Source organism: Plectropomus leopardus, chromosome 8 (assembly GCF_026936395.1).
Source record: "Plectropomus leopardus strain MGB_pleo_1.0 chromosome 8, ASM2693639v1, whole genome shotgun sequence".
Classification (NCBI taxonomy): domain Eukaryota; kingdom Metazoa; phylum Chordata; class Actinopteri; order Perciformes; family Serranidae; genus Plectropomus; species Plectropomus leopardus.
In genome coordinates this window covers 3,971,617-4,115,795 of record NC_142183.1, presented here as the reverse complement: position 1 = coordinate 4,115,795, position 144,179 = coordinate 3,971,617, and the positions used below count along the sequence as shown (strand labels likewise).

Below are 144,179 nucleotides of genomic sequence, written 5' to 3'. Positions count from 1 at the left end.
GTGATAATCAGTCACACAAATGAAACTCTACATCTAAATGTCGCCGCTGAGTGTCTGTCTGTGTCATCCTGTGTGGCAATAGAGAGCACTTCACACATCACCTGCTTCAGGTGAAAGGCCATCATGTTTATGAACTGTTCAGTGTTATACGTGATAATGGCCAATGGCAAGCCTTCCCAAAAAAATAAATTAAAAAAAAGTATTTTCAGAGGGGAACTTTGGGCATCAAAGGACAAAGAGGCAGGTGCTTAAACGTCCTCAGCCTCCCCATCTGCACGCGGTTGCCTCCTACATGTAAGAAAAGACACACAACAAACCTCCATCATGTCTCTAGGTGGGTTTCCAAAAATGTATGCAATATTGACTGTGTTTCCATTCAGTAATGTTCTGCGACTTCTCCTCTGGTGATATCATTTCAAGAAGCATGGTGACGGATGTTTAGAACATTACCAGCTTTATTTCTATTGCAGCCATTGCACTAGCTGTCATTATTTACAATCAAAGGCCACATAGGCATGTTGTGTGAGTGAAAATAAAAAGGCAAGCCCCTTATACGCAAATGAGAGATTTCTGGGAGCTGATAGTCCACGATTTCATAGAGGAATTGTGGATTCAAAACTTCAGCTTCAAAGCACATATTCATAGCATCATGTGAGCTAGAAAAGTAAAAAAAAAAAGTGTTTGCATTGCAGTTTTGTGCTTTTTCAAATCGACTGAAATACCACTTCACGCAAGCGTATAAACTTTTTCACGATATTGACATTTTTCCATTACGCATATTTTATATTCACGATTTCAATTTGTGCAATTTTCTACTTTTAACTTAAATGTAATGCATGCTGGAAAGAATTTTTAAAAAAAGCAGTTTAAAAAAACTTAATTTGTTCAGTTAATGATCTGTGATAATAATTTGATAATTAAGTCTGAAGGTGATAAACAGTTTAATCTTCAAACTAACAAAACTAAGAAACAGATCCGACAGTTAATCATCTTTGTATATTATATACAGTTTAAAGTTCATAAAACATGTATTTGCTGTAACTTTTAATTGTTGTGTAAGAGTATAATTTGGTGTTTTTAACGAGAGTTTCTGCAGGTGTCATCACCTCTCTGCTGTTTGCTGCTGTGATGAGAAATGACGTGACGACACATTTAGATTTCTAAGTGAGTTGACGTCTCAGACAAATCTTTCATTTGAAACACCATCTGCACCTCCTCCTCCTCCTCCTCCTCCTCCTCCTGCTGCTCCTGTTCACTGAGCCGCTCCAACATGGAGGCCGACACAAAGTGACATGGCGCTCCTCTCCTGCCTCTAACTGGCGAGAGCAAACATGTCAGCTTTATTTGTCGTCTGCCTCTTTAAATAAACCAGCCGTCGTGCCGTCTGCAGCTCCGTCACCTTTTCCCTGTTAACTAGTTCTCTGCGGCGCGTCCCACTCTCACATCTCTTAAATAAAACAAAATGGGTGACAGCTTCCCGTCCCGAAGCGACCCGGCCACGAACATCTGGACACAAACAAGAGCATCGCAAACACGCAGCCGCTCGTACATAAAACAGGAAGCCAACTCACCGGCGTAAATAAGCGTCCTGAACTGTGTGAGAGCGCGGCGTGACACGGCAGCAGAGTCTTCTCCCATTAAGGCCCTAAAGAGCAGGACATCAAACCGGGTGGAGGCGGCGGCGCGGCGGGAGCCAGGATCATCACATTTTAATAGAACATGTGGCATCTCCTCCCCTCCACTCCGGGCCAAATGGCAATCCTGAATTCTGCCCAGCTGTCGAGCTACAAATGGGCTGCAATTACCTCACGCCTCCGCCCGCTTCAGCCGTCAGACGCCATCAATGTGAGAGGTCATCAGACGCCATCACTGTCAGAGATCAGGATGCCTATTCTGTGAGAGGTCAAAAGACGCAGTCACCATCAGAGGTCAGGACGCCATCACCATGAGAGGTTCCTTGGACGGAGTCACTTGGAGACGTCCACAAACACTGTCATTGTGAGAGGTGATGGGACGCCATCAGGTGAGAGGTCATTAGATACTGTCACTTAGAAAGGTCATCGGACAGTGTGACTTTCAGACGTCCTCCAACACCGCCATTGTGTGAGCTGGTGGGGCGCCATCACAGTGAAGCTCATCAGATAGCGTCACTCAGCAGAGTTTTGGAGCAAGGTGTGTTTCCTCACCATTTCGCCTTGCTATAGTTGCATTTTCTTCTGCGCTGTGTCTACAATTTTTGTAGCTTCCTTCTGGATGCGTCCCGTTTGTGATCTTGCTCCTGGTTACAACTGTGAGAGGTCATCAGACGCCATCACAGAAAGAACTCATCAGGCGCCGTCACCTTGAAAGGTTTTCGGTGCTGTGTCTATGATTTTTGTGGTTTCCTCTTAATTGCGTGCTGCATCTGATCTGGCACCTGGTTTCAACTGTGAAAGGTCATCGGACGCTGTCACCATGAGAGGTTATTGGACACCATCACAGTAAGAGGTCATCAGTCGGCGCCACTGAGGGAGGTTTTGGAACAAACTGTGTTTTCTCGCTGCTTCGCCTCTCTATAGTTGAGTTTTTTTGTGATCACAACTTTTGCAGCTTCCTTGTGGTTGCATCCTGGTTTCGATCTAGCTCCTGGTTGCAACTGTGAGAAGTTATCAGACGCCATCGCTGAGAGAGGTCATCGGGCGCTGTCACCTTGACAGCTTTTGGAACAAGCTTTATCTGCATAGCGTTTCGCTAATATTTGCATTTTTTATGGCGCTGTGTCTGCGATTTTTGTACTTTCCTCTTCGATTAACGCTGCCTCCGATCCGGCACCTGGTTGTTTCTCTAAGAGGTTACAGTATGCCGCCACTGTGAGAGGTCACTGAACGCCATCATCATGGGAGGTTTTGGAGTTAGCTGTGTTCACTTGCCATTTCGCCTTGGATGTTAGTGGGTTTTCTTCTGCTGTGTTTGTGATTTCCATAGCTTCCTTTTAGATGCGCACTGCGTCCAATCTGGCACCTAAAACAACACAAACATAGCTGCAAAATCACAAATGTTGAAACTGATGGCATGTTGATTAGTTTTCCTGCAACATTCGCTGAGAATGAAACCTGGCCTCTGTCGGAGGTTCGTTTCACCTGATATAATATTTATATTTTCTGGATGCAGCTGTCTGATAAATGTAGTGGAAGAAAGAAATTAAACTTAAGTGAAGCAGCAGAAACATGAGAAGCCTGAGTATCTTTTCAGGTTCCCTGAAGAGTTTGGAAAAATTCAGATAAATGTTAAAATCAAGTTTCAAGTTTATTTGTCACATGCACAATCAGAGAATTACAATGCACAGTGAAGTACTTACATACAATAAACAAAAACAAATCTAGAAAACAAGCAACATTTTAGCTATTAGCAGCTCCTAAAATGATCTTACGAAAATATTATAAAGTAAAATGTTGTCATAAAGTTTGTGATGTGTTTCTGTGATGATGCACGGACAGGCTGACACGTCGAGGGGGGTCATGTGTTAATTAAAGGGCCCATCTGCAGACTGATGAGCACTTCTCACCCTGAGACTCAGGGGAGGACGGAGAGTCGGAGGGGACAAACGAGTGAGAAGTGACACCTAAAGAGTGTTAAAGATCAGTGGGTCACCTTTTAGAGAGGAGGAGGTCCCTTATATAATTATTATTATTGTTGTTGTTGTTGTTGTTGTTGTCGTTGCACCTGGAGGGTTTCATGCACTTAGTTGTGTGTGTGCATGTGTGTGAACGAGTTGGCTAATTTCTCAAACTACTGGACCAATCAGCCTGATATTTTGTGGACATTGACTGTATGCTCAAGAACTTGTTTTGATTAAGATGATTCACAATTGTTAAAAAATCTGTTTTTTTGACCTGTTTATACCATCACTGACTGCCGACACCTCACTTCTCTTAACTAGCCAGTAGGGTTGGCAAGTTTTCCAGAAATGGGCTTGTCTAAAAACAGCAAGCCTTACTGTCTGTTGCAGAATATTGCATTCATTATGATAAAAACTGACGCTAACAGAAAAGTTTGGTGTCACTGTGAACTTGAGTATCTGCAGATTAATTCCATACCATCCCTGTTTTTGTAACAGGGATGATGGGAGGGACAATTCCACTGGGCCACCTTATATTTTGTCTGTCACATCAGTTCATTCTCATTCTGGGCTCGTCCTCTCTGTCAGCACTTTTTGCCGTAAGATCATGACACTAAAAGCCACCTTCTGCGTCCACTTGGAGCGTGGCCGAGGTCATCAGGCATGTCCACATAATACGTTTGTGAGTGGTGTCACTTGATAACGCAACTGGATGGAAACAGTCGTGTGCACATGAATCACAGAAGGACAACAGGTTGAAACGCTGCCTGTGACGATGTAATGCGAGGAGCACGAGTGCACCTGTGGGTTGGCCTGAGGAGAAGAGGACTTCCATGCAAGAGTGTGGTGTTCGCTATACGTGGATGTGAGTTTTTATGGGGTCTTTTTGCACACCTTACCATGTGCCTGTTTTTCCAAACCATCCGTGATTTTGTTGCCTAATCCCAACCATAGTGACGGTCTGCGTTGGTTGCCATGTGCTCATGTTGTGTAAACATAAGGACGTGCTGCATCATCCCATCATGTGCATTTGTTGACATCCTGGTAACAGCATCCTGGAGCATAAACAGCTGATGTAGAAGTATACCTAAGACGTCAAAAATAGATGTGGAAAGTCACTTACAGAGTGGCACCATGTGATGAACTGGGATGAAAACATGTTGGCCACAAAGCCTCGTAGCATTTCAGAAGCAAAGTGATATACCTCTACCCAATTTTGTAGACTTGCAGATGTAGATTTGGTCATTTTTTCTTGATATTTGTGCTCATACCTTTTTTTGTCTTTATAAATTTGTCTTTATAAATTGTGTTTATTTGCTTTTTTGTTGTGCTGCAGCCTGCAGACAAAGTTGATACTGTTAAAAGTCGAGTTGTGAATGACATGGGTCAAAGATTTGTGGATGTTTTCAGCAGAATAGGTTAAATCAGTGGAAGGACCAAATCATAAGTGACCTTTGTGTTTTTTTTTCCGTCAATTCCCTGCTGCTTTGCTCTGGTACACGATAATGGCTCCGAGTGACGCCTCTCTGCTCTGGTGCACGATAATGGCTCAGAGTAACGCCTCTCTGAGAACAAGCACAGAGCCCGTTGAAGCAGTTTTTCCTGACGGGAAGCCAAAGGCTCCATTTTTCAGCGAGAAGTGAACGTTTCCTGGAGCTGCCAGAACCTGCGAGCGCTGTAATGGATGTCTGTTGAAGATGTTTCTGATTGGTCGCTCCGCTGGCCGGCGGACAGCCGTCTTTGTCCCGCGCTGAAATACAGCTTTGGGCCGACCTGGACCCATTTGGTGCCGCTTGATTGTGCAATCACATCTAATTAGGTGAAATGGAGTTTGGTTACGAGCCAAGTTGAACTCCAACGGCAGGTTTTAGAGGTTTGTGTTAAAGCGATCATATATTTCTGCTGGCGCTGTAAATCACAGAGTGAATGGAGCGTGCTAATCCATAACGCTGCAGCTGGAGGCCAATAATTTACTGACTTCATCACAGGAAGCAGCAGGAGGCCTGCAGTTCAACCACAGAAGGTGTGGGAAAGAGTCGGCCCTATGTACGCTGTTTTCTCCGGACACTAACAGAAACACGGAGCTGAGAAATTCCTGCAGGTTTATGGAGCTGAAACGTTTCCTGCTGCAGTTTATTTCCCAGAAGGAATCAGATTATGAAGTTTAAACATTTTAAAGGTTAAATTACTGACAGGAAACAACACGAGGAACAAGTTTCTGACTTCACAACTACATTACCCGAAAGCTTCTGTGAAATCCCACCCATCAGACAGACATCAGGCTGACGTCTATAAACATTTAATAAATGATAATACAATAAAACACAGATGTAAGAGGAGATAAAATATGACTTAATTGGAGAAGTCATGACAAATACTAAATATTCATTCATTCTTGAAACCCAGAGCAACATTTCTTCTCTTGCGCTGCTTTGAGACACATTTTACAAGTATTTATACCTTTGAACTCCCAAATTGGTGCAATTTCTTTTAAATAAATGAATAAATAAATTAGTAAATATTAGAAAAAAAAATTAAAAAGTCATTTTAAATATTTAGACAGGTAATTTCCCTGAACTCTTGATTCATTTTTGTGTCATTTCTTTTTCCCTTCCTCCCATGTTTTTGAAAAAAGTCAAGTCATCGCTCAGATTTCAAAGGGTTTATATAATTCTGTTAACTTGTAATTAAATGTGATGCATAAATATAATGACCCTTCTCAGCGTTGAGGTTTTTTTTTTTTTAATTTATTTAAATCTTTTTTTGTTGTTTTTTTGGGGGCATTTGACGGGACATTTATAGCATGATGGCTGGACCTGAACCTGCAGCCACTTCAGCAAGGACATGGCCTTTGTACATGTGCTATCTGCTCCAACAGGTGAGTAACAGGGTACAAAGGAGTTGACCTGCAGTAAACTTTGGGTTTTGGGGGGTCTGTGGTCTGCTTGGCCCGGTTGATTTCTTTCAGGCCTGGGATCATTCAGTCAGAGTCCAAATGTGGATTATGTGATCCAAAAACTTTTTTTTTCTGATTGTTGACTGTTTGTTGAGTCCAGTGTAAAAAAATAAAAAATCTCATTCTAAAGTTTGAACTCAGTCCTTCAAAGTGAGAACAATCCCAGACACCTGACTTCTACTTAAGATTTTATTTTATTTTATTTTTATTTTATTTTGTTTCATTCATTTAAATATTTTTATTTATTTTATTTTTTTTGTTTAGGTTCAAAAACTAAAAGCTGATGGAGCTTAAACAGAGAGAATATGCATCAGTCACATCATAAAAAACAATTTATTTGTTTTAAAAGATATTAAGTCATTTTGTGTTGCACTTTTTTTGTCATGCTTCACTGTGTGTGTGTGTGTGTGTGTGTGTGTGTGTGTGTGTGTGTGTGTGTGTGCGTGCGGGTGCATGTGTGTGTGTAAGTGTGCGTGTGCCTGCTCTCTGTTTCAGGTGCAGCTCACCAGTGATCAGTGACTGATTGACGGCTGACTGAGAGCAGCTGTGTGACGCTGTGGGCTGAGCTTATATCAGCGGCTCGGTGCTCTGCTCACACTTTCTTTGACTCCCTGCAGCACGACACAACTTTTTCTGTTTTTACCCTTTTTTCATTTTGTCCTTTTTGTAAATAAATGCTCTTCTTTTGCATCCAACCTGGTATTTTGTCCCCCCTTTTATGTTGCAGCTTTTTGAGCTAGTTGTAACATAATCATCCAATCCCTATAATAAAAGTTATAATATCCTTTGCTTCATCTAAATCTTCTGGTCCTCCTCTGCAGCTCCATCTTCATGTCTGGATTCAGAAATAGAAAACTGAATATATTTGTGATGAAACATATCCGATTACCCATAATGCCTCTCTTTAAACAGCTGCTGCATGACATGTTTCCTGCCGCAGACAGCTGACAAAACCCGAACTCTTCATAATGAACTCTGCGTGTTACAGAATGTAACGCTCCGCTGCTCTGACAGCTTCCTGTTGCAGCGGCTCTTCTTCTTCTTGTTGGACTAATTTAGACGTCCATCACGGCGGATGGGAGCGCGTTCACCTCAGATTACTTTTAATATTATCTGCTTCACTCCGGGGACCGACGCGCTGTAATCGCTGCCTCCAAATAATTTGTTTTCCACCACGGCTCCCCTGTTCCCATCCTCCCGTCCATCCATGAATTAATATTCACAACACAATGCAGCAGGTTAGAGCACCAACACGTTTCTATATGGACCTTTTTTAATCTAATAAAAGAGCTTTCTGGGAGTTATTATCTGATTTTTAATATAAAGAAGCTGTTTATGATCAGAGTTTTCATGCAATGTTTTAGAGCATCAGTGATGTTTGGGACCCGGTCTGACTCAGTCGGCGGTCCACTTCATCCCAAAGGTGTTTAAGTTTTTCCACAGAAAACTGAGAAAAACATTTCTTTATGCACCCGAACGCATCGGCTCAACGCTGTGTGATTATTTAAAACCATTAAGAAAGAATGAAAACATTAATGGATGCATAAAATAACGGTGAAGTGTTAAAAGGAGCTCTCCGGTGAAGTTTTTAACAGCCAACCTGCTCCTGTTTTTAAGTTTATTTCATGTTTTATGCTTTTGTCCAGCAGAGTTATGATTGACACTTCACAGCAGGTTTGTGTTTGATCTTCTCAAAACTCTCAACTCTCTAACTAGAGAAGTTCAGGCAGCAGAGTACAGATCTCTGCAGGGCTGCCCGGGCTGATTGTGGCAACACTAAAGCCTGGTATACACGGTGTGATTTTTGGGATGTCTCAGACGAAAGATCGTCGCGACAGAAATGTGGTGATGTGGTCGTGGCTGTAAAACAGAAAATCCTATGTCAAACAGTGTCATGGCTGTGCAAATGAAGACAGCCTGGGATACATTTCTTACAGTGTCAGCAATTTGGGATGACTGACTATTAATCGACCATTAAAAATGCGGCATAAAATACATATTGATCAGCGCAACACTGCTAAATGCTAGCAGATGCGATCACTACTTTGAGCTCTCGATGCAAAATTGGCACGCCAAGTTGGCCTCTTTTTCCCATCAACGACTGCTTCTACATTCTCAAGTCAATACAAGTTAATTTTATTTATAAATCCCTTTATCACCAATCACAATTTGCCTGCCTTAATGGATGCAGGTCTTAGCCTATTCAGTATGACTCAGTAGGTGATGTCATCACACAGTCTGCATTCATCAAACTTGATGTCGTACAGAGTGTAGCTGCACTGATTGCAAAAGATTGCAAAAATCTCACAGTCTGCAGGAGGCTTAACCCAGTCAGGACGCTGCACAGTTAAGTCGAGCTACGGTTACAGCCCGATTAGGCTTTTTAATTGGACTATTGTCCTTGTCCCAGTGAACAAGCACTGAGGAAGAATTCATCTATTGAAAAGTTATGTCCATTGGAGACACAATTATAGCAAAGACATAAACAATTTAACTATGTATCCTTATTACTTATGTTACTTACAGTAAGCGCCCCACAAATGATGTTATGTTAATGTCAAGTTACATAATTAAAGTTACTGTAGTTTGGTTTAGGAAAAAACAAACATGCTGAAGACACACCATAAAATGACTCAAAGTTCACACAGTTCCAAACACCAGTCTGATCCCAGTCTTCCAAAATACGTGGAATATGGATGAATTACTTGTTCATGATTACAAAATTTGGTGAATTGGTTTTCTTAGGAAAATGTTTAAACAATGCATGAGAGCAGCCTGTAGAGATACCAAAATATGGCCAAAAATGTTGTCAGTTTTAGGAAAACTTAGGACCCCTTCGTGTCAATTATCCCTTTGAAACCTCAGAAAATTGTCTTGGTTTGTTTCATAAACATAGGAAGAAGGCAAGAAGCTAAAAAATTACCTGAAAATTGAAAAAGAAAGAAAAAAAAGAAAAGAACAAACAAGGTTTTGAAAAGGAGCTAAAGTTTCCTAATAATGCTGTAACATAACTTTAAATATGTGATGAATTTCTGAGATTGTTTTACTCTAGCTTTTTTATTTTGTTTTTAAACATTTTTCCCTAGCAGTGAAAAAAAGTCATAAATCTTGAAATTGTGGAACATTTCTTCCAAGTTGCTTATTGCTATTTTTACCCATGTTTCTGAATGAATTCAAACCAGTTTTCTCAGGGTTCAAAGGTTTAAATACTTGGGAAAGGTGTCCCAATACAGCACACGAAAAGGGATGTCACTCCTGGTTTCAAAGGATTAAGAGGAGCGAAGAATCAGCAATCAGTGACGGAATAAAACGTTCAGCAAAAACAGTTTATCAATAATCACCGAATCACTGCAACCATGAGACGTCATTGAGTATGCAGTCATAAATGTGCACACAAAATATTAGACTGATTGGTCCAGTAGTTTGTCAGATTGGCTGCAGACAGACAGATACACACACACACACACACACACACACACACACACACACAAGTAAAAGGATGATCTCCTCAGGATTATATACCTAGTGGACAAACACTAAAAGTGAAGTTTTTGGTGTTTCAGCTCTAATAGAAGCATTCCAGGTAGTTTGGTGAATATTTCATTCGTATTTTCACTCCTTCAGCTGTTTTACTTGCTCCTGTAGGTGCCTGAAAAATGTAAAGATTAGAGAAACGTCAGAAAAATACATTTTTAATGTTTCTTCTTTCAACCCCTTGTGACACCCTGACCCTCAGGTGAGGTACTTTAAATATCAAGCGTCCACATACTTTTGTCCACGTGGTGTGTTTCTCCCTACCTTTCGGGGTCTGATTTACAGTCTGACGGTAGTTCACCTGCAGCTCTTCTTCTTTGTTTCTGCAGAAACTGACTCGTCGCTGAGGGAGAAAACAGCATGAAATATTCAATCGTAAATCCAAAAATCTCCTCCATGCTTCGTCGAGAGAGGAGGAGGAGGAGGAGGAGGAGAGAGAGGAGGAGAGGAGGAGAGGAGCAGGAGGTCCAGCGGGACGCTCTGGTAGATCTGTCTTTTTCAGCGTTAAATGTGGACTGAAAGAGTTGACGCTGGCTGTGAAGTGGGTGAAATTAAAGATCTTTAGAGGTGGTGGTCGGTGGGTTTTTTTTGGAAATAAAGCAGGCTAGCTGTTTCCATCTGTTTACAGTCTTTATGCTAAGCTAGGCTAACCACACCCTGACTGCAGCTCTGTGCTTCACATACACACATAAGACTGAAAGCCTTAACTTTGGAGGTCTTCAAGGGGTTACCCTTGGACCCAAGACCTGACCTGGAACCAGTACAGTTTCACATTTTAAACACATATTTTTTAATTTCTTTTGGGGTTTTTTTGCTTTGCCTTTATAATGTTAAGTCAAGTAGTGGTCGGGTCCCATTCTACTACTGTGGGTCTCAGGTCTGTTTATCATTATGTGTGATACCCAGGTGGGTCCATGACGATCACCGATCAGCCGTGATCATGAGACGAACCCGTCATTTTGGACCCTGTTGATCTCTTTGCACACCGGGTGTTTCACATGCAATTAATTCACACATCAATATATTTTTTGAATTGTTGTTTTTGTCATGAGCTCTTATTTAATATTTCCATTGTGTAAGTCTTTGTTTTAGCAGGTGCAGCTGTGTGCTCTGTGCAGACATCTATTTCCAGTCCTGTCAGTCCTGGAAGACTCCAATTTAATGATACGCAACTTGCAGCCAAATCTGGGCCCCGATGATTCACACTTTGAATTGTTTTTGTATTTTTAGTGGATGTAAGAGCTTGTGTATGAAAAAAAGTGCCATTGGAGGATCCCTTGCATCCTCTGACAGAGGTCCTAGCTAAGCCCCTAATGTCCTAAAATCTAAGAAACGTCCTAAAACCCTAAAGAAAAACTAAAATCCTAGAAATGTCCTAAAATCTGGGAGACGTTCTAAGGTCCTTGAAATGTCCTAAAAACCTAGAAACCCCCTAAAATTCTAGGAAGGTCCTAAAATTCGAGAGATGTCCTAAAATCCTGGAAACATCTGAAAAAATGAGAAATGTCCTAAACATCTTAAAATGTCCCAAAATCCCTGAAACACCCTAAAGTCATAGACATGTCCTTAAATCCAAGGAAGGGTCCTAAAATCCTGCAAACCTCCTCATGTAGAAATATGCTATAATTAACGAAAAGGTCTTAAAATCCTAGAATATGTCTTCAAATCCTAGAAATGTTCTAAACTCATAGAAACACCCTAAAATCTGAGAAATGTCCTAAAATCCTAGAAATGTTCTTAAATCCTTGAAATGTTCTATAAATCCAAGAAACGTCCTAAAATCAGAGAAACTTCCTAAAGTCTAAGACATGTCCTAAAATCCAAATCTGAGTGTCCGTGCCCTAATCTGTTGATAATCCTGCTAGGACAGGGGGTCTTGTGTTGACTCGTCTTCTTCTGTCTCCCGTCAGTCTTCCATCATTTATCACACAGCTGACGCTGATGACATCTGCTTTGTGCGCAGCGTGGTAGGTCAGCTCAATCAAACAGAAGATATCACATCACATTAGATACATGAAACAACACAACAAACACAATTAACCACAAGACACACAGTCAGAGTCTCCTTCTTTTCCAGTTTGATTTCGACAGAAGTTTCGACGCTGTTGAGTCCAAAGTGAAAACTCTGATTCACATTCAGCTGAAATGCTGCAGAACAGCCCCGAGGCGTCGGCTCTCTCTCTCTGCACACATTCGGCCTGTCGAGGCTCGCTCAGCTCTCAGCAACAAACACAAACAAAAGCACTTTTCTCTCGTCGTCGTCCGGCTGCAGTAAAACACTCTGAGCGATTCACCACAACACTCTGACTCTCTTTGTACATACGGAGCTCTGCAGCCGCTCGGCCCGCCGATGTTCAATATTTCAGACGATGCGACGGGGATTCGAGCTAATTACCTCGCCAACGATCCCTGCGCCGGCCTGACCTGCGCCGGCAGGAGACGCTGCATTAACATGTGATGATGCAAATGAAATGTGTCCCTCTGTCTGTCTCCATCTCTCTGCTGTTCGCCTTTATCAAAAAATGATGACCCCCGGCTAATTATTAGCGAGCGGGGCCCTCGTCAGGGGAAGAGCCATTGTTCTGTCAGAGGTTTTTACATTAAAGATGGATGTCGGAGGGGAGCGTGTAGGTGGAGGAGGAGGAGGCGCGTTCTCGTCCACATGTATCAGGAGGAGGAAACAGACCGGTTGACTCTGTTTCTGACCTCTTAAATCTCCACCTCAGGTGTTTCTGTGCACCATTCTTTTTATCCTGCGGCGCCCGAATGCCGCGTCGTCCTTGTGGCTGCAGGGTACAATAGTGTTTGGGCCTCGGTGGGGACTTGACCCCCGCTCGCCGCCCGCCCGGCTCTGTTACCACATCATCAGGTAGTTAACATAAACCCCTGGAAACAGAATAAAACGGTGCAGATGTTGGACTGAATGAACATTTAGAGGAAACAAAAGCGGGCGGCGAACTCTGCAGCGTCCCACATCGCCCGAGCAGCGGCTCATTTAGAGGAGCAGCCAAACAAAGAGAAGGAGCTGTAAACAATGAGGAGCGTCTCCATGGCAACCAGGGCCCCATCTGTTCTGCGCTAATGACCTCTCCTACTCATACACTGTTTTAATTAAACTGCACACACACACACACACACACACACACACACACACACACACACGGACTGCCATCCAGAGGTTTAAAACACCTGAATCCATCTTCTCCACTTTAGAGCTCTGGTGCCCAACCTGAGGCCTAAGGCACCTCTGAGGGGTCACGAGATAAATCTTAGGGGTCATGAGATTATTAACCCCTTGAAAGCTGGATCATCATCAGTTTGCTTGTGCTGTGTTGAGATGCCTTTGAAACAAAGCAAACTGGTTTTAATTTTTTTTTTTTTTGAAAACTTGAGGAAAAAGGCAGTGAGCATCTTGACAAAAAATGTTCCACCAATTGCAAGCCATTCAGAAAAAATGACAAGAAAATTACCTGAAAATTAGTTTTAAAAAAGGGAAAAGTACAGAAAAATTATATATATATATATATATATATATATATATATATATATATATGTTATGTTACAAAAGAAAATGTATAAATACATTTTTCTTTATTTGTCATTTATTTTTGTTTTTTAAATACTAATTCTCTGGACATTTTTGGGCCACGTCTTGTTAACTTTCTCATTGCTTTCTACCCATATTTTTGCTCCAATTTGCTCAGTATTTAAAGGGTCAACAAGCAACTTCACTTGCACATGTGCACAAGGAAATCATGGAGATGTGCTACAGTATATGTGTGAAATTGGATCCTGGAGATTCTTCTCACATTTCCAGGAAAAATACAGGATGAAATACAAACACTGTGTCCTACAAAGTTTAAATGTTGCAAATTTCTCTCGCCAGATACTTTTTAGTGAAACTTACACGCTACCTGGATTATGTGCACAGTGAAAGTAAAGTAGGTACTAAGTTTTTTTACTTCACAAAGGACAGAGAGAGAGAGAGAGAGAAAATGAAGGTCAAGAGGACGCTGTGAGGTCGAAGGTTTTCTGATGGGATTCAGTCCTGAGCAGCTTCAGACCCCCAAAAGGCCCAAAACACCAACACAATAATTCAGCCGGAGACCTCAGGGTCGGATTTACTCACCCCCACCCACTCCTTATTATTTACACGCTCGTTAATAAGAAATGAAAAACTGCAGCGTGAAATCCAAAACACACAGGAAGACTTTATTTAGTGATGGCAGCGTGACGGCAGGAGGGAGGTGAACTCTGTAACACCACGGTTATCACTGTGTGACAAGGAGCAGTGCGGTGCGTTCAAATGCTGCAGAAAGGACCAAATTTGATGTCTTCACAAGCTCAAACAGGAACCAAGTGAGGTGCGTTCAGATGTTCCAATAAGATCCAAATGTGATGTGTTAAGATCCTCCAACAGGAACTGAACATGGTGGGATGTTCATGCTTCAACAAAAAGTGCAAGAATCATGCAAGTATATCATATTCATTAAATGTGCTGAGCTGCACCAAGTGCTACCTTTACAGACAATAAGAGATCAAGTTGACGGTGCATCGTGAACTGGTTTCAGTCTGATGATTTTTAGGCTTTGTACTTTCATGATGTCAACAGGGAGTTTATTTTCACCATTGTGGAGCTAGACAGGAAACAGTCAAGACTTTTGCTGCCTTCATGCCCCTCGGAACGATCATACTTCCCAGGTGTGCAGTCGTAATTATAACATGCACGCATCCAAGTGCTCTGATCAGAAAAAAACAATAAAAATGGAAGTAAAAAGGTTGTGTTTTGTGGCGGATGTTTTACATGAAGCAAGTAGCACAGACCTCCTCTGTGCTTCAGCAGAAAAACAAAGCACATAGAATATGCATCAGGTATTTAGTTGATGTTTTAATTAGTTTATAAGCTTAAATAACATCATAATTAGCTAATATTTGCATAGTTAGCTAGTTTTATTTTCCCATTGTCTCAGTGAATAAGGGCTTAAAGTGTTGCAGAGGTAATTGCAGCGAAAATTTGTCAGTGACTGTTTCCATGCTTTCTGCCATTTCTGTTGCTCTTAAAAGTTATGCAAATGTCAGAACTCGGCAGCTCTGAAGGCAGCATTTGTTGAGCAGTAGGCCTCCTTTGTAGTGAGGGAGTAGCAGCCGATAATCTCGGCACAAGATGACAAGCGCATGGACCAGAACCTGTGCCGCCATCTCTGTGAGGAGCAGATGTATCCTCCTGATGTTGTGGAGCATGAATCTGCAGGAGCTCATTGTCACAAAGATGTTAGTGGCGAAGGACAACTGGTCATGTGGGGCCACATCCAGGGCTTTTGGGGTTTTTTTTAAGGGGAACTATTATGCTTTTCCTTATTTTCTGTCATATATAAAATATATAAAACAAAAACTTTTACATTTACAATAGTCGGGTTTTTTTTATTTTTGAGACAAGCTGACATCAGTTTGTGACAGATTTCTTTATTTGGTCATCTGCTCTGAGCACACTACTGAAAGTGTTTACATTACATAATCTACACTGCAACATGTAGCAACATGCTAACTTTCTAACAGAAACCCCAAAGTAGATGTTTGAAAATGAAAGTAGGCGGGTTTCCATTCACCCTCAAACTGCACATGTTGAAACTGCGAATATACAATATGTCTAATAGAAACGTGTCAATAAAAATAAAAAAAACACATTTATTGCAAAAAATGTTAAACTCGCATGAGGTGGTATTTCAGGCAATTCTATATGTCACAAAACTACAATGGAAACACTTTTTTGTTTTCTCTAGGTCACACGATGCTATGGCTATGTGCTTGTCAGTAGGAACTGGCTCCCTCATGATGCAGCAGGAGCTACAAGAGCTGTTATTGCATCAAATAACTCTTAAAAAATTGAGCTTATCATCCGGAAGTTTTGAATCCACAATTCCTCTGTGAAATCGTGGACTATCAGCTCCCAGAAAACCTCATTTGTGGCCGCTCCCACGTATAAGGGGCTCGCCTTTACATTATTGCTCCATACATGCCTACATGGCCTTTGATTGGAAATAATGACGGCTTGTGTGGTGGCTGCAATAGAAATAAAGCTGCTAATGTTTTGAACATCTGTCACCATGGTTACTGGAATGTTATCGTCAGTGGAGAAGTCGCAGAGCATCACTCAGTGGAAATTAAGTCATCTCGCTATTGTGTTTTATTGACATTTTGATCACTTAAGTTTTGAGCAAATCTGTGATGGAAACCTGCCTACTCACAATAACAAGTCCCCTTTATTTTTTCTGTAGGTTTGAATGTTTGAAAGTCAGCATTTTGCTCTTCTGTTAAAACTTTGAGACGCTGGATTTGTTACCATTAATCCATTACTTTAAACTTGTGGTGGCAGGTGGTGCTCAGGTGTTGCTCAGGTGGAACTGTGTCCTTTGCAGGCAGTCTGATGAGACTCTGGGAATTATTGTCTTTGTTACAATAAATATAGTGCGTTTATTTCCTTCCTACACACAAATATATAGATTTAAATATAAAAATAACTTCTTTTTTCAAATTAGTTTTCTGCACATCCGATTTAACCCCCGTCACTTTCCTCATGTTGAGTGTTGCATTGTGGGACATCAGTATCACCACGTTTCCAGACTCAGAATCAGCATTCAGCACAAGTGGGACACAACTCTGAATTCACTGGCTCGATGCCACGTTAACTCCTGATGAGCTAACTCCTGATTGGCTGCCTGGTTCAGACTTGTGATTGGCGGAGGAGCTGATTAACAGACCCTGTGGACAGCAGAGACGCTGTGGTGCATTGTGGGAGCAAACAACAACAATAAAATGTTTTCTGTGTATCGGTGACACCAACGCCGTCTCCTTGACCCAGAGCCGGCGGACATCTCTTCCCTCCCCCCACCTCCCACCTCGGGATGTGTGGGTCTTCGGGGCCTCTCAGACCTTGACTGACTGATTAATGGACTGGACGGCAGTCAGCTGGTGAGATTACAGAAACGCCGCCTCCTCGTCTGGGGACGCCGCTGCAAAGAGAAACATCCAGCAGCCTCGGTGCCAACCCGCCCCCCCCTCTACCTCCACCATCCCGACGCCCCCCCACCTACCCTGGAATCTCAGACGTTGGGGAAATTAACGTTGGGATGGAGGAGGGGGGAGGGAGGGGTGAAGGCAAACCGCTTGCCAAGCCATCTGAGATCTTCCTCCTCCTCTTTCTCCTTTTTCGATTTTGTTTGTGCCCGCTGCCGATTCCCCGGCCGGAGTTTTTCGGCTCGGCGTCAAATCCCCGCCGTCCTCACGGATTCTCCAGATCTCATTACAGTCAATGAGGCTGCAAAGACTTTCAGATCAAAGTGAAAGACTTCAGCCTCTGAAGGAAGCATGAGGAGGGTTTTTTTTTATTTTTTAATTTTAGGAAAAGGGAGGAGGGGTTCAGCGGCGGCGCTGCCAAGCTGAGTGAGAACCGTCCAGGAACGTCAGGAACAACCTCACAAACAGTGCTGGAATGTAACTGTGTACATTTACTCCAATACTTTACTGAAATACACATTTCAGGTGCTGTCTTTTTATGGCACTTTATACTTCTATTCCACCATACTTTTTTGCTTTATTTTATCTGACAGCTTAAGATTTTAGTACATAAAACATATGAACATCCTATAAAACACAGTGTTTGTTTTTTTTTAAATTAAACTGCTGAACTGTTTGTGTAAGTTCAGTTGAAATGATAAATTGTTTGACAGAAAATAAATTGGCAACTCTTTTGATGAGTATTTTTTTCTTGAAAAAATTTTAGACAAAGAGACAGAGCTGCATTAATCACAAGAGACAACAAAAGGAGGTAAAATGAGCACAAATGTTCGAAGGGTCTGCGCTCGACCTTCAGTACATCAACGTATCCAATCGTATGACATCCAGCCATTTAGCGTCCCATGAAAGGTGTTAAGTACTTAACTTAAAGTTAAGTAGGATTTGAGAAAGAAACATGGTGACAAAGCACCTTAGAATGACTCAAAATTCACTAGTTTCAGAGCAGTCCTGAACACAGTCTCCTGAGGGGAAAGTCCTGTGTTTGTTTGACCCATCCACCTCCACAATCTGCCTCCTCAGGCCTGAAACACACTGCCTGCATGTGCAGCATGTGAGCATCGTGGAAGCTTTTGTTTTTTTTGGTGCCCATGTTAACAAGCTAGAGTAACCACACTGGCTGTGTGAACAGCGCTGGTCATCTGCAGCACATCAAGAGAAACGATGGCTCGCCAATTTTTTCCGCGTGCCGTGCAGCGTTCTCAGCAGTGATATTGTGATATTTATTTTGACACTTTTTGACCACCGTATATTACAGTTTCAATTTCTGCATTTGTCACAGAGATGCAGAAATGCAACAATATCTTTTACTCAAAATTTCCTGCTTCTGTTTCAAAATAAAAGTCTTCTGACGGTGTTGCTGTTGCTGGCACAGAGGCATGAAAACTGAATGAGAGGCTGCATATTGAAAAACAACATTTAATATTGCTGCAAAAACAGGGTTGTTTTTTGGAATATGATGTAAAACTTTTTTTACATCATAGAGTTTGGTTCAGATTAAAAGTCTGGACTGTTGATCAGACCAAACAATCACTGTAAAAGTCTTACTGTGACAAACATTTGTCACTGTTTTTAGAAACCAAACAGTAAAATATTGGAGAAAACAATCAGCAGATTAATCCTAAATAATCACTGGTTAATGGTTCAAAATGAGCTCCACCTCAACTTACTACAACAGTAAAACTCTGCTTTTACATTAATGCATGAGTCAGAATCATCATGATCATATATCATAGCAGTCAAAGTTTCTACTTTTGAGACTTTTTTTACATTTTTTTGCTGAAATGACATTTTTATTGGAGGACTTTTACTTGTAATGGAATATTTTTACTTCAGTAACGGGTGTGCGTACCTCGTCCTCCACTGCTAATAAATAATCAGCAGTCAACAAACCTGTGAGTTCGGTCCTCTCTGCATAAACATCAGCCTCACATGCATACATTCACAGCTTTGTGTCGGACATAAATCCTCGGGGCCTACTGTTTTAACATATTCATTACCTTCAGGCCGCCACTGATTTCCAAGTCGGAGGTGCTAAGCAGCAATAATGCTCAGCGCCGGATGTCCGGGGCAGGACTCCCCGGGCCTGAGCGTGAATAAATTGACCGGGTCGCAGCAAAGACGGCGCTCCGTGTCGTAATGAGAGCGAGACGATGTCGGGAGGAGATCCCTGAACCCTGGCTGTGATCCACTGTATTTATGTTTCTCACAGACAGCTTTTATTTACAGCAGCGCGCGTCGAGGTGTTTGTCGGCGTCATGTTGGTGGATCTGAGGTTTACTGCTTCTCCTCTGCATGAAGCCCTTCATATTTCAATCTTCTGCTCTGTCTTAATGTCGCAGCACTGACAGTCACATGACACTAAATCACCCCATCCCTGCAGAATGATGGGATTTCCAAAACACTGACGTGCCATGCAAGTGATGCATGCTTTGCAGAGTTTTCTTGATCTATAACAATGTTTTTACAAAAGAAATCTTCACTTCCCACAATATAAAAATACTCTCTAAAATCTAAAATCATTAAAAGTCACATTGCTGAATTCATCAATCATGGAGGTTTCAACTGAAAATGAATGTGAGAGGAAACATGTAGAGGATGTAGTTTTAATCAGCTGATGCCATGATTGACAGCTGTGTATGCTTCAATTGGTTGGATGGGTGTAAAGGCAGGTATCAACAGAGCGGAGATCAATAGATTTCTGCTCCAAATAACGTCACCAGAGTAAGATGGCAGCGGCCGTATCCTGGATAGTTTGGCTTTATTTTTGTAAAGTTGTATTAACTCGAGATGTGTCGTCTGTCTTATCATGGTACTGAACAATTAGTGAGAATAGACTGCAGATGCACGCTTGCAAAGACCTCATTCAACAAAGACCTCATTCTGAAAATATAAAAATCCCAAAAACTAAATAAGATCTGACCTCAAACAATAAAAAAATAGGTCCAGACAGAGAGAGAGATACATGTGGCTTTAAAGTGCAGTCGGGACCTGATTCACCTTCTGACCTGCAGATCGACACCCATCAGCAGATTAAAACACAAAGAGCTGCTGATGTCAGAGCTGCAGCTTCATGCAGACGAACACATCAACAGTCGCTCAGCCGGGGGACGCTGGGAGCTTTACACTTAAAAGTGAGATCCACCACGAGCGCGCTCTGTTAGTTGAATCTGTGCCAGGCTGAGCTGCTGCTGCTGCTGGGTGGAGGAGGGTGGGAGTTGGTGGGTGGGGGGGTCGGCTGGTTGGTGTTATGACCCGGAGAACCTGCGGGGCCGTGTTTGACCTTGGGCTGTACAAGTGGTTAACACTCGGCGTGTGAAACAGGAACCCTCCCAGTGTCTGTGCCTCTGGATGCTAAAGCGCTAACACCACCTTCCTCTAACCCCCCCACCACCACTCCACCCACTCTCTTACACTCCCCTTCCTCCCTCCTCCTCCTCACATATCAGGTCTTTTGTTTTGCTTTTGTTTTGGTTGGTGGCGGGCCCTCCACGCTGCTCGCCTTCCTCTGAGGCTCCACAGAAGAAGAAAAAGAGGGGAGAGGTGGTGGTGAAGGGGGTGAGAAGGGGGGAGGGTGGAAAACTTCTCCTACAACCACACGCCAACCAAACTCCCCCCTCTTTCCGATCCAAGCCCTTCAGATCCCTCAGCTCTCCCTCTCCATCCCTGCATCTCTCCATCCAAACCCCCACTGCACTCAGCATCTGCTCAGAGGATGAATAAATGAAGCGCTCCCTCTCCACCACCTCCCCCTGACTGACAGAGGCCTATCTTAATTGTGGCTGAAAGCTGGCTTTTCTCCCTGCTAATTAGCAGATTGCGGCGTTAAATGATTCAAAAAGTCAGGGCTTATACGGGCGCTGCCGATCATCACTTATTCACGCGGCGAGTGGCGCTTTGTGCGAACATCGGCGCCCGAGGTAAATTAATTTACTCCAATTAGCAGCCGCTGTCAGCGCGCATCACCGTCTCCCTTCTTCAGGACACGTCTTTAAAAAGTAATGCTCTTATTTTGTCCTCTGGTTTTGTTACATCTGATGTTCGCTGGAGGGAAACGGGGCAAACATAATGAGACCACAGGAAGTCACACACAAACACGGTGAAACACACACACACACACACACACACACACACACACACACACACAGAGTGAAGGATGTGGGCCAGGCCGGGCTGCCAGTTAAGGTGGGTGGAAGAATCTCTTCCTGTGGTTGAGTCTCTGCAGGCGTCTCCTGCAGGAACACAGATGTAGGACGAACACTGCAGCGATCATCAGCTGAAGGAATCTGACCTCAGTTCACATGTTCTTAGAAATTTAAGCCCAGTTTGCACGGACACGGATATTTTTGATATTTTTTACCTTCACTGTTAAGAAAAGTCCACAAAACAGGAAAGTGCTGTAAAACCATGACATCCTAAAGCTGTAAATAGAAAAACAATAACAGTGTTCAGTTTACAGTAAGTTCATTGCACTTGCTGTGAAATTCATTTGCTTTTACTTGTGTTTTGTTTTCAAATGTTTGAAATAAAGATTAATTCATTCATTTATTCATTCATTCAAGTAATATTTTGGATTGGATTGGACCAAACAAAACCAATAATTTTAAAGTAAGAATATGTTGAAATAATTACTTATTTAATGACTTTTTATAACATTTATTGGCAGAACAGCTGTAATACCTGCCAAAGTAATAACTCGCCCATGAACATAATACATATTACACATAACATGATACAAATATGTAGCTTTTAATGTAATAATCCCATGTGATGTTATGTGACTTGTGTCATCAGAGATCATGTGTCTCTGATGATAACAGTCCAGTAACCATGGTGATAGATGTTCAAAATATTAGCAGGTTTATTTCTGTTGCAGCCACCGCACTAGCCCACATTATTTCCAAGTAAAGGCCACAAAGACGTGTTATGGAGCCATAATGGAAAGGCGGGCATCTTATACATGGGAGCAGCCACATATGAGGGAGCTGATAGTCCACGATCTACAGAGGAATTGTGGATTCAAAACTTCCGGATGATCTACTCAACTTTTGAAGAGTTATGCGATGCAATAACAGCTCTTGTAGCTCCTGCTGCATCATGAGGGAGTCAGATCCTACTGACGAACACATAGCCATAGCATCATGTTACCTAGAAAAGACTAAGTGTTTCCATTGAAGTTTTATGAAATATGGCTTTTCTGAATCACCTGAAATACCACCTAATGAGCGTAGAAACTTTACTTTTTCTGATGTGTTTCACTTAGGTGCATTTTACATTTGCAATTTTTAATTTCATCACAGTGCATCTCTGCAGGCTGTAGTGTGTTTATATTCGTCTGCCCATGCTCTGATTTTTAAATAACTGAGTTCAAACCTATAAAATATCATGTTAATTCTGATTGTTGGACCCCAATCAGCACATTTTTGCTGGCCACAACCTGTTTTAAAAACTATTTCACCACATCTAGTTGGTTTTGTGATGCAGCTCAGTCACAGCTGAGAACCGTCACAGCTTAAATGTACTTCTTCTTCTTCTTCTTCTTCTGCTCGGCTGTATTCCATATGCTTCATCATTAAAAACTGCGGCTGCTGTAAGGATTCATGTATAAATGTTGAATCGCAGCACCGCGCAGTGGGACTCCAGAGACGACAGATGTTAGTGCAGAGACAATTAATTAACAAGCGTCAGAAACCCGGTGAGAGTTTGGACGTCATGGTCACGGAGATCTTGTTGTGATCTGGTTCTGATCGAATGGATCCGCCTGCAGGATTTTGAAGTCCGGGCTGTGTGGACCGTCTGCTTCTCCACAACACGGACCAGATAATGTCTGCTGGCTTATTTACCCGGGACGAATCCAGTGATTTGGCAGCAGAACGTAAACACAGGCGCCAAGTCGTTTTTTGTTTTTATTTTTTCTTTATCCTCATCTTTTCTCTTTTTTGAGAATACTATCGGTGTTTCTGAGGTTGCTGATGGACAGTCAGGGAGGACGACTGCTTACTGCATCAGCCAGTGGTTAAAAGTTAAATACCTTGTGTCGGCCTCTCTGTGAGGTTCCTCTGCTTGTGCTGTTTCTGTTCCCTCAGTCAGGGGACACACCTGGGCCAGGTGAGCTGCATGCACACAAAACAGAGCAGCACTCCTCCTCACAACACCTTTGTTTTTTGTGTTTTGGTTTACTTTCTCTTTGTTTTTGCTGCATAAAACCCTGAGAGCACATTGTCACCTGTCCACTCTTCACATTACATTTCTGCTGCGTGTTTGTGTGACTTATTTGACTTATTTTGATTACTTTTAGTTCATGTGTGTCTCATTGTTGTGTCCAGATGTCTTTTTTGGCCTGCAAAATGCAGGAACTTTTTTTTTAATCTAAAGAAAACAATTCAGAGGATTTTTTTTCTTATTATGATAATTATATATTTAATATTACTCTGCAAAAGAATTACAGTTGTAAAGCTTTTTTTCCCAGGTCACCATGTTTTTTTTTCCTTTGTTGTGGTTTTTTTTCTGATGTTAAGGTTATTTTCTTGTAATTTCTTACTTTATTTTTCTGTCCTAAAAGTCAAATTAAATCCACTTTGATTCAACAATGTAAAACAACAAAACTTACAGTGAGGCTGAATACTGTATATGGAAGTGGTGAATAGAGTGATTTTTACACAGAAGTGTGAATCTGAGTGAATCAAATAATAGTTCAAAATTTATTTTTATTTTTATTCTTTTTTTGCAGTTTGTAAACGAATAAAACTAATCCTAAATTCAACAATTATCTATATAATCAGTTTTCTTATCAATGTAATCTTTAGCTTCAGCTCACCCATAGCTGCGCACAGAGTATAAAGTTCTGTGATTGGATGTTTCTTGCCAAAATGCATCTTGGGAGTCGTAGTTGACTGTTCTCCTTCATAATACTATGACTTTTTTTAAATCAAAAGAAACAGATATTTTCTGACACAGCTGTTCATCTTTTGGTCCGTTGATTCAACAGTTTCATGTCTGTCAGTCAAACACTGAACATCAGGAAAAATAACTTTAGCTACAAGAACCAGGAGCGCCTGAAATAACTCATAACTTTTTAACTCTGTTGAGGGCACAAAATAATTCTGCCAGAACCGTCAGATTATCGTCCCACCACTTTCCTGCAGATGTGACCGTTCCTGCAGCTCAGAGGTTGAATTCATGTCAAGGTAACGACAGTGATGTCATGTGATGGCAAGGCAGATAGACGGCATCCTGTGTGACATCATAAGTGGTCACAGCTGGAGGAAGTTTCAGGTCCTGACAGCTGAGGATCCATTTATCAGAGACCACCACAGTCCATGTGGACCACATGAAGAAAACAGCTCCACTGCTGCTCAGTGACACTTATTATTTTATCATCGTGTAATCCTGCGTGACTCTCTCTCTCTCACACACACACACACACACACACACACACACACACAGAGTGGACCAGTAGTCGATCTGCAGGTTCTAACATCAATTTATTGTCAATGCTGATGTTTCTACAAATCAGAACCACATTTCCCATCAGCCCCCTCACTCCCTGAAGACGAAGAAACATGTCAGTAGTGAATTTTACTTTGGGTTTGAACTGGTTCTGATTTGGATCTTGTCATATAAAAATATAAACTGGAAATTTTTTGAGAAACTTATGTTAGTTCAGATCACCTAACGTTCAAAATTTTATTCTTTTCCCAAAAAACTTTGCAAATAGTTTCACGTCACTTAAAGCTGCTCAAACCAATCGTAAAATATCACTACAGAAAAACATGCTTACAGTATCCTCTATTTACATATCTTTATAGTATCCTGTTGTTTCAGGAAGTTTTCAAGAGATAACCGCGTTCAAATGATGTATAAAGAGAACTGGATACAACACTGGAGGAGGGGAGCCCCGTTCATCCTATGAATCAAAAAGGAGCTGGAGCTGGACCGTTCATGAGGAGCATTATTGAAGCACCAACCTTATTCTTAGCAACACACTGTTGGAGCGCAGAGAGTACTCTGGGCACAAATGGAGCAGGCGAACCTCAGCCGTTTTAAAAATGAAACTTTACCTCTCATTCTGCTGAGTCTCAAAGTTTGCTTTCACTCAGAGCTCCACCTGCACTGTCTTCAAAAACCTCAGAATTTAGAGAGGGGACACAGAATGATACAAAGTAGATATCTAAAAGAAAAGAAATTAAAGTTTGTTGTCATCGTCAGCTAACCAATGAAAGCTGGTGGCAAATTGAATTTATACAAAGTTTGTACACAAATACAATTTATCTTTTTAGATTATTTGACAAGGATACTGTCGACCTAAGACACCTTTTATCTTGTATTTCTAGAGTTTTGTGTTTTTGCGGACATGTAGTGTTAAAAAAATTGTTAATATATCGTATTTCTCAAAGGGAGTTTGGAGTAATATTTTGGACCTGGAGCAGGATGGGAAATAATCTTCAAAGGAATCTAGTTGTAGTCTGTAAACAGTGATCCTACAAGACCCCAAGTCTTTGCAGAATCTTGTGTTCACACTGTGTGTCCCAGTGGCCTAAAATCAGATTTTTCCCCTCTTCTAGTGAATGGGATGCATCAGTAGAAACTTTGACTGGAGTCACCTCCTTAGCACTTCAGTAAGCTGATTTCATCATCTACAAACATAACTCAATTTTATAGATCATTAGTCTAAATTATTATTTCATCGCAGACGGATAAAATCAACCTGTTTGCTCCCAGGATTAGTTTGTGTAATCTCTGACAGGTGAAAACAGTAAAACTTGAACTTCTCTGCTCCGTTTTCATCTGCAGCTTTCCTAAATACGATCATCAGGGGAGATGCTGAAACGAGTCTTAATTTGATGTTCGACAGTTCTGCACTTAATAAAACCAGATCTGTTTCCACTCAGCTGCAGGAAGTGACATCAGGGTTTCATCGTCCCCGAGAAGCTTTTAAAAAACAAAAACTGTCACTTTGTTTTAGAGAACCGATGCAGACGGAGGTCGACGCGTGTCATGGCTTGATTTAGTGATTTCAGTGGTCAGGGATTCAAACCGACGCCTGACCGTGTGATGTTCAGGGTCTCAGTGTTTCTGCTGTAATAAGGCAGAGGATCAGAGTCATCTGCTGCCCACATGCTCCGCACGCTGTCACCTTCACTGTAAAGCAGTCAGTCTGAATTATTCTGCACCTCCACAACACGCAGCATGTTAACAGGCCGACCATAAACCACCAACACTAATGTTCAGCAGCTGTGTGTGTTTCTGCGTGTTACTGCGGTCCAAATGCTGTGTGATTTAACAGCTGAAAGGCTGCAGAGAAGAAGCTGCTCTTTAAATAAAAAAACACTTTACAGAAGAAGCAGCAGCAGCTCAGGCAGAAAGAAATCTGATCTCTGAACAGTGTAAACGCACTCAACAAGCATTGAAGACAGACAGAAACCAGATTGTTTGAACCACCTCTGGAGGAGGTTTGAGACTCATTCAAGTCAGATGTTGAAAAGACGTAAATGCACACTCATGTGAAATTTTTTCTCCTTCCATAGAGTAATCCAGGAGCCAGCAACCTTTACTATTGGCCTTATTATGGAGGTGATGCAGCCTAGTTTAACACTTTGAAACCTACATCGACTATCAGTTTACTTGTGCAGCATTTACATGCTTTTCAAGTGCTTTTAAATCTACGAAATGTGAGCAAATTTCGTTTGATTCCTTTCAAAAACATAGGGAGGGAATTAAAGGGAATGAGCAATTTAGTAAAAACCATTGGGCAAAATGCAAGAAATTTGTAAAAGGAGAAAACAAAGAGAGGGAGAGAAAATCATTGGAAAAATATCAAAAAACTATAGTGGAAAATGCTCATAAAACTACACTTCTAATTACTGTAATAATATATTTAAAGTTACAGAGAGAATATTTATTTTATTTTATTATTTTATTTTACACTTTTCCCAGGTTATTTTCTTGTTTGTTTTCTTTTCTTTTTACTTTTTATTTTTGCTATTTTTCAAAAACAGATACAGAGCTGTAGTAGACAAATAAAAAAGTGTTTTAATTTGAGTTGGACTTTAAAAAACAGCTGTAATCTTTAGTCTCACCTTTCTCCGGCGGTGGTGTTCCCTTCACAGATGTTGTCAGTACGGTGGCCTGTTGTGTTCATTGTCACCCAGCAGCAGCAGCAGCCGTAGCAGCTGGTCTCTCGGAGCTCCATGGGCCCGGAGAGGATGTGAGGAACGTGGAAAGCAGAGAGAGGATCTCTGCGGACCAACAGGAAGCTCCTGGGAGAGTTTTAATGGAGGAGATATTAACCTGAGGAGGAGAATCATCTGGACCAGTCTGTTCGTGGGAGGCAGCAATGAACCTGTTACAGTTTCATTTAGTTTTTATGTCTTTTTTAAAATTTGCACTGAAATGCTATTAGACCATAAATAATGAATTATCCTCCAAACCTGTCTCATCAGTGGGAATAACTGTATGAAAACGTTCATTTTAGCCAGAGGTGGAAGAATTCAGATCGTTCACTTCACTAAAAGAAGTACAAATACAAAAAAAAGTTTACAATACTACAGTGTAAAAACACTCTGTCACAAATAACTGTCCTGCATTCAAAATCTTGAGTAAAAAGTACAAAAGTACAAAAACTTTGCCACTAGTAAAGAATGAGCTCATCCCCTGCAGAGAGAGTTGCTGCCGTAAGTGTCAGGTGAGATTGACAGGTGGTTTGGCGCGGCGTCCGTACTGGTGCAGGTACTGTGCCAGACTTCCGTGGTCAAGAAAGAGCTGAGCCGGATGGCAAAGCTCTCGATTTACCGGTTCATGTATGATCCAGCACTCACCTTTGGTCACGAGCTTAGTGACTGAAAGAATGACATCATGGACACAAGCAACCAAAATGAGTTTTGCATGAAACATTTTGGTTCTTGCATAAAACGCTAAACCTTTGTTGCAGTTCGGCCTTTTGTTCACACACCAACAGGCGTTTTAGAAGCCAAGAAAATGTAAACTTTTTAAATTGGGTTCCAGAGTGTAATCTTTTGAAAACACAACCTCCTCTAAACTGGCAATGTGTGGATCCTGTGAGAACGGTGAAGTCAGGGCCGCGCTTTGGCAGTGTTCTTCTGTGGTGTGTCATTACAAAGTTACACCACCAACTACTGGCCTGGCATGCATACTACAGTGTTTTTGGTCATTTTGCAGATCCATGTACATGAGGATCGTTCTCATAATGTTGATTTTTTTTTTTTTTTAAATGCAAAAGACAGACTTTTTCATTTTTAGTAGGGCCATCCTCTTCTAAACATGGCCTTAGGCATCCAATCAAGGTGCCTCCTGAACTCCACCCGTTTGAGGTGTTGCGGGCATGTCCAACTGGTAGGAAGCTCCAGGACAGACCCAGAACATGCTGGAGGGAGTTGATATCTCGTCTAGCCTGGGAATGCCTCGGGGTCCCCCAGCACGGGCTGGAAAGCGTTGCTGGGGAGAAGGATGTCTGGCATGACTTGCTCAGCCTGCTGCCACTGCAATATGGATAGATGTATGGATGGATAAAAAAAATTCCCTTGCAGCTTTGAAAACATATTCCTTATCTTGATTACAACAATGTCAAGCGAATCTAAATTGTGATAGGCTCTTCAACACAGCGTCACACAAAGTTCTTCAAGTAGAAAAATTTAAACTCATGCAATTATGTGAATATCACATTCTCGCATCATTCATGTTGCATAAGTCCCAATGCATGGTTTGCATAGCACTCACTGTAACTGGAGCCTCACTCTGACTATTTTTGCAAAATTTTGGGTGCCTCCAACTTATATCCAGAGCAACAGAAAGCTTGTTTAGGCTCCCTGAATGTTATTGTCACTCGTAGTATATCTGGACTATTTTTTCTCCAGATTTTGTGTTTGCTCAGTCTGTGTTAGGTGTCATTTGAGTCACCTCGCGCAAATTTGCATCTATTTGCATTTTTGGATCGACTTTGTAGGTAATTGTATCAGCTCTAAACACGTGGTTCTTAATACTCATCATCACTGAGAAATTCTTTGAGCTGTGTAGCACTGTGCGGCTGCCATTGATTGAAACAGCAAATTCATACATACATGATGGCTTTGTGTAGGCTCTGGTTCTTCCTTAACCCTCGAGGACCTCTACTTCGAACCCAGGTGACACGTGGACCACCTGATGATCACCCGATGATCATCTGAACCCCTGTGAGGTCCAGACTGCAGAAAACAAGCTCACACAGATTACAAACATCTGATCTGAGTCACACGGGAGGAAAAAACAAATCTATCAGAATTTGGAAGGTGACAGAAAGCAAACAGGCGGTTTGTTTGGCAGCAGAGCACCGACTCTCCGTCTGAATATTCATCAGCACCACCTGCCCTCCTGCACGCCGTTTAACAGCAGCTTCAAAGTGTGTGTATGTGTGTGTGTGTGTGTGTTGGCTCGTTGTTTAGAGGATTTTTATCTTTTCCTCGTCGCCCCTCTGAGCGACCCCCGACCGTCCAAATGTCTTTGAAGCGGCGCGCTGAAGACCTTCTCCGTGATCGGCGAGTCGTCCTTCGCCCGCCGCCTTTCATCGCTTTTCTTAAACGAGGTCCTCTTCCATCCGGAGAGCCATCTATCAGGATGAAACAAATGAGTCATTACGGCAGCTTACAGTGCGTCCCGGCAAGGCTAATTCTGCCCTCCTCCTGAAACGTGTGGGAGTTTTTAATATTGTGGAGAGAAGAAGAACGTGTCATCCTGGGACCAGTTTGGCTTTTCATCAATCTGCCATTTCCTTTTTCTTTTTTTTTTTTTTGGGAGGGTGTTGTTATTTTTCTCCCGCTCGCCCACACTGAGTGAGAGGAGCAGCGATACAAAGACTCAGAACAAAGCTTTTTTTATTGTAGTTCAGTTTAAAAATCAGCTCTTGTTTTGGGGAAATCTCACAGGAAACTTGGACTTCACAGAGGTGGATGTTTTTCCAATAAAAGCTGTGGGAATATTATGAAATCTCTTTGTTATGCACGTTGAAGTTCTGCTCCTCTTTAATTCCTCTCTCCTTTAGACAAATTGGATATCAAAGTTGTGCTTTGTTTTTGAAGAGAGAAACAGTTTAAAACAATACCTCCTCATAGGCTGTCCAAAACAGCATGAAAAATCTAATGAAAGAGTCCAAATACTAATGCTAAAGCTCACACAGCAGCTAAAAAAAAAACAAAACACAGGTTTACTTACAGTTTAGTTAAGCAGCTAAAATATTAGGAAAACAACTGGAGTTTCAGAACACACTAAAATACAGCGTCTGAGATTTACACACAGTTTGTTTTCAGGTGCCTCTATAGTCTCATGGGCAGGACTAATAATGATGAAGAATAAATAAAGAATATTTTGTCAAAAAACTCTGAGAACCTTTCATCGGCCATGTATTAAAATACATTAAATAAAGGTCCAGTATGTAGGATTTAGGGGAATCTATTATCAAAAATAGAACATATATAATATTTTGTCTCTTATACATGACTGTTGAATTGTTATTATCATTGTTGTTTTTCACTTTCATCATCGGACAAAGAGTGGCTGTGGAGGGAAGGCCTGAGTGGGTAGAGTAAAATAAGCATAACTGTATTACCTGTAATGACCTGTCATCTGTTTATTTCTTTAAAAATAAAAAAAGAAAGAAAAAGATGGAATGTAATAAGATAACTAAGGTTTCTTTGGTATTTAATCACCTGAAAATAAAAATCATTGTCTTTTTGTTACCTCAGAATAACCTGTTTATGAATATATAGTGAGCAGGTCCTTGTCCACGACGTTGTTTTGCAGTCGCTCAAAATGCACAAATCAAACACTGACTCTATATAGGGACAACCTACGTTTTTTGCCTTTTTGTGCCGATCACCAATTCTCCTGCAAGCATGACACGCACGAAGAGTTTCATGGTGTCTTCACATCAAATGTGATGCAAGCATTTGGCGTGACAAGATTGAATACAAATGTCAACGCAAAGATGCAAATAGATCCAAATTCATGCTGGGTGAATGTCACACGGTGGATGAATCTTCATACCGTGATTACAGTTTAACTCTCTGCAACGCTAACATCCAACTGTTAACCAGAAGCTTCAAAAACATCAACACTTCAGCCCGAGATGAGCCTGCTCCTTCAGAGTAAAAGTACCATGGGTTCTGGTTTGATTTATTTAATTATAGCAGCACTTGAACTTTACTTGAAGTTTAACTTTATACTTTATCTAACATTATAACAGTATTTCTTTTGCTGTATTTTTGGGCCAAACCCGAACATAATTTGTAAATCGTTGTCTACATCTGTATCTTTAAAATTTTAACAGTGTCACAAAAACAGCCCTGCGTTCAGCTTTAACTGTATTTTTCAGATGATTATTTAGCTTTAAAGGAGAAGAATCTTTTCAACAATCAAAGGAACACCTTCAGTTTATCACAAACACTCAACACATCTGGAAATAGATGGTAATCCACAGGAAGGGGATAAAAAAACACCTTTAATTTGTAAAGTAACCAAAATGTAGCACAAATACAATATTTACCTCTGAGATGTAGTGAAATAGAAGTATAAAGTTACATATACTCAAGAAAAGTACAAGTACAGCAGATTTACTTTGTGACATTTCATCACCAGTACCTTCAGACTGAGAACGTTCAGTGCTTCTTTGCTCTGTAAACTGTAAATCAGGATGCCAGATTGGTTTCAATCACCTCAAATGTTTCAAATCTGTAATTTCTTTTCTTGTTGAAACATGACGATGCGTCAGAATTTTACTGAAAACACGTTGACACAACTGGAGAACATCAGTGACACGGAGAGGAGGAGACGCTTCACTTCCACCTTCCCTCTGTTTCCTCTCACAGAGAAAGAGAAGGATTATGGAGTCTTATAAAGAATGACTTCCATCTGGACAAAGAGAGGAGTGTGTGTGTGTGTGTTTGGGGATTTCTCTCCCTGTAAAACATCTGGAGAAACAATCTGCTGTAAATAAGCAGCAGCGACTCGCTGCCACCCGATAAATAAAAAAGAGACGAAGCTGCAGCCTCTTTCTGCTGAATCTACAAGATGCACACACACACACACACACACACACACACACACACAGTCGTTCTGATATTTGTACATCGTTTTGCTTGTTCTGCTGCTGAGATATGGATTCATACACACACATATTAGTGTTGGATCTACGTGTGTTTCTGCACAACAGCAGTTTTTCACATATTTGAACATGTTTATTTTATTTCACTCTGAGTTTGTTTTTGTGGTTCATCTGTTTGCACAAACATGTCTGCACGTTTCTCTGCGTGAAAATGATGTAAACAAATGTGGTCATTGAATTTCTTAATTTTTTTAACATTGGATTGTGTCGTGAATGTGCTAACTGGCTAACTATGGCGTCACAGCGGTCTTGTAGTTTTCCTTTTTGAGAGACGATTACAGACGCCTGCCGTCTGTTGGTACGGAGAGTTATTTCCTTTCACGCAGGCGCAGAATGAACGTGTTTGTTGGCTGCCACTTGCAGTTTGATCATGTGCAGCCTTTTGGACGAGACCGGAGCAATGTGAGGCTGATAGTCTGATGTCCCCGATAGTTCTCTGATGATTATTTGGTGTGTCAGGGCCTCAACAGTTCAGTTCAGCAGATTCAGTTTGGATCAGGTGAGCTATAGTATAGTTTAGCAGCTGAAAAAGCAAAAGCAGAATGTATAGCATTAGACAAACAGGTGGCACCATTATATAATCAGAAAATATAAAATAACATTAACTAATTTTAACTATATAAACAGAACACAGGACATAACTTACAGGACTATGGTCCAGAGCTCTCACCGTGACAATGCTATCAATCAATGCTGATTTTTCTTTCTCATTTTAACAAGAATCTTTTTTTTTGTTTGTTTAACCCTTTAAAACCTGAGAATATTGGCTTGATTTATTTCAAAAACATTAAAAGAAGGCAATGAGCAATGAAAGAAAGAGGTGGTAAAAATGTATACATATATTAAAAAGTGCAGGACATGAAAATTTGTTTAAAAAATAAAATTTAAAAAAGGCAAAAATTACAGTTTAAAAAAAAAGAAAATTACCTGGGAAAGTGCTTAACATGAAACAAATTACAACTCTGTAAACTTATTTCAACTAAGCAAATCGCAATAATTTTCATATTTTTTTTCTCTAGACATTTTCCCTTGTTATTTTTTTATTTTTGCTGTTTTGTTGTTAAACTTTTTTTTTGTCAATTTCCTTTGGGTTTAGAGGTTTAAATACTTGTGAAAGGCATTAAAAAGCAGCACAAGAAAAGTGACGTCGCTCCATGTTTCACAGGGTTAAAAAGGGTTTTTCTTGTTTCCACACAACAAATTGTTCTGTTTTAGTTACATTATAAAAGGAGCGCTCCTCATTCTAATAACATACCATTGTAAATGATGTTAACGCGAAAGTTTCATATTTTAAATCGAGGAAATGAATGTAACTGTTTAACTTCAGTTCGACTTGAAGACACAGTGCTCATGCATATCAGCGGCTGGACCACACACACACACACATACACACACACACACACACACACACACACACAGACACAAACATGAGCGTGTGTGTGTGTGTTTATGTCTACACTCTCTTCATGCACTCTAACAGCCTTTAACAAGCACATTTGTGTTTCTGATACAGATATTCTTCAGTGTATGTTTTAAAACAGACCTGATAACACACACACACACACACACACACACACACACACACACATCCATGCATCCCCCCGGGCCTCTCTTGGCGTGCTCTCCCATAATTCCTCTTGTCCACACCACAAAGCGTCCTCCCTTAGCAGCCTGCAGTCCATCAGAGAGAAGAGCGCTGAGCCGCCGCCGCCATTACGGCGAATTGTGGCGGCCTCACGGGAGCGTGGAGCCGCCGCTCTGCCTCTGAACCCAAAAACACGGAGCTGTTTGTGTTGTTGTTGTTGCTGTTGTTGTGTTTGCTTTTCCTGCGTTCAGATTCTACACAAACAGCGTGTTGGCTGCTTAGGTTGGCAGAGACGCAGGTTGTTAATTATGTTTTCCATGCCAAGCATACAATCACACGGTAATTGGAGTTGGAGCAGAGGATTGTGGGAGTGTAGTGAATGATAATGACTGTGTGGTCATCTGCATCATCATCACCATCATCATCATCAGTATCATCAGCAGCAGCACGATGAGCTGCTGTTCAGACTCAAACACCGAGAGCAGGAAGGTGGAGAGGAAACAGCGCCGAGCCTGGAAACACTTTAAACGCACTGAACATACGACACATGAACTTACACACTGAGCACACCAAGAAACGACACGCTGAGCAGAGAAACACACTAAACACACAACACACCACAACACACTAAACTCACAACACATATCAACACATTAAACACACAAACACACTAAACACACAACACACACCAACACACTAAACTCACAACACATATCAACACATTAAACACACAACACACACCAACACACTAAACACACAAACACATTAAACACACAACACATACCAACACATTAAACACACAACACATATCAACACACTAAACTCACAACACATATCAACACATTAAACACACAACACATACCAACACACTAAACTCACAACACATATCAACACATTAAACACACAACACATACCAACACACTAAACACACAACACATATCAACACATTAAACACACAAACACACTAAACACACAACACACACCAACACACTAAACACACAACACACACCAACACACTAAACACACAACACATACCAACACACTAAACACACAACACACACCAACACATTAAACATGCAAACACACTAAACACACAACACATATCAACACATTAAACACACAACACATACCAACACACTAAACACACAACACACACCAACACATTAAACACACAACACATATCAACACATTAAACACAGAAACCCACTAAACACACAACACACACCAACACACTAAACTCACAACACATATCAACACATTAAACACACAACACACACCAACACACTAAACACACAACACATATCAACACATTAAACACACAAACACACTAAACACACAACACACACCAACACACTAAACACACAACACATACCAACACACTAAACACACAACACATACCAACACATTAAACATGCAAACACACTAAACACACAACACATATCAACACATTAAACACACAAACACACAAACACACTAAACACACAAACACACTAAACACACAAACACATTAAACACACAACACATACCAACACATTAAACACACAAACACACTAAACACACAACAAATACCAACACATTAAACACACAACACACACCAACACACTAAACATACAACAAATACCAACACACTAAACACACAACACATAAAAAAACACACTAAACACACAAACACACATAACAAACATACAACACCATCTGTGACATTACCACTCTGTACAATACACCATATTTACTCCTACAATAATTACTCCATATTCACTTGACTCAGAACATACATTTTTTTGTCGCTCCATACTTACTCTGCATTACTCCATGTGGTACTACTTGTCTGTATGTACTTTAGTTCATTCTCACTTTGTATATTAGTCTGAATTTTACTCTCTTACTATGCACTTTCCTCCATATTTACGCTGTACTACATTAATCTATATTTATGCACTAAGTTATACACTATATTTACTCAGACAGTCACTCCTTAATGCTGTACCTTACTCATTATATTTACTCTGTGATTTTCTGAAAGTTGCTCATTGACAGTGGATGTTTATTACTTCATATTTATGCCTTTCATTACTGCTTGACTCTATACTTTTCTCCATGTTTACCCTGTACATAACTCGTTATTCTGCACTATACTATACTCCATATTCACACTTTACTCCATGTTACCAGGACACTTTACTCTATGTTTACGCTTTACTTTACTCCATATTTACTTTGCACTTTACTCCATGTTCACGAGATACTTTACTCTATGTTCATGATCACAGTTTTTTCTTCTCTTGCTCTAAAGTTGTAGAAATTTCCAAGCATTTGCAACTGACAGGAGCCCGAAGTTGAGCCCTGAGGAACACCGAGCTCCCAGTTTTTCTCTCCATCTCTTTCTTTTTCATTCGAAATTTTCTCTATTCTATTTGTGACTAAATTTTACAGTTTTTTTTTAGCACTGTCTTTCATGTTAGGCTATTCTTTTAGTTTTTCCCCAACAGGTTCTCCAACCTTTTCTGTTTTGTTGTTGTGATATGTTGCTCTGATTTATGGATTGATGACGGACCAGATTTTCCAAAACTTATTTCCTGTACTAGATTATGTAAACTTTCCACAGTAGCTTCTTTAGTATTTCTACATTTTGGCATCTCATATTTAGTTGTAGGGAACTCAGATACACCGTCTTCCCTGTGGGTCATGAATGCAGCAGCAGGACTTCCATCCCATCATCACCTCAGCGTTCAAGCTGCGTCGGGAGTCTTCAGGCTCCGGCGGCGGTTGTGGTGAGCTGCTGCAGGAGGGCGAGGGCGGTGGCAGATGGCGGGCGGCCCCGGTGGGAACCAAACGGCCACTTCGACTGCCACCCCTGCAGAGAGGTGAGGGGTTTCCTGCACTGAGCAACAGGGGCGAGAATGATGTTGAGGGTGAACCGGGCCTCGCCTCGACATCCATCAGGGCTCCGTGTTAATGAGGGGAGAGGGGAGGGGGGAAGAAGGGATGGGAGGATGTGGAGGTGAAAGAAGAGAGGAGCAGGTGAAGGAGGGAGGGAGGAGAGGCTCAAGGGGGAGATGAGGAGGAGGAGAGGTGAGAGATATTACTGATGGTGATAAATAAGAAAACAACAGGAGGCAGACGGAGAGAGAGAGAAGGAATGATGCAGCAAGAGGGAGTGAAAAGGGAGGAATATAAAAAGGTGAACAGACAAAAGTTAGAGAGAGAGAGGTTGAATTATGAAAGAAAAAGATGAAAATATGAACAAATAGACAAGAAAGAGTTCAGACATTTCCCTGAACTTGTTATATTTTATACATTTTGTTTAACTCAATGGGATTCGTGCAACGATGACGGAAACTAATTCCTTCTTAAGTGGCAAGTTTGTTCTTGTACTTAACATTTTCTCTGAGGTACAAACCTTTTACCAGTTCAGAATTTTACCTTAATTATGAATTACTCTGGAGTATAAATAGGTTACAGAAATCAACTCAAATAATATTGAAAATTGAAACAAGACTTATAAAATTTATTTTATATTATTTATTATTATGGTATATATATTATTATATATTTTATATTTATGATTAGTGGTATATTTCAAATATTAAGTATATTAGATTTCTGTGAAACAATTTTATCAGAAAAGAAACTAGAAACCAAAGATGTCTACAGTACAGAAAATATGTGAAGTATCTTAAAATGAAATTACTTACATAAAGTACCTCACCACTGCATTTAAGTACTTAACTTGAGAATGTTTTCAGCCTGTTTTCATTCTGAAGTTGTCACTTGTCGCCACTTTTGCAGTGATTTTGGATAAGATCCCAATGCTAAAAGCCATTTTTTGCATCTGCATGCGTGTTATTATATACAAACGGACAACAGGACAGCACCTGCTGCAGTAGTATGATACATGGACGGTTGGCATCGGTTAAGAATGTGGCCGGAGAGAATCTGTCACGTCCACATGATACGCCGCTGTTTGGTGTCAGGTTGAAATGCTGCCAGTAATGACGTAATATATACATGCGGGCATGAGGGGCAGTGGATAGATCTGATGTTCATGTAGAAGTCTGGCTGTCGTTTCCCATCTGAATGTGATGTTCTTTACTTTCTACACCGTATCACGTGCCTCCTTCCCCTAAGCCAAACCATCTGGTCGGCATGCGCTTTTGTCCACATCCCGGCGTTGGGTCATGTGTTTTTGTTGCTGAAACATAACCACATGCAGCGTAATCCCACCATGTGCTTGTGTTGACATCACAGTAGTGGCATCCCGTAACATCGACAGCAGATGCAGAAGTAAACCCGAAGTTTAATATGTAGACGTGGAAGTCCACTGCAAAGTGGCGACATGTGACGACTTGGGATGAGAACGTGTTGGAGATGCTGTGCTCCATTTCTGTGACTCTACGTCAACTTGACAACTCATTTTTGACAGAGCTGATGCAGGCATATCACAGTGACACAACTTTGACAACAACATTTTGTTTTGTTTTTTTTCCACTGTTGTACGACAGTTATGACAATCAAATCAGACAAACTCACCTTCTCAAATTAAAACACTGAATCTAATTTGGAAGATTTGTAGTGAACATCACAAAAAAGTCAACCAAGGCTCAGGATAAAACTATGACAGTGTTTTTGCCTGAGGCTCTGTCGTCCTGATGATAGTGGTGTCCGATCAGAAAGTCAGAGCCATTTTTGAAAGAGACAGAAAAGGTTGGAGAACCTGTTGGGGAAAAACTAAAAGAATAGTCTAACATGAAAGACAGTGCTAGAAAAACCTGTAAAATTTAGTCACAAAGAGAATAGAGAGAATGTGAATGAAAAAGAAAGAGATGGAGAGAAAAACTGGGAGCTTGGTGTTCCTCAGGGCTCAACTTTGGGCTCCTGTCAGTTGCAAACGCTTGGAAACTTCTACAACTTTAGAGGAAGAGAAGAAAAAGCTGTGATTAGAAATTATCCTCCTCCATCCCTCCAGGAGCTTCACTCCATCATCACCTCTCCCATCATGCCTCACCTGACAGGACATTACAGATGCATTATGGGATCTGAGGGAGGAGGGCGAGGGGACGCAGAGCATCATGAATATTTGATAAAACATGAGACGACCAAACGGAGGTCGTCAGGAGACGAGGAGGGTCATCAATATTACATCACAGCGCCACATGGATCCTGCATGGAGGAAACTCGCTCTCTTTACTGATTTATTTCTTTTCTTTTCTTTGTCTCAGGGACATTTAGGGAAGTTTGACCAAAAAAAGTTTGACAGAGTGAAAAGAGTTTATCCTCAGCCGACCTCACGTAGCTGCCTCTTTTGTCTGGTTTCGATCAGGAAACAACAGAAAAACAGAATTTGTTTGCTCCTGGAAATGTTTAGATAAATGATGCAAATATTGTTCTGCAGAATCATACATGTATGTAATATTTGATTGTAATGGATTGAGTTAATAAATGCTTTTCAAACCGAAACCAAATTTAAGAAAAATGTGTTGGGGGGTACACTATACCCTATACACTAACACTATAAAAAGATACAATATGTCTGACTGAAAAAAGTAATAATTTTCATAAATGTGCAAAAAATAATGTATACTTCATAAATGGATGTAAAAGGTTTAAAAGAATGTGTGCAATCAACAGAAATACAGAGATTATTTGAAAAACATTAGTATGTTAATTGTGTGTAAACTGCATGTCTCTGCTATGGAGCAGTTTGTACAATAAAACTCGATGGCTGAGCTACAATAGCGTCTTCCATTTTTCCATTTTGGACTCTATCAAAGCAAAATTTTTATGCCCAAAAAATCTGAACTTGAAAACCAAAGAAGCATTTAATTATCATTTAATTAACTTTCCACAAGTGAATCTATTGATTACAGCCAATCTATTAAAATGAGCTGAACTGTTTTAAATGCAGCTGTGATCAAACTTTTATTCAAACTGGGGAGAATAATGTGCATCATTCTGATGTTTATGATTAGAAACTCTCTTCAGTCTGTTGAAATTGTGAAGACACATTTTATTTAAGTTATAAATACGCCTGCAATCAGGTTGGAGTCGGTTCGTCCCTCTGAGGCTTCCTGGTAATACACTCTGGTATCTTTATTGTCGGAGCGACTGCAGTCCTACGAGATGTGGGGGTGATGGAGGTGATGGGGACGTCCCGCCGCATGTCACGCTGCAAACAGGATGATGCTGAGCTCTTTTCATGGCAGCTTAACACGCTTTATGTTTGATGTGTCGGAGTCTGAGTCTGTGATGAAGACGCGACTTTACAGTGACCGAAGCCTCTCACAATAATTGACTTTGTTGATAAAGATTAGAGACAAATCCTCAAGTTGTTCAACACTGATGGAACATGAAGCTGTGAAGGTGATGAGGAGGAAACACAAGATGCTTTTCAAGATGAAGTTTAAGGTCTCAAGACGCATTCAAACCTTCTGAGAGCTTTGTAGGTCAAATAACATGAAACTAAATAAGATCTGAATGTCTTTTTTATTTAACCTTTTGAAACATGGAGCGACATCACTTTTCTTGTGCTGCTTTCAGATGCCTTTCACATGTATTTTAATATTTGAACTCTAAGCACATTAGTGAAATTTATTTAAAATAAAAACAGAAATAGGAGAAAGGCAATGAGCAACTTGGCACAATTGCAAAAAAGAGAATATTTTGAAAAATATTTTTCAAAAAGCTAGGGGAAAAAATCCAGGTGAACTATATTACTAATTATCATTGTTCATATTTAAAATTCTTTTACAGAATAATTAATTTATTTACTTTTTTCTTTTTAACTTTCCTGTTTGTTTTTAGTGTGTCTTTTTTGTGCTAATTTTCAAGGAATTATTTTGTTCTTTTTACTTATTTCCTCATTTTGTGTAATTTCCCATGGGTTTAAAATAAAATTAGCCAATTTGCTCATGTTTCAAAAGGCTAAAATTAACAGGCTTCCACAATAAAAACCCCAATAATAATTCAAATAAAGTAAATGAAAAAAATAAAACCACCCGAGGTTTCCTATATTTTTCATGTTCAGTGTGAACAAATGACATATAAATAACTGATCTACTAACTATTGAAATAAAAATAAAACATATTACACGCACTGCGAAACCATTTCCACACATTTCCAGAGTGGCTGATGAAACCACGGAAGCATCTACCCAACAACGGACGAGTCATCAAGTCGGACGCTGACAGACGATTCGAGCAGATTTACTGTCGTCCAAAGTTTTTACAGTGAGAGATAAAAACACGCTAAGGTCATGTTTTATTTATTTGTTCCATCACCATCATAATTAGCAATTTAAATGACAGTGCTACATTCAGAAGAACTATTATGTTGAATTCTCCCACTGGGAGCCATCAGGCTGCAGATAAACCAGCAGAGGGGTCCAACCTGAGGCATGCGGGCCCAAAGGAGGTCATGGGCGACTGATGGAGCACCTCAGTGTGTCAGCAGGCTAAAGAGTGGGCATGATTTTAGTGAAGAAATGTAATGGAATAAAGGTGTTTCCTGAAAATTTATGACTATTTTCAGCTTCTTCTGTCTCCATCTGAACAAAATCAAAGAGGACTGAAGCCTGATACATAACGCTGATACACAGATCATGAAATAACATCAGATTACATAACATGAACCCAATAATGTAAGCCTGGCACATTCAGTAAATGAAATGAACATGGCTTGTTCAGTAACTAAAATAAGCACAGGGCATTCAGGAAGCAAGTTGAGGGTGGTAAGTTTAGGAAATAAAATGAATATGGTATGTTATGGAAATGAAATAAATGCGGCCTCTCGTGGTATTGTAGTGAAAAATTCCCATTTGGCCCAAAAGGGATTTTCCCCAGAAACCAACATTATAGAAAAAAGAAGTCTGTTCTTAATTTTTAATATATTAATCTTTTAATATATAACTTGATGTGTCCAGGGCGTTAATATAAGTCATGAAGCGTTCTGTAGCACAAAAGCAAAATGCCTCTTCACTCTTATTATGAGGTGTCCATTATCCAGTTGCGAGATGACCACATTTCCGTTGATAGTCCAGGATTTCACAGAGGAATTGTGGATTCAAATCTTCTAGATGATCTGCTCGACTTTTGAAGAGTTATGTGATGCAATAACAGCTCTTGTAGCTCCTGCTGCGTCATGAGGGAGTCAGTTCCTACTGACAAGCACGTAGCCATAGCATCATGTGACCTAGAAAAGACGAAAACAGTTTCAATTGCAGTTTTAGATATATGTCCTTTTTCAAACTGCCTGAAATACCACCACATGCAAAAAGAAAAACGGTGTTTTTTTGGGGTTTTTTTGCAAAAAATGGGACTTTTTTTTTTTAAATGATGTGTTGTCATCAGGCATATTTTATATTCGCATTTTCAATCTGTGCAATTTGAGAGTTAATGGAAACCCGCCTATTAAAAACCATCAAGAAAAGCTGCCCCTGGTTGCTAAAAAGCGCTCTGTCTGATCACCTTACAGTTCAGGGAGAGGGACTGTGTGCAGTTAGAGGCCCAGTCAAGAAGTGAGCACTTCAGTAAATGAATCTCTTGAACAAAAGTTTTTAATGAACAGATTCTCGTGATTCAGGACACTAGAAAAACTGTTTTGCCCATCACCTGTGCTCTGACCACCGAAACAAATTTTAAAACCAAGTGTAAACAGGGTCTATGAGCATGCAGTGTTTTTATTTTCACATCTGTCTTCCTCATCACTGAACTGTTCTCCTTCACTTTGTCTTAATTTATCGTATGCAAAGTGTTACATAAATATAAATCAACTCATCTGATGAATATTTTACTTAAATTTCACTTAGCAGATTTGTCTTTCGGAAGAGGACATGAACAATGTGAGCAGCTCTTCCATTTTAATGACCAAACAAACTGCCGCTCAGACAAAACAGTGGATTTAAACATTTATGTTGCTGCAGATGTATATCCAGAAGAAAAGGAGAAGTGAAGGGAAATGGGGCAGAAACCTGAAGGAGGAGCTCATCAGGTTTGGAAAGACGTTAAGTGCTCGGATGAACATCGTCCCAACAAAACATCCATACATAATGCAGAAACATGCATTTATCATCTCTGACTTGTGTGAGTGTGACAGACAGCAGAGAGACGCTGAGGACACGCAGACAGATCAGGTTATCGTTATTATTAAAGAGTGAAGAAGCCGAAGTGAAGTTTCGAGGAATCAGCGCTCCCTCTAAAAGTCAGATTTTAGAGGGATTTCTTTCCTTTAAAACCAGCAGCAGGAGTCACTTCAACTCCCAGCAGAAGTGAAAATACCTGAATAACTCCGTATTAATAAATGCTGTTAGATATGATGAGACATTAACTCTCCAGCAGCAGCAGATTCTTAATTATCCCCTCAGGACGACGTGTTGGACACCCATCAGCTGATTAAAGACAGAAACAACTTTTAATCACTTGACGGACGAGTGTGTGAATCCATATCAGACGTATCAGACTGGAGGTTTGTCCCGTTCAGATCCATCCGTCCCTCCGTCCACTCGTCTCTTCAGTGTTTCCACTCGTGAGGCTGCTCGGAGAAATTTTGTGGATTTAAAGTTGTTTTCCTTCCTCAGTTCTGTGTGAAAGCTCCTTTTTCTTTTCTTATGAATAAAGCAAAAAAAAATCTGTAATCTTGGCTCCAACCAGACGTTCATTTCTTCATTTGGACACAACAAAATAATATCAACTTTGGTGGTAGGGAGCCCAAAAATACCAAAGAAAAAGTAGAAATAATAAAACTAATGGGTGGTTGACAAGCAACACAGAGAGATTTGTGGTAAGACTACATGAGTCAAGAAACTGTGAGGACACCATGATGTACAATGTTATGATGTGCAAAACATGTGCCTAAAACCCCCTTAGCTCTTCTAAAATTACCGCAGTGGCTTCTCACTTTTACAAAGTTATTACCACATAAATCTGGAAATGTTTCATAAACATTGCAATAAAAAAATTGAATTATTTATTTATTATAAACAATTATTCTTCTGCTTCAAGTAATGTAGTTCATCTAACCCAGTCGTCAGAATAAATTTTACATTTCTGCAAACCACAACAATGTTACATTTGTAAGTTATTATGTAGAGTATATGTTAAAATGTGACCACATGTTACAAAAAGCACTCATGTATGCTTTTTGTCTCATTCCTAAGTCGTCAAATACTGCAGCTTGAGAGCCACGTTTCATGGACGGCACCTCTCGCAGCCGTATGAGCAACACGTTCTCATTCGAGCTCGTCACACGGTGCCGCTCTGTCAGTGACCTTCCGCATACAAAATGACATTTTATTTATCCTTGTGCGTCAGCTGTTTACGCTCCAGGATGCCGTTACCGTGATGTCACAAATGCACATGGTGGGATGATGTGGCACGTGGTTATGTTTACACAACATGAGCACATGGCAACCAGCGTGTCACGATGGTTGGGATTAGGTAACAAAGTCACGGATGGTTAGGTTTAGGCAAAAAGAGGCACATGGTAATGTGCAGAAGAAAAAACTCACATTTAAAAAGGAAGTGAACTGCAGACTCTCACATGAAGGTGAGTTGTTTGTGGGATCCAGCCGGCAGCATTATCACCTGACGCCGTCTTTCTGCAATGCGTGCATCTATCCGAGCGCGCTCTTATCTGACGCCGTCCAGCCACGTTTCATGAGGATGCGAAAGGTGACTTTGGGCGTCGCGCTCGAATGCTGCACTGACAGAGTGGATGTATTTGACAAGTTTTCAGTGAGAACGGACTGGTTTGATACGTTGGAGGGCAGAGTCAGTTTATTACCCCACAGAACTTATCACAGCAGTATGATTCGCTGCTGGAAGACGTCAGTTAGAAACACTGCCGATAACGACGCAACGTAAAGAGCTGGAAAGCCCCTAAGGACCAGCAGGACTTTTTACCCTTACAAAGCAACTTTAGTGTGAACATAATTCCTATTCAAAATCTTTTCTGGTTAGAATAAATGGTTAACAGTTTGAAACATCACATCACAGGGATTGTGGGTAATAGCCTTCAGCAGAGTGTGGTCTGATGCGTGTAAACTGACTTGAAGGCCGTGAGCAACTTGAGAAGAAATTACCCAAAAAATTAACAAAAAAAATAGAAAAAGTACAAGAAGATTACCAAAAAATAGGCAATGAAACTCCTAAACAAACAAAGAAAAAAATGACAATATAAATAAAAATAATAATATTGCTTCTTAAAAAAATAATTGTAATAATTCTGATTATTATAAATATAGTTTTTGGACATTTTTTTTCCTAGACTTATTTATTTATTTATTCATTTCCAAATTTACTAATTTCCTGAAATTTACAAAACACTGCTTACAAAGTGTCCTCAAAAGAAAGAAAAACAACTTGCTCCAAGGTTCGAAGGTTTAAATACTTGCGAGAGCATCTGAACGCAGCACAAGAAAAGTGATGTCGAGTAAGGTTTGAAAGGGTTAAGGGTGCAGGAGGGCGGTTATGATCACCCCAAAGGACAAAACTAGAGAGCTGGGACACCCTATGGTCTTGCACGCTTAGCGAGAGTGTGCAGTTATTGGGACAGGGCCAAAGTCACTCAAACTGTCCTAGCTAATCTTGTTAGTTGTTCACTCAGTTGTGCATTGTAGTGTTGTGCGTAGTGTAGTGTAGTGCATTGTCCCAACAATCATCAGCTCTGGTTTATATACCCTCATTTCACAGAGATAGGTGTTAAAATATGCTGATTTACACTCTGTCTATCCCGGCGGCCTCTCTCGTGCTCTAAGCTGTCCACTGAGCAGCAGCTCTCACTTCAGAGGCAGCTACAGTGTCACTCCACAAACATGCAGTTTATGGCAGCAAAGGCCGCCACTCTGACCCGCTGCTGCGCAGGTTTGAATGTCCGTTCTGCTCTCCCACTCTCTGTTTCTATGCACCAGCACAACCAGCACGAACACCAGCTTCAACCAGCAGCAGCGTACACCAGCAAGTTGACCAGCACAGTTGTTTGGGTTTTTTTTTTTGGTTTTTTTTCATTTATTCAGCAGCAACAAAACCCAGAGGTAACGTAACATTAACCCTGTGAAAACTGGAGCGACATCACTTTTCTTGTGCTGCTTTCCAGTGCCTTTCACAAGTATTTAAACCTTTGAGCCCTGAGCGAACTGGTGCAACTTTCAAAAACATGCAAAAAAAAGGTAATGAGCAACTAATTAAAATTAATTTTCAGGTAATTTTCTTGTACTTTTTACTAGTTTCTTGCACATTTTTGGGTCATTCATTCTTCCGTTGCTCATTATCTTCTTCTCGTGTTTTGGGGAAAAAAAATCAAGTCTATTTGCTCAAGTTTCAAAGGGCAAAAACATCTGTATTTTATTGGGGGGGTAAGCACAAAATAATGTTACGTTTACAAAAATGATATAATGCTAACACATAATGCATGCCTGGATGTTCTGTTTTCAGAAAAGTTAAAATCACAGGGAGCTGCTGTGAGATGAGGAAGACAGTTTAAATGTTGATAGTTTACTTCATTTTCAATTGTTCATATGAAAAACATAAAGTACACCGAGGCAAACAGCAGTCCTGAAACAGACAGATCCAGAGTCGGTTGATTTCATTATTTATTGGCAGACGTGTTTTGGCTCAGCGGACACACAGGTGTTTAAATGCAGGTAATTCTGTGTCATCAGCTCCTCCACATGCTGACAATTAACAAGCTAATTACAAATTAACCTCACGTCAACATGTCAGCGTCCAAGCTTCACGTTCACTGAACAGGACAATATGTTTTAAAAAAATTAAAATAAAATATCATGAATACACAAATAAACGTAAACAACTGTTACAAAAAAATCAGCAAAATAGCCTATTTTCTGATTTTTTTTTTCAAATAAATTGTTTTGAAGTAAAGAAGTTTGAATTTCAATTTTTAATATAAAATTGAGCTGATGGTTAAAGATTTCGAGAATATTTTAGAAGTAAAAAACAAAGTAAACTTGATCAGTGGTCCATGTTTTCTGTTATATTTGGTGCATTTTTAAACATTATTTTATTGTTTTTTTATCTCCTATTTCAATTATCTTGTTTTTAACAGCTTTGCTTTTTACATTTTTTTTAATAGATAAGTGGGACACGTGTTATATAGGGATGTATTTTTACATTATGACTCACATGTTGTTGAATTTTCCTCACAGGTGCAGCATCTGTCCTGTAATCACTTCTTATTTAAATTACAGGAAGTAAAGTTGTTTTACTGTAAACCAACGTCTCTAAATTGGACATTTCTATCAGAGCAAATATCAAATGTAATTTCTGTGCTTAGACAGGAGAGATTCTAAGAAAATCAGTCTGTTGTGTTGAGATTTTCACCATCACTTTAGAATTTTATATCTTTTTTCATGTTTTTTGTGTTTTTTACATAACTCTTAACAGATGAACACTGACGGTGAGAAAACCTGTGAATATTAAACATGAGTTGTTGTGTAGAAAATATTAGATTTCACTGCTGAGTTACAACATGAGTGTCGAAGGGAGAAATTAAATTGAACACAATTCCTTTGACATATCAGTGTCTGAAAATTAGCCATCATAAATGTCATTTTTGTAAGTGAATTTATTCACTTGTGTTAAGTATTTTCCTGCATGTGAGCGACGGACGAAACATGTGTGGAATAAAAACTGCAGTGATGGTTGCACAAAATATTTTGAGACCCACAACAGTGTTTTGGAGAATGTGCTTAAGAAATATAGAAAAAAAAATAACAGTCATTCTCCTTTTTCATTGACACAATAACATTTTTGGAAACCCACACTGGCACAGAACATGTCCGAATTTGAGTGAAGTGTTGCAAAATCAGAATGATTCTTAAAGGATTTATTTTTTTTCTGTAGTTTTTCTCAAATATAGCTGTTGTATTAGTTAATTTCTTCTAATTGTCTCATCGACTCTGTTTGATGTTTAATGTATTGATTTAAATTCCTTGTGTTACATGACACAATCTTCACCTGTAAGTTTTAATTTTTAATTTATATGAGTGTAAAACGCTTCATACTTCCTCTGTTAAAGTGCCACCATATGTGATAATTATCAAATGATCAGTAGTGCAGCACGTTAGTGGATATTTTTACATGTCTGGACTCTCTAAGTGAAGATTTCTTTCATTTTTAAATCAGAAAAAAATATATTTTCTTGATTTATTTACATTACATAAAGTACTGCTCTCTTTATTTCTACATGCTGCTTGTATTAAAATAAACTCGTAATATCATTCAGCTCATATCACTATAAAGTATATTTTCTGTAAAATAACATGGATCAAAATTCAATATGACGAAGCTGCAAAATGTATTTCACATCAAAAGTGTTTAATTTGTTGTTTGTTTACTGAACTTGGCGAATAAATCTGCGGACATTTTTAGACAATATAAATGATTTTGACTGTGCAGATTTTAATGTCAGATATCATTAACTGGATTTTCTGCAAACAGTCTGATACAAATCAGCAGAGTGTGTTGAAGTTGTGGTCTGTGGCTCCACCTGCTGAACTCTGTTGATCTGCTAAAACCACGATCACATAATGCTGCTGCTACTGTTCAGCTCGCTGCTGCAGGAGAAAGAAAAACACAGTTAAAAGGGTAATTCTTCATACTTCATATTTAAACATGTTGTAATAAAGTAACCAGTACTCTCATTACTACTGTATTTTATTCATCATTTTATTCAACTTTTTTCTTTTCTTTTTTAATTATTTCTTGGTATTTGAGCGTGTATTTCCGCAGTACATTGTAAGCCAACACGAAAAGAAGTCCTTATGGTGGTCAGGAAAATAAAAATAAAAAATACTACAACTCACTCTACTGAGGATGGCTTTGAAAGCTCCAGAGCAGCCACTAAATGGATCTTGTGATGAGATGTTATTTTATTTTCCATCTTATGCCATGCATTCTGTACATTCAGTTTTAGTCCTTATTTTATCTAACTTTTACTAGTATTTTCAAGAGGTTTTATCCATGTGAAGATGCATTCTGTGCTTTTTATTCGGGTCTTATTTTCTTTTAAAATGCAGGTTTTATCTTGTCTTTATGTCTTCTATGTCTTTTTATGTGAAGCATTTGGTGCATGTATTTTTATTTTTATGTTCTTGTAAAGTACACTGGTCTGCATTTCTTGTATAAAAGAAGACAAATTTTATTATTATTATTATTATTAGTAGTAGTAGTAGTAGTATAGTAGTAGTATAACAACTATATTTGCAGATTTTTATTTTACTTTGCAGCTCTTTTTTGTCATAGATCATCAATAAATGTTTTTGCTCACTTTAAAACAGAGTTACATTTTATGTACATGTCTCGTTACTCAAGGCTTTAATGACAAAGTATATATTACTTTGCCCTTTTTAAAATAGCTTCCCTTTATTTTAACTATAGATTTTATATATTTTCTGTATAGTGCTTTTGTTGAGTACTTTTAATACTGTGATAAATGAACTGAGTTAAACCTAAAACTACAGAGGGATTATGGGATACTCAGATAAAATATGATGTTATAATTTCATATTTTAATATGTTTATTCTAGATGTCAGACATATACATATGGATGGATGGATGACAAATTATATTTTTATTTAATTTAACAGACAAAAATAGAAATACTTTGCACATTTTCGACCAGAATACTGTTACTTTGGCCCATAACTGAGGGAGGTGTTATACATTTCGTGAAACAATGTTGCATTTATTTTTATAATATTCGCTCTGACAGTTTCAGCTCTCTCTGGATGTTTCAGTCACACTTTCACTCTTCTGTCTCATAAACACATGAAGAGAGCTGATGACGGACAGGAGATAAACGAGGCTTTTTAAAGCTCAGACTGTGTCAGTGATTTAGTTTGAAAAACAGTCCTCCAGCGACACCTGATGGTTAGAATTGACCATTTGAGAAATTTAGACATCATTGTGTGAGAATTTCCTGAAGAGAGCTTTTTTTAAATAACATGGTAAAAGTACTAAATAAATAAATAAATAAATATGATAGATATTATAGATATATGATAATTGACGAGAAATAAAGCAAAAAGTTACAACAAAAGAGTTATAATGTCACATATAAATGTGTGCATGATAATACTTGAATTGTTATGATTATTTTTCTTAAAGTTTTTCAACTGTAATTAAAAAGAAAAGAAAACCAAGAGCAGCCCTCATATTTCCTGTGCAAAGACTTGTGTACATATTTTCCCTACTGACTCACAACACAACCATTTATACAGCTGATTGTGTGATTTCAAATAAACACAATGGAAAAGAAAACATACAAATATAACAAGAAAAAAAAACTACAAAGAAATTTGATCAATTTGTTAAAAATGTTTGATTAAATTTGTACACTATGTAAAAACATTTTTATCCCATGTGCTTTATTTTATTTTGTTTCAAACATGGTATTTTATTTTATTGAAAAAAACTTTATTCTAAGCATTTTTATTAAGCATTTTATTATCGTATTTTATTGTGTCCATGATAATTTATTCAAATGTATTTGATTACAATTATTTTATTTTGTTTTATTTTTTAACTAAATGCAATTATGCTTTGTTTTATCCTATAAATCTGTATTTTATTTGATTGAATTTAATTTATGATTTAACTTTGCATTGCATATATATATCGCACACACACACACACACACACACACACACACACACACACACATATATAACATGTTTTATTTTTTATTTAATTTAATGTATTTATCTATTCATCTTTTATCTCCGTTGTGACCTCCACACCATCAGGAGGCGATAATGCGCCATTTCCACCACACACGAAGAAGAATGACGCTCAGTCAGTTAGCTTGTCAGTCAGAACTGTCTCCCCGTTTGACATCTGTCTTCAACTAAAACGGCCTTTTTTCACCTTGGAAAGCTTCACTTCACTTTATGCGGCGTTGTCGTGCTTCACTTGACGCAGTTTTGTGTTTAATTTAAGGTAAGCGCCTGCAGAAGATCGTCTTTCTCGGTTGTTAGCCGCCAGCTATCTGTGCTAATGCTGTAGGCTAGCAACATTAGCTCGGTAAGCTAAAGCTGTTAGCCTCTTTTCTAATGTCTGTTTAAATGTCTTTCATGAGCTCTGCTGTCTGCGTGTAATAATCAACAAAAATCTGATTAACGGTTTATTTACCGATAACTAACTTCTATTATTTCAAGTTAATCTGTAGTGCTAGCTTGTGTTTGAAAGAAACGCAGGCTTAAGCGTAGGTTAGCTAACGTTACTGTGTAAATGTCAAAGAATTACAGTTTTTTAGATCTTGTACTGTAAGAAACTCAGCCAATAATACCACACTGTGATTATACACAACGACAAGTTAAAGCTCTGCATGCAAAACCCCTCTCAGGTAACGGTATGCAAGTATTAAGAGCATAATGTACCTCCCTGTCAGTGTTTTACTGTTTGTGTTGTTTTTGGATGAACTGCAGTATTAATGTGCGGTAAATACTGCAAATGTTGTAGTGCTTTGTGTTACGGTGCCTTCACAGTACTCCTAATGTTGTATCTCATAACTAGTAAAGTTAAGGATACTTAAATGTTAAATATGTTTACTAGTACCATCAGTACTTCTGCGCTGCTCCAGGTTTGCTGTGTGTCATAACTGTAAATAAATTAAAAACGATTTTTAAATGCTCACAGTTTGCTCAAACACAATGTGTTTTTTGTTAGCCCAATATATTCAGCTCACAGTGATAAAATTAGAGAGAGTCCGTTTAAACTCGGAGGAGCTTTTATGTTTGCAAAAATAGAGATTAGAACAAATGCAAAACAAAAAAATGTCTTACAGTTTAAGAAGATAATCTATGGAATTATTCTTATTTTTTGTTTTCTTTATGTATAGTTTTGATAGCGTCTTTCAAGGGGTTGACAAATTATTGGTCTGGTTGGTTATCAGGGCCGACTTTTGACATTTTGCCGATCATCAGCATCAGCATTTTATTTTAATGATCACAGATAAAATTAATCACTTCAAAAATGCAAAGAAAGTATCTGCATGGGAGGAGCTTTTAATTTGTAAAACCTCAGGGAGCTGTTTTTTCATATTTTATTTAAAATTTCACTTGACTTTATAAAACTATTTGGGGAACTTGCTGTATATTATGTTGAAAGTTTTAGTTTTGGATTAAACATTTGCTAAAGCCATTTAAACAAAGTTTTGTGTTGGAGTTTGTTATATTCCAAATTCTAAATTTTGACAGAAAGATTTTAATTTTTAATTTAAGTGCATATTGGTTTCAAATAGTGGTGATTGATCTTATCAACTTCTAATAATCACTATCTGTATCGGCATTGGCCCTGCAAGACCAATAATGGTCGACCCCTAACCCCTAGTTAATATTTGGAGTCTTTGACAGAAACAATATATTTTTTAAAATGATCACAATTATTGCTTATTATTTCTGTTACCACTGAATGTCAAATCATGTAATTGTGTCAAAGCCAGGGTTGCAAAATACAGAAGGACTCAGGAGGTCTCAGACCCCTTAATAAACACAGAGAACCCCTTAAAATCTCAATCAAGGCATTGGTGGGTCTCAAAACCCGAGATGGATCTAAAGGTGGATGTTTTGTTTTGGTTACTCTGGTAACCCGCTTTGGTCAGATGTGTAGTAAAAGTTCATTTGTTTAAACCGGATTAACTCGTTTTTCTCCACACCAGTTTGAGGTGTAACAGAGATATTATCACTTAAAAAATCTCTGCACTTGTTACTCCCATGAACAGCTTGTGTTCATGTTTTCAACTGATTTACGCTCACAATGAACCATCTTCAAGCTTTTTCACATCTCAGTAAGTCAAATTTTACATCTTCTGTCTTCCCTGACACCTTCTGTCTGCAGGAAACGCCCTGAGCGTTTCTCCTCCCGTCATGTCTCACAACTACCCGTACAAACGACCGCCGTCTGACACCGATCTCAGACCTGATGGATCCTATGGCTCTTCAGACCGTCGTCACACCTCATCGGACCATGACTTTTACAGGCAGCCTCAGGAGTCCTTCTCCTCATCCCACCTGTCTTCCTCTTCCTCCTCCTCCTCCTCGGCCTCCTCCAGAGGAGCTCAGTGGTCGCAGGACGGTGCTCTCAGCATCCTTAGCAGCTGTGGTCTGGAGCCCAGCGACCTGGCTCTGCTGGCCGAGCTCCCTGAAGACGTCCTCACCGTCGAGTCCCTGCCTCAGGTCCTCAAACAGATCAAAGGAAAGAGGGGGACCGTCAAACCTTTCCCTCCCAGTGCTCCTTCTCCTGCCTCCTCCTCTTCCTCTTACCTCCCCAGCTCCTCCCGTCAACTTGCTCCCAGCTCCTCTGCCAGCGACTGGGAACATCCCCGCAGCCAGCCCCTCCAGTACCCAGTGGACAACATGACGCCTGATCCTCTTTCATCTGAACTGGACCGCTGGGGGAATCCCAGGACCTGCGGCTCCGTCAGGACAGACCAACCATCATCATCATCGTCGTCCTCCAGCTACATGGTGGACTTCCACCACAGACCAGGACCCTCTGAGTATGGTAAGACAGGCAGAGACACTGGTCCGCTTCCCTCTCGTGACTACAACCACATACCAGGACACTCTGATTTTGCCAAAACAGGCAGAGACTCTGGTCCAGTGTCCCCTCAGGACTACAACTACAGACCAGGACCCTTTGAGTATTCTAAGACGGGCAGAGACTCCAGTCCAGTGTCCTCTTTGGACTACAACCACAGCACGGGACCCTCTTATTATGGCGACATGGGCAGAGACTTTGGTCCAGTCTCCTCTGTGGACTACAACCACAGACCAGGACCCTCTGAGTATGGTAAGACAGGCAGAGACGCCGTTCCAGTGTCCTCTGAGAAACCACCCTCTTTCAGCTCAACAGGAAGAGACAAAAGACCCCGTGCTTCTCGTTTCTGTCAGCCGACACCAGCTGATCACAGGTCAGCTCCTCCTCCTCTTCTCCCAGAGCTTCTGAAACTTGACACCTCTTCCAACTTGATGCCGCCCCAAAAACAAGCTATGGACTTCTACGGGACGTCTCCGACGACGTACCCGTACTCGTGCTCTCTGTGTGACATCACTGTGATGTCAGAGAAGGTAAGGAAACCTGTCCTCCTCCTCGAACCTCTCTCTACAGAGTCTGACGGGGGTGGGAGGGTTTGTGTGCAGATGCTGCAGCTGTCGGGTAGAATCAGTCAAGTTACAGATTTGTTTATGCTTCTTTTTGTTTGTGTGTGTTTCAGGTGTGGATCAAACATATAAACGGGCCTCATCATGCTGACGGACAGCTCGCACTCCTGCAGCAGTGAGTTTCTCTCTGGATGCTGTTTTTCACAGAATCCTTTTAGTTGATTTATTTAACGTGATTGACATGTGACATGTGAATCACCCCGCACACAACATGACACAACAGGGGTCATTACAGTGTGAACTCAACATTTAGAGTTTTAGGACTTTGATAATCTTTGTTTTTATTTTCATAAGTCTGTCATGTCTCTTCTGCAGGTTTCCTAACTGGGACTGTCGCATGGAGAATATCAGCAGGTCAGTGTCACACACCACCTAACCAGAACATCAACCATAACAGCAACCAGAACACATTATGAACTGATGCTCTGTGGTCACATCTAAAAAAATACTGGTGTATCTCAGAAAAAAAGCTTTTACTTGAGAAGTTTAAAAAGAAAAGGATCTCAGATTACGGACTAACATCTTAAATAAAACTTCCTGTTATTTAAGGGTTGACAACCAATCGCAAAAGAGGAAGGATGAAGGAAATCCTGCCCGAGCCCAGACAGCCAATCAGAGCGCCTCCAGTAAGGACACGTTATCATTTTCTACTAATTTTATTCATCGTATCATCCTCACTCATTACCGCACTAACATGTTGTTTTCTGTGTGTTTGCACAGTTCCACAGGCAAATAAAAAAACAGAAAAGAAGGTAAAAAGACCAAAAAAATCATAAAGTATATCTGCCTCTGCACAAACTCTTATGTAATAAAAATCTTGTGTTTTTTTGTTTGTTTTTTCCCATCAGACTGCAGAGAAAAGCAAAGTGGTGTGTGTGAAGTTTCCGGCTCAGTCTGTGGACGAGGCGTACCTGAGGAAACTGAGCGAACCGTTCGGAAAGATCGTCAAGATCCTCATGTTTCCGTCTTTAGTGAGTCCACGCTGTTTCTCCACAATGTTTTGTAATCAAGATAACACGACACACTTTTCTTTTTCTATTTTTATCAAAGGAGACATGAGATAAATTACAATGGTTTGTCAGGCAATTCCAACCTTTTTAAAGTTTATGTATATATTATATTTAAGATAGGGTATTATTGTTTTCATGATTCTCTCTTCGTTTTCAATCACATCTGCAGCCGTTCTTTATTATTCTCAAGGAACTTTGATCATATATGGATGCAAAGTGAAATAAATTAACGATACAAACTGTATAGACTTCACAAATTCCCAATTTTCTCTTTCCCAATTCACTCAAGGAGAAATATCGCAGTCATGTGTATGAGGCTGGAAGTATTCTGCATTCAAGATACATTTCAGCAGAGGATTTTATAGTTTAAAAACTTGTTAGATGATTTAACTCCCTTTATGCATACATGCAGCCCAGAGAAGCATAACTCAAGAGTAGAATACATGCATGATGTTAAAAATGAATCTGTTGTGATCCCTGCAGGCGTTTGTGGAGCTGGGCTCCATCGACCAGGCGAGGGACCTTGTGAAGTTCCACGCTAACTATCCTCCGACTGTAAACGGAGAGCAGATGGAGTTCAGGATCTCTAAGACCTTCAACTTCCTGCAGGTAGATATTCTAAGATTATTATAAGAAAACTTTTTTACAGAAATGGTCAGCAAGTGACTGATACTGAACAGCACTGATGTTTATTTAGCTATTTATTATATTGTATTTATTCTTTATTAAATGGTCAGCAAAGAACATACAGTACTGATGTTTATTTTATTATTATATTCTTTATTTGAATGGTCAGCAAAGACTGAGGCTGAACACACAGCACTGATGTTTATTTGATTTTTTTATTTATTAAAGTAAATTGTTGAATAAAAGTTGTTTGTTTAAGAAAGCAGCCTTCTGAGTAATTTTTTCATATCAGTGCAAGATTAGTGCACGATCCATATAGAAATGATCTATTTTCATTCCAGCTCATAAATTCACCATATCGGTCCCATATCAGTAATCTCGGTATCGGTCTCAAAAATCTCATATCAGTCGGGCTCTAATTTAAAAACAAATTGGTATCATGATAAAAACCTGAGATTTAAATGGTTTAAATTGTTAAAATTAATATATATTTGATATTTATGATTAGGACTTATGTTGGTTAAAAAAAACTCAATAAAAGTAGGAAATAATATTAACGTATAACTTTTTTTAATACTTGATTTTGAAAAGCACATTTTGTGTGCAGAGCGATATTAAAGCGTGTGTGTAATATTAAAGCAGGCTTTAAGGTTTAATTGGTACGATTTCATAACTCACTCAGCTTTAAGCCTCTGCTGATAACTAAAGCATCTAACGCACGATACTTAGTATTTGGGTATATCGCAGTTTTATTTTTCTCCTCACATCTTCTCTGTTGGAATAATTAAAGTTGTGTTTCTCCTCACAGAGTTCTCGGGTGGTGTGTTTCACTCCGGCTCCGACAGGAGAGGACAGCAAATCAGATCTGATCAGCATCGTCAAACGCTTCGGCTCGCCGCTCTTTTCCCTCTTCCTGCCGTCTAAGGTAAGATGAACCAAACTGTTCTGGTTTTGTTCAATCTGTTTTTCTAAATGCTGATCCAATACCTTTTTTCCCCACATTTAAAACCTGTAAACATCACCGTGAAGAGGTTTAAAATCAGGAAGCTTCTTCACGTCTTTAAAGTCCAGTGTGTCAGATTTAGGAGGATATATTGGCAGCAATTAAATATACTTTGGTGATACAGAGGCATTAGGGACTGTTCATTATTCATGAGAGGGTGGTGCAGGACAGTCGAGGTTCTTCAGATATTTACACTGGGGAGAGAGTCATGGTTTTTGATTTGGCTTTGTGGTTGTATTTTGTATTTAAAACTCACAGCTGGGTTTTAAAGGTATGTTTTTTTTAAACATTTCTAAAATCACACCACTTATCATAGCCTGATAAATAAAGTACAGTACCTGACCATTTCCTCAAAGCAGTGTATTAAATATTTAGTACTTTTCTGTACTCATTCATAAGTGGATCCGACCCTCACCTGGGCCCACTTTGGAAATCTTTGTCCCACTGTCCCAAAATTCCTAATGACAGCCCTGGTCTCAAGCTAAACCTTTAAAACCAGGAAACATATATACACAGAAACTATACAGACCATACATTACTATATGTAAACATATTTACATCGTTTTTACAGAAATAGAGGAAGAGACAGAAAAATGAAATAATACAAAATAGAACAAAAGAAATAATTACACAGTAATTCCCAAAAACACGTCACACCCCTTCTTCGCCAATGTACCTCATGAAAATCATATCCTTGCACGTCTTTTTAAATTGGTTCCCGTTTGAACATTGCTTCAACTCTGTCTTTAAACGATTCCATAATTTGACATCACAGACTGAAATACAAAAACTTTTCACAGTCTCCCCGTTACTTAGATCATAACCCCCATCTCAATCACAGAAAACTCTCTGAACATGTGTTGGCACTGAATTAGTTTTTGACATTATTTGTGCAGTTTGTAATTCCACAAGATCCATGAATTTTGATAATTTTGGCTTTAAAAATGATGTGTTTTTTTTTTTATCCTGATCCCTGACATTGTGAGTGATTCTTGCTGCTCCTTTTGGAGAATGATCGGTGAATGCAGTGACCTTTTGTAGTTGTCACCCCGTCTTTGTTTTTGTCGTAGTAGCGCCACACTGTAACATCACTTGTATTTATTTTTCAGGCGTTCATAGAGATGAAAAATACTCCCGATGCTCAGAAGCTGGTGGATTATTATTCCTCCAGATCTCTGAGAGTCAACAATGACGTCCTCACAGTTTCCTATTCTGTCGAATACAAGAGCCTCATGTGAGTACGACGGACCTGATCGCTGATTTATCATCTGATTCTGATCCATCGATTACTGATCCGCACTGATATTCCCTCCTCCTGCAGGCGGGTCCCTTCGGCAAAAAGGTACGAAGAGGAAACGTGTTCGACCAAGAGGGAGAGGAGTTCAAGCCGAGAGACGGAGGACAAGACGACAGAGACCAAGAGGAAGAGGAGCAGTAAAGACCGAGAAAAGGACGATGGAGAGAAATCCAGCAGAGACAAGAGAACCAGGTCCAGATCCAGAGAAAATGACACTAAAGAAAAAAGGTCCAGATCCAGAGACAGATCCAGCAGAGACAGGAGGACTAGAACCAGATCTAAATCAAGAGAAAAGTCCTCTAAAGAGAAAAGGTCCAGAACCAGGTCAAGGTCCAGAGACAAATCTAAGGAAACGTCCATCAGAGGGAGGACCTCCAGGTCCAGGTCCAGGTCCAGGTCCAGGTCCAGAGATACATCCAGCAGAGACGGGAGGACGAGAACCAGGTCAAAATCCAGAGAAAAGTCCAACAAAGAGAAAAGCACCAGGTCCAGAGATAAATCCAGCACTGATCGGAGGTCCAGGTCCAAGTCCAGATCCAGAGATGAATCCAGCAACCAGTCCAGAGAGAAGTCAGTGGTTCCAGAGAAAAACGAGACGACTGGTAAGAAAACACAACATGATGAACAGCAGAGAAGCTGCTCAGTAAAAATCTTTAAATTAAGTTTACATACACGTTTAAAATTTCTAATAATTTCTGTAATTCTTATTTTTCTGTGACAGAATGATTGGATCACAGACTTTATTTAGAAATGTTGGTTCTTTTATAAACATACTGTCAAAAATATAATATACAGCAACGTGTTGTTGTAGACATTTCACACTGCGGAGACTGAAACCTAAAACTGCTTTGCATTATCACCCAGACAATAGTTTAAAAAAAATCAAAATATATCACAATAAACATTAATCATAGCCACATGTAACCTTAAATACTTTGCAAGTCAAAACTAATTAAGCATCATTTATCAGCATAAACATCATCCTACAATAAATAAATGAAAGTTCCTCAAATGGTCACATGACATAAGCGTCTGAATAAATGGAGCAAATATAATGAAAACCAGAAACCCCAGCCAGCATCAGTGCAGTCAAAACAACGAAAAAAAAGGAGTAACCTCCTCCAGACTACAACGAAGTGAAAGAAATTAAAAAACTAGAAAATTTCAATAGAAAATCTTTAAAAACATTATTAGAAACCTTTTTCTTAAAAAAAAAAAAAACAAGACTCTGCAGAACATGGAAAAATAATGTCTGACATTCAGTAATTTCACACTCCGCAATACACCAACTATGGTGTATAAAATCAAAGTGAAAAAAAAGTATCAGGAAGTACTTCTGAAACTGATGAAATTTCATCTAAACCATAAAAACCTGCATGACGACCGTCTTCTTCTCTGCTCAGACTCTGAGTCCAGGATTGATCCTGATCCAGCTCCTGTCAGAGACTCCAAACCTGAAGAGGAGAAGCGAGACGAGACTGAGGATGAAGCAGAGTGAGTTTTGCGTACGATCATGATATGGCCAATTTTTTTGTGTTGCTTACAAAAAGTTTCAGTAATGAAAACCAACATAACATCAATACTCTTCGTTTTGTTGTTGTTTTTTTCTTTTTAAACCAGAAAATATATATTTAGAAAAGTAAATAAAATAATATAAATTAATATGATATAAAATTTCATTTACATATATGTGTGTGTGTGTGTGTGTGTGTGTGTGTGTATAAAAAAAATAAATAAATACATAAAAATAAAATTTCATTTAAAATGGAGGATAATAGAGCCTGCTTTTATCAAACCATAGAACAGGGAATAATAAATTAATTAATTAATTAATCAAAACAATGATAATAAAAAAATCAGCAACTTTGCAGGGAGATAATCTAGCATTTTTTAAAGGATAATGCAGTTAGATCAACAAACATGTCATATTGTTTTCATTGTACAGGAAGAAGGTGGGGAAAATCTGTCATATCTGTGAGGTTGTTTTGGGAATTTTTGTTTTTGGGTTTTTTTTTAATCCATTTGTAAATTAAATGAGGGTGATTTTTTTCCACATTAAGGATATGTAATTCATCACATTCCTCTACTGAGTCGGGATGCAACCAGTGTCAAGTGACGTTGAGTTTTCCTGTTTTTAAAATAAATCCTACAGCATTTAAAACCACCTGCTGCTGTTTCTTTGAGTTTCTGCTAAAGTGAAGATGTGCCTGTGATCGGCTGCAGGTCGTCTGCAGACGACAGCGACATCGAGGGGATGGAGGTGATCGGGGAGGATGGAGAGACTCTGGAGAATGAAGATGTGGACATTTTTGATGATGCTGATGAAGAAGAGAAGGAGGAGGAGGAGGGGGAAGGAGACAGTAATCCTGCAGAGAGAACAGACTTACCTGAACCTGAAGATGGTAGGAATGAAAACTGAGCTGTTTCTGGAAAAGAAAAACACACACAAAAAATGTTTTAAAGCAACTGTTGTGATGTTTGTTTCAGATAAAAAGGAGGAGGTGAAGGACGAAGAGGCTGCTGATCAAGATAAAGTAATAGAGGAGGAGGAGAAACCCATACACGAAAAGGAGCAAGAGAAGGAGGAATCTATAAAAAAGGAGGAAGAAGAGTCAGAATCCAACAGAGAAGCCGAGGAGACTCAGCTGGAGGAGGAGCAGGTGGAGACACATTCTCTTTAAAATTAGAAGTCATGCTTTATTGTATAATAATACAGTTAATCAGTATGTGTTTAAAAAAATACATCCTGCTGGTTATTTTAAAGCCTCTGCAAACATGGCTTTAATGAATAAGAATGCACACATTTTATCAAGTTGAGTGGCTCATTTAGTATCTTTGAAAATCTGGGTGAAAATGAATGTTCCCAACTATTAGAAACGCGAGTTAAAATAGCTCATTTAGAGGATAACAGCATTTCTGCAGACTGTGTGGGCAGATCATGTTCTGATTAACCCCCACCTTTATTAACTGTCTCTCATCTCCACGACGACAGCCATGGAGCAAAGCAGAGTCGGTATGGTGCAGCTCTATTGTGATATTTTCTGTGGCAACATTGTATGGATACATAGACACCAAGCGTCTTTAAATCAGGAATTATTAGTTATAAATATGGCAAATACAAATTTAACTTTTGGTTGTATATTATAATAATAATATCAATTGCTTTTTCGGCCCACTACATGTTTTTTAGTGTAATAATAGGGGTTGACTGGAAATTAATAGGCTGAAAACTTTATCTTTTAAGATTAAAAAAAAAAAAGAAAGTGACAAAATTTTATTCAGGGGACAAAATTTGCATGGTAATAGTATATTCCAACATATAGCAAAACTCTGCATATGACAACAACATTTCAAATTGTAATTATATAGGCTTGTGGCTTGAGTACTGTGATGATGTTGTACAGTGGGGCCTGTGCTGATTCCCAACCTCAGAATATAAAGAATCAAGAAATGAGCACATATCCAGACGTCATCACTGTATCAGAGTCAGGCAGTCAGCACTTTTTGTCTCTTTTCTCTACTATCTAGCCTAGCATCTCATTGAGACCTGTGTTTATATTTCAAAACCTGGAGCCAGACCCGGCTGGAAAAAAAAAGACTGCCTTTAACTGAGATTCAGCTTAGAGAACAACAGAAAAACTGCAGTAAACATCGAAACAAGAAGGAGGAAGTGCAGTATGAGTGTCAAAATGGTTTCAAGTATTCAGAATCAAGATGTAGCAACAAAATTATTTTTCGTTCACTGATGTTTAGACTTCAAACTGTTAATTAGTGATATCAGACAATCAATAAGTATCTGTCACCGGTCTCATCAGTCTCCGTCCTGTGGGTTGTCTTTGTCTCCAGGAAGAACCAGATTTCCCAGTAGACCTGGAGAACTGCATCACTCTGGATGAACTGGGAGAGAACCAGTCTGACAACCAAGGTAAGCCCCGAAGAATCTGAAGTAACTATGTAAACCAAATTCGTTCGGTCATGAAATGTAATATTAAATCTTTTTATGATGTTTTATTCATTCCTGGTTGTTTTTAATCTTCTGTTCTGCTGCAGATGAAGAAGTCAAACAGAAACACAAAGTAAGGAGGAAATACAGATTCTAATAAAGGTTTGTTTTGTTGGTCAGACGTGCTGCTGACGTTGCACTTTGTTGTTTATTTGCAGTCTTCGTCCTTCAGAGTGGTTTACTTCGACCATCTCCCGCTGAGTCACTTCACAGACTCTGACTTCATCAAGGTGGTAAAAGATTTTGGGACGGCGGTGCGATACTTCCGGCTGCCCATGCGCCGAAAGGTCAGAAACTGTTCCTCTGTTTCCTGTAACTTCTGTCAACCTTCAGCTGTGAAGCACACTGAGCCCGAGGCTGCGGTCCAACAGTCCTTTTTGCTTTGGGAGGTTCCTAACTGAGTGAAAAGACCCGAACGTATCCAAGAGGCTTGTGTTGTCTTAACTTTCTGTATACACCAAATTAAGGGTCCAAAAGGTCAAAATGATACCCGTCCTCAGTAAACCTGTCATCACTGGCTTTGTGAATATTTAGGATTTTCCTTCACACAAATACTGCACAAACACTGCGTTTAATGAGGAGTCCACTCGTTTTTATTACAACACACGTGTCATAATTGTTTTCTTTACTGAAGTAAAGTTTTATTTATATTATTATTATTGTTGTTGTTGTTGTTGTTGTTGTTGTTGTTGTTGTTGTTGTTGTTGTTGTTGTTGTTGTTGTTGCTCCTGAAGGTACTGCAGGGGTGTAAACATAATTTTTAGCAAGATATCACTTGTGTTGCCTAAGAAAGTTTATTATTATTTATTATATTGATTATTGGACAATATTGTACAATGAGGACAGTATGTAAGTTTGTGTGCAGATGTCCTGTAAATCCGATTTAGACTCTTTGACTCTTTAGGCATTTGTGAAGTTGTGTTTGACATTTTGGAGACTCCAGGGATGTTTTCAGCTCGATGACACCTCATCATGTTTTGGGTTTGTGTGTTTCAGGGTTTCATCGAGATGTCGACTTCTGCGGAGGCTCTGAGAGTCGTGAATGAGCTGACCTCTAAAACGTTCACCCTCAGTGGCTGCAAAATCTACGTCAACATCTCCAACAGATACAAAAGACTCTCAAACGGGTCAGAGTCCCAAAACTGTCTCCTTTTCTTCCTTTCACCTGTCAGATTTCTGTCGTCATTTATCTCAAATCTCTTTCTTCACAGGGTGATCGTCCCCATGGACAAAGAGAAGAGGACGGAGCGCAGGAGGAGTGAGAGACTAAACAGGGATGAGTCTGATGAGAGGAAGGTGTCCTCGAAGAAGACTCCAAAGAAAGACTCTAAAAAGACTCCGGAGAAAAGGTCTTTGTCTAAAAAGACTCCAGAGAAAGATTCCACATCTACAAATACTCCAGAGAAAAAGCTATCGTCTAAAAAGTCTCCAGAGAAAAACTCAAAGTCTCAAAAGACTCCAGGGGAGTCAGCGGCCAATAAGAAATCTTCAGAAAAGGAGTCTGCATCCAGAAATTCTCCAGAGAAGAGGCCAGAAAAGAAATCAGTTGTCAAAAACGAGTCAGAAAAGACGTCCAGAACACCAGAAGAAGAGTCAATAAAGACTGAAGAGAAGAACTCAGCTGAGGAGGAGTCTGCTGCTAAAAAAGCGCCAGAAAAAGAGCCCTTGTCCAAAACTAGTCCAGAAAACAAGAGATTAAAAAGAAAAGGGACTCATGAGAATGACACGGTGCCTGAGAAGAAAGAAAAGACGAAAGAGTCGACAAGTGACGAAACTCAAAGAAAGCGGGAGCTGGAGGAAGACGAAAAGAAGGAAGGGTCAGTTGATATGACTCAAGAGACAGACAAGTGTAAAGACAAAAAGACTCCAAAGACAGAGGAGTTCAAAGACAAAAAGACTCCAAAGACAGAGGAGTCCAAAAACAAAAAGACTCCAAAGACAGAGGAGTCCAAAGACAAAAAGACATCCATGATGGATGAGTGTAAAGAAAAACAGACCCCAGAGACACACGATTGTGAGGTCAAAAAGACTTTTGAGATGGATGAGCTTAAGGACAAAAAGACGTCCAAAGATCAGGAGGAGACATCTGAACCAGGACTGAAGGACTCAGAGGATTCAAATCAACCAGACTCTACTGGAGATCCTCCAAAACCACAAACTGAGCCGGTACAGCTGAACACCTGCAGCTTGTTACAGCTGCTGAGTGTACATTGAAATGTAGCAGGAGCTTGTAGAGCTTGAAATGCCTGTGATTCAGTTTGTGTAGACAGTAAATACTTTATGAATACTTTACTTACAGATTATAAAGAATATAAAGCATCTCTTATGATCTGCGATCTGGTTTTAGAAAGCTGCTGCTGATGGGCTGCAGGACTCAGAGGTGGATCAACAATGTGGACCAGCAGGCAGCGCTGCAGATCTGCAGAAACCCACCAGACCTGTTGGTACGAAGATGGATGGATGGATGGATGGATGGATGGATGGATGGATGGATTCAAAAAAGCAACAAAAATTGCATCTTCCATGTTTATTATTTCCAACCCCTTATCAACTAATCAGTTATTAATTTGTGGACTTGATCTCTAACATGTAACATGCACTGACATATTTAAACACACAGACTCACACACACACACACACACACACACACACACACACACACGACTCATCAATGTCCTTCTTCATTTTTCATTCTGCACAATAATGTTTTTTGTGCATCGTCTTGAAATGAGAAATGTTTGTGCGTCATCCAGCTCACTCCACAGTTTACTCCACAGGTTTAAATCCGTCTTTTACACTCCATTTCTACTGTTTCTGCCGTTCATGCAGGTCAACGTACTGACTGTCGTTTTTTAAATTCTCACAGGAGCAGAGTTTGTTCGGCCGGTCGTCGGTTACTTCTGTAACTTGTGTCAGCTGATCTACGCTGACGAGGACGAAGCCAAACTGGAGCACTGCAGCACCGTGATGCACTACAGAAAGTACCAGGTGATTTATTACTTCAGTTTCATTCATGATTGTAAGTGTAGCTGGTTTTACGCTGCTGAATGTAACAAAAAAACCTTTTTTTGTTTTCCAGGAGAAGACGGGCAAAGATCCGTGGGCGAGCTGAACGTTAAACTAAAGGTGAACCAACACAACTTAAAAAAAAGAGGAGAGACTGAACAGACAAACACTTTTTAGTTTTTAATTTAACCCACAAGTTTCTTCTCTGATGTTGCTGTTCAGGCATCCGCTCTTTAAGGTTGTTTTCATTTCGTTTCTCTTCTCATTCAGTGTTTTGCTGGAGGACACGGCGGCAGGGTTAAAACCTGATGTGAAAACATCTGGAGCGAGTTATTCCTGTTAAAATCAGCTGAAAATAAAAATGTGAGAAAATGTACAGTGAAGAGGCTGCTTTGTAGCTTTCATATTTTTATAGCTAAATGTTTTATTCTATTTTCAAGAGCTGTGAAATGACTTTCTAACTCAACGGTGGAAGAACTCACTTAAAAACAAACTTGCATTTGAGGAAAGTGGTTTATTTAACAAAACATACAAATTAATATTAAACAAAAATTTCCAGCTGAAAACAAGTTCAACACAAAATAAATTTAATTTCTATGAGGATGAATAATTTTACGTCTTCAGAAGTTCATTTCTGAAATCAAAAGTTTAAAATATTACTGCAGATTGTGTTTTAAACCTGAGAAATAAAAGCAACAACAGTGTATCTGGCTGCGTGTGCCTCCTGGCATTTAGTGGATGAATACACTGTTGTTTGTCAAGAAATAGTCCCAGCACAACAAACCAGATGCAGACACGCCAAAGGTTTGGCGCAGTGTGGACGAGTTTTTCCAGAAAATGTTGAAACTATTCCTTCAATAAAAAAACGCACATCCTTGTACAGAGCTGTTGGTGTATGATGTAATCATTCTTCCTGTATTATTTTTGTTGATTAATCGGATCATTTTGATCGTTAGCTAAAACCATTAGTTTAATGAATTTATTCTTTTAACCCTTTAACAGTCAGACAAACAAATGTATTTAAAAAAAATACATTACAGACCATAGAATATGTTCACAAATTGCTGTTTAATTTATTATCCGGATTTATTGATCATTTCATCTATAACAAGGAACTTCTGAAGGAGTTTTTAATTTTACCAAGAAATCTCGGTTTTGCGTTTTTTTTCTTTCTGATTTTCCTGTTCAGACATCAGCTCTTTAAGATTCCTTTGCCTTTTATGTCTCTGTGAGAGATTGTGGTTTGCTCGAGGGCACTTTTGCAGGGTTATACCTGTTGTCAAATCATCATTTACGCTGAAGCGGCTGCTTTGTAGTTTTGTTGATATTTTTCTGATTGACTATATTTTGTTATAAAGAACTGTATAATCACATACGACAAAACAGTCAAAGAATACAAACTGTCAGCAAGCAGCTTTGAGAGTTCTCTGTCTGCGCTTGACTGCAACTTTAAGTTTGAAAAACTACATGAAACTAAAATCTAAAATTCACAAGCCACATTTCCACTCATTTGGGTGAAATTGTCAGTTTGAAATGCGTCTTCTATGCAGTTGTCTTCTTCTCTTTCTTTTTCTCTGCTTTGCCAGCTGCATCAGTTAGCAGGAGGAGATGTGAGGTTATTTTCGGTTTCTTCATGACATGGTTTTGGTTTTGCGTGAGTGTAGTGGAAATGTGGAAAAGCGCCATAGTCTGTCAAAAAAACGGCCAAAAACAAAAGTGGAAGTTTCGGATGTTAAAAAAAAGTCAGGTGTAGTGTCACAGGGTGGTTGTGTGTGTGGAGGCTGTTTGTCGGTATTTTCTGTGTTTTTGTGGCGCCGGTAAATGACGGTAAAGACACCTGGGTGCAGCTGGTGCTGATGTCTTTGAGGGTCCACGGCGTTGTCTCACACCTCCCTGCAGCACACCAGTGTGGGCTGTTTGTCCTGAGAGGACAGAGACGCCGTGGCAGAGAGGAGTGAGGACAGACTTTGTCTACACCGACGAGGCTGACAGAAAAGAGAAGACGTCAGCTTACGGCGGGCTGAAGATCCCAGACAGAACCAGGACTGAGGCGAGGAGGAGCACAGATGATGCCACAGCAGGATGCCACTACGAGTGGGACAGGCTTCGTGGGAAAGCGGAAGGGTGAGTACACGATTCACCCCTCCAACAGTTAAGTCCCTCTCTGATATCTTTTTGATGCTCGTGGTCTACATGTTTAAACGTGGCGAAAAGCCCAGAGCCCAATAATACGGATTTCATCAGAGAGTGACTCACTCGGTATGCTGGCTCATCCGGTTTAGTTCAAGTTAATTTCATGACATCTGAATAAAAGATTAAAAAAAAGGATGAAGCAGAGTCAGATAAGTCTACTGATCTGGGTTCTGCTCTGTATTTACCAGCTGAAGACGCCACGTGTCAGAGGAGCTGAGGACCAATGAGGAGCTGCAGGCAAGACGCCGACAGGACTGCTGTGTCAGAGAAACCTGGACTCTGGTTGGGACATTTTTTTTTTTTTTTGGACTGAGTAACCAAGCTCATTTTAATTTGATTTAATTCATTTAAAAAAAAAAAACTTATATTGATTTGTTTTAACTTTGCTTTTAACTGTTAATTTTTTACCAGTGATAGCTCGAGCACCAATGTCTGCATGCTGTTTTGAGTCAGCACATTCCAGGAAGAGTTTCTATCTTTTTAAATTTTAAAGTCACATGACAGCCGTGACAACGGCATGTGAAAAGACCGTTAAAATGTCAAATAGATGTATGACTCTGTATGTATGTTTTTATGTATGGTGTAAAGCGCCAGAGTAGAACCTCTTGAAAAAACGACCAAAAAAGTAGACGTTTCGAATGTTGAAAAAATTCAAGGTATAGCATGGGGAAAAGCGCCATAGTAAAGTCTGTCGTCGTTTTCAGCTGTTTTTTTGTCATGTCCAAATTTGACATTGTTCGCCACTCTATGGCGTTTTCTGTCATTTTTTCGGCTTGCTATATCATGATGTTTTTGAACCCTTTTTTTCCACTTTGTATACTATTATGTGTCTCTGTGAGCTATAATATGTTATTTTCAGACATTTTAATGACGTCAAATTTGACCTTTTAGACATACTATACTATGGCGTCTTCCGCCATTTTTTCGACATGCTATATTATGACGTATTTGGCCTTTTTTAGCCTTTGTTTCAGCTTCGTATACTATGACACGTCTCTACAAGCTATCATAGGTCATTTTCAGCCATTTTTATAGCTTGTAGAGAAGCATTATAGTATACAAAGCCAAAACAAACGCCAAAAATGTCATATTTTAGCATGTCAAAAATATTACCGAAAACACAATAGCATAGTATGACGAAAAACGTCAAATTTGACGTGTCATAAAAATGGCTGAAAACGACCTGTATTGTTGGGATCTGCGGCTCTGGTATTCCCCTTCTTTCTCCAGTGTTTCCCTTCCCGTCTTGTTGAATGTTTCTTTCCCTTGTATGTGTGTCTTTGGCTGGGCGTGGCGTGACTGAAATTCTGCTCAAGATCAACACCTCACACACCTGCAGCTAATCACACACTGCTACTCATCCACTCTGACTGCAAGAAACCTGATAAAAACCCAGCTCTCCTCACCACTCAGTTCCTTTTGAAACCTCTCTGTGCTTCACAAAACCTGCCAACCAAGTCAAGCCTCGTCCAACCCCATCCAGCCTCGTCAAGCACCCAGCCACCCTCACTGTCACTCTCACACTTAGACAGAAAAAACCCTGTTGTCACCTATTTTCTATATTCTCCATCTGAACATTAAACAATATATATCACCACCTGTGTCCTGCATCTGCATTGTGGGTCCCAAATAACTGCTAGACCATAAATATTATAACTTGTTGAGATGCGTCATAGTATACAAAGTGGAAACAAAAGCCTAAATGTCATAATTTAGTGTGTCAAAAAAAAACGAAAACGCCACAGTGTGACGAAAAGCATCACATTTTATCATGTCATAAAAATGGCTGAAAGAACGACCGATTAAAGCTTGTGAAGAGGCATCATAGTATACAAAGTGGAAACTAAGGGCAATAAGGGCCAAAAACCTCATACTTCATCATGTCCAAAAAATGGGCGATAAAGTCAATAGTATAATATGTCAAAAAAAATTTGACCGCTCCTAAAAATGGCTGAAAACGACATAGAATAGTTCGTAGAGATGCATCGTAGCACACAAAGTGGGAATAAAGTCCGAAAAAGGCCAAAAACCTCATAATTTAACATGTCCAAAAAATGGCCGAAAAAGGCAATAGTATAGTATGTCGAAAAAAGTCAAATTTTGAACGCTCCTGAAAATAGCTGAAAACGACATAGAATAGTTCGTAGAGACATGCCAGAGCATACAAAGTGGGAATGAAGTCCGAAAAAGGCCAAAAAACTCACAATTTAGCATGTCCAAAAAATGGCCAATGAAGGCAATAGTATAGTATGTCGAAAAAAGTTAAATTTGGACCGCTGCTAAAAATGGCTGAAAATGAAATGGAATAGTTCGTAGACACGCGTAACAGCATACAAAGTGGGAATAAAGTCCGAAAAGGGCCAAAAACCTCATAATTTAGCATGTCCAAAAAATGGCCGAAAGAGGCAATAGTATAGTATGTCGAAAAAGTCAAATTTTGACCGCTACTAAAAATGTCTGAAAACAACATAGAATAGTTCGTAGAGATTTGTCATAGCATACAAAGTGGTAATAAAGTCAGAAAAAGGCCAAAACCCTCATAATTTAGTATGTCCAAAAAATGGTTGAAAAAGGCAATAGTATAGTATGTAGAAAAAAGTCACATTTTGACCGCTCCTAAAAGTGGCTGAAAATGACATAGAATAGTTCGTAGAGACGTGTAATAGCATGCAAAGTGGGAATAAAGTCTGAAAAAGGCCAAAAACCTCATAATTTTGCATGTCCAAAAAATGGCCTAAAGAGGCAATAGCATAGTATGTTGAAAAAAGTCAAATTTTGACCGCTCCTAAAAATGGCTTAAAGCGACATAGAATATTTTGTAGAGACGCGTCATAGCAAACAAAGTGGGAAAGAAGTCCGAAAAATGCGAAAAACCTCATAATTTAGCATGGTCAAAAAAAGGGCGATGAAGGCAATAGTATAGTATGTCGAAAAAAATCAAATTTTGACCGCTCCTAAAAATGGCTGAAAACGATATAGAATAGTTCGTAGCTATGCGTCATTGTAACCAAAGTGGGAATAACGTCTGAAAAATGCCAAAAACCTAAAACTTTAGCATGTCCAAAAAATGGGCGATAAAGGCAATAGTATAGTATGTCGAAAAAAGTCAAATTTTGACCGCTCCTAAAAATGGCTGAAAACGATATAGAATAGTTCGTAGAGACGCGTCATAGCATACAAAGTGGGAATAAAGTCTTAAGAGGGCCAAAAACCTCATAATTTAGCATGTCCAAAAAATGGCCGAAAGAGTCAATAGTATAGTATGTCTAAAAAGGTCACTTTTTGACCGCTCCTAAAAATGGCTAAAAACAACATAGAATAGGTCATAGAGATGTGCCAAATCATACAAAGTGGGAATACAGTCCAAAAAAGGCCAAAGACCTCATAATTTAGCATGTCCAAAAAATGGCCGAAAGAGGCAATAGTATAGTATGTCGAAAAAAGTCAAATTTTGACTGCTCCTAAAAATGGCTGAAAACAACATAGAATAGTTCGTAGAGACGCGCCATAGCACACAAAGTGGAAAAAAGTCCAAAAAAGGCCAAAAACCTAATACTTTAGCATGTCCAAAAAATGGTCAAAAAACGCAATAGTATAGTATGTCGAAAAAAGTCAAATTTTAACCGCTCCTAAAAATGGCTGAAAACGACATAGAATAGCTCGTAGACGCGTAATTGCAAACAAAGTGGGAATAATGTCTGAAAAATGCCAAAAACCTCATAATTTAGCATGTCCAAAAAATGGGCGATAAAGGCAATAGTATAGTATGTCGAAAAAACTCAAATTTTGACCGCTTCTAAAAATGGCTGAAAACGAAATAGAATAGTTCGTAGAGACGTGCCATAGCATACAAAGTGGGAATAAAGTCCAAAAAATGCCAAAAACCTCATAATTTAGCATGTCCAAAAAATGGGCGATAAAGGCAATAGTATAGTATGTTGAAAAAAGTGAAATTTTGACCGCTGCTAAAAATCGCTGAAAACGACATAGAATAGTTCGTAGAGACACGCCATAGCATACAAAGTGGGAAAAAAGTCCGAAAAGGGCCAAAAACCTCATAATTTAGCATGTCCAAAAAATGGCCTAAAGAGGCAATAGCATAGTATGTTGAAAAAAGTCAAATTTTGACCGCTCCTAAAAATGGCTGAAAGCGACATAGAATATTTTGTAGAGACGCGTCATAGCATACAAAGTGGGAAAGAAGTCCGAAAAATGCGAAAAACCTCATAATTTAGCATGGTCAAAAAAAGGGCGATGAAGGCAATAGTATAGTATGTCGAAAAAAATCAAATTTTGACCGCTCCTAAAAATGGCTGAAAACAACATAGAATAGGTCGTAGAGACGCGCCATAGCATACAAAGTGGGAATAAAGTCCAAAAAAGGCCAAAAACCTCATAATTTAGCATGTCCAAAAATTGGGCGATAAAGGCAATAGTATAGTATGTCGAAAAAAGTCAAATTTTGACCGCTCCTAAAAATGGCTGAAAACGATATAGAATAGTTCGTAGAGACGCGTCATAGCATACAAAGTGGGAATAAAGTCTTAAGAGGGCCAAAAACCTCATAATTTTGCATGTCCAAAAAATGGCCGAAAGAGTCAATAGTACAGTATGTCTAAAAAGGTCACTTTTTGACCGCTCCTAAAAATGGCTAAAAACAACATAGAATAGGTCGTAGAGACGCGCCATAGCACACAAAGTGGAAAAAAGTCCGAAAAAGGCCAAAAACCTAATACTTTAGCATGTCCAAAAAATGGTCAAAAAACGCAATAGTATAGTATGTCGAAAAAAGTCAAATTTTGACCGCTCCTAAAAATGGCTGAAAACGACATAGAATAGCTCGTAGACACGCGTAATTGCAAACAAAGTGGGAATAATGTCTGAAAAATGCCAAAAACCTCATAATTTAGCATGTCCAAAAAATGGGCGATAAAGGCAATAGTATAGTATGTTGAAAAAAGTGAAATTTTGACCGCTGCTAAAAATTGTTGAAAACGACATAGAATAGTTCGTAGAGACACGCCATAGCATACAAAGTGGGAAAAAAGTCCGAAAAGGGCCAAAAACCTCATAATTTAGCATGTCCAAAAAATGGCCGATGAAGGCAATAGTATAGTATGTCGAAAAAAGTCAAATTTTGACCGCTCATAAAAATGGCTGAAAACGATATAGAATAGTTCGTAGACATGCGTCATTGTAACCAAAGTGTGAATAACGTCTGAAAAATGCCAAAAACCTCATAATTTGACATATCCAAAAATGGGCAATAAAGGCAATAGTATAGTATGTCGAAAAAAGTCAAAATTTGACCGCTCCTAAAAATGGCTGAAAACGACATAGAATAGTTCGTAGAGATGCATCGTAGCACACAAAGTGGGAATAAAGTCCGAAAAAGGCCAAAAACCTCATAATTTAACATGTCCAAAAAATGGCCGAAAAAGGCAATAGTATAGTATGTCGAAAAAAGTCAAATTTTGAACGCTCCTGAAAATAGCTGAAAACGACATAGAATAGTTCGTAGAGACATGCCAGAGCATACAAAGTGGGAATGAAGTCCGAAAAAGGCCAAAAAACTCACAATTTAGCATGTCCAAAAAATGGCCAATGAAGGCAATAGTATAGTATGTCGAAAAAAGTTAAATTTGGACCGCTGCTAAAAATGGCTGAAAATGAAATGGAATAGTTCGTAGACACGCGTAACAGCATACAAAGTGGGAATAAAGTCCGAAAAGGGCCAAAAACCTCATAATTTAGCATGTCCAAAAAATGGCCTAAAGAGGCAATAGCATAGTATGTTGAAAAAAGTCAAATTTTGACCGCTCCTAAAAATGGCTGAAAGCGACATAGAATATTTTGTAGAGACGCGTCATAGCATACAAAGTGGGAAAGAAGTCCGAAAAATGCGAAAAACCTCATAATTTAGCATGGTCAAAAAAAGGGCGATGAAGGCAATAGTATAGTATGTCGAAAAAAATCAAATTTTGACCGCTCCTAAAAATGGCTGAAAACAACATAGAATAGGTCGTAGAGACGCGCCATAGCATACAAAGTGGGAATAAAGTCCAAAAAAGGCCAAAAACCTCATAATTTAGCATGTCCAAAAATTGGGCGATAAAGGCAATAGTATAGTATGTCGAAAAAAGTCAAATTTTGACCGCTCCTAAAAATGGCTGAAAACGATATAGAATAGTTCGTAGAGACGTGTCATAGCATACAAAGTGGGAATAAAGTCTTAAGAGGGCCAAAAACCTCATAATTTTGCATGTCCAAAAAATGGCCGAAAGAGTCAATAGTACAGTATGTCTAAAAAGGTCACTTTTTGACCGCTCCTAAAAATGGCTAAAAACAACATAGAATAGGTCGTAGAGACGCGCCATAGCACACAAAGTGGAAAAAAGTCCGAAAAAGGCCAAAAACCTAATACTTTAGCATGTCCAAAAATGGTCAAAAAGGCAATAGTATAGTATGTCGAAAAAAGTCAAATTTTGACCGCTCCTAAAAATGGCTGAAAACGACATAGAATAGCTCGTAGACACGCGTAATTGCAAACAAAGTGGGAATAATGTCTGAAAAATGCCAAAAACCTCATAATTTAGCATGTCCAAAAAATGGGCGATAAAGGCAATAGTATAGTATGCTGAAAAAAGTGAAATTTTGACCGCTGCTAAAAATCGTTGAAAACGACATAGAATAGTTCGTAGAGACACGCCATAGCATACAAAGTGGGAATAAAGTCCGAAAAGGGCCAAAAACCTCATAATTTAGCATGTCCAAAAAATGGCCGATGAAGGCAATAGTATAGTATGTCGAAAAAAGTCAAATTTTGACCGCTCATAAAAATGGCTGAAAACGATATAGAATAGTTCGTAGACATGCGTCATTGTAACCAAAGTGTGAATAACGTCTGAAAAATGCCAAAAACCTCATAATTTGACATATCCAAAAATGGGCAATAAAGGCAATAGTATAGTATGTCGAAAAAAGTCAAATTTTGACCGCTTCTAAAAATGGCTTAAAACGATATAGAATAGTTCGTAGACACGCGTAATAGCAAACAAAGTGGGAATAAAGTCTGAAAAAGGCCAAAAATCTAATACTTTAGCATGTCCAAAAAATGGTCGAAGAAGGCAATAGTATAGTATGTCGAAAAAGTCAAATTTTGACCGCTCTTAAAAATGGCTGAAAACGACATAGAATAGTTCGTAGAGACGCACCATAGCATATAAAGTGGGAAAAAAGTCCGAAAAAAGCCAAAAACCTCATATTTTGGAATGGCCAAAAAATGGCCGATGAAGGCAATAGTATAGTATGTCGAAAAAAGTCACATTTTGACCGCTTCTAAAAATGGCTTAAAACGATATAGAATAGTTCGTAGACACGCGTAATAGCAAACAAAGTGGGAATGAAGTCCGAAAAAGGCCAAAAAAGCTAATACTTTAGCATGTCCAAAAAATGGTCGAAAAAAGGCAAAAGTATAGTATGTAGAATAAATTTTGACCGCTCCTAAAAATGGCTGAAAACGATATAGAATAGTTCGTAGCTATGCGTCATTGTAACCAAAGTGGGAATAACGTCTGAAAAATGCCAAAAACCTAAAACTTTAGCATGTCCAAAAAATGGGCGATAAAGGCAATAGTATAGTATGTCGAAAAATGTCAAATTTTGACCGCTCTTAAAAATGGCTGAAAACGACATAGAATAGTTCGTAGAGACGCACCATAGCATACAAAGTGGGAATAAAGTCCGAAAAAGGCCAAAAACCTCATATTTTGGAATGTCCAAAAAATGGCCGAAGAAGGCAATAGTATAGTATGTCGAAAAATGTCAAATTTTGACCGCTCCTAAAATTGGCTAGCAATGACATAGAATAGTTCGTAGACATGTGTAATAGTAAACAAAGTGGTAAATAACGTCTGAAAAAGGCCAAAAACCTAATACTTTAGCATGTCCAAAAAATGGCCGATGAAGGCAATAGTATAGTATGTCGAAAAAAGTCAAATTTTGACCGCTCTTAAAAATGGCAGAAAACGACATAGAATAGTTCGTAGAGACACGTCATTGCAAACAAAGTGGGAATAAAGTCCAAAAAGGACCAAAAACCTCATAATTTAGCATGTCCAAAAAAAGGCAGAAAGAGGCAATAGTATAGTATGTCGAAAAATGTCAAATTTTGACCGCTCCTAAAAATGCCTAACAATGACATAGAATAGTTAGTAGAGACGCACCATAGCATATAAAGTGGGAAAAAAGTCCGAAAAAAGGCCAAAAACCTCATAATTTAGCACGTCCAAAAAATGGGCGATGAAGGCAATAGTATAGTATGTCGAAAAATGTCAAATTTTGACCGCTCCCAAAAATGGCTAACAATGACATAGAATAGTTCGTAGACACGTGTAATAGTAAACAAAGTGGTAAATAACGTCTGAAAAAGGCCAAAAACCTAATACTTTAGCATGTCCAAAAAATGGGCGATGAAGGCAATAGTATAGTATGTCGAAAAAAGTCACATTTTGACCGCTCTTAAAAATGGCTGAGAACGACATAGAATAGTTCGTAGAGACGCACCATAGCATACAAAGTGGGAATAAAGTCCGAAAAAGGCCAAAAACCTCATATTTTGGAATGTCCAAAAAATGGCCGAAGAAGGCAATAGTATAGTATGTCGAAAAATGTCAAATTTTGACCGCTCCTAAAAATGGCTAGCAATGACATAGAATAGTTCGTAGACACGTGTAATAGTAAACAAAGTGGTAAATAACGTCTGAAAAAGGCCAAAAACCTAATACTTTAGCATGTCCAAAAAATGGCCGATGAAGGCAATAGTATAGTATGTCGAAAAAAGTCAAATTTTGACCGCTCTTAAAAATGGCTGAAAACGACATAGAATAGTTCGTAGAGACGCACCATAGCATACAAAGTGGGAATAAAGTCCGAAAAAGGCCAAAAACCTCATATTTTGGAAATGTCCAAAAAATGGCCGAAGAAGGCAATAGTATAGTATGTCGAAAAATGTCAAATTTTGACCGCTCTTAAAAATGGCTGAAAACGACATAGAATAGTTTGTAGAGACGCACCATAGCATACAAAGTGGGAATGAAGTCCGAAAAAGGGCAAAAACCTCATATTTTCGAATGGCCAAAAAATGGCCGAAGAAGGCAATAGTATAGTATGTCGAAAAATGTCAAATTTTGACCGCTCATAAAAATGGCTGAAAACGACATAGAATAGTTTGTAGAGACGCACCATAGCATATAAAGTGGGAAAAATGTCCGAAAAAAGGCCAAAAACCTCATAATTTAGCACGTCCAAAAAATGGGCGATGAAGGCAATAGTATAGTATGTCGAAAAAAGTCAAATTTTGACCGCTCATGAAAATGGCTGAAAACGACATAGAATAGTTCATAGACATGCGTCATTGTAACCAAAGTGGGAATAACGTCTGAAAAATGCCAAAAACCTCATAATTTAGCATGTCCAAAAAATGGGCGATAAAGGCAATAGTATAGTATGTCGAAAAATGTCAAATTTTGACCGCTCCTAAAAATGGCTAACAATGACATAGAATAGTTCGTAGACACCTGTAATAGTAAACAAAGTGGTAAATAACGTCAGAAAAAGGCCAAAAACCTAATACTTTAACATGCCCAAAAAATGGCCGATGAAGGCAATAGTATAGTATGTCGAAAAAAGTCACATTTTAACCGCTCTTAAAAATGGCTGAAAACGACATAGAATAGTTCATAGAGACGCACCATAGCATATAAAGTGGGAATAAAGTCCGAAAAAGGCCAAAAACCTCATATTTTGGAATGTCCAAAAAATGGCCGATGAAGGCAATAGTATAGTATGTCGAAAAAAGTCAAATTTTGACCGCTCTTAAAAATGGCTGAAAACGACATAGTATAGTTCGTAGAGACGCACCATAGCATATAAAGTGGGAAAAATGTCCGAAAAAAGGCCAAAAACCTCATAATTTAGCACGTCCAAAAAATGGGCGATGAAGGCAATAGTATAGTATGTCGAAAAAAGTCACATTTTGACCGCTCCTAAAAATGGCTTAAAACGATATAGAATAGTTCGTAGACACGAGTAATAGCAAACAAAGTGGGAATAAAGTCCGAAAAAGGCCAAAAAAGCTCATACTTTAGCATGTCCAAAAAATGGTCGAAAAAAGGCAATAGTATAGTATGTAGAATAAATTTTGACCGCTCCTAAAAATGACTGAAAACGATATAGAATAGTTCGTAGCTATGCGTCATTGTAACCAAAGTGGGAATAACGTCTGAAAAATGCCAAAAACCTCATAATTTAGCATGTCCAAAAAATGGGCGATAAAGGCAATAGTATAGTATGTCGAAAAATGTCAAATTTTGACCGCTCCTAAAAATGGCTAACAATGACATAGAATAGTTCGTAGACACGTGTAATAGTAAACAAAGTGGTAAATAACGTCTGAAAAAGGCCAAAAACCTAATACTTTAGCATGTCCAAAAAATGGCCAATGAAGGCAATAGTATAGTATGTCGAAAAAAGTCACATTTTGACCGCTCTTAAAAATGGCTGAGAACGACATAGAATAGTTCGTAGAGACGCACCATAGCATACAAAGTGGGAATAAAGTCAGAAAAAGGCCAAAAACCTCATATTTTGGAATGGCCAAAAAATGGCCGAAGAAGGCAATAGTATAGTATGTCGAAAAATGTCAAATTTTGACCGCTCCTAAAAATGGCTAGCAATGACATAGAATAGTTCGTAGACACGTGTAATAGTAAACAAAGTGGTAAATAACGTCTGAAAAAGGCCAAAAACCTAATACTTTAGCATGTCCAAAAAATGGCAGATGAAGGCAATAGTATAGTATGTCGAAAAAAGTCAAATTTTGACCGCTCTTAAAAATGGCTGAAAACGACATAGAATAGTTTGTAGAGACGCACCATAGCATACAAAGTGGGAATGAAGTCCGAAAAAGGCCAAAAACCTCATATTTTGGAATGGCCAAAAAATGGCCGAAGAAGGCAATAGTATAGTATGTCGAAAAAAGTCAAATTTTGACCGCTCATAAAAATGGCTGAAAACGACATAGAATAGTTTGTAGAGACGCACCATAGCATATAAAGTGGGAAAAATGTCCGAAAAAAGGCCAAAAACCTCATAATTTAGCACGTCCAAAAAATGGGCGATGAAGGCAATAGTATAGTATGTCGAAAAAAGTCACATTTTGACCGCTCCTAAAAATGGCTGAAAACGATATAGAATAGTTCGTAGACACGAGTAATAGCAAACAAAGTGGGAATAAAGTCCGAAAAAGGCCAAAAAAGCTCATACTTTAGCATGTCCAAAAAATGGTCGAAAAAAGGCAATAGTATAGTATGTAGAATAAATTTTGACCGCTCCTAAAAATGACTGAAAACGATATAGAATAGTTCGTAGCTATGCGTCATTGTAACCAAAGTGGGAATAACGTCTGAAAAATGCCAAAAACCTCATAATTTAGCATGTCCAAAAAATGGGCGATAAAGGCAATAGTATAGTATGTCGAAAAATGTCAAATTTTGACCGCTCCTAAAAATGGCTAACAATGACATAGAATAGTTCGTAGACACGTGTAATAGTAAACAAAGTGGTAAATAACGTCTGAAAAAGGCCAAAAACCTAATACTTTAGCATGTCCAAAAAATGGCCGATGAAGGCAATAGTATAGTATGTCGAAAAAAGTCAAATTTTGACTGCTCCTAAAAATGGCTGAAAACGACATAGAATAGTTCGTAGAGATGCACCATAGCATACAAAGTGGGAATAAAGTCCGAAAAAGGCCAAAAACCTCATATTTTGGAAATGTCCAAAAAATGGCCGAAGAAGGCAATAGTATAGTATGTCGAAAAAAGTCAAATTTTGACCGCTCTTAAAAATGGCTGAAAACGACATAGAATAGTTTGTCGAGACGCACCATAGCATACAAAGTGGGAATAAAGTCCGAAAAAGGCCAAAAACCTCATATTTTGGAATGGCCAAAAAATGGCCGAAGAAGGCAATAGTATAGTATGTCGAAAAATGTCAAATTTTGACCGCTCCTAAAAATGGCTGAAAACGACATAGAATAGTTCGTAGAGACGCACCATAGCATACAAAGTGGGAATAAAGTCCGAAAAAAGGCCAAAAACCTCATAATTTAGCACGTCCAAAAAATGGGTGATGAAGGCAATAGTATAGTATGTCGAAAAAAGTCAAATTTTGACCGCTCATAAAAATGGCTGAAAACGATATAGAATAGTTTGTAGAGACGCACCATAGCATACAAAGTGGGAATAAAGTCCGAAAAAAAGGCCAAAAACCTCATATTTTGGAATGTCCAAAAAATGGCCGATGAAGGCAATAGTATAGTATGTCGAAAAAAGTCAAATTTTGACCGCTCTTAAAAATGGCTGAAAACGACATAGAATAGTTAAATGAGACGCACCATAGCATACAAAGTGGGAAAAATGTCCGAAAAAAGGCCAAAAACCTCATAATTTAGCACGTCCAAAAAATGGGCGATGAAGGCAATAGTATAGTATGTCGAAAAAAGTCACATTTTGACCGCTCATGAAAATGGCTGAAAACGATATAGAATAGTTCGTAGACATGCGTCATTGTAACCAAAGTGGGAATAACGTCTGAAAAATGCCAAAAACCTCATAATTTAGCACGTCCAAAAAATGGTCGATAAAGGTAATAGTATAGTATGTCGAAAAAAGTCAAATTTTGACCGCTCTTAAAAATGGCTGAAAACGACATAGAATAGTTTGTCGAGACGCACCATAGCATACAAAGTGGGAATAAAGTCCGAAAAAAGGCCAAAAACCTCATATTTTGGAATGGCCAAAAAATGGCCGAAGAAGGCAATAGTATAGTATGTCGAAAAATGTCAAATTTTGACCGCTCCTAAAAATGGCTGAAAACGACATAGAATAGTTTGTCGAGACGCACCATAGCATACAAAGTGGGAATAAAGTCCGAAAAAGGCCAAAAACCTCATATATTGGAATGGCCAAAAATGGCCGAAGAAGGCAATAGTATAGTATGTCGAAAAATGTCAAATTTTGACCGCTCCTAAAAATGGCTGAAAACGACATAGAATAGTTCGTAGAGACGCACCATAGCATACAAAGTGGGAATAAAGTCCGAAAAAAGGCCAAAAACCTCATAATTTAGCACGTCCAAAAAATGGGCGATAAAGGCAATAGTATAGTATGTCGAAAAAAGTCAAATTTTGACCGCTCATAAAAATGGCTGAAAACGATATAGAATAGTTTGTAGAGACGCACCATAGCATACAAAGTGGGAATAAAGTCCGAAAAAAGGCCAAAAACCTCATATTTTGGAATGTCCAAAAAATGGCCGATGAAGGCAATAGTATAGTATGTCGAAAAAAGTCAAATTTTGACCGCTCTTAAAAATGGCTGAAAACGACATAGAATAGTTCAGAGAGACGCACCATAGCATACAAAGTGGGAAAAATGTCCGAAAAAAGGCCAAAAACCTCATAATTTAGCACGTCCAAAAAATGGGCGATGAAGGCAATAGTATAGTATGTCGAAAAAAGTCACATTTTGACCGCTCATGAAAATGGCTGAAAACGATATAGAATAGTTCGTAGACATGCGTCATTGTAACCAAAGTGGGAATAACGTCTGAAAAATGCCAAAAACCTCATAATTTAGCACGTCCAAAAAATGGTCGATAAAGGTAATAGTATAGTATGTCGAAAAAAGTCAAATTTTGACCGCTCTTAAAAATGGCTGAAAACGACATAGAATAGTTTGTCGAGACGCACCATAGCATACAAAGTGGGAATAAAGTCCGAAAAAGGCCAAAAACCTCATATTTTGGAATGGCCAAAAAATGGCCGAAGAAGGCAATAGTATAGTATGTCGAAAAATGTCAAATTTTGACCGCTCCTAAAAATGGCTGAAAACGACATAAAATAGTTCGTAGAGACGCACCATAGCATACAAAGTGGGAATAAAGTCCGAAAAAGGCCAAAACCTCATAATTTAGCACGTCCAAAAATGGGCGATAAAGGCAATAGTATAGTATGTCGAAAAAAGTCAAATTTTGACCGCTTCCTAAAAATGGCTGAAAAGCGATATAGAATAGTTTGTAGAGACGCACCATAGCATACAAAGTGGGAATAAAGTCCGAAAAAAGGCCAAAAACCTCATAATTTAGCGTCCAAAAATGGGCGATAAAGGCAATAGTATAGTATGTCGAAAAAGTCAAATTTTGACCGCTCATAAAATGGCTGAAAACGATATAGAATAGTTTGTAGAGACGCACCATAGCATACAAAGTGGGAATAAAGTCCAAAAAAGGCCAAAACCTCATATTTTGGAATGTCCAAAAAATGGCCGATGAAGGCAATAGTATAGTATGTCGAAAAAAGTCAAATTTTGACCGCTCTTAAAAATGGCTGAAAACGACATAGAATAGTTCGTAGAGACGCACCATAGCATACAAAGTGGGAAAAATGTCCGAAAAAAGGCCAAAAACCTCATAATTTAGCACGTCCAAAAATGGGCGATGAAGGCAATAGTATAGTATGTCGAAAAAGTCACATTTTGACCGCTCATGAAAATGGCTGAAAACGATATAGAATAGTTCAGAGACATGCGTCATTGTAACCAAAGTGGGAATAACGATCTGAAAATGCCAAAAACCTCATAATTTAGCACGTCCAAAAAATGGGCGATAAAGGTAATAGTATAGTATGTCGAAAAATGTCAAATTTTGACCGCTCCTAAAAATGGCTAGCAATGACATAGAATAGTTCGTAGAGACGCACCATAGCATATAAAGTGGGAAAAATGTCCGAAAAAAGGCCAAAAACCTCATAATTTAGCACGTCCAAAAAATGGGCGATGAAGGCAATAGTATAGTATGTCGAAAAAGTCACATTTTGACCGCTCATGAAAATGGCTGAAAAGCGATATAGAATAGTTCGTAGAGACATGCGCCATTGTAACCAAAGTGGGAATAACGTCTGAAAAATGCCAAAAACCTCATAATTTAGCACGTCCAAAAAATGGCCGATGAAGGCAATAGTATAGTATGTCGAAAAAAGTCACATTTTGACCGCTCATGAAAATGGCTGAAAACGATATAGAATAGTTCGTAGACATGCGTCATTGTAACCAAAGTGGGAATAACGTCTGAAAAAGGCCAAAACCTCATATTTTGGAATGTCCAAAAATGGCCGATGAAGGCAATAGTATAGTATGTCGAAAAAAGTCAAATTTTGACCGCTCTTAAAATGGCTGAAAGCGACATAGAATAGTTCAGAGAGACGCACCATAGCATACAAAGTGGGAATAAAGTCCGAAAAAAGGCCAAAAACCTCATAATTTAGCACGTCCAAAAAATGGGCGATAAAGGCAATAGTATAGTATGTCGAAAAAAGTCAAATTTTGACCGCTCATAAAAATGGCTGAAAACGATATAGAATAGTTTGTAGAGACGCACCATAGCATACAAAGTGGGAATAAAGTCGAAAAAGGCCAAAAACCTCATATTTTGGAATGTCCAAAAAATGGCCGATGAAGGCAATAGTATAGTATGTCGAAAAAGTCAAATTTTGACCGCTCTTAAAAATGGCTGAAAACGACATAGAATAGTTCGTAGAGACGCACCATAGCATACAAAGTGGGAAAAATGTCCGAAAAAAGGCCAAAAACCTCATAATTTAGCACGTCCAAAAAATGGGCGATGAAGGCAATAGTATAGTATGTCGAAAAAAGTCACATTTTGACCGCTCATGAAAATGGCTGAAAACGATATAGAATAGTTCGTGGACATGCGTCATTGTAACCAAAGTGGGAATAACGTCTGAAAAATGCCAAAAACCTCATAATTTAGCATGTCCAAAAAATGGGCGATAAAGGTAATAGTATAGTATGTCGAAAAATGTCAAATTTTGACCGCTCCTAAAAATGGCTAGCAATGACATAGAATAGTTCGTAGAGACGCACCATAGCATATAAAGTGGGAAAAATGTCCGAAAAAAGGCCAAAAACCTCATAATTTAGTACGTCCAAAAAATGGGCGATGAAGGCAATAGTGTAGTATGTCGAAAAAAGTCACATTTTGACCGCTCATGAAAATGGCTGAAAACGATATAGAATAGTTCGTAGACATGCGTCATTGTAACCAAAGTGGGAATAACGTCTGAAAAATGCCAAAAACCTCATAATTTAGCACGTCCAAAAATGGTCGATAAAAGGTAATAGTATAGTATGTCGAAAAAGTCAAATTTTGACCGCTCTTAAAAATGGCTGAAAACGACATAGAATAGTTTGTCGAGACGCACCATAGCATACAAAGTGGGAATAAAGTCCGAAAAAAGGCCAAAAACCTCATATTTTGGAATGGCCAAAAATGGCGAAGAAGGCAATAGTATAGTATGTCGAAAAATGTCAAATTTTGACCGCTCCTAAAAATGGCTGAAAACGACATAGAATAGTTCGTAGAGACGCACCATAGCATACAAAGTGGGAATAAAGTCCGAAAAAAGGCCAAAAACCTCATAATTTAGCACGTCCAAAAAATGGGCGATAAAGGCAATAGTATAGTATGTCGAAAAAAGTCAAATTTTGACCGCTCTTAAAAATGGCTGAAAACGACATAGAATAGTTCGTAGAGACGCACCATAGCATACAAAGTGGGAATAAAGTCCGAAAAAAGGCCAAAAACCTCATAATTTAGCACGTCCAAAAAATGGGCGATAAAGGCAATAGTATAGTATGTCGAAAAAAGTCAAATTTTGACCGCTCATAAAAATGGCTGAAAACGATATAGAATAGTTTGTAGAGACGCACCATAGCATACAAAGTGGGAAAAATGTCCGAAAAAAGGCCAAAAACCTCATATTTTGGAATGTCCAAAAAATGGCCGATGAAGGCAATAGTATAGTATGTCGAAAAAGTCAAATTTTGACCGCTCTTAAAAATGGCTGAAAACGACATAGAATAGTTAAATGAGACGCACCATAGCATACAAAGTGGGAAAAATGTCCGAAAAAAGGCCAAAAACCTCATAATTTAGCACGTCCAAAAAATGGGCGATGAAGGCAATAGTATAGTATGTCGAAAAAAGTCACATTTTGACCGCTCATGAAAATGGCTGAAAACGATATAGAATAGTTCGTAGACATGCGTCATTGTAACCAAAGTGGGAATAACGTCTGAAAAAGGCCATAAACCTCATAATTTAGCACGTCCAAAAAATGGGCGATAAAGGTAATAGTATAGTATGTCGAAAAATGTCAAATTTTGACCGCTCCTAAAAATGGCTAGCAATGACATAGAATAGTTCGTAGAGACGCACCATAGCATATAAAGTGGGAAAAAATGTCGAAAAAGGCCAAAAACCTCATAATTTAGCACGTCCAAAAAATGGGCGATGAAGGCAATAGTGTAGTATGTCGAAAAAAGTCACATTTTGACCGCTCATGAAAATGGCTGAAAACGATATAGAATAGTTCGTAGACATGCGTCATTGTAACCAAAGTGGGAATAACGTCTGAAAAATGCCAAAAACCTCATAATTTAGCACGTCCAAAAAATGGCCGAAGAAGGCAATAGTATAGTATGTCGAAAAAAGTCACATTTTGACCGCTCATGAAAATGGCTGAAAACGATATAGAATAGTTCGTAGACATGCGTCATTGTAACCAAAGTGGGAATAACGTCTGAAAAATGCCAAAAACCTCATATTTTGGAATGTCCAAAAAATGGCCGATGAAGGCAATAGTATAGTATGTCGAAAAAGTCAAATTTTGACCGCTCTTAAAAATGGCTGAAAACGACATAGAATAGTTAAATGAGAGCACCATAGCATACAAAGTGGGAATAAAGTCCGAAAAAGGCCAAAAACCTCATAATTTAGCACGTCCAAAAATGGTCGATAAAGGCAATAGTATAGTATGTCGAAAAAAGTCAAATTTTGACCGCTCATAAAAATGGCTGAAAACGATATAGAATAGTTTGTAGAGACGCACCATAGCATACAAAGTGGGAATAAAGTCCGAAAAAAAGGCCAAAAACCTCATATTTTGGAATGTCCAAAAAATGGCCGATGAAGGCAATAGTATAGTATGTCGAAAAAAGTCAAATTTTGACCGCTCTTAAAAATGGCTGAAAACGACATAGAATAGTTCGTAGAGACGCACCATAGCATACAAAGTGGGAAAAATGTCCGAAAAAAGGCCAAAAACCTCATAATTTAGCACGTCCAAAAAATGGGCGATGAAGGCAATAGTATAGTATGTCGAAAAAAGTCACATTTTGACCGCTCATGAAAATGGCTGAAAACGATATAGAATAGTTCGTGGACATGCGTCATTGTAACCAAAGTGGGAATAACGTCTGAAAAATGCCAAAAACCTCATAATTTAGCATGTCCAAAAATGGGCGATAAAGGTAATAGTATAGTATGTCGAAAAATGTCAAATTTTGACCGCTCCTAAAAATGGCTAGCAATGACATAGAATAGTTCAGAGACGCACCATAGCATATAAAGTGGGAAAAATGTCCGAAAAAAGGCCAAAAACCTCATAATTTAGTACGTCCAAAAAATGGGCGATGAAGGCAATAGTGTAGTATGTCGAAAAAAGTCACATTTTGACCGCTCATGAAAATGGCTGAAAACGATATAGAATAGTTCGTAGACATGCGTCATTGTAACCAAAGTGGGAATAACGTCTGAAAAATGCCAAAAACCTCATAATTTAGCACGTCCAAAAAATGGGCGATGAAGGCAATAGTATAGTATGTCGAAAAAAGTCACATTTTGACCGCTCATGAAAATGGCTGAAAACGATATAGAATAGTTCGTAGACATGCGTCATTGTAACCAAAGTGGGAATAACGTCTGAAAAATGCCAAAAACCTCATATTTTGGAATGTCCAAAAAATGGCCGATGAAGGCAATAGTATAGTATGTCGAAAAAAGTCAAATTTTGACCGCTCTTAAAAATGGCTGAAAACGACATAGAATAGTTAAATGAGACAGCACCATAGCATATAAAGTGGGAAAAATGTCGAAAAAAGGCCAAAAACCTCATAATTTAGCACGTCCAAAAATGGGCGATGAAGGCAATAGTATAGTATGTCGAAAAAGTCACATTTTGACCGCTCATAAAAATGGCTGAAAACGATATAGAATAGTTCGTAGACATGCGTCATTGTAACCAAAGTGGGAATAACGTCTGAAAAATGCCAAAAACCTCATAATTTAGCATGTCCAAAAAATGGGCGATAAAGGCAATAGTATAGTATGTCGAAAAATGTCAAATTTTGACCGCTCCTAAAAATGGCTAGCAATGACATAGAATAGTTCGTAGAGACGCACCATAGCATATAAAGTGGGAAAAAAGTCTGAAAAAAGGCCAAAAACCTCATAATTTAGCACGTCCAAAAAATGGCCGAAGAAGGCAATAGTATAGTATGTCGAAAAAAGTCAAATTTTGACCGCTCTTAAAAATGGCTGAAAACGACATAGAATAGTTCGTAGACATGCGTCATTGTAACCAAAGTGGGAATAACGTCTGAAAAATGCCAAAAACCTCATAATTTAGCATGTCCAAAAAATGGGCGATAAAGGCAATAGTATAGTATGTCGAAAAAAGTCACATTTTGACCGCTCTAAAAATGGCTGAAACGACATAGAATAGTTCAGAGAGGCGCACCATAGCATATAAAGTGGGAAAAAGTCCGAAAAAGGCCAAAAACCTCATAATTTAGCACGTCCAAAAAATGGGCGATAAAGGCAATAGTATAGTATGTCGAAAAAAGTCAAATTTTGACCGCTCTTAAAAATGGCTGAAAACGACATAGAATAGTTCGTAGACACGTGTAATAGTAAACAAAGTGGTAAATAACGTCTGAAAAAGGCCAAAAACCTAATACTTTAACATGCCCAAAAAATGGCTGATGAAGGCAATAGTATAGTATGTCGAAAAAAGTTAAATTTTGACCGCTCATAAAAATGGCTGAAAACGATACAGAATAGTTTGTAGAGATGCGTCATTGTAACCAAAGTGGAATAAGCGTCTGAAAAATGCCAAAACCTCATAAATTAGCATGTCCAAAAAAATGGCCGAAGAAGGCAATAGTATAGTATGTCGAAAAATGTCAAATTTTGACCGCTCCTAAAAATGGCTAGCAATGACATAGAATAGTTCGTAGAGACGCACCATAGCATATAAAGTGGGAAAAATGTCCGAAAAAAGGCCAAAAACCTCATAATTTAGCACGTCCAAAAATGGGCGATGAAGGCAATAGTGTAGTATGTCGAAAAAGTCACATTTTGACCGCTCATGAAAATGGCTGAAACGATATAGAATAGTTCGTAGACATGCGTCATTGTAACCAAAGTGGGAATAACGTCTGAAAAATGCCAAAAACCTCATAATTTAGCACGTCCAAAAAATGGGCGATGAAGGCAATAGTATAGTATGTCGAAAAAAGTCAAATTTTGACCGCTCATGAAAATGGCTGAAAACGATATAGAATAGTTCGTAGACATGCGTCATTGTAACCAAAGTGGGAATAACGTCTGAAAAATGCCAAAACCTCATATTTTGGAATGTCCAAAAATGGCCGATGAAGGCAATAGTATAGTATGTCGAAAAAAGTCAAATTTTGACCGCTCTTAAAAATGGCTGAAAACGACATAGAATAGTTCGTAGAGACGCACCATAGCATATAAAGTGGGAAAAATGTCCGAAAAAAGGCCAAAAACCTCATAATTTAGCACGTCCAAAAAATGGGCGATGAAGGCAATAGTATAGTATGTCGAAAAAGTCACATTTTGACCGCTCATAAAAATGGCTGAAAAGCGATATAGAATAGTTCGTGAGACATGCGTCATTGTAACCAAAGTGGGAATAACGTCTGAAAAATGCCAAAAACCTCATAATTTAGCATGTCCAAAAATGGGCGAAAAAGGCAATAGTATAGTATGTCGAAAAAAGTCACATTTTGACCGCTCTTAAAATGGCTGAAAAGCGACATAGAATAGTTCAGAGACGCACCATAGCATATAAAGTGGGAAAAAGTCCGAAAAAGGCCAAAAACCTCATAATTTAGCACGTCCAAAAAATGGGCGATAAAGGCAATAGTATAGTATGTCGAAAAAAGTCAAATTTTGACCGCTCTTAAAAATGGCTGAAAACGACATAGAATAGTTCGTAGACACGTGTAATAGTAAACAAAGTGGTAAATAACGTCTGAAAAAGGCCAAAAACCTAATACTTTAACATGCCCAAAAAATGGCTGATGAAGGCAATAGTATAGTATGTCGAAAAAAGTTAAATTTTGACCGCTCATAAAAATGGCTGAAAACGATACAGAATAGTTTGTAGAGATGCGTCATTGTAACCAAAGTGGGAATAGCGTCTGAAAAATGCCAAAAACCTCATAATTTAGCATGTCCAAAAAAATGGCCGAAGAAGGCAATAGTATAGTATGTCGAAAAATGTCAAATTTTGACCGCTCCTAAAAATGGCTAACAATGACATAGAATAGTTTGTAGAGATGCACCATAGCATATAAAGTGGGAAAAATGTCCGAAAAAAGGCCAAAAACCTCATAATTTAGCACGTCCAAAAAATGGGCGATGAAGGCAATAGTATAGTATGTCGAAAAAAGTCACATTTTGACCGCTCATGAAAATGGCTGAAAACGATATAGAATAGTTCGTAGACATGCGTCATTGTAACCAAAGTGGGAATAACGTCTGAAAAATGCCAAAAACCTCATATTTTGGAATGTCCAAAAAATGGCCGATGAAGGCAATAGTATAGTATGTCGAAAAAAGTCAAATTTTGACCGCTCTTAAAAATGGCTGAAAACGACATAGAATAGTTCGTAGAGACGCACCATAGCATATAAAGTGGGAAAATGTCGAAAAAGGCCAAAAACCTCATAATTTAGCACGTCCAAAAAATGGGCGATGAAGGCAATAGTATAGTATGTCGAAAAAAGTCACATTTTGACCGCTCATGAAAATGGCTGAAAACGATATAGAATAGTTCGTAGACATGCGTCATTGTAACCAAAGTGGGAATAACGTCTGAAAAATGCCAAAAACCTCATAATTTAGCATGTCCAAAAAATGGGCGATAAAGGCAATAGTATAGTATGTCGAAAAAAGTCACATTTTGACCGCTCCTAAAAATGGCTAGCAATGACATAGAATAGTTTGTAGAGACGCACCATAGCATATAAAGTGGGAAAAAAGTCCGAAAAAAGGCCAAAAACCTCATAATTTAGCACATCCAAAAAATGGGCGATAAAGGCAATAGTATAGTATGTCGAAAAAGGTCCAATTTGACCGCTCCTAAAAATGGCTGAAAACGATATAGAATAGTTCGTAGACATGTGTCATTGTAACCAAAGTGGGAATAACGTGTGAAAAATGCCAACAACCTCATAATTTAGCACGTCCAAAAAATGGCCGAAGAAGGCAATAGTATAGTATGTCGAAAAAAGTCAAATTTTGACCGCTCTTAAAAATGGCTGAAAACGACATAGAATAGTTCGTAGACATGCGTCATTGTAACCAAAGTGGGAATAACGTCTGAAAAATGCCAAAAACCTCATAATTTAGCATGTCCAAAAAATGGGCGATAAAGGCAATAGTATAGTATGTCGAAAAAAGTCACATTTTGACCGCTCTTAAAAATGGCTGAAAACGACATAGAATAGTTCGTAGAGACGCACCATAGCATATAAAGTGGGAAAAAAGTCCGAAAAAAGGCCAAAAACCTCATAATTTAGCACGTCCAAAAAATGGGCGATAAAGGCAATAGTATAGTATGTCGAAAAAAGTCAAATTTTGACCGCTCTTAAAAATGGCTGAAAACGACATAGAATAGTTCGTAGACACGTGTAATAGTAAACAAAGTGGTAAATAACGTCTGAAAAAGGCCAAAAACCTAATACTTTAACATGCCCAAAAAATGGCTGATGAAGGCAATAGTATAGTATGTCGAAAAAAGTTAAATTTTGACCGCTCATAAAAATGGCTGAAAACGATACAGAATAGTTTGTAGAGATGCGTCATTGTAACCAAAGTGGGAATAGCGTCTGAAAAATGCCAAAAACCTCATAATTTAGCATGTCCAAAAAAATGGCCGAAGAAGGCAATAGTATAGTATGTCGAAAAATGTCAAATTTTGACCGCTCCTAAAAATGGCTAACAATGACATAGAATAGTTTGTAGAGATGCACCATAGCATATAAAGTGGGAAAAATGTCCGAAAAAAGGCCAAAAACCTCATAATTTAGCACGTCCAAAAAATGGGCGATGAAGGCAATAGTATAGTATGTCGAAAAAAGTCACATTTTGACCGCTCATGAAAATGGCTGAAAACGATATAGAATAGTTCGTAGACATGCGTCATTGTAACCAAAGTGGGAATAACGTCTGAAAAATGCCAAAAACCTCATATTTTGGAATGTCCAAAAAATGGCCGATGAAGGCAATAGTATAGTATGTCGAAAAAAGTCAAATTTTGACCGCTCTTAAAAATGGCTGAAAACGACATAGAATAGTTCGTAGAGACGCACCATAGCATATAAAGTGGGAAAAATGTCCGAAAAAAGGCCAAAAACCTCATAATTTAGCACGTCCAAAAAATGGGCGATGAAGGCAATAGTATAGTATGTCGAAAAAAGTCACATTTTGACCGCTCATAAAAATGGCTGAAAACGATATAGAATAGTTCGTAGACATGCGTCATTGTAACCAAAGTGGGAATAACGTCTGAAAAATGCCAAAAACCTCATAATTTAGCATGTCCAAAAAATGGGCGATAAAGGCAATAGTATAGTATGTCGAAAAAAGTCACATTTTGACCGCTCTTAAAAATGGCTGAAAACGACATAGAATAGTTCAATGAGAGACGCACCATAGCATATAAAGTGGGAAAAAAGTCCGAAAAAAGGCCAAAAACCTCATAATTTAGCACGTCCAAAAAATGGGCGATAAAGGCAATAGTATAGTATGTCGAAAAAAGTCAAATTTTGACCGCTCTTAAAAATGGCTGAAAACGACATAGAATAGTTCGTAGACACGTGTAATAGTAAACAAAGTGGTAAATAACGTCTGAAAAAGGCCAAAAACCTAATACTTTAACATGCCCAAAAAATGGCTGATGAAGGCAATAGTATAGTATGTCGAAAAAAGTTAAATTTTGACCGCTCATAAAAATGGCTGAAAACGATACAGAATAGTTTGTAGAGATGCGTCATTGTAACCAAAGTGGGAATAGCGTCTGAAAAATGCCAAAAACCTCATAATTTAGCATGTCCAAAAAAATGGCCGAAGAAGGCAATAGTATAGTATGTCGAAAAATGTCAAATTTTGACCGCTCCTAAAAATGGCTAACAATGACATAGAATAGTTTGTAGAGATGCACCATAGCATATAAAGTGGGAAAAATGTCCGAAAAAAGGCCAAAAACCTCATAATTTAGCACGTCCAAAAAATGGGCGATGAAGGCAATAGTATAGTATGTCGAAAAAGTCACATTTTGACCGCTCATGAAAATGGCTGAAAACGATATAGAATAGTTCGTAGACATGCGTCATTGTAACCAAAGTGGGAATAACGTCTGAAAAATGCCAAAAACCTCATATTTTGGAATGTCCAAAAAATGGCCGATGAAGGCAATAGTATAGTATGTCGAAAAAAGTCAAATTTTGACCGCTTCTTAAAAATGGCTGAAAAGCGACATAGAATAGTTCGTGAGACGCACCATAGCATATAAAGTGGGAAAAATGTCGAAAAAAGGCCAAAACCTCATAATTTAGCACGTCCAAAAATGGGCGATGAAGGCAATAGTATAGTATGTCGAAAAAGTCACATTTTGACCGCTCATGAAAATGGCTGAAAACGATATAGAATAGTTCAGAGACATGCGTCATTGTAACAAAGTGGGAATAACGCCTGAAAAATGCCAAAAACCTCATAATTTAGCATGTCCAAAAAATGGGCGATAAAGGCAATAGTATAGTATGTCGAAAAAAGTCACATTTTGACCGCTCCTAAAAATGGCTAGCAATGACATAGAATAGTTTGTAGAGACGCACCATAGCATATAAAGTGGGAAAAAAGTCCGAAAAAAGGCCAAAAACCTCATAATTTAGCACATCCAAAAAATGGGCGATAAAGGCAATAGTATAGTATGTCGAAAAAGGTCCAATTTGACCGCTCCTAAAAATGGCTGAAAACGATATAGAATAGTTCGTAGACATGTGTCATTGTAACCAAAGTGGGAATAACGTGTGAAAAATGCCAACAAACTCATAATTTAGCACGTCCAAAAATGGCGAAGAAGGCAATAGTATAGTATGTCGAAAAAGTCAAATTTTGACCGCTCTTAAAATGGCTGAAAACGACATAGAATAGTTCGTAGACATGCGTCATTGTAACCAAAGTGGGAATAACGTCTGAAAAATGCCAAAAACCTCATAATTTAGCATGTCCAAAAAATGGGCGATAAAGGCAATAGTATAGTATGTCGAAAAAAGTCACATTTTGACCGCTCTTAAAAATGGCTGAAAACGACATAGAATAGTTCGTAGAGACGCACCATAGCATATAAAGTGGGAAAAAAGTCCGAAAAAAGGCCAAAAACCTCATAATTTAGCATGTCCAAAAAATGGGCGATGAAGGCAATAGTATAGTATGTCGAAAAAGTCAAATTTTGACCGCTCTTAAAAATGGCTGAAAACGACATAGAATAGTTCGTAGACACGTGTAATAGTAAACAAAGTGGTAAATAACGTCTGAAAAAGGCCAAAAACCTAATACTTTAACATGCCCAAAAAATGGCTGATGAAGGCAATAGTATAGTATGTCGAAAAAAGTTAAATTTTGACCGCTCATAAAAATGGCTGAAAACGATACAGAATAGTTTGTAGAGATGCGTCATTGTAACCAAAGTGGGAATAGCGTCTGAAAAATGCCAAAAACCTCATAATTTAGCATGTCCAAAAAAATGGCCGAAGAAGGCAATAGTATAGTATGTCGAAAAATGTCAAATTTTGACCGCTCCTAAAAATGGCTAACAATGACATAGAATAGTTTGTAGAGATGCACCATAGCATATAAAGTGGGAAAAATGTCCGAAAAAAGGCCAAAAACCTCATAATTTAGCACGTCCAAAAAATGGGCGATGAAGGCAATAGTATAGTATGTCGAAAAAAGTCACATTTTGACCGCTCATGAAAATGGCTGAAAACGATATAGAATAGTTCAGAGACGTAAATCATTGTAACCAAAGTGGGAATAACGTCTGAAAAATGCCAAAACCTCATAATTTAGCACGTCCAAAAAATGGGCGATGAAGGCAATAGTATAGTATGTCGAAAAAAGTCAAATTTTGACCGCTCATGAAAATGGCTGAAAACGATATAGAATAGTTCGTAGACATGCGTCATTGTAACCAAAGTGGGAATAACGTCTGAAAAATGCCAAAAACCTCATATTTTGGAATGTCCAAAAAATGGCCGATGAAGGCAATAGTATAGTATGTCGAAAAAAGTCAAATTTTGACCGCTCTTAAAAATGGCTGAAAACGACATAGAATAGTTCGTAGAGACGCACCATAGCATATAAAGTGGGAAAAATGTCCGAAAAAAGGCCAAAAACCTCATAATTTAGCACGTCCAAAAAATGGGCGATGAAGGCAATAGTATAGTATGTCGAAAAAAGTCACATTTTGACCGCTCATGAAAATGGCTGAAAACGACATAGAATAGTTCGTAGACATGCGTCATTGTAACCAAAGTGGGAATAACGTCTGAAAAATGCCAAAAACCTCATAATTTAGCATGTCCAAAAAATGGGCGATGAAGGCAATAGTATAGTATGTCGAAAAATGTCAAATTTTGACCGCTCCTAAAAATGGCTAGCAATGACATAGAATAGTTCGTAGAGACGCACCATAGCATATAAAGTGGGAAAAAAGTCTGAAAAAAGGCCAAAAACCTCATAATTTAGCACGTCCAAAAAATGGGCGATAAAGGCAATAGTATAGTATGTCGAAAAAAGTCCAATTTTGACCGCTCCTAAAAATGGCTGAAAACGATATAGAATAGTTCGTAGACATGTGTCATTGTAACCAAAGTGGGAATAACGTGTGAAAAATGCCAACAACCTCATAATTTAGCACGTCCAAAAAATGGCCGAAGAAGGCAATAGTATAGTATGTCGAAAAAAGTCAAATTTTGACCGCTCTTAAAAATGGCTGAAAACGACATAGAATAGTTCGTAGACATGCGTCATTGTAACCAAAGTGGGAATAACGTCTGAAAAATGCCAAAAACCTCATAATTTAGCATGTCCAAAAAATGGGCGATAAAGGCAATAGTATAGTATGTCGAAAAAAGTCACATTTTGACCGCTCCTAAAAATGGCTAGCAATGACATAGAATAGTTTGTAGAGACGCACCATAGCATATAAAGTGGGAAAAAAGTCCGAAAAAAGGCCAAAAACCTCATAATTTAGCACGTCCAAAAAATGGGCGATAAAGGCAATAGTATAGTATGTCGAAAAAGGTCCAATTTGACCGCTCCTAAAAATGGCTGAAAACGATATAGAATAGTTCGTAGACATGTGTCATTGTAACCAAAGTGGGAATAACGTGTGAAAAATGCCAACAACCTCATAATTTAGCACGTCCAAAAAATGGCCGAAGAAGGCAATAGTATAGTATGTCGAAAAAGTCAAATTTTGACCGCTCTTAAAAATGGCTGAAAAGCGACATAGAATAGTTAAATGAGACATGCGTCATTGTAACCAAAGTGGGAATAACGTCTGAAAATGCCAAAAACCTCATAATTTAGCATGTCCAAAAAATGGGCGATAAAGGCAATAGTATAGTATGTCGAAAAAAGTCACATTTTGACCGCTCTTAAAAATGGCTGAAAACGACATAGAATAGTTCGTAGAGACGCACCATAGCATATAAAGTGGGAAAAAAGTCCGAAAAAAGGCCAAAAACCTCATAATTTAGCATGTCCAAAAAATGGGCGATAAAGGCAATAGTATAGTATGTCGAAAAAAGTCACATTTTGACCGCTCTTAAAAATGGCTGAAAACGACATAGAATAGTTTGTAGAGACGCACCATAGCATATAAAGTGGGAAAAAAGTCCGAAAAAAGGCCAAAAACCTCAAAATTTAGCACGTCCAAAAAATGGGCGATAAAGGCAATAGTATAGTATGTCGAAAAAAGTCAAATTTTGACCGCTCATAAAAATGGCTGAAAACGATATAGAATAGTTTGTAGAGACGCACCATAGCATACAAAGTGGGAATAAAGTCCGAAAAAGGCCAAAAACCTCATATTTTGGAATGTCCAAAAAATGGCCGATGAAGGCAATAGTATAGTATGTCGAATAAAGTCAAATTTTGACCGCTCTTAAAAATGGCTGAAAACGACATAGAATAGTTCGTAGACACGTGTAATAGTAAACAAAGTGGTAAATAACGTCTGAAAAAGGCCAAAAACCTAATACTTTAACATGCCCAAAAAATGGCTGATGAAGGCAATAGTATAGTATGTCGAAAAAAGTTAAATTTTGACCGCTCATAAAAATGGCTGAAAACGATACAGAATAGTTTGTAGAGATGCGTCATTGTAACCAAAGTGGGAATAGCGTCTGAAAAATGCCAAAAACCTCATAATTTAGCATGTCCAAAAAAATGGCCGAAGAAGGCAATAGTATAGTATGTCGAAAAATGTCAAATTTTGACCGCTCCTAAAAATGGCTAACAATGACATAGAATAGTTAAATGAGACACGTGTAATAGTAAACAAAGTGGTAAATAACATCTGAAAAAGGCCAAAAACCTAATACTTTAGCATGTCCAAAAAATGGCCGATGAAGGCAATAGTATAGTATGTCGAAAAAAGTCACATTTTGACCGCTCTTAAAAATGGCTGAAAACGACATAGAATAGTTTGTAGAGACGCACCATAGCATACAAAGTGGGAATAAAGTCCGAAAAAGGCCAAAAACCTCATATTTTGGAATGGCCAAAAAATGGCCGAAGAAGGCAATAGTATAGTATGTCGAAAAAAGTCAAATTTTGACCGCTCCTAAAAATGGCTGAAAATGATATAGAATAGTTTGTAGAGACGCACCATAGCATACAAAGTGGGAATAAAGTCAGAAAAAGGCCAAAAACCTCATAATTTAGCATGTCCAAAAAATGGGCGATAAAGGCAATAGTATAGTATGTCGAAAAATGTCAAATTTTGACCGCTCCTAAAAATGGCTAGCAATGACATAGAATAGTTCGTAGACACGTGTAATAGTAAACAAAGTGGTAAATAACGTCTGAAAAAGGCCAAAAACCTAATACTTTAACATGTCCAAAAAATGGCCGATGAAGGCAATAGTATAGTATGTCGAAAAAAGTCAAATTTTGACCGCTCTTAAAAATGGCTGAAAACGACATAGAATAGTTCGTAGAGACGCACCATAGCATATAAAGTGGGAAAAATGTCCGAAAAAAGGCCAAAAACCTCATAATTTAGCACGTCCAAAAAATGGGCGATGAAGGCAATAGTATAGTATGTCGGAAAAAGTCAAATTTTGACCGCTCCTAAAAATGGCTGAAAACGATATAGAATACTTCGTAGACATGTGTCATTGTAACCAAAGTGGGAATAACGTGTGAAAAATGCCAAAAACCTCATAATTTAGCATGTCCAAAAAATGGGCGATAAAGGCAATAGTATAGTATGTCGAAAAATGTCAAATTTTGACCGCTCCTAAAAATGGCTGAAAACGACAGAGAATAGTTCGTAGACACGTGTAATAGTAAACAAAGTGGTAAATAACGTCTGAAAAAGGCCAAAAACCTCATAATTTAGCATGGCCAAAAAATGGCCGAAGAAGGCAATAGTATAGTATGTCGAAAAAGTCACATTTTGACCGCTCTTAAAAATGGCTGTAAACGACATAGAATAGTTCGTAGAGACGCACCATTGTAACCAAAGTGGGAATAAAGTCCGAAAAAGGCCAAAAACCTCATAATTTTGAATGGCCAAAAAATGGCGAAGAAGGCAATAGTATAGTATGTCGAAAAATGTCAAATTTTGACCGCTCCTAAAATGGCTAACAATGACATAGAATAGTTCAGAGACACGTGTAATAGTAAACAAAGTGGTAAATAACGCCTGAAAAAGGCCAAAACCTAATACTTTAGCATGTCCAAAAATGGCCGATGAAGTCAATAGTTTATTATGTCGAAAAAAGTCAAATTTTGACCGCTCCTAAAAATGGCTGAAAACGACATAGAATAGTTTGTAGAGATGCACCATAGCATACAAAGTGGGAATAAAGTCCGAAAAAGGCCAAAAACCTCATATTTTGGAATGGCCAAAATGGGCGATGAAGGCAATAGTATAGTATGTCGAAAAAAGTCACATTTTGACCGCTCATGAAAAATGGCTGAAAACGATATAGAATAGTCAGAGACATGCGCCATTGTAACCAAAGTGGGAATAACGTCCTGAAAAATGCCAAAACCTCATAATTTAGCATGTCCAAAAAATGGGCGATAAAGGCAATAGTATAGTATGTCAAAAATGTCAAATTTTGACCGCTCCTAAAAATGGCTAGCAATGACATAGAATAGTTCAGAGAGACGCATAGCATATAAAGTGGGAAAAAAGTCTGAAAAAGGCCAAAAACCTCATAATTTAGCATGGCCCAAAAAATGGGCGATAAAAGGCAATAGTATAGTATGTCGAAAAAGTCAATTTTGACCGCTCCTAAAAATGGCTGAAAACGATATAGAATAGTTCGTAGACATGTGTCATTGTAACCAAAGTGGGAATAACGTGTGAAAAATGCCAACAACCTCATAATTTAGCACGTCCAAAAAATGGCCGAAGGCAATAGTATAGTATGTCGAAAAAAGTCACATTTTGACCGCTCTTAAAAATGGCTGAAAACGACATAGAATAGTTCGTAGACATGCGTCATTGTAACCAAAGTGGGAATAACGTCTGAAAAATGCCAAAAACCTCATAATTTAGCATGTCCAAAAAATGGGCGATGAAGGCAATAGTATAGTATGTCGAAAAAGTCACATTTTGACCGCTCCTAAAAATGGCTAAAAATGACATAGAATAGTTCAGAGAGACGCACCATAGCATATAAAGTGGGAAAAAAGTCCGAAAAAGGCCAAAAACCTCATAATTTAGCATGTCCAAAAAATGGCCGATAAAGGCAATAGTATAGTATGTCGAAAAAAGTCAAATTTTGACCGCTCATGAAAATGGCTGAAAACGATATAGAATAGTTTGTAGAGACGCACCATAGCATACAAAGTGGGAATAAAGTCAGAAAAAGGCCAAAAACCTCATATTTTGGAATGTCCAAAAAATGGCCGATGAAGGCAATAGTATAGTATGTCGAAAAAAGTCAAATTTTGACCGCTCTTAAAAATGGCTGAAAACGACATAGAATAGTTCGTAGACACGTGTAATAGTAAACAAAGTGGTAAATAACGTCTGAAAAAGGCCAAAAACCTAATACTTTAACATGCCCAAAAAATGGCTGATGAAGGCAATAGTATAGTATGTCGAAAAAAAGTTAAATTTTGACCGCTCATAAAAATGGCTGAAAACGATACAGAATAGTTTGTAGAGATGCGTCATTGTAACCAAAGTGGAATAGTCTGAAAATGCCAAAAACCTCATAATTTAGCATGTCCAAAAAATGGCGAAGAAGGCAATAGTATAGTATGTCGAAAATGTCAAATTTTGACCGCTCCTAAAATGGCGAACAAAGACATAGAAAAGTTAGAAGAGATGCACCATAGCAAATAAAGTGGGAAAAAAGTCAGAAAAAAGGCCAAAAACCTCATAATTTAGCACGTCCAAAAAATGGGCGATGAAGGCAATAGTATAGTATGTCGGAAAAAAGTCAAATTTTGACCGCTCCTAAAAATGGCTGAAACGATATAGAATAGTTTGTAGAGACATGTGCATTGTAACCAAAGTGGGAATAACGTGAAAAATGCCAAAAACCTCATAATTTAGCATGTCCAAAAAATGGGCGATAAAGGCAATAGTATAGTATGTCGAAAAATGTCAAATTTTGACCGCTCCTAAAAATGGCTAACAATGACATAGAATAGTTCGTAGACACGTGTAATAGTAAACAAAGTGGTAAATAACGTCTGAAAAAGGCCAAAAACCTAATACTTTAGCATGTCCAAAAAATGGCCGATGAAGGCAATAGTATAGTATGTCGAAAAAAGTCAAATTTTGACCGCTCTTAAAAATGGCTGAAAACGACATAGAATAGTTTGTAGAGACGCACCATAGCATACAAAGTGGGAATAAAGTCCGAAAAAGGCCAAAAAACTCATAATTTGAATGGCCAAAAATGGTCAAGAAGGCAATAGTATAGTATGTCGAAAAAGTCAAATTTTGACCGCTCCTAAAAATGGCTGAAAATGATATAGAATAGTTCGTAGACATGTGTCATTGTAACCAAAGTGGGAATAACGTGTGAAAAATGCCAAAAACCTCATAATTTAGCATGTCCAAAAAATGGGCGATAAAGGCAATAGTATAGTATGTCGAAAAATGTCAAATTTTGACCGCTCCTAAAATGGCTAGCAATGACATAGAATAGTTCGTAGACACGTGTAATAGTAAACAAAGTGGTAAATAACGTCTGAAAAAGGCCAAAAACCTAATACTTTAACATGTCCAAAAAATGGCCGATGAAGGCAATAGTATAGTATGTCGAAAAAAGTCAAATTTTGACCGCTCTTAAAAATGGCTGAAAACGACATAGAATAGTTCGTAGAGACGCACCATAGCATATAAAGTGGGAAAAATGTCCGAAAAAAGGCCAAAAACCTCATAATTTAGCACGTCCAAAAAATGGGCGATGAAGGCAATAGTATAGTATGTCGGAAAAAAGTCAAATTTTGACCGCTCCTAAAAATGGCTGAAAACGATATAGAATAGTTCGTAGACATGTGTCATTGTAACCAAAGTGGGAATAACGTGTGAAAAATGCCAAAAACCTCATAATTTAGCATGTCCAAAAATGGCCGATAAAGGCAATAGTATAGTATGTCGAAAAATGTCAAATTTTGACCGCTCCTAAAATGGCTAACAATGACATAGAATAGTTCAGAGACACGTGTAATAGTAAACAAAGTGGTAAATAACGTCTGAAAAAGGCCAAAACCTCATAATTTAGCATGGCCAAAAATGGCAAGAAGGCAATAGTATAGTATGTCGAAAAAAGTCACATTTTGACCGCTCTTAAAAATGGCTGAAAACGACATAGAATAGTTTGTAGAGACGCACCATAGCATACAAAGTGGGAATAAAGTCCGAAAAAGGCCAAAAACCTCATATTTTGGAATGGCCAAAAATGGTCAAGAAGGCAATAGTATAGTATGTCGAAAAATGTCAAATTTTGACCGCTCTTAAAAATGACTAAAAATAAAATAGAATAGTTTGTAGAGACGCACCATAGCATACAAAGTGGGAATAAAGTCCGAAAAAGGCCAAAAACCTCATATTTTGGAATGGCCAAAAAATGGCCGATAAAGGCAATAGTATAGTATGTCGAAAAATGTCAAATTTTGACCGCTCCTAAAAATGGCTAACAATGACATAGAATAGTTTGTAGAGATGCACCATAGCAAACAAAGTGGGAAATAACGTCTGAAAAAGGCCAAAAAACCTCATAATTTAGCATGTCCAAAAAATGGGCGATGAAGGCAATAGTATAGTATGTCGGAAAAAAAGTCAAATTTTGACCGCTCCTAAAAATGGCTGAAAACGAAATAGAATAGTTCGTAGACATGTGTAATTGTAAATAAAGTGGGAATAACGTCTGAAAAATGCCAAAAACCTCATATTTTGGAATGGCCAAAAAATGGGCGATAAAGGCAATAGTATAGTATGTCGAAAAATGTCAAATTTTGACCGCTCCTAAAAATGGCTAACAATGACATAGAATAGTTCGTAGACACGTGTAATAGTAAACAAAGTGGTAAATAACGCCTGAAAAAGGCCAAAAACCTAATACTTTAGCATGTCCAAAAATGGCCGATGAAGGCAATAGTATAGTATGTCGAAAAAGTCACATTTTGACCGCTCTTAAAAATGGCTGAAAGCGACATAGAATAGTTTGTGAGAGACGCACCATAGCATACAAAGTGGGAATAAAGTCAGAAAAAGGCCAAAAACCTCATATTTTGGAATGGCCAAAAAATGGCCGAAGAAGGCAATAGTATAGTATGTCGAAAAATGTCAAATTTTGACCGCTCCTAAAAATGGCTAACAATGACATAGAATAGTTCGTAGACACGTGTAATAGTAAACAAAGTGGTAAATAACGTCTGAAAAAGGCCAAAAACCTAATACTTTAGCATGTCCAAAAAATGGCCGATGAAGGCAATAGTATAGTATGTTGAAAAAAGTCAAATTTTGACCGCTCTTAAAAATGGCTGAAAAGCGACATAGAATAGTTTGTAGAGACGCACCATAGCATACAAAGTGGGAATAAAGTCCAAAAAGGCCAAAACCTCATATTTTGAATGGCCAAAAAATGGGTCAAGAAGGCAATAGTATAGTATGTCGAAAAAAGTCAAATTTTGACCGCTCCTAAAAATGGCTGAAAATGATATAGAATAGTTCAGAGACATGTGTCATTGTAACCAAAGTGGGAATAACGTCTGAAAATGCCAAAAACCTCATAATTTAGCATGTCCAAAAAATGGGCGATAAAGGCAATAGTATAGTATGTCGAAAAATGTCAAATTTTGACCGCTCCTAAAAATGGCTAACAATGACATAGAATAGTTCGTAGACACGTAATAGTAAACAAAGTGGTAAATAACGCCTGAAAAGGCCAAAAACCTAATACTTTAGCATGTCCAAAAAATGGCCGAAGAAGGCAATAGTATAGTATGTCGAAAAAGTCAAATTTTGACCGCTCTTAAAAATGGCTGAAAACGACATAGAATAGTTCGTAGAGACGCACCATAGCATATAAAGTGGGAAAATGTCTGAAAAAGGCCAAAAACCTCATAATTTAGCACGCCCAAAAAATGGGCGATGAAGGCAATAGTATAGTATGTCGGAAAAAGTCAAATTTTGACCGCTCCTAAAAATGGCTGAAAACGATATAGAATAGTTCAGAGACATGTGTCATTGTAACCAAAGTGGGAATAACGTGTGAAAAATGCCAAAACCTCATAATTTAGCATGTCCAAAAATGGCCGATAAAGGCAATAGTATAGTATGTCGAAAATGTCAAATTTTGACCGCTCTAAAAATGGCTAACAATGACATAGAATAGTTCGTAGACACGTGTAATAGTAAACAAAGTGGTAAATAACGTCTGAAAAAGGCCAAAAACCTCATAATTTAGCATGGCCAAAAAATGGCCGAAGAAGGCAATAGTATAGTATGTCGAAAAAGTCACATTTTGACCGCTCTTAAAAATGGCTGTAAACGACATAGAATAGTTTGTAGAGACGCACCATAGCATACAAAGTGGGAATAAAGTCCGAAAAAGGCCAAAAACCTCATATTTTTGAATGGCCAAAAATGGGCGAAGAAGGCAATAGTATAGTATGTCGAAAAATGTCACATTTTGACCGCTCTAAAAATGGCTGAAAACGACATAGAATAGTTTGTAGAGACGCACCATAGCATACAAAGTGGGAATAAAGTCAGAAAAGGCCAAAACCTCATATTTTGAATGGCCAAAAATGGCCGAAGAAGGCAATAGTATAGTATGTAAAAATGTCAAATTTGACCGCTCCTAAAAATGGCTAACAATGACATAGAATAGTTCGTGAGACACGTGTAATAGTAAACAAAGTGGTAAATAACGTCTGAAAAGGCCAAAACCTAATACTTTAGCATGTCCAAAAATGGCCGATGAAGGCAATAGTATAGTATGTCGAAAAAAGTCACATTTTGACCGCTCTTAAAAATGGCTGAAAACGACATAGAATAGTTCGTAGAGACGCACCATAGCATACAAAGTGGGAATAAAGTCCGAAAAAGGCCAAAAACCTCATATTTTGGAATGGCCAAAAAATGGCCGAAGAAGGCAATAGTATAGTATGTCGAAAAATGTCAAATTTTGACCGCTCCTAAAAATGGCTAACAATGACATAGAATAGTTCGTAGACACGTGTAATAGTAAACAAAGTGGTAAATAACGTCTGAAAAAGGCCAAAAACCTAATACTTTAGCATGTCCAAAAAATGGCCGATGAAGGCAATAGTATAGTATGTTGAAAAAAGTCAAATTTTGACCGCTCTTAAAAATGGCTGAAAACGACATAGAATAGTTTGTAGAGACGCACCATAGCATACAAAGTGGGAATAAAGTCCGAAAAAGGCCAAAAACCTCATATTTTGGAATGGCCAAAAAATGGCCGAAGAAGGCAATAGTATAGTATGTCGAAAAAGTCAAATTTTGACCGCTCCTAAAAATGGCTGAAAATGATATAGAATAGTTCAGAGACATGTGTCATTGTAACCAAAGTGGGAATAACGCCTGAAAAATGCCAAAAACCTCATAATTTAGCATGTCCAAAAAATGGGCGATAAAGGCAATAGTATAGTATGTCGAAAAATGTCAAATTTTGACCGCTCCTAAAAATGGCTAGCAATGACATAGAATAGTTCGTAGACACGTGTAATAGTAAACAAAGTGGTAAATAACGTCTGAAAAAGGCCAAAAACCTAATACTTTAGCATGTCCAAAAAATGGCCGATGAAGGCAATAGTATAGTATGTCGAAAAATGTCAAATTTTGACCGCTCTTAAAAATGGCTGAAAACGACATAGAATAGTTCGTAGAGACGCACCATAGCATATAAAGTGGGAAAAATGTCCGAAAAAAGGCCAAAAACCTCATAATTTAGCACGTCCAAAAAATGGGCGATGAAGGCAATAGTATAGTATGTCGGAAAAAAGTCAAATTTTGACCGCTCCTAAAAATGGCTGAAAACGATATAGAATACTTCGTAGACATGTGTCATTGTAACCAAAGTGGGAATAACGTGTGAAAAATGCCAAAAACCTCATAATTTAGCATGTCCAAAAATGGCCGATAAAGGCAATAGTATAGTATGTCGAAAATGTTAAATTTTGACCGCTCCTAAAAATGGCTAACAATGACATAGAATAGTTCGTAGACACGTGTAATAGTAAACAAAGTGGTAAATAACGTCTGAAAAAGGCCAAAAACCTCATAATTTAGCATGGCCAAAAAATGGCCGAAGAAGGCAATAGTATAGTATGTCGAAAAAGTCACATTTTGACCGCTCTTAAAAATGGCTGAAAACGACATAGAATAGTTTGTAGAGACGCACCATAGCATACAAAGTGGGAATAAAGTCCGAAAAAGGCCAAAAACCTCATATTTTGGAATGGCCAAAAAATGACCAAAGAAGGCAATAGTATAGTATGTCGAAAAATGTCAAATTTTGACCGCTCTTAAAAATGGCTGAAAACGACATAGAATAGTTTGTAGAGACGCACCATAGCATACAAAGTGGGAATAAAGTCAGAAAAAGGCCAAAAACCTCATATTTTGGAATGGCCAAAAAATGGCCGAAGAAGGCAATAGTATAGTATGTCGAAAAAAGTCAAATTTTGACCGCTCCTAAAAATGGCTGAAAATGATATAGAATAGTTCGTAGACATGTGTCATTGTAACCAAAGTGGGAATAACGTGTGAAAAATGCCAAAAACCTCATAATTTAGCATGTCCAAAAAATGGGCGATAAAGGCAATAGTATAGTATGTCGAAAAATGTCAAATTTTGACCGCTCCTAAAAATGGCTAACAATGACATAGAATAGTTCGTAGACACGTGTAATAGTAAACAAAGTGGTAAATAACGTCTGAAAAAGGCCAAAAACCTAATACTTTAGCATGTCCAAAAAATGGCCGATGAAGGCAATAGTATAGTATGTCGAAAAAAGTCACATTTTGACCGCTCTTAAAAATGGCTGAAAACGACATAGAATAGTTCGTAGAGACGCACCATAGCATACAAAGTGGGAATAAAGTCGAAAAGGCCAAAAACCTCATATTTTGGAATGGCCAAAAATGGCCGAAGAAGGCAATAGTATAGTATGTCGAAAAATGTCAAATTTTGACCGCTCCTAAAAATGGCTAACAATGACATAGAATAGTTCGTAGACACGTGTAATAGTAAACAAAGTGGTAAATAACGTCTGAAAAAGGCCAAAAACCTAATACTTTAGCATGTCCAAAAAATGGCCGATGAAGGCAATAGTATAGTATGTTGAAAAAAGTCAAATTTTGACCGCTCTTAAAAATGGCTGAAAACGACATAGAATAGTTTGTAGAGACGCACCATAGCATACAAAGTGGGAATAAAGTCGAAAAAGGCCAAAAACCTCATATTTTGGAATGGCCAAAAATGGGCGATGAAGGCAATAGTATAGTATGTCGGAAAAAAGTCAAATTTTGACCGCTCCTAAAAATGGCTGAAAACGATATAGAATAGTTCGTAGACATGTGTCATTGTAACCAAAGTGGGAATAACGTGTGAAAAATGCCAAAAACCTCATAATTTAGCATGTCCAAAAAATGGGCGATAAAGGCAATAGTATAGTATGTCGAAAAATGTCAAATTTTGACCGCTCCTAAAAATGGCTAACAATGACATAGAATAGTTCAGAGACACGTGTAATAGTAAACAAAGTGGTAAATAACATCTGAAAAAGGCCAAAAACCTAATACTTTAACATGTCCAAAAAATGGCCGATGAAGGCAATAGTATAGTATGTCGAAAAAAGTCAAATTTTGACCGCTCTTAAAAATGGCTGAAAACGACATAGAATAGTTCGTAGAGACGCACCATAGCATATAAAGTGGGAAAAATGTCCGAAAAAAGGCCAAAAACCTCATAATTTAGCACGTCCAAAAAATGGGCGATGAAGGCAATAGTATAGTATGTCGGAAAAAAGTCAAATTTTGACCGCTCCTAAAAATGGCTGAAAACGATATAGAATACTTCGTAGACATGTGTCATTGTAACCAAAGTGGGAATAACGTGTGAAAAATGCCAAAAACCTCATAATTTAGCATGTCCAAAAAATGGCCGATAAAGGCAATAGTATAGTATGTCGAAAAATGTCAAATTTTGACCGCTCCTAAAAATGGCTAACAATGACATAGAATAGTTCGTAGACACGTGTAATAGTAAACAAAGTGGTAAATAACGTCTGAAAAAGGCCAAAAACCTCATAATTTAGCATGGCCAAAAATGGCGAAGAAGGCAATAGTATAGTATGTCGAAAAAGTCACATTTTGACCGCTCTTAAAAGTGGCTGAAAGCGACATAGAATAGTTTGTAGAGACAGCACCATAGCATAAAAAGTGGGAATAAAGTCCGAAAAAGGCCAAAAACCTCATATTTTGGAATGGCCAAAAAATGACCAAAGAAGGCAATAGTATAGTATGTCGAAAAATGTCAAATTTTGACCGCTCTTAAAAATGGCTGAAAACGACATAGAATAGTTTGTAGAGACGCACCATAGCATACAAAGTGGGAATAAAGTCAGAAAAAGGCCAAAAACCTCATATTTTGGAATGGCCAAAAAATGGCCGAAGAAGGCAATAGTATAGTATGTCGAAAAAAGTCAAATTTTGACCGCTCCTAAAAATGGCTGAAAATGATATAGAATAGTTCGTAGACATGTGTCATTGTAACCAAAGTGGGAATAACGTGTGAAAAATGCCAAAAACCTCATAATTTAGCATGTCCAAAAAATGGGCGATAAAGGCAATAGTATAGTATGTCGAAAAATGTCAAATTTTGACCGCTCCTAAAAATGGCTAGCAATGACATAGAATAGTTCGTAGACACGTGTAATAGTAAACAAAGTGGTAAATAACGTCTGAAAAAGGCCAAAAACCTAATACTTTAACATGTCCAAAAAATGGCCGATGAAGGCAATAGTATAGTATGTCGAAAAAAGTCAAATTTTGACCGCTCTTAAAAATGGCTGAAAACGACATAGAATAGTTCGTAGAGACGCACCATAGCATATAAAGTGGGAAAAATGTCCGAAAAAAGGCCAAAAACCTCATAATTTAGCACGTCCAAAAAAATGGGCGATGAAGGCAATAGTATAGTATGTCGGAAAAAAGTCAAATTTTGACCGCTCCTAAAAATGGCTGAAAACGATATAGAATACTTCGTAGACATGTGTCATTGTAACCAAAGTGGGAATAACGTGTGAAAAATGCCAAAAACCTCATAATTTAGCATGTCCAAAAAATGGCCGATAAAGGCAATAGTATAGTATGTCGAAAAATGTCAAATTTTGACCGCTCCTAAAAATGGCTAACAATGACATAGAATAGTTCGTAGACACGTGTAATAGTAAACAAAGTGGTAAATAACGTCTGAAAAAGGCCAAAAACCTCATAATTTAGCATGGCCAAAAAATGGCCGAAGAAGGCAATAGTATAGTATGTCGAAAAAGTCACATTTTGACCGCTCTTAAAAATGGCTGTAAACGACATAGAATAGTTTGTAGAGACGCACCATAGCATACAAAGTGGGAATAAAGTCCGAAAAAGGCCAAAAACCTCATATTTTGGAATGGCCAAAAAATGGCCGAAGAAGGCAATAGTATAGTATGTCGAAAAAAGTCACATTTTGACCGCTCTTAAAAATGGCTGAAAACGACATAGAATAGTTTGTAGAGACGCACCATCGCATACAAAGTGGGAATAAAGTCCGAAAAAGGCCAAAAACCTCATATTTTGGAATGGCCAAAAAATGGCCGAAGAAGGCAATAGTATAGTATGTCGAAAAATGTCAAATTTTGACCGCTCTTAAAAATGGCTGAAAACGACATAGAATAGTTTGTAGAGACGCACCATAGCATACAAAGTGGGAATAAAGTCAGAAAAAGGCCAAAAACCTCATATTTTGGAATGGCCAAAAAATGGCCGAAGAAGGCAATAGTATAGTATGTCGAAAAATGTCAAATTTTGACCGCTCCTAAAAATGGCTAACAATGACATAGAATAGTTTGTAGAGATGCACCATAGCAAATAAAGTGGGAAAAAAGTCAGAAAAAAGGCCAAAAACCTCATAATTTAGCACGTCCAAAAAATGGGCGATGAAGGCAATAGTATAGTATGTCGGAAAAAAGTCAAATTTTGACCGCTCCTAAAAATGGCTGAAAACGATATAGAATAGTTCGTAGACATGTGTCATTGTAACCAAAGTGGGAATAACGTGTGAAAAATGCCAAAAACCTCATAATTTAGCATGTCCAAAAAATGGCCGATAAAGGCAATAGTATAGTATGTCGAAAAATGTCAAATTTTGACCGCTCCTAAAAATGGCTAACAATGACATAGAATAGTTCGTAGACACGTGTAATAGTAAACAAAGTGGTAAATAACGTCTGAAAAAGGCCAAAAACCTAATACTTTAGCATGTCCAAAAAATGGCCGATGAAGGCAATAGTATAGTATGTCGAAAAAAGTCACATTTTGACCGCTCTTAAAAATGGCTGAAAACGACATAGAATAGTTTGTAGAGACGCACCATAGCATACAAAGTGGGAATAAAGTCCGAAAAAGGCCAAAAACCTCATATTTTGGAATGGCCAAAAAATGGCCGAAGAAGGCAATAGTATAGTATGTCGAAAAATGTCAAATTTTGACCGCTCCTAAAAATGGCTAACAATGACATAGAATAGTTCGTAGACACGTGTAATAGTAAACAAAGTGGTAAATAACGTCTGAAAAAGGCCAAAAACCTAATACTTTAGCATGTCCAAAAAATGGCCGATGAAGGCAATAGTATAGTATGTTGAAAAAAGTCAAATTTTGACCGCTCTTAAAAATGGCTGAAAACGACATAGAATAGTTTGTAGAGACGCACCATAGCATACAAAGTGGGAATAAAGTCCGAAAAAGGCCAAAAACCTCATATTTTGGAATGGCCAAAAAATGGCCGAAGAAGGCAATAGTATAGTATGTCGAAAAAAGTCAAATTTTGACCGCTCCTAAAAATGGCTGAAAATGATATAGAATAGTTCGTAGACATGTGTCATTGTAACCAAAGTGGGAATAACGTGTGAAAAATGCCAAAAACCTCATAATTTAGCATGTCCAAAAAATGGGCGATAAAGGCAATAGTATAGTATGTCGAAAAATGTCAAATTTTGACCGCTCCTAAACATGGCTAGCAATGACATAGAATAGTTCGTAGACACGTGTAATAGTAAACAAAGTGGTAAATAACGTCTGAAAAAGGCCAAAAACCTAATACTTTAACATGTCCAAAAAATGGCCGATGAAGGCAATAGTATAGTATGTCGAAAAAGTCAAATTTTGACCGCTCTTAAAATGGCTGAAAAGCGACATAGAATAGTTCAGAGACGCACCATAGCATATAAAGTGGGAAAATGTCCGAAAAAGGCCAAAAACCTCATAATTTAGAATGTCCAAAAATGGGCGATGAAGGCAATATTATAGTATGTCGGAAAAAAGTCAAATTTTGACCGCTCCTAAAAATGGCTAACAATGACATAGAATACTTCGTAGACACGTGTAATAGTAAACAAAGTGGTAAATAACGTCTGAAAAAGGCCAAAAACCTAATACTTTAGCATGTCCAAAAAATGGCCGATGAAGGCAATAGTATAGTATGTCGAAAAAAGTCACATTTTGACCGCTCTTAAAAATGGCTGAAAACGACATAGAATAGTTCGTAGAGACGCACCATAGCATACAAAGTGGGAATAAAGTCCGAAAAAGGCCAAAAACCTCATATTTTGGAATGGCCAAAAAATGGCCGAAGAAGGCAATAGTATAGTATGTCGAAAAATGTCAAATTTTGACCGCTCCTAAAAATGGCTAACAATGACATAGAATAGTTCGTAGACACGTGTAATAGTAAACAAAGTGGTAAATAACGTCTGAAAAAGGCCAAAAACCTAATACTTTAGCATGTCCAAAAATGGCCGATGAAGGCAATAGTATAGTATGTCGAAAAAGTCAAATTTTGACCGCTCTTAAAAATGGCTGAAAACGACATAGAATAGTTTGTAGAGACGCACCATAGCATACAAAGTGGGAATAAAGTCCGAAAAAGGCCAAAAACCTCATATTTTGGAATGGCCAAAAAATGGCCGAAGAAGGCAATAGTATAGTATGTCGAAAAAAGTCAAATTTTGACCGCTCCTAAAAATGGCTGAAAATGATATAGAATAGTTCGTAGACATGTGTCATTGTAACCAAAGTGGGAATAACGTGTGAAAAATGCCAAAAAACCTCATAATTTAGCATGTCCAAAAATGGGCGATAAAGGCAATAGTATAGTATGTCGAAAATGTCAAATTTTGACCGCTTCCTAAAAATGGCTAACAATGACATAGAATAGTTCAGTGACACGTGTAATAGTAAACAAAGTGGTAAATAACGTCTGAAAAAGGCCAAAAACCTAATACTTTAACATGTCCAAAAAATGGCCGATGAAGGCAATAGTATAGTATGTCGAAAAAAGTCAAATTTTGACCGCTCTTAAAAATGGCTGAAAACGACATAGAATAGTTCGTAGAGACGCACCATAGCATACAAAGTGGGAAAAAAGTCAGAAAAAAGGCCAAAAACCTCATAATTTAGCACATCCAAAAAATGGGCGATGAAGGCAATAGTATAGTATGTCGGAAAAAAGTCAAATTTTGACCGCTCCTAAAAATGGCTGAAAACGATATAGAATACTTCGTAGACATGTGTCATTGTAACCAAAGTGGGAATAACGTGTGAAAAATGCCAAAAACCTCATAATTTAGCATGTCCAAAAAATGGCCGATAAAGGCAATAGTATAGTATGTCGAAAAATGTCAAATTTTGACCGCTCCTAAAATGGCTAACAATGACATAGAATAGTTAAATGAACACGTGTAATAGTAAACAAAGTGGTAAATAACGTCTGAAAAAGGCCAAAAACCTCATAATTTAGCATGGCCAAAAAATGGCCGAAGAAGGCAATAGTATAGTATGTCGAAAAAGTCACATTTTGACCGCTCTTAAAAGTGGCTGTAAACGACATAGAATAGTTTGTAGAGACGCACCATAGCATACAAAGTGGGAATAAAGTCCGAAAAAGGCCAAAAACCTCATATTTTGGAATGGCCAAAAAATGGCCGAAGAAGGCAATAGTATAGTATGTCGAAAAATGTCAAATTTTGACCGCTCTTAAAAATGGCTGAAAACGACATAGAATAGTTTGTAGAGACGCACCATAGCATACAAAGTGGGAATAAAGTCCGAAAAAGGCCAAAAACCTCATATTTTGGAATGGCCAAAAAATGGCCGAAGAAGGCAATAGTATAGTATGTCGAAAAATGTCAAATTTTGACCGCTCTTAAAAATGGCTGAAAACGACATAGAATAGTTTGTAGAGACGCACCATAGCATACAAAGTGGGAATAAAGTCCGAAAAAGGCCAAAAACCTCATATTTTGGAATGGCCAAAAAATGGCCGAAGAAGGCAATAGTATAGTATGTCGAAAAATGTCAAATTTTGACCGCTCCTAAAAATGGCTAACAATGACATAGAATACTTCGTAGACACGTGTAATAGTAAACAAAGTGGTAAATAACGTCTGAAAAAGGCCAAAAACCTAATACTTTAGCATGTCCAAAAAATGGCCGATGAAGGCAATAGTATAGTATGTCGAAAAAAGTCACATTTTGACCGCTCTTAAAAATGGCTGAAAACGACATAGAATAGTTCGTAGAGACGCACCATAGCATACAAAGTGGGAATAAAGTGTGAAAAAGGCCAAAAACCTCATATTTTGGAATGGCCAAAAATGGGCGATAAAGGCAATAGTATAGTATGTCGAAAAATGTCAAATTTTGACCGCTCCTAAAAATGGCTAACAATGACATAGAATAGTTCGTAGACACGTGTAATAGTAAACAAAGTGGTAAATAACGTCTGAAAAAGGCCAAAAACCTAATACTTTAGCATGTCCAAAAAATGGCCGATGAAGGCAATAGTATAGTATGTCGAAAAATGTCAAATTTTGACCGCTCTTAAAAATGGCTGAAAACGACATAGAATAGTTTGTAGAGACGCACCATAGCATACAAAGTGGGAATAAAGTCCGAAAAAGGCCAAAAACCTCATATTTTGGAATGGCCAAAAAATGGCCGAAGAAGGCAATAGTATAGTATGTCGAAAAATGTCAAATTTTGACCGCTCCTAAAAATGGCTGAAAATGATATAGAATAGTTCGTAGACATGTGTCATTGTAACCAAAGTGGGAATAACGTGTGAAAAATGCCAAAAACCTCATAATTTAGCATGTCCAAAAATGGGCGATAAAGGCAATAGTATAGTATGTCGAAAAATGTCAAATTTTGACCGCTCCTAAAAATGGCTAACAATGACATAGAATAGTTCGTAGACACGTGTAATAGTAAACAAAGTGGTAAATAACGTCTGAAAAAGGCCAAAAACCTAATACTTTAGCATGTCCAAAAAATGGGCGATAAAGGCAATAGTATAGTATGTTGAAAAAAGTGAAATTTTGACCGCTCTTAAAAATGGCTGAAAACAACATAGAATAGTTCGTAGAGACACACCATAGCATATAAAGTGGGAAAAAAGTCAGAAAAAAGGCCAAAAACCTCATAATTTAGCACATCCAAAAAATGGGCGATGAAGGCAATAGTATAGTATGTCGGAAAAAAGTCAAATTTTGACCGCTCCTAAAAATGGCTGAAAACGATATAGAATAGTTCGTAGACATGTGTCATTGTAACCAAAGTGGGAATAACGTGTGAAAAATGCCAAAAACCTCATAATTTAGCATGCCCAAAAAATGGGCGATAAAGGCAATAGTATAGTATGTCGAAAAATGTCAAATTTTGACCGCTCCTAAAAATGGCTAACAATGACATAGAATAGTTCGTAGACACGTGTAATAGTAAACAAAGTGGTAAATAACGTCTGAAAAAGGCCAAAAACCTCATAATTTAGCATGGCCAAAAAATGGCCGATGAAGGCAATAGTATAGTATGTCGAAAAATGTCAAATTTTGACCGCTCTTAAAAATGGCTGAAAACGACATAGAATAGTTTGTAGAGACGCACCATAGCATACAAAGTGGGAATAAAGTCCGAAAAAGGCCAAAAACCTCATATTTTGGAATGGCCAAAAAATGGCCGAAGAAGGCAATAGTATAGTATGTCGAAAAATGTCAAATTTTGACCGCTCTTAAAAATGGCTGAAAACGACATAGAATAGTTTGTAGAGACGCACCATAGCATACAAAGTGGGAATAAAGTCCGAAAAAGGCCAAAAACCTCATATTTTGGAATGGCCAAAAATGGCGAAGAAGGCAATAGTATAGTATGTCGAAAAATGTCAAATTTTGACCGCTCTTAAAATGGCTGAAAATGACATAGAATAGTTTGTAGAGACGCACCATAGCATACAAAGTGGTAAATAAAGTCTGAAAAGGCCAAAAACCTCATATTTTGGAATGGCCAAAAATGGCCGAAGAAGGCAATAGTATAGTATGTCGAAAAATGTCAAATTTTGACCGCTCCTAAAAATGGCTAACAATGACATAGAATACTTCGTAGACACGTGTAATAGTAAACAAAGTGGTAAATAACGTCTGAAAAAGGCCAAAAACCTAATACTTTAGCATGTCCAAAAAATGGCCGATGAAGGCAATAGTATAGTATGTCGAAAAAATTCACATTTTGACCGCTCTTAAAAATGGCTGAAAACGACATAGAATAGTTCGTAGAGACGCACCATAGCATACAAAGTGGGAATAAAGTCCGAAAAAGGCCAAAAACCTCATATTTTGGAATGGCCAAAAAATGGCCGAAGAAGGCAATAGTATAGTATGTCGAAAAATGTCAAATTTTGACCGCTCCTAAAAATGGCTAACAATGACATAGAATAGTTCGTAGACACGTGTAATAGTAAACAAAGTGGTAAATAACGTCTGAAAACGGCCAAAAACCTAATACTTTAGCATGTCCAAAAATGGCCGATGAAGGCAATAGTATAGTATGTTGAAAAGAAGTCAAATTTTGACCGCTCTTAAAAATGGCTGAAAAGCGACATAGAATAGTTTGTAGAGACGCACCATAGCATACAAAGTGGGAATAAAGTCCGAAAAAGGCCAAAAACCTCATATTTTGGAATGGCCAAAAAATGGCCGAAGAAGGCAATAGTATAGTATGTCGAAAAAAGTCAAATTTTGACCGCTCCTAAAAATGGCTGAAAACGATATAGAATAGTTCGTAGACATGTGTCATTGTAACCAAAGTGGGAATAACGTGTGAAAAATGCCAAAAACCTCATAATTTAGCATGTCCAAAAAATGGGCGATAAAGGCAATAGTATAGTATGTCGAAAAATGTCAAATTTTGACCGCTCCTAAAATGGCTAACAATGACATAGAATAGTTCAGTGACACGTGTAATAGTAAACAAAGTGGTAAATAACGTCTGAAAAAGGCCAAAAACCTAATACTTTAGCATGTCCAAAAAATGGCCGATGAAGGCAATAGTATAGTATGTCAAAAAAAGTCAAATTTTGACCGCTCTTAAAAATGGCTGAAAACGACATAGAATAGTTCGTAGAGACGCACCATAGCATATAAAGTGGGAAAAATGTCCGAAAAAAGGCCAAAAACCTCATAATTTAGCACGTCCAAAAAATGGGCGATGAAGGCAATAGTATAGTATGTCGGAAAAAAGTCAAATTTTGACCGCTCCTAAAAATGGCTGAAAACGATATAGAATACTTCGTAGACATGTGTCATTGTAACCAAAGTGGGAATAACGTGTGAAAAATGCCAAAAACCTCATAATTTAGCATGTCCAAAAAATGGCCGATAAAGGCAATAGTATAGTATGTCGAAAAATGTCAAATTTTGACCGCTCCTAAAAATGGCTAACAATGACATAGAATAGTTCGTAGACACGTGTAATAGTAAACAAAGTGGTAAATAACGTCTGAAAAAGGCCAAAAACCTCATAATTTAGCATGGCCAAAAAATGGCCGAAGAAGGCAATAGTATAGTATGTCGAAAAAGTCACATTTTGACCGCTCTTAAAAATGGCTGTAAACGACATAGAATAGTTCGTAGAGACGCACCATAGCATACAAAGTGGGAATAAAGTCCGAAAAAGGCCAAAAACCTCATATTTTGGAATGTCCAAAAAATGGCCGAAGAAGGCAATAGTATAGTATGTCGAAAAAAGTCAAATTTTGACCGCTCCTAAAAATGGCTAACAATGACATGGAATAGTTCGTAGACACGTGTAATAGTAAACAAAGTGGTAAATAACGTCTGAAAAAGGCCAAAAACCTAATACTTTAGCATGTCCAAAAAATGGCCGATGAAGGCAATAGTATAGTATGTCGAAAAAAGTCAAATTTTGACCGCTCTTAAAAATGGCTGAAAACAACATAGAATAGTTCGTAGAGACGCACCATAGCATATAAAGTGGGAAAAAAGTCAGAAAAAAGGCCAAAAACCTCATAATTTAGCACGTCCAAAAAATGGGCGATAAAGGCAATAGTATAGTATGTCGAAAAATGTCAAATTTTGACCGCTCCTAAAAATGGCTGAAAACGATATAGAATAGTTCGTAGACATGTGTCATTGTAACCAAAGTGGGAATAACGTCTGAAAAATGCCAAAAACCTCATAATTTAGCATGTCCAAAAAATGGGCGATAAAGGCAATAGTATAGTATGTCGAAAAATGTCAAATTTTGACCGCTCCTAAAAATGGCTGAAAACGACATAGAATAGTTTGTAGAGACGCACCATAGCATACAAAGTGGGAATAAAGTCCGAAAAAGGCCAAAAACCTCATATTTTGGAATGGCCAAAAAATGGCCGAAGAAGGCAATAGTATAGTATGTCGAAAAATGTCACATTTTGACCGCTCTTAAAAATGGCTGAAAACGACATAGAATAGTTTGTAGAGACGCACCATAGCATACAAAGTGGGAATAAAGTCCGAAAAAGGCCAAAAACCTCATATTTTGGAATGGCCAAAAATGGCGAAGAAGGCAATAGTATAGTATGTCGAAAAATGTCAAATTTTGACCGCTCCTAAAAATGGCTAACAATGACATAGAATAGTTCGTAGACACGTGTAATAGTAAACAAAGTGGTAAATAACGTCTGAAAAAGGCCAAAAACCTAATACTTTAGCATGTCCAAAAAATGGCCGATGAAGGCAATAGTATAGTATGTCGAAAAAAGTCAAATTTTGACCGCTCTTAAAAATGGCTGAAAACGACATAGAATAGTTTGTAGAGACGCACCATAGCATACAAAGTGGGAATAAAGTCCGAAAAAGGCCAAAAACCTCATATTTTGGAATGGCCAAAAAATGGCCGATAAAGGCAATAGTATAGTATGTCGAAAAATGTCAAATTTTGACCGCTCATAAAAATGGCTAACAATGACATAGAATAGTTCGTAGACACGTGTAATAGTAAACAAAGTGGTAAATAACGCCTGAAAAAGGCCAAAACCTAATACTTTAGCATGTCCAAAAATGGGCGATGAAGGCAATAGTATAGTATGTCGAAAAATGTCAAATTTTGACCGCTTCCTAAAAATGGCTGAAAATGACATAGAATAGTTTGTAGAGAGGCACCATAGCATACAAAGTGGTAAATAAAGTCCGAAAAAGGCCAAAAACCTCATATTTTGGAATGGCCAAAAAATGGCCGAAGAAGGCAATAGTATAGTATGTCGAAAAATGTCAAATTTTGACCGCTCTTAAAAATGGCTGAAAACGACATAGAATAGTTTGTAGAGACGCACCATAGCATACAAAGTGGGAATAAAGTCCGAAAAAGGCCAAAAACCTCATATTTTGGAATGGCCAAAAAATGGCCGAAGAAGGCAATAGTATAGTATGTCGAAAAATGTCAAATTTTGACCGCTCCTAAAAATGGCTAACAATGACATAGAATAGTTCGTGAACCGTGTAATAGTAAACAAAGTGGTAAATAACGTCTGAAAAAGGCCAAAAACCTAATACTTTAGCATGTCCAAAAAATGGCCGATGAAGGCAATAGTATAGTATGTCGAAAAAAGTCAAATTTTGACCGCTCTTAAAAATGGCTGAAAACGACATAGAATAGTTCGTAGAGACGCACCATAGCATATAAAGTGGGAAAAAAGTCCGAAAAAAGGCCAAAAACCTCATAATTTAGCACGTCCAAAAAATGGGTGATGAAGGCAATAGTATAGTATGTCGAAAAAAGTCAAATTTTGACCGCTCATAAAAATGGCTGAAAACGATATAGAATAGTTCGTAGACATGCGTCATTGTAACCAAAGTGGGAATAACGTCTGAAAAATGCCAAAAACCTCATAATTTAGCATGTCCAAAAAATGGGCAATAAAGGCAATAGTATAGTATGTCGAAAAATGTCAAATTTTGACCACTCCTAAAAATGGCTAACAATGACATAGAATAGTTCGTAGACACCTGTAATCGTAAACAAAGTGGTAAATAACGTCTGAAAAAGGCCAAAAACCTAATACTTTAGCATGTCCAAAAAATGGCCGAAGAAGGCAATAGTATAGTATGTCGAAAAAAGTCAAATTTTGACCTCTTAAAAATGGCTGAAAACGACATAGAATAGTTCGTAGAGACGCACCATAGCATACAAAGTGGGAATAAAGTCCGAAAAAGGCCAAAAACCTCATATTTTGGAACGGCCAAAAAATGGCTGAAGAAGGCAATAGTATAGTATGTCGAAAAAAGTCAAATTTTGACATGTCGCAAAAATGGCTGAAAATGACTGATCATCACTTGCAGAGTTGCATTATAGCCTACAATGTCGACAAAAGTCGAAAAACATAATAACTTTGGAAGTCCAAAAAAATGTCCAAAAACCGCATGCATCAACAAAAGTCAACTTTTGACGTCATAAAAATGGCTCATTTAGATTCCTCGATTACTTTGTCCTTCTTCGTAGTTTTTGCTGATGAGGAAGTTATGAACGAGTTAAGTTTTTAATTTTACCGACAAATCTTTACAGGTTCCTCTTTTCTGTTTTTCCTTGTTTAAACTTCTGCTCTTAAAAATCTCATGTATTTTTACTCTTTGTGAAGGATTTAGTGCTTTGCTCGAGGACACCATTGTGTGGTAATACCTGTAAATCATCAGGAATGAGTCATTCCCGTTTTAATCAGCAAAAAGTAATAACATTAATGTGAGGAAAGATACATTAAAGTGGCTGTTTGTAGTTTTTAGTTTTTTAGTGTTGTTCACGATTTCATGAAAAACTACTGATTTTGAAGAAGTATAAAATGACTTAACAGTTTAGAAACTCAAAAGTTGAATTTCAGAAAACTGGTTTATTTTACAAAACATCCAAATAATCAGTGAACATAAAAATTCAAGCCAAATACAACGTTAACACTGAAAGATTCTTCTCTGTGAGGATTAATAGTTCGACCTCTCAGGGTGTCCATTTGTAAAACTCAAAGTTTACAGTTTTTAGTGTCGTCACCAAAACGGCCTCGAGACTTCTCAAGTCTGCACTAAACCGCGACTTCTGACATTCAAATGAAAAATTCACAAGCCGCAGTATTATCCCTCTTGGGTGAAATTGTCAGTCTGAAATGTGTTTCCTTTGCAGTTGTCCTCTATGCAGTTGTCTTCTATGCAGTTGTCCTCTATGCAGTTGTCTTCTATGCAGTTGTCTTCTATGCAGCTGTCCTCTATGCAGTTGTCTTCTATGCAGTTGTCCTCTATGCAGTTGTCTTCTTCCCTTTCTTCTTCTCGGCTTTGGCCTGCTCCCTCTCCAGATATTTCTGAGACAAACAGCAGGAGGAAATGTGAGATTACCTTCATTTGTTATGACGTGGTTTTAGTTTTACATGTGCAGTTTTGCAGTTTCTGACGTCTTCATTATACATTAAATATCAGCATATGAACAGACAGGAAAATGAAAAATGATGTGAATGAGTACGTGAGTGGCATGTCAAAAATGTATTAAAAAATGTCCCAAAACGTCAACGTGTTTTGAAAAAAGTTGTAAAAAGTGTTAGGGAAAAAAAGTGATAGTACAGACTCTTGAAAAATGTTGGCAAAAACATTCCAAAACAAAGTATTAGTATATAATGGTGAAAAATATCAGAAGAGAAGGTCATGGTTGATTATGCCAAAAGGTGTTGGAACATAAAGTCACAGTAGAGTATGTCGAAAAATTAAAAAATAAAAAACTGTACAAGAAACGTCGTAGGATAGATAGTGTGTCTAAAAGTCAAAGTATGGTATGTCAAAAAAATGTATAAAGAAAAAATTGTAGTTCGTCAAAAAATGTTATGAAAAATGTCAGAAAAACGTCCGATTATAGTATGACAAAAACATATCGGAAAAAATGTCACAATATGTCAAAAAATGCCAAAACGCCATAGTATTATATTTAGAAAAATGTCCAAAAAAGGTCACACTATAGTGTGTCAAAAAATGCAGGAAAAATGTTGGGGGGAAAAAAAGTTAAGGTAAAGTATAGCAAAAAAAATTTGAAAAAAGTTTTAGCATAGAATGTCAAAACATTTTTTAGGAAAATGTCATTAAAAAATCCTAATCCTAGTATAGTATGTCAAAAAATGAAAAAACAAAAACAAACAAAAATGTCCAAAAACAGTCATGGTACAGTATGTTAAAAATTGTCTGTAAAAAGGTCATAGTATAGTTAATAAGTAATATAGTGGTTCAAAACAAAAACTTAAGTACAGTCTGTCAAAAAATGTCCAAAGTCATAACACGGTATTTCCAAAATTGCTGAAAAAAAGGTCATAATATGTTGATCAATGTTCAAAAAATGTCATAGTACAGTACAGAAAAATGTCTGAAAAAGTAATAATATAGTATTTCAAATTACCAAAAATGGCGGAAAAAAGTCATGGTATAACAAGTCAAAAAATGTTTGGAGAAATGCTGGAAAATAAAGAAAATCAGTTTTACTAAAAAAAATGTCCAAAAAAAGGTCATCGTGTGTGTCTGGCGTGTGGTCGGATGTGGGTTGGGTGCTGCTGCAGGCACAGTCAGGTGCGGGTGCAGCCGGGTCTCACCTGAAGCTTGTCGTAGTGCGCCTGGCTGCTGCAGTGAGTTTTCTTGGCCATTTCTTCGTTGGAGTAAAACAGAAAGCAGACGCGGCAGTAGTAACCCATCTTCACATGTTCAACACCTGAAATGACAACAGTATTAACAACGAGGTCTCTTCCCCCAGAACACCTTCAGAATAAGAGCTTCTCCTCACTGAGTATAGAGAAACTGTAAAAGAATCCGAGAGGAGATTTCAGTCCTCGGATCCTGAACCGCGGAGCTGCTGAAGACGACGAGCCACATCACATCATGTAAAAACAAAAATTCATCCTGTTTTCTTACCGATGGGGTTGTCGGGGTCGTGGGGGGGCAGCGGCAAAGACGCCACTGTGGGTTTGTTTTCAACCGGTGGGGGGGCTTCAGTCTGTCCGTTCTGATTGGTCAATGTCTCCTCCTCTTGCTTCATCTGCTCCTCCTGCAAAAACAAAAAATAAAAAAATGAAATGAACAGTAACCTTTGGATCCGTCTTTTTTTATGAATAAATAAAATATATAATTTCAGCGTGAATCTCGCTGTGACTCACCTCCTGGGAACTCTTCTCCTTCTGATCGGGAACCTCAGGAATCTTCTCTGCCGAGTTTTCTTCCCTCTTTTCATCACAGCTCTGCATTTCTTCCTCCTTTTTCACCTCCACCTGCTCCTCCTCTTTCTCTTCTTGCTCATTTGGTTTCTCCTCCTCTTTCTCCTCTGGTTTCTTCTCCTCCTTGGATTTCTTGGCTGGAGGTTCTTCGGGCTGTTTGGAGGATTTTGGTGGTGTGCTGCTGTTTTCTCTCTTGGCTGGTCCTGGACATTGATGTCTGACCAAACAACAGTTTCAACGGAGCTTGCTTCAGCAAAAAAATTGTTCTATGACATTTTTTGGGCATATTTTACTTGGACTTTTTGTATTGACATTTTTTGGCATCACTATACTTTGACTATTTTCATGACATTTTTAAAAAATATTATACTATGACTTTTTTCAGTGATTTTTTTATTTTTATTTTTTTCTACATTTTTTGGCATACTGCTTTGACTTTTTACAACATACTCCACTATGATTTTTTTAAATAATGTTTTTTGACATGCTATACTGTGACATTTTTTAATATACTGCACTAACTAACTGACTTTATTTCATTTTTCCATGTTCTACAATAGGACGTTTCCAACATACTAAAACTTATTGATGACTTTTCTTGACATATTAGTAGGCGATGAATCTTTTATGAGTTTTTTTGAAATACAATAAAGCTTTTTTAAATGAGATTATGACACATTTAAAGGACATTTTTCTACAAACTATACTGACATTTTCTGTCATACTACACCAGGACTTTACTTTTTCCATGTCAAAAAAGTCAGTTTAGTATGTTGAAAAGTGTCATAAAAGGAGCTGAAGTAGAGCATGTCCTAAAAATGTCATCAAAAAAGTCAAAGTACAACATACAGTATGTGCACTTTGATAATGTCAGATGTGAGATTTGAGATAAATGATTTAGATTTAGTTGAACCTTCAGCAGGCAACTTCACCGATCAACAAACCAACAAGACATTTAGAGCAGCTGGAGTTTAACACAAAGAAAGAAACTCACCCGTGTTTGAGCTGTCTGTACTTCCTGCTGACGTAGACCGTCAGACGTTTCCCGTTGAACTTTGGTGGATTCACTTTGCACTCTTCAGCCATTCTCTCTGCATCATCGGCTTTCTCCATCTCGATGAAACACTGAAGACACAAACACGAGAACGTTTAAGTATCTGCACCAGCTGCAGGTAAATGTCTCCAGGACTCAGGTCAGTCCGGGTTCTGGTTCTGGTTCTGTACCTCTCTCTTGATCCTGTTGAGGAAATACTTCTTGACCTTCCCGAACGGCTCGGCCAGTTTCAGGACGGCGGCGTCTGAGTATTTACTGCTGGGGATCTGACCGATGTAAACTACCCTGCTGGAGCCACACTGGAAAACAAAATCTAAATGTGATTTTGCCCAACGTTTAAACGTTTAAGAATTCGGTCAGTTTCACACATCACAACTGGTTACACGTGTCCACTTAAGAATGATGTCTTCTCTAAACTCTTGGTGTTTTTCACTGACGCCACCTTAAGATATAAAGCTACCCGGTATTGAAGACTATTTTAAGACTTAAGGGTAACAGCAGAGGTCTTCACCTGGATGGTCGGGTAGGTCATGGAGTGACTGACTCTCACCGGTCGGCCGCACACCGACGCTTGAATGTTACCGTTGTAAAAGCTGGCCATCGCTCGAGCTTCTTCTTCAGTGGCAAACTGAAAGTACGCCTGCTCAGCGAGGAGAGACAAACACATTTATTGTCATGGAGTCTTTCAGATTTAACATCAAGAAGATAAAGACGAGAATAAACAGGTTAATCAAAAAATAAAAGTTACATAAACCAGACAACAATGTGACTCAGCAAGTTTGAAGCTGGGAAGGACATTAAAGCCTGTCAAAGTGTTTAAAGTAGGAATGTAAAGATTACAGCTGACCAATGCATGTCGGACAATCAATATATCAGTAAGGAATTCAGCTACAGCTCTGATTATCGGCTGAAATTTAATCACTTCAAGTAAAAATATGAAGGTGTAGCAGTGGACAGTTTGCTTTATAATAAAACTGTAAAAAACGTGCAGTCTGACGTTCGTTGTACCTCAGGTCTTAAGTCCAGCACCAGGTGTTTGACCACTTTCCCAAAAGGTTTGGCGAGCGCCTGCAGCTCGTTCATGAAGTTGTAACCTCGTCTAAAGCCGACGATGTTAACCACCCTCATACCCTGACGAGGAAAAAGAAAACTAAACATCAACTTTACAGGCTTCTACAGTATCTCAGAGGTAATAATTCACTTTTTGTTTATCACTAAGAACTGTAGACGACGGCTGTCGCACATTTAGGACTCGTCTTCAGCACCATCATCTTGTGCACTATCTGACATGAATGCTGCTGTCACTCTGAACATCGCGCAGAGCCGCATTTAACTTTAAAAGTTTGTATAGAAAACAAAATGAATCACCAAATATTTGTATTGAACAGCCAAATCTGATTCAACTTTCTGCAATAAATAATATATCCAGGAAAAACTGAGGTTTTTGTTGTCTATAAGTGTTTATTTTTTGGCTTTACCCTGATAATATTTTGTGTCGTCTCACTTTAACAGTTGGATTTGTGCATTTTGTTGATGCATACCAATAGAAAGGGTTTAAAGCAAGAATTTTCTAACACTTTAGCCTTGCTCATCTCTCTTTGGGGAATACAAAAAAGGAAGCGTAATGTAGCTGTGGGCAACAACTTGAGGCCGAAAAACTTGTAGAGACGCGTTAAAGTATACAAAGTGGGAATAAAGGCCAAAAAAGGACAAAAACCTCATAATTTAGCATGTCAAAAAAATGGCCAAAAAGGCAATAGCATAGTATGTCGAAAAAAGTCAAATTTTGACCGCTCCTAAAAATGGCTGAAAACGATATAGAATAGTTCGTAGAGACGCACCGTAGCATACAAAATGGGAATTAAGTCCGAAAAAGGCCAAAAACCTCATAAATTAACATGGCCAAAAAATGGCCAGAAAGGCAATAGTATAGAATGTCGAAAAAAGTCACATTTTGACCGCTCCTAAAAATGGCTGAAAACAACATAGTATAGTTCGTAGAGACGCGTCATAGCAAACAAAGTGGGAATAAAGTCTGAAAAAGGCCAAAAACCTCATAATTTAGCATGTCCAAAAAAATGGGCGATAATAGTAATAAAAGGCAATAGTATAGTATGTCGAAAAAGTCAAATTTTGACCGCTCCTAAAAATGGCTGAAAACCACTGAGAATAACTTATAGAGACGCGTCATATTATACAAAGTGGGAATAAAGGACAAAAAAGGCCATAATAAAAGGGCATAATTTAACATGACCAAAAATTGGCCGAAAAGGCAATACTATAGTATGTCGAAAAAAGTAAAATTTTGACCGCTCCTAAAAATGTCTGAAAACCACTTAGAATAACTTGTAGAGACGCATTACAGTATAAAAAGTGGAAATAAAGGCCAAAAAAGGCCATAAACCTCATAATTTAGCATACCCAAATATTGGCCAAAAAGGCAATAGTATAGTATGTTGAAAAACGTCAAATTTTGACCGCTCCTAAAAATGGCTGAAAACAACATAGTATAGTTCGTAGACACGCGTAATAGCATACAAAGTGGGAATAAAGTCCGAAAAAGGCCAAAAACCTCATAATTTAGCATGTCCAAAAAATTGTCGAAAAAGGCAATAGTATAGTATGTCGAAAAAAGTCAAAATTTGACTGCTCCTAAAAATGGCTGAAAACCACTTAGAATAGCTTGTAGAGACGCCTCATAGCATAAAAAGTAGAAATAAAGGCCAGAAAACTCAAAAAATCTCATAATTTAGCATGTCCAAAAGATGATGAAAAAAGGCATTAGTATAGTATGTCGAAAGAAGTCCAATTTTTACCACTCCTAAAAATGGCTGAAAACCATTTAGAATAACTTGTAGAGACACGTTATAGTATACAAAGTGGGAATCAAGGCCAACAAAGAAAAACTTAATAATTTAGCATGACCAAAAATCGCCTAAAAGGCAATAGTATAGTATGTCGAAAAAAGTCAAATAATTTGTTCACATTTAGTCAAACTGTCGCTATTAAAAGTGTGTTGATTGATCTGTTAGCAGCTCCTTTTTGCATTTTATTAAAGAATGAACGGACGATTTTAACTTGATTATGTTGATACTGAAGAAAATCTTTCAAAAAAAAGATAATTCTCAGGCAAGTTGTCTTTATGAATTCTACCTGCATTTATGAACATTTATTGTGGATGGACTTCAGAAGTAATGATATCTGCAGGAAGTGTATGAATGAGAGAATGATATCAATATGTTTTATGTCTGTTGATGTTTGACTTGAATTATGAAGAAGAAAAGGTGGATTTTTAATGCAAATTCAAAGGGAATGACAGAACAATAGATGTGATAAACTACAGATACGTACCCCTTTCCTCGAGTTGTCTGCAGAGAGGAAGAAACACAAACACATGAAGAGAGGTCAATGTTAGTTTCAGGTTTCAGTTTCGGCACCTGTTGCAGCTGCTTCTAAAAATATCAACCCGACTCCATAAAAGCTCTTCACTCTCTGACCCAGCATGTTTACATCGAATGTCTGTATAGTTAGAACATCTTTACAGATCCCTGAGTGTAAGATTCAGATCAGTAATAATTCATCTCGTTCTGGTGTAAATAATCAGGTACCGATGGTGTCGGAGTCTCCGTCTTCGTCCTCGTCTTCTGCCAGTTCGTCCAATGTCACAAAGTCCTCCATGTTCTCCAGGAAGTCCTGATCAAACTAAATGACAACAAGCAAAACATGGTCAGAGTTCAGCACTAGACAAAACTATTTTTTTAATTTTCTTTACGAAAATTGGACAAAAATAAGGGAAATTTAGTCCACTAATGAGGTCCTGTAACAGCTAGTAAATGAACTTTTGAGTTGAGATTTTTCGCAGCAGCTGTTAACAAAGTTATGTCTGAACTTTGGAACATTTGAACTATAACAACAAATCTTTATGATATAATTAGATTGTTGTGACCTGGACCTAAAAAGTGGCAGAAAACTGATGGATGTAATACAAAATTAAAAATGACTCATGTTTTAGTTCCATCGGGAGCAAAAGAGCTTCTCAGATGCTGCCAAGAGGCAACATTTAATTCAATTTTTAAATTAATTCAAAACTTTATTAAGGACTCCACTCATGGGAGGGTCCATAGACAATAAAACTAAATAAAATTAACAAAGTAAAATGGAAAAAAAAGGGGGACATAGAAAAAAAAATAAAATAAAAATAAAATATATATATATATATATATATATATATATATATACACACACACACACACACACACACAATAAATCTGGCATTTTACATACAAACATGAACGCCAGTGTCTCCAAAGTTTAATACCTTCTGACACCTCTTTTTTTTGTTTTTTAATGTAACATTAACTCATGTGGTTCGATGTGATTTCTTGTGAGTTTGGGTGCCATCTCAGAAAATAACACGATTAAAAATATGACCTTTTAAGATATTCCATGGCCTCAAATAAAAAAAAAAAATTGAATTCAAAAACTTGGAAGACATTTTAAGGATGTGGATAAATCATGCCTCCATGTAAATAAAATGTTATGTTTTTAAGTATAATGAAGCAGCGAATCACCTCTGCAGGCACATCTCCCTCTGCTGTCTCCGAACTCTCTCCTGGTTCTGCACTCGGTTCTTCTTTGTTCTCGTGCTCTTCGGCTGAAGCGTCTGTTTCCGTCGGTTCCGTCTGTGCCTTCGACTCCGCCTCCTGCTTGGCCTCAGCTTCAGCCCCGCCCACATCTCCAGGTGTGTCATCAGTGACATCATCACCGTGAGGAACCTGCGTGTATATAAATGTTCGTATGTACGAGCCAAACACTGATAATAACAAGACAAACGTGTTTAAGGGGAACACGTTTCTGTGATATCTGAAGAGAACTGCAGAACATTCCTGCTGTTTCAATTACTGCCTCCCATACAAATCATCCAAAAAACATGAAAATACTACATGAGGAGCTACTTTTTAAAAAATTTAAAGGACTTCATTTTTAATAAAAAAAAATCTCAGATAAAAGAATAAAACATGATGACAACTTTACCAATTTATTACTAAAATTCAATAAACAGAATACTTTTCCTCTAATCTGCAAAGACTTTCAACATGTAATCACAGTGGCATAATTTCTTGGTCAATTTATTTTTTAAAAAATTATATATTTTTTTTCTTTCTACATGCTAGCAATGCATTTTTTCCCTTTATGTATTTTTTAACTTTATTTTTTTCTAATTAATATAATTAACTTGTATGTATTTATTTTTTGCTTCTATTTAATTTTTTCTATTTAATATAACCCACTTGCAATGTATTTGTTTTACTTTATTTTTTCTTTTAAATTACTATCGACAGCTGGGATTGGCTGCAGCCCCCCGCGACCCTTGCGAGGACAAGCGGTTACGGAAAATGAATGACTGAATAAAATTACTATCACCTATGTGCGATTAATTGTTTTTCATTTTAGTTTATTTTTTACTTCTAATAAATATCAGCAGTGTGCAATTAATTCATTTTCACTTTATTCAGTGTTTAACTTCAGTTCATTCGAATCATCACCTGTGCAATATTTTAATTTGTATTTTATATATATTTTTTGAATCATTTATTTACTTTATTTGTTCTTTCTAATATCACATATGTGCACTTTATTAATTCATCTTTATTTCTTTTTTCACTTTTATTCTTTCTTATTAATATAACCTGTGTGCAATGTATTTATTTTTTCTTTTTAATTAATATCACTTATGTGAAATTCTTCTTCTGTTTATATTTTTAACTTTTAAATTCAGGAGTTACCTTAAATGTTAAATGCATTTTTCCTGTCATCACTTCATTAGTTTGCTAATGTGACTCAAATAAAGTCAGACCCTCCAATCTTTGGTTTGTTTCTTTTTCTCACCTCCTCCTCCTGCTGTACCTCCTCAGACTTCTCCACTGTTTCCTTCACAGAGTCCTCCCTCTCTGCTCCTGGCTCTTCCATCTCTGCATCTCCATCTGCTACCTCCTCCTCCTCCTCTTCCTCTTCCCCTCCTTCATCTCCTTCCATCACTCCTGACACCTCCTCCTCTTCTTTAACAGGTTTCTCCTCGGATTTCAGTTTGTGCTCCTCCTCCTTCTTCTTCTCCTCTCTGGACCTGGAGGTTGACGAGGATTTGGATGAGGAGGTCCTGGGGGGGTTGGATGAAGCTCTGGATCCAGAGCTGGAGGAAGTGGTCTGTGCTCCGCTGCTCCTCTGGCCTCGACTGTCACCTCCTTGTCTACGGTTCACACTGAAACACAGAAGTGTGGCTCAGTTAGATCTTTACTCACGTATGAATACAAAACTGTCATCTTTATTCTTCATCTGGAGATCAAACATGCTCAGTTATGTGTTAGATTTAAAATTTTACATTTTCACATTTTTAACACAGAAACCATTAGTGTATTCATGCACAGAGTGTCAGAGATATAAGAAACATGTTAAGTCCTTCTGAGTTCCACTAATGTTAAAAATACTGATAGTACTACATAAATACTGTTCATTTTAAAAGTTGGTTTGCTTTAATTTCGGGCATAATCATGTTGTATGTTCTGGAACTACAGCTCCCATAATGCTCTGGGGGGTGTAAACAGAAAGTATAGCGCTGCCATTGGTTCAGTTTGTTAGCTTCAAGTCTATAATTGTTTATATTTAGTCAAATTATCACTGGATTACTTTGAAGAAAACTTAAAAACAGGAAACCTCTCTTTCTGACACATTTTCTGACTACAAACACGCGGTCACACTGCCTGCGGTAGCAGTGCGTGACGGCTATCTCACTGAAGTACTGCGGCTCACACACGTGCGTTGTTCACACAGACAGCACTGCAGAGCTGCCTGTTGCTGTAACTAATGTATTTCCAAGATATAAAAGCTAGAATTCAAGCAAGCTACTGCACTGTTAGTAGCATGTAACCCCAAATATTTCTTCCATTCTTATATATTTTGTTTCATGTCTGTGATGGATATAGACATTTAAACTGCAGTGAAAGGTGGTATAATGTCAATATGATTACTTAAAAAACATTTTTACTGTCTATTTTTGCTGAAAACTACACACATCACACAGAAAAAAACAACCTTTAAAATTCGAGGGATCACTGAGGCAAAGCCCTAATTTTCAATGATGTCATAAGCACGGACAACACAAAGAAAGAACAAACAACAGGCCGAACACTGTTAAAAACAGCTACATTCAAAAGCAAAGTAATTGGTAATCAGTTTTAAACTGGCCGATCGTAACAAATGTGTTGAGTCTGAATGTACGCTGTAAGATGTTCCACGTGGATGCAGCATAAAAACTAAAAGCAGTTTTTCAAAATTCAGTATTTGTCCGGGGAACATTGAGTATTCAGCAATCACTTGAACGAGTAAAATAATTACTGTGTGAACAGTTGAATAAAGTCAGATCGGCGGGATTCTCTGGATGTTTTGCAGCTGACCAGCCGCCGTGCTGCACAGTCAGTGTAGCTGCTCTAAGATGTTCACATGGGCGCCGAAAAAATATACAGGAGGTTCAGCGATGCACACGTGCTGCAGGCATTGTCTCCAGGTTGTAGCTAAAACCTGCTATCGGGTTCATTGATTTCTCCACTTTTCTCTTTTCAGACTCTCAGTAACACAAAGTGGTCGGTGTTGTCATGGGAACCACAGACTTTTTATTTTTCTTCTGTGTTGTATTTTTTGCTTTTCTAGCATTTTTCTTGTATGTTGTTTTTTTCTTTTGTGTTGTTTTTTTTCCTGTGCCTGTTTTGTAGTGTTAAGTGTACAACACTTTCTAACGTTTTTTTATAAATGCTCTACAAACTTTATAATTAGTATTATAAAAGGTGTCTGCACTCACTTGAGGGTCTTGTACTTGGCGCAGATGTTGAGGCGGATGGGTCTTCCTCTGATGGTGAGCGGGTTCATGCTGTAATACTTCACCAGCATCTCTGCGTCCTCTGGAGTCCCCAGCTGCACAAACGCCTGCAAAACAAACGCAGAGACAGAATTAGCTCAAAAAGACTAAACATCTTTCTACAAACACGAGCCCATTTGACTAGAGTGGGTCAGCTTGACATGGTTGATGTTGTGTATTACTTTATAGGTGCAACATATATATTTTCTATTATTTGTGTATTTTTGTGTATTATTTCTGAAACTATTATTATTATTATTTTATCAGGTTTAAAAAAATCTATTTCTATATTGTATTTAATTACCTCTTCAATTATATTTTTTTCTTAATAGTAAAGTGTTATTTTATCATCCTATTTATTTGCCTTTGTGAGTAGGGAGAGGATTACATGAGGGATATTTCTGCTTAAAAACACACACAAATTTGTACTACTGTATTTAACTACTCTGAATTTTTGAATAAAATCCGGATTCCCAACATTTTTTTGTCATTTTTCATGCAAAAATATCAACATTTACTGGTTCAAGCTTCATAAAAGTGAGAATTTGATGATTTTCTTTGTTGTTTATGATATGAGACAGCATTTTTTACTTTTTTTTTTTATTACAATTTCTAGACTAAAATATCAATAAATAATCCTGAGTAAATTAGCAGATTAGTAAATTATGAAAATAAAACTTGGCTGTAGCTTTAGTGAATATGGATAAAAACAGCAGTGATGTAATGAAAATTATTGAATAATTCAACTAAAAAAGGACCATTTAAAAAAAGATGTTAACTATCTCAACAGTGCAGGACTCTAAAACCTCTGCATCAGTTTACCTGGTCTGATAAGAACAGGTGTTTCTCCACGATGCCGAAGCGTCCCGCGATGGTCAGAAGCTCATTCTTCTTCTCTTCTTCTCTGGGAAGATTGGAGAAGAAAACCACTTGGCTGCCGTGACATTTCATGTCCCTGACAGGTCTGTCCATCGACCTGTCCATCGACCTGTCCATCGACCTGTCCATCGACCTGTCCATCGACCTGTCCATCGACCTGTCCATTGCCCTGTCCATAGACCGGTCTGCTTTCTGGCAAAGCAAGGCAGCTTTATTTATATAGCACATCATCATTATATAGCACAGCAGAACAATTCAAAGTGCTTCACTGAGCAATAAAATGTAAAACATAATAAAGTATACAGATTTAAATTAAAAGAGTAGAGAGATAAGACATAAAAGGTCAAATTAATTACTAAATTATTTTAAAGTTTTAAAATAAAAAATAGAATTAAAAAATGAAATTCAAATACAAAAATAGGGTCAAACAGCAAGAAAACTGTTATTAATACAGACGTTCAGAAGCAGTTAGACTTTGTCACAGTGTGAGGACAGTCGCCGTTACCTCGATGACCAGCAGCCTCTTGGACAGGTAGAAGTTGATGGGTTTGCCGTACAGAGACGCCTGGTTCTGCTCGTAGTAGTTCACCATGTCCTGCGCCTCCTCGTGACTGCTCATCTCTAAGAAGGCCTGATGGAGACACAAAGACGTCAGACAAACTCCCAGCATGATGTTTGATGAAATAAGACGACAGAAGCTGAATCAGCGGCTCCACCTTGTTCTTGAGGACCAGGTGCTCCCTCAGGCAGCCAAACGGCTCGGTGAAGGCGAACAGAGTCTTGTTGCTGAGAGGCTTCCTGTCGTACTTCACCACAACCACTCTGCTTCTCAGCTGCGGACACACAACATTTCACTTCAGCGTCATATTTTAAATGCACACCACCGTTGATCATCAGCTGTTTATTGATTCAATAATAATAATAATAATAATAATAATAATAATAATAATAATAATAATAATAATAATAATAATAATAATAATAATAATAACCACATTATCAGAGATAAAAACAGTAAAAGTATTTACATATAATATAGTTTTAGCCCCAAAAGCAGAAAAAATAAATGATTCAAACTTCCATTTAGTTGATGCCCCACAGCAGGGCTGTGCAATATGATAATACATCGTCTGATGATAAAAATTGAATAAAAGCCAATTGTTTCATATATCGTTTATTTTGTTTATGTCATGTGAAAATGCTGAAAATGCGGTTAGTGTATGATGTAAGGCAGAGCAAATATTCAAATATAACGAATACTTACACTGATGTTTTTTTTAATTGGCTAAAATTTTCTTTATTGCTATGTTTTCAAGTAAGTAAAAAAAGGGTTGTTTTGATCATTTGATATGCATACCATGCAGTGTTTGGATGAAACTTTTTGAGAGCACACACTGACCTTATTTTGTCCCATCTGGTTCTTTCCTGACAGACCAGGACCTCCTCCACCTCCTCCTGACACGCAAACACACCAAGTGTTTACATCATTACTGTTTGTGCCATATTTATCTCCCACTTTACATTCAATGGACACATTAGAGTGACACAACACATAAAGGGGAGGTAGTGACGATCATTCTCTGTAATAATAATAACGTTATCCCTGTGTAGTCTCTTACCCCAGCTGGAGGACATCCCTCCTCCTGTCTGAGATGAAGACATGGGAGCAGGTCCAAGCAGCCCTGCAGACAGGTTGGGGGTGTCCAGAAGACCCCGACTGGAATAAAGACACCAGCTGTCAGTTATCAAGCATAACGGAAATGCTGGGAGTTTTACGCTGAAGTTTTATGCGTTGCGGTAAGTTACGTTAGACATGCACAATGGACGATAATTTGCGTGTGGATATATGCCAACTTGCTCAGCTGAAGTCAAGCATAACTGAGAAAACACTTAAAAAATTTTCCTTTTTGACAGCATAAACAATGTATTAATTAGTGCAACAAGATGAAAACAGACTTCAGGGCGTTCAGGCAGCCTTTCCTGCAGCTTTGTAATAACTAATGCCATGGATAGTGATGGGTCCTATAATGTTACATTACGTCTCAGGTCAAGTCACGTCATTTAAATCCAATTACTGGTTCATCAGTTGTACCTCAAATTAAACCTAAATGCAGCGCTTTCACCTGTCTTTGGGTTTAAAAAAGAACTCCTTCAACTTAATCAGCTGCTGCGGCACAGCCGGCACAGTCTCCATCATTATCCACTTACAGCAGCAGTGGTAAGCACACCCAAAATTTGTAGCAAGTCTCGTCATTTAAAAATAGCAATCTGATGTCGAAATCCATTATTGTCCTACCTCCTGAGCAGAGCCGACACACAAGTTCAAAACTTTGACAGTGTAGAGACTAATATACAGCAGAAACCACAAGCAATTCATATTCCCAAAGTTAAGTTCCTGTTGTGGAAAAAGACCCAAACTTGGGAAAATTTTGTTCAACTACACTGAAGTTGGAAGCTGAAGTTCATGTGAGTGTCTCTTACCCTCTGCCTGATGACATGCCAGGGTCCCACTCTGGATACCTGGGAAGAACATTTACTAATATTATATCTCCAAAAAGTACAAAGTTCTCTGTGATGTTTAAACTGTGTCAGTGACTTACATGTCGAGCAGCAGTCGTCTGTTTTCAGCATGTCGAAGTCCATTGGTGTGCTGGTTCCACTCCTGCAGATTCAAACACACAATTACTGACGCTCAACAAGCCGCTTCTCCCCAAGTCAATACATGTTAAAGGAATAGTTCACCCAAATATTAAAGCTTTGGCCAACTCTGAGAGGTTATGGCGAAAAAAAGCACTGGGTCTTTTAGTCCATCCTTCTCTCACACAGAAGTCCTGACTGTGTTATTACATTAAAAAAAAATAACAGAAAAAAATGTATTATTCAGTATTCAGTTATGTCAGTCAAATGTCCACTTTATTAAAAAAGGGAATATGCTCTGTCTTAACGTCTTAAATGTGACAATGGCAATTTCCCTGCCACTGTAAATAAAACTGGGAAATATGGGTTGAAGCAAAGCCCCTTGTTTTGTTTTGTTTTTTCAGACCGGAGCAAGGGATGAGAAGGGTAGCTGCCAGGTGAGTCAGTTTGGGCTGCAATGATTCTCGTGGAGATCACTGATATATTAAACGATCTGGATAAAGCATTTGTGGCGGAGCCCTCTTCATACCTGTGAAATATGCTCAGTGGCTTCTGAAGTGGCTTCTCCCTTATTTCCTGGATGATCAGCACTGCCTCCACATTACCAGCCCATAGAACAAAAGCACAAGAGAAGTCTTCTGGCGACTTCAATTTAACCCTCCGCTAACTTGAATGGGGATGAAATGATTTAATCTTGCAGCTCTTCTAGACTTTTCCAAATGTTATCTGGCCAAAAGGATCAAATCCTGATAGGGACAGTAGTTATTTTACAGGGGTTGTGGCTCTCAAAAAAATCTCTTCTCATCTCTCTACCAATGTAAGTCTATGGGAGAAAGTTTGGAGGGCCCAGTGGCATCACATGATGGACCCAGGAGGTGTAATTCCATTGTGTGACCACGACGAAAATCGGATTCAAAGCCCACTGCACTTTCTGGGGGCCTGATGGAGATAACTTCCAGACTAAAATGTACTTCTGAGGTACATCATGTATGCACAAGGTCAGCGTTTTTTAACATTAAAGTTGAATTCTGTTTTGACATCTTTCTGTTTAACTTCCAGGTGTAAAAATGTGTAATTAACAAAGTGAATACATTATCCAGCCAGTGAATGCTGACATAAGAGTCAATAGATAATGACGTGAAGAGAATTTCTGGGTGGACTACTCCTTTAAGATGTTTGGTTGATGACTGAAGAAACCAAAATCTGACCATTCAATGCAGCAGAGCTTAAGGTGTTGGTGTAAGAAATTTGAGACATGCTATAAGATGATCTAAAACAAGGAAATTACATGATGCAAACTGGACATCCAGTGACTGGAAACATGGGGGATGATTACCACCTGTCACTGACTGAAGTGGACAGAAGACCTGAGCTGAGCTCCGGTGTCTGAACTGAAACATTCAAAGTTACTCCGAGAAGACAAGAGGAATGAGGCTGGACGGTACTCACCAAAGTGGAATGAACGTCAAAGTCACAAAGAGAGCACACATGGGGAAACATGGAGGGCGTGACTCCCAAGAAGTCTTGGACTTTTCCGTTTGACGGGGAGCCCATCCTCCTCTGCATAAAGACTGAGTCGGACGCTGGTGCCCCCATGCCGAGCCTGCTGTAGGAATCATGTTGGGAAAGCTCAGAATACGTCCTGTCTCTGCTCCCACTTCCGCCACTGCTGCTGCTGTAATTTATGCCGAAGCCCCGGCTGGGAGTGGTGTCCTGCAGCGAACTGAACCCAAAGTCTGCAGAGGGCTGGGCCCGGGCTGAACCTGTACCCAGAGAAGCACCACCCATCCTCCCCATGGGCACGTCATCCCAGCTGTCCCTTCCGCCTCTAAACCCACTGTCAGAAGACATGGAGGACGCTGCCCGCCGCTCTGCTGCATCTCCTTTGCGGCTCTTGAGCTGCATGAGGATGTGCGGCAATGTCTCCACACTGATGTCCTCTTCAGGCATTTCAGCTAGAGCGTCCAGGTCGGACGGCGACAGTCCCAAACTGGCAAACAGCTTCATGGTGTTGCCAAAATGACTTCCACTGCCGCGGCGGGACATCTGAGAGCCGCCATCCTGGCCTTCCATACCACCGCCCACCCCCACACCTGAGGCCATGCCCCCCATCTGCCGGCTGGATCGCTGTTCATTCATGCTGTAGTTCAAGGTCTCTGCAGCAGCCAGGAGCCCCCGACCCACAGCGAAGTGTTTCTGACCTCCGTCTGACTGCGACTTCTGAGACATGATGCCGCAAAGTGTAGCTGCTGTCTGGCTTCAAAATGTGTCAGTGCAGGCAAGTCAAGATAAAGTGCAAAGCAGGAGGCAAAAAAGTGTCAATTTTTTAAGGATTGGGGAAAGTTAATGTCAGTTAATGTCTTGTGCAAAGAGTAAACTTGTTTAAAGCGAAGGGGAACTCCTCTTCTTTGAAGAATGTCTTGTTTCTGCTGAAACAAAATGAGGTAGAGACACTCTTCAAACGCTGCCTCTACTAAGAACACAGAAGCCAGTGGAGAGGCACTGAGCATGTACAGCAAATGGAAGAAAAGGACTGATTCATTAACAGTCACCTGAGCAGATGTAAACTGGGTTTACTTGAACATGAAAGGCAATAAAAGAGGGCTAACAAAGGAGACAGAACAGGATATAAAGACTGAAAATTCACCTCAGACCAGGAGGGAGATAATGATGCAGACAGAGTGTGATGAAAACATCCTCATTGAAAAAGGAGAAACTCTGAGAACCGGTGTAAAATATTGAAAGAGAGGTGCGATAAATAAAATACACCTGTATATGAATCGCTTTTTGATAAGGTTTTATGAATATGAAGGAATAAAATGTCCAATTACAATGAAAGAAAGGAGAGAAATGGTCTAAAGTACAAAGTAGTTTTAAGGTGACCTTGTGTTATACCTTCGAGTTTTCATAAAGACATGATGGTGAACCAGACACAATGAGTATTTTCCAGTAGTGGAAGAAGTATTCAGATCCTGTCCCTCTGAAAGCTGAGGCGACATCACTTTTTGTATTGATTTAAGAAGCCTTTCAGTATTTTAACCTTTGACCCCTCAGCAAATTGGGGCAATGTCTTTCATAAATGTGGGAAAAAGGCAATAAGCACCTTGATAATTAAAGTTTCACAGACTGCAAAATATTATGAGAAAATTATTTTTAAAAACACCTATGGAAAACGATATAAGGACAAAGAAAACAGCAAAGGAAACAATTAACAATTAATACAATTTTAAGGTCTTTTCAAAGTCATATGCTATTAGTTGAAATTATTATATATATGATTTAAATCATGTTAAAGAATTATGATATTCATAGAGCACCTTTTCCAAGCCTTGTTCGCCTTATTTTTTTATTTGGATTTTTGTTTTGTTGATGTTTGATTGTTGCATACTTTTTTTTCATTTTTTAAAATTTGCCTTACTTTATACTTTTTACTTATTCATTACTTATTTTTTCTTTTGTTACTCAATACCTTCCTCCCATGTTTTGGAAGAAAGCAAGCCAATTTGATAAAGTTTTAAAGGATTTAGTAAAAGTAATACCACACTGTGATCATTAAAACATTTCTTAAATAAAAGAATTGAAGTCGTTGACATCTGCCAGAATAACTGCATCGTTTTTTACATTTATCTCGCTATTATTAACTAACTTATTTATTTGCACATCGTGCAGCCATACAGTATGAGGAACAATATTTATCTCTAAGCTGTTAAGTAGAAAAATAAATTAGCATAACATGAACTAATTATAAACTAGTTACGTCGAAGTACCTCGAATTAGTACTGACGTGAATGTACTTATTTACACTCCACCACTAAAACTATCGCACAGTTGAACTTTAAATCAGTAATCTGCAAATTTGCACCACACATTTTGAATGAAGAACAGCACGAAACCTCTGCTATGCTAGCAGCTAAGCTAGGGGTGCTAGCTCGCTAATATTCACCCCGAATTTGAATTTTCGGGACTCAAAAAACTCCAAACATGTTTTTTAAAAAATATACATTTATACAAGACAGTATGCATTGGCTGCGCAACAGATAAAACCGATAATTACTGAATTAGACACGTTAATCCGAAGGCCCGAATACACAGCGGAGGCTAACTGTAGCACGCACTAACGGCTACAGACGTTAACCTGATTCCTACATGTTTATGCTACTTCTTATCGTACGTGCTTTAAAACTTAAATTCAATGTTTCTAATGTGCAGATTTTACACAGCGCCGAGTACTATCTGCAAGTGTGTATCATGCAGTTTATATTCAGTGAATATGAAGGCTCTTACCTTCGCTTGTTCTCATGCGTAGTTGATAGCTAACTAAGCCTGCTAGCCAACTGCAGTACGAGATGTAAATCATGAAGTATCGCGATGTTTTGCTGAGTTGTGTTTTTAAATTTTCTCTTGCTTTATCTTTGTCTGTCAATCAACTAAGAGTCACACACCGCCCAGACTTCGTGTATGTAGGAGTATAATATTCTTTTTTTTTCGTGCTACATTTAATTTTTCTGAGTGGGCGTGTGTGTCTCATCCACGGTGTGTCCGAGGGGACTACAGTGCTGCATTCAGGACACCTTTGGAAGAAATCGGATAAAACACGGGTGTCCAAACTATTTTGAATGGGGGCCAAATTAAATAATGTGAAAATACCAAGGGGCCAGCTGCTTCTCATATCATGCGGTTTTGTTGTTTGTTTTGTTTTAATCATAAACAAATGAGACACACACAACTATTTCATCTTTCAGTGAAATATTATTTAATTGTCCACTGCTTCTGAAAGCTGCAGACCTCACTGTGACCTTTACACTTTTTTTTTGCTTTGGCCATGTCTGCTACCTAGCAGGAAATGTCTGCTGCTAGGTCCATTAGTTTGCTTGTTTATTGTCTGTTTATGAAAACACATTAGTTCTGCTTTTATAGTCCAATCGCCCTCTTGTGTGGTCAGAAAAATGTTGACCTGAATGGCCTTAACCCTCCACTAATTGTCACACTGTAGAAATTTCAATATTCATGACATATACTAGCCTACTTTAAGCTATAAAACCTATTTAGTTTGAGTAAATTTTAAGTGCATTCAAATAATATACTGTATATTATTTTATGTTTTGGTATCTCAAACCCGCAAAATGTCAGGTGGTGCAACCGTCTGTGTGCATGAACAGACTAAGAAAACTATTAAAAATTGTATTTTAATGATAAGACATTAAAAAAAATACTATGGTATGATCCTATGTTTTAAACCTTTCAAATAAACCAAATTTTACAAACACCAAACGTTTTAAAGCTGTTTTTTGATTGAAAAAAAAATTGACCAACAACTTGTATGCTCCCAAATGTCTGGGTGGCACAACCGAAAAAAAAAAAAAAAAAAAAAAGATAGATAGATACCCCCTGCATAAATAACAAAGAATAAATAAATACTACTACTACTACTAGATCTATCTATCTATCTATCTATCTACTACTACTACTACTACTACTACTACTACTACTACTACTACTACTACTAATAATAATAATAATAATAATAATAATAGTTATTGTTATTATTTATAGTTATATATTTATATTTTATTTTTTATTTGAAAGACTCACGACATAAACTGAAAAATGTCAAAAGTTAACCCCAACTGTCCGACTCTCCGCACCGTTGTATTTCAATGGGTCATGTAGCGCGTGAAAGCATCACAGCGGTTCATCCAATCAGAAGCGAGCACGAAGTGACGTCAGCGATGTAAACAAACAGAGGCAGCGCGGCCATTACAGTAGCAGCAGAGTTCGACTCGGAGTTGACCGTTTGCTCCGCTGCCGTCGAATAAATCTTGTTGTCAGGTATTTTAACAATTAAAACACAACTTTTTATTTTCTCACAACACTGTAAAGCTTTTGAATATTTGTGTTAATGTTTTTTATGTCCGTGTAAGTGCCCCCCCCCTCCCCCCGGCGCGTTCACTGTAAAAAAACGGCGTTAGCTGGCTGCTATTGTCTGTCAGACAGCGGCCATCACGGCGACCCTGACCGTTGACATAACGGGCCAACTGGTCGGTGTCTGGGGGTTTACACCGTGTCTCTGTGTCCTCTGTTGTGTCGAAGGTCGGACTGCAGTGATCGAGGCCGTGTTTGTCGGCGGTGGCGAGCAGTGAAATGAAAGACCCGAGTCTCAGCAACGTCAACAACCAGAACATGACGATCAGCAACGAGGTCATCCTGAGCAGCCAGTTCATCTCCGAGGACGACCCGTTCGCCGAGTACCTGTGGATGGAGAACGAGGAGGAGTTCAACCGGCAGGTGAGGACCGGACGGCACACCTGGAGCTCTGGGTCAGAGGGAAAATACACCCCGGGACTCTGCTTTGTTGTTCACAAGTTAAATGAGATCATACAGACATTTTTTCACCCCGCACCGTGGATATATGTGAAAAAGGTCTGCCTTCAGCCATGACAAAAACTAAAGAAATGTTTGTTTAACGGAAACGGTGGAGCGTTGAACGCCCTGCTGTGTTATGCAAGCACAGTGCCCATTAAAGGAGAACCACGGCCTTTTTCAGCATTCACACATGATGTTTCTATGGGATAATACAGTCTAATAATATGACTCAAGACGATCAACTCGTGTTAAATTATAAATTACGTTTTACTTATATTTTACAAATCATATTTTGACATTTCCAGCATTTTAGGGTGTTTCTAGGTTGTTGTTGTTGTTTTTAGACATTTCTCTCATCACTAGGATTTTAGGACGTTTCTAGGATTTTGGGACATTTGTAGGATTTTAGGACGTTTCTGTAATTTCAGGAGGTTTCTAGGATTTCAGGACATTTCTAGGATTTTAGGACATTTGTGGGATTTTGGGATGTTTTTTGAAGAAACTATGAAGAAGCGCATCAGTGGTTTGTATATTTTGGTGCATTTACTGATCCTCAACATTTCTTAAAGTTTCGTCAGTCAACCTTCTCACCTCAGTGATTCAACCAGCAGTGCTGAAATGAAACAACACACAGTCACTAACCTTCAATATCTAGACTCGACTCATTTCTCTCTGTCCCACTGACTCAGTCACAGTCAGATTGTTTTCACCTGAGGTTATTTTGAATGTTGAGCGACTCCTCTGTAATCCAGTAAAACCAGCAGGACTGCTGTCTGTGGAGCAGCTCGAGTGCAATGCCATCATTATTGTCATTATTATAACCTCTAATTACCAGTTTCGCTGTGTTTATTTGTTTAATTTTTTATTCCAGGCAGCCACGAATCTCTTTTGTTCCCTGCAGGAGAAAAGTGTGACGTGCAAAAACTTGCATCATTGAATTTTAAATTGCAATAATAAGTTGGTTAAATTATAGACAGGAAATTAATCATCATAACTAATAATCATTTTCAAACACAACTTACAAATATCTGAAGGCTCCAGCTTCTCAAGTGTGTAAATTTCTTGGTCTTATATCAGTGAACCGGATATATTTGTGTTTTGGACTTGAAGGCATCACTCTGGGCTCTGGAATATTGTGTTGAACGTTTGTTTAATGAGTGATTCTGATACTGTTAACAGTATATGAAATGGTTCAGAAATGTCTCTCATACTGCCTAAAATGCTGGATTGAGTATCAGCAAGTTTGCGAGTTTATGCACAAATCTGATACCAGGCGATTTTTTTCATTGATAAACCTTTAAAGTAGTTTCACACACGTTTAAAACAGCAGTTTTCACAAAGTGTAATGTAACATTGGCTGTATACAAAATTTCGGAAATTTGCCAATGTTTTACACCAGATAGTCCCAAGCATTTAGGGTTTAACCTGCGCCCTGCCATACAACGAAAGCAACCATTTCACATCTGTACAGTGTAAGCTGTTTACAACTGTTATTTATTTGTTTAGAATAATTATTGTTTCTTTTTCACCCAGTGATATCAGATTAATACTCGTTATCTGCTTTTACACAATTTCAGGTATCAGAATCTGTATTTAGAAAGAAAGATAGTATTGCAACTTTTTCAATTTTTTACAATGTTTAAAAACCCAAACAATGAGTTAATCATAAAAATAATCCGATGAATAGATAACTTAAAAAAAAGTATGAGAATCTGACAGTAAAATGCTATTCATATCTTGTATATAACAAAAAAACATTGAACATTTTCTAAAAATGGCCAAAATGATTTATGAATAACCAAAGTAGTAGATCTTCATTTTTTTTGTCAACTGTTTTGATTCTGATTTGATTAATTGTTTCAGTCGGAGTTTTATTTGTTTTTTGTCCAGAGAAATAAGATGAAGTGGAGGTCAGAGGAAGACTGATGAGCGATCTCTGCACGTGTAACTGGATTTGGATTCATGTCGTGCGGTTTTCTTGTGCTCATCTCGACACTGACCATGTAGCACATCTGAAAAAAACCTGGAGGTTGTTTGAAACTCACTCTGCGTGCGTTCACGTCCGTGCAGGTGGAGGAGGAGCTGTGGGAGGAGGAGTTCATCGAGCGTTGTTTCCAGGAGATGCTGGAGGAGGAGGAGCAGTGGGAGTGGTTCATCCCGTCCAGAGACCTCCCCCCTCAGACGGTCAGTCAGCTGCAGGAGCAGATCAGCCTGCTGGTTCTGGATGGAGACGTCCACGCTGACGCAGACTTCGACATCGTGGTGAGTTCACAGAGCCGCCGCCACTATAAACCAACCAATCAGAAAACAGCAGGAGTGAGTAAACAAACAGTAAACAGTGTTTGGGAGCCAGTTTGTGCTGGTTGGACGGGGTTAACAGCTCTGACTGTGCAGCACATAAACAAAACACCACAAGACCAACAGACTAATAAACACGTCACAACGTCTCCAGCACCTGCTGCTTCACTGTCAGCTGTGAATCGCCCCAACTACATCTCCTCATATTTCTTCTCTGCAGCGTAAAACGCTTTTGTGATGCTGAGGATGTTAACAGGTCATGACTGTCTCTGCTTGAATCATTTTTATCCTCAATCGCAGCGTTACTGCTCGACACATCGATCACCCAACCTGACTTTAGAGTGACATCAGACAGTTTGACTCAAACAAAGAGAGCAATTTTAGTTCTCTTTTTCACAGTTTTAAGTATGCAGAGGGGAGGGAGAAACATCTTTACTGGCCTCAGACGGGCGATGTTGAGATCACAGATCAGGGTTTTGGTCTCTGGTAACACTGCAGTCCTGCCAACTTAAAGCGTTTTCCACCTGATGACGTCATTTTTACCATATTTGGCAAATGGAGAAAATACATGCTATTTCCTCAAGGTGCACTGTCACAATCAGTGCTGCTGCAAATCATTGACACAGCACAGCCTGGGCTAAAAAAGAAACCAAAAAAACCCAAACTTTGCATGTAATGTATCCAAACAAATCACAAGTCATAAAAAATAATTATTTTATATTAATGATTAAGACCGATGTTGGTAAAAAAAATTAACTCAATGAAAGTAGACAGTAATATTAATGTGGAATATTTTTTTAAAGTTTAATTTTGAAACACAGAGCTGAGTGTGTGTAATATGAGACACATATATTCATATCAGCAAATATACGATTCCCCTCAGAAATATTCAACATGGTCTGTTCACAAATAAAGAGAAAAGAGTTTATCGCAGTTTTAAAACACGAAACTGAGTAAAAGTGATAAACACACACTCACCTGCTGACGTCTCACTCCTTCATTCTTCCTCTTCTCTCCTCCAGATGAACAGCAGTCTGAACCCAAACGCCAAGGAGTTCACCCCGGGCATCCAGAAGCACATCATGTGACCCCGCCGGGCTCCGCCCCTCCCCCCGCTCTAGTCCGCACTGTGACATCATCAACGAGATGTCTGCCGTATTCTCCAGCCGCCACTCGACCTTCAGCCTGACGTGTTGCCAAAGTTCTGCGCTCGCCTCGCATGTGTTAAAGTTCAGAGTACCGTTACCGTTAGTTACTGCAGTCCTCCACCCGTCTGTCTGTCTGACTGACTGTCTGTCTGTACCTCCACCTGCCCGTCTGTCTGTCCGTCTGTCTGTGGTAACTCTCTGAATGTAAATCAGCTGAGAGGACTTTTCACTTTAAGAACAAACCGGTTTCTGTTACAATCAGCTCTGATGTCTCCGAACTCTCATTTGCACTTTTATTTTATAAAAACCTTAAAAACAAACTGTGTTGAGATTTTTATTTAGAGTTTCGATCCGCCTGCAGCTGGTTGTGTTGAGTTCGTTCTCTCTGCTTTTCTTGGTCTTTTCTCCCAGCATCCTTTGTTCTTCTTCGTCCCCGTTTACCTTCAGAGTCGCCGGCAGTCTGCTGCCTCATTAACTGATGTTTGTTTGTTTGTTTGTTTGTTTGTGGTTTTTCTAAATGCACATAAAGTACTGTATAAAAAGTCATATAAAGAAAAAAGTTGTAAAAAAATTATCTATTTTTTCTTAATCTATTTGAGAATAAATGTTTATGGAGAAAAAGTCCTTCAGTGTTTTGACTGCAGTTATTGTCACAGCAGCATTATTCTCTATTACATCGTCAGCAGGTTTGTGTTTTTATTTTCAAACAATATGCAAATATTTTTTTAATTAATCATTGAGTCAAAATATATAGTATGTATGAAAATGTGTTTTTCCAAATTACAGTAAAAACTAAAAACATTCAGTCTTCTGTTACAGACGAACATTTGAGAAGCT

The 144,179-nt window shown here is 38.2% G+C and overlaps 3 protein-coding genes across 5 annotated transcripts; 2 read left to right on the top strand and 1 right to left on the bottom strand.

Moving 5' to 3' along the window:
• Positions 1 to 50,663: 50,663 nt before the first annotated feature.
• Positions 50,664 to 65,901, top strand: LOC121948243 (uncharacterized). 2 transcript variants are annotated; one of them, XM_042493588.2, is made up of 23 exons: positions 50,664 to 50,846; positions 52,746 to 53,977; positions 54,124 to 54,185; positions 54,386 to 54,424; positions 54,620 to 54,696; positions 54,791 to 54,822; positions 54,919 to 55,041; positions 55,564 to 55,689; positions 56,516 to 56,632; positions 57,820 to 57,944; positions 58,032 to 58,609; positions 59,411 to 59,501; positions 60,231 to 60,409; positions 60,495 to 60,667; positions 61,854 to 61,932; positions 62,058 to 62,083; positions 62,169 to 62,297; positions 63,007 to 63,137; positions 63,222 to 64,176; positions 64,358 to 64,454; positions 64,877 to 64,998; positions 65,090 to 65,136; positions 65,287 to 65,901. In XM_042493588.2, exons 2-22 carry the CDS (start codon positions 52,775 to 52,777, stop codon positions 65,120 to 65,122), a joined length of 4,497 nt encoding a protein of 1,498 aa, XP_042349522.2. In that variant the 5' UTR covers positions 50,664 to 50,846; positions 52,746 to 52,774; the 3' UTR covers positions 65,123 to 65,136; positions 65,287 to 65,901. The 2 variants fall into 2 exon arrangements, with proteins under 2 accessions (XP_042349522.2, XP_042349521.2); XM_042493587.2 differs by having other exon boundaries at positions 65,090 to 65,901.
• A 52,793-nt stretch (positions 65,902 to 118,694) lies between these two features.
• matr3l1.2 (matrin 3-like 1.2) lies at positions 118,695 to 138,027 on the bottom strand. Of its 2 annotated transcripts, none has more exons than XM_088080760.1 (22): positions 137,818 to 138,027; positions 134,983 to 135,962; positions 133,497 to 133,558; positions 133,378 to 133,416; positions 132,516 to 132,613; positions 132,296 to 132,351; positions 131,613 to 131,729; positions 131,402 to 131,527; positions 130,840 to 131,088; positions 129,961 to 130,085; positions 127,998 to 128,367; positions 126,680 to 126,883; positions 125,717 to 125,810; positions 125,460 to 125,476; positions 123,117 to 123,239; positions 122,620 to 122,748; positions 122,279 to 122,407; positions 122,049 to 122,179; positions 120,998 to 121,271; positions 120,756 to 120,888; positions 120,440 to 120,555; positions 118,695 to 119,173 (listed from the first exon to the last, which is right to left on the bottom strand). In XM_088080760.1, the coding sequence occupies exons 2-22, from the start codon at positions 135,760 to 135,762 to the stop codon at positions 119,111 to 119,113; spliced, it is 3,435 nt and encodes a 1,144-aa protein (XP_087936886.1). In that variant the 5' UTR covers positions 135,763 to 135,962; positions 137,818 to 138,027; the 3' UTR covers positions 118,695 to 119,110. The 2 variants fall into 2 exon arrangements, with proteins under 2 accessions (XP_087936886.1, XP_087936887.1); XM_088080761.1 differs by having other exon boundaries at positions 134,983 to 135,959.
• A 1,178-nt stretch (positions 138,028 to 139,205) lies between these two features.
• Positions 139,206 to 143,966, top strand: LOC121963674 (polyadenylate-binding protein-interacting protein 2-like). Its single transcript, XM_088080759.1, has 4 exons — positions 139,206 to 139,362; positions 139,624 to 139,818; positions 141,967 to 142,158; positions 143,217 to 143,966. Exons 2-4 carry the CDS (start codon positions 139,675 to 139,677, stop codon positions 143,280 to 143,282), a joined length of 402 nt encoding a protein of 133 aa, XP_087936885.1. The 5' UTR covers positions 139,206 to 139,362; positions 139,624 to 139,674; the 3' UTR covers positions 143,283 to 143,966.
• The last annotated feature ends 213 nt before the right edge of the window (positions 143,967 to 144,179 follow it).

Excerpts from the sequence above, each read along its gene's own strand:
- LOC121948243 (XM_042493588.2), top strand. The coding sequence starts at position 52,775 with ATGTCTCACAACTACCCGTACAAACGACCGCCGTCTGACACCGATCTC. Across the intron at positions 56,633-57,819 it reads CCCTCTTCCTGCCGTCTAAG|GCGTTCATAGAGATGAAAAA; the intron begins GTAAGATGAACC and ends TTTATTTTTCAG. Across the intron at positions 59,502-60,230 it reads GAGACTGAGGATGAAGCAGA|GTCGTCTGCAGACGACAGCG; the intron begins GTGAGTTTTGCG and ends GATCGGCTGCAG.
- matr3l1.2 (XM_088080760.1), bottom strand. The coding sequence starts at position 135,762 with ATGTCTCAGAAGTCGCAGTCAGACGGAGGTCAGAAACACTTCGCTGTG. Across the intron at positions 133,417-133,496 it reads AGACGACTGCTGCTCGACAT|GTATCCAGAGTGGGACCCTG; the intron begins GTAAGTCACTGA and ends TGTTCTTCCCAG. Across the intron at positions 132,352-132,515 it reads AGGGATGTCCTCCAGCTGGG|GAGGAGGTGGAGGAGGTCCT; the intron begins GTAAGAGACTAC and ends TTTGCGTGTCAG.
- LOC121963674 (XM_088080759.1), top strand. The coding sequence starts at position 139,675 with ATGAAAGACCCGAGTCTCAGCAACGTCAACAACCAGAACATGACGATC. Across the intron at positions 139,819-141,966 it reads AGGAGGAGTTCAACCGGCAG|GTGGAGGAGGAGCTGTGGGA; the intron begins GTGAGGACCGGA and ends ACGTCCGTGCAG. Across the intron at positions 142,159-143,216 it reads ACGCAGACTTCGACATCGTG|ATGAACAGCAGTCTGAACCC; the intron begins GTGAGTTCACAG and ends TCTCTCCTCCAG.